General features: G+C 26.6%; 1 protein-coding gene across 1 annotated transcript; it reads left to right on the top strand.

Annotated features, from left to right (window-relative positions):
• Positions 1–13411: 13411 nt before the first annotated feature.
• Positions 13412–125686, top strand: LOC113373702 (serine/threonine-protein phosphatase rdgC). The gene is made up of 14 exons (XM_026613982.1): positions 13412–13655; positions 93048–93175; positions 95620–95713; positions 97827–97957; positions 100419–100583; positions 103793–103959; positions 104064–104100; positions 106458–106607; positions 107964–108044; positions 117323–117508; positions 121348–121603; positions 124138–124415; positions 124538–124637; positions 125486–125686. The coding sequence occupies exons 1-14, from the start codon at positions 13412–13414 to the stop codon at positions 125680–125682; spliced, it is 2214 nt and encodes a 737-aa protein (XP_026469767.1). The 3' UTR covers positions 125683–125686.
• Positions 125687–132310: the final 6624 nt, after the last annotated feature.

Genomic DNA, 132310 nt, shown 5'->3' with positions numbered 1-132310 from the left:
GTTTCTATAAATCTTTGAAGTTATTTTAAAAATGTTTCTTGATTTGTGTTTATGTTTGGTGGTTCGTGAAGGATGACACATATTTATTGCCGAAACGTACAAATGAATATCACTTAATACTTATGTTTTTGTTATCAACGAACTGATTGATAAATTTTCAAAAATAGATTTTAATACGTAGAACTGTTTTTATGTTGCAAATTCAAATGCTATGAAATAAAAATAAAATCCTTCATCCTCCTTATTATTATAATAATAATAATGGGTAGTTGTAGGGCAGGTTCGTAAGCTGAGTTGAACTCCAACTCGATTAAGAGAAAAATTGTGGAAGAGATTTTTTATTGCCATTTCACACCGCGGTGCCCGAAATGGGCTATTTTCTATCATAAAATATTTTTAACTTCTCGAAGGATAAGTTTATGTATTCATCAAAAAATCCGATTAGCTAATTTTTTTATATATATTTCCAAGAAAAAAATGATATCCCTACTGTATGATAAAACGTAATTTGTTGTGGGAGTTCAAACTCTATATTTGTTTAACGATTTAAGCTTTTTAATTCTATTATATTTTCTCCTGAAAATTGCCAATTTTTTACATTTTTTTTTCAACTCTTCCAATTGTAGCATCAGTAGACTTTGTTTTTTAAATTTGGCACCAAAATAGGTCGAATTATATATTTTTTCATACTATCAGGGCAAAGATTATTGAATATCTTTTTAATACAAAATATATCAAATAGGTCAGGCAACCATTGAGCTGCCTTTTAAAAATTTATTTTTTGTGGTTGCTCTTCAAAAAACAATTTAGTGTCCAACAACTAATATAAATTATTTACATAAATAACAAATGGTTAAACCGAATTTTGAATATAGAATCAAAACGGTTTTCGGACACTGTTTATCAGAAATATTGCTTTTAATGACAGTAATTTCATACAATTTTATCTAAGCTAAAATTATTTGATATTAGCACGATCAGGTAGAAACCACTTATAATAATTATTATTAAAAGTTACTCAATATTATTGATAATGATTGTATAGGTAATCTAAATCAGATAATGACACGTTTTATCGCAGTATCAGGTTTAACACGAGAAAAACTTTTTATTCCACTTATCGACTTTGAGCATAAATGTTAAATGGAGATAAAATCAGAGAAAACTTTTTTCCATTTATGTAAAAGCAAAACGATGATTTTAATGATTTCATTTTATAGTATGGAAGTCAAAGTTAGAGCACGATTTGTTAGGAATTATTACGAGTATTATTGAAACTGACAATAAAAGTTATAAAATAAATGTCACAAAATACTCATTTTAAAACTATGTAGGTAATAAAAACGTTGAGAACTTTTCACTCATTGTCAGTCTATTATTTTCATTCATTTCATAAAGCAATTCATAAACGTTTACCTCTGGACTATTCAAATGTCTAATATTAATAAAGCAATTTTTTGCATATGCTGTTAAGTTATTTTAGGTAAGTCTAAAATGTAATGGATTCACTTCGTTGGCAGCAGACAGTAATTATTCTTAAAGTCGTTAAATTTTAATGGTCTGACTACAAGATCACTTTCAGTGAGATATTTGAATGCTTTAAAAACGAATTGAAATGAAAGCATTGTCTGGCGGCATTTTTGAAATAATTCGTACAATTCGGAATATTTATTTGTCTAGCATAAATGTATTTCGCATACCTTATTAATCAAGGCGAGAACAGATACAAGAATCTCATTTGGGCCATGATAATGCCCTTAGTAAAACTTCGCAGCAGACGCTTTTACGATAGCATCTTCACAAGAATAATCCTTTATGAGAAATTTATCTTTAGCCACGATGAAGAATGATATTGTTCGTCTAGATCTGTATGGTAAACATATACTCTAATAAAAGATTGGGGAAAATGAGAGCTGGGGGAAATTTTACTCAACGCTTATGTATTCAGATAGATTGTCCTCAAATTCTTGACCAATTATCCTTTAACGGTCTTATACTAAAATAGTATCCTATTTCTAAGACTAATGCTCTACTAAACTCACCTATAATGCTAGTGTCTAATTTCAACTCAATTAATAAAGATATCGATATTCACAATACTGGTTAAAAACAATTAATTACCATCTGTACAAATTAATCTTGATATGTTTTCACAAATATTTTATTTGCAGTATATATAATTTAGTTTTACCGTTAATAATTATTTTTTTTAAATTATATTATGTACTATATGCTATAAATTATATTCTATCATGTATTGCTATATTATATATTAGTACATTTATATTATTAAAGTTATATTTTTCTTCTAAGTCCTCCTGAAGCTACTCTGTGGGCTGTATGATGAATAAATAAATAAATGATTAGGAATACATTTATGTCATTTCATTAAAAATTAAGAAACTATTTGATAAATTTGATTTGAGATTAGTATTGACTATGAATTTAGTTTCATTTTGGTTATATTTAAACTACTTACAAATTTGGAATATTAGGAATATATGAATATTAGTAATATCAGTCATAAGATACTGTGGTGCATTTTTACTGTATTTATTTATTTTAACTACGGCAATATTAGTTAATCTAGTTAACAGTATGAACAATATTCTATTAATAAATTCTAACAGAGTATTTTACTGTTTTGAAAATTTATACTACAAATTCCAGTTACCACTCTCCGGTTTCATGTGAGGATTAAATCAACAATTTGCCTGAATATGACCACAAACTTATCTAGTACTTTTAAAATACCAGTATATCTGAAAAATCACAATCAGGAGAGCTGTTTCTTCTGAATTACTTGAGAAATTATTATTGCCTATTGGTGACTTAATGTATTTTGGCTTAAGGGCAATATACCTTGTTCATCGTATATTTGGCAATATTTTGCAATTCCTTTAACCTGGAATAATCTAGTTCTATTTAATAGTTAGAATAATCATTGCACATTTAAGTTGAGTATAATGTCCATGAGCTCTACTCTAACTGAGCTGAGCTCTACTACTGAATTTATACAGCTAGTTATTATCAATATAGCGATTGTCCTGAAACCGTTTAATACGAACGGCTTATATTACGATTTAACGAAATTAATTTTGTTTTAATGAATTTCATCACAGGGATTACACTATATAAATGTATATTTGAGAGTTAAATTGGATTTAGTGTCGTTTATTAGTTGTATCATCAGTAGCAAACGAACGATATTTATATTTTCGATTTTATAGCAAGTTTAATGACTTCTAAAGGATCTAATAAAACAATAATTATAGCACTTTATTTTCAATTAATAAGAGAAAATCTAATTTTATAACTAATTAATATGACTACCTTTGATCCTTCTTAATTAATGCTTTTGATTCTTCTTAATTGCCAATCAATTATTACTGGAGACGTATGATAATTTCTTAAATTTCAATTTTTTGCTAGTTATTTTATGAGATTAAAAGTAGACAAATTGTCTCTATTTGTTCATAAATGAAAAAATAACAAGTTTCATTATTAACAAAATTACTATGCTCCCTTATATGGATATTTTCGAATTTCTCTGCTTCCTGGGGCTCGAATTATTCCAAATCGATAATTTTTTTTAGAAATATTTTATTTATGATCAAAATAAGTAAATACAATGTTATTCTCAAAATTATAATTTACTTGTCGCTATTTTATAAAATTCTAAAAAAACAAGTGGAAATTTACCCATGTTATTTCAATAAGAAACTTTAGTTGAAGTGCGGACTATCAAATAATAAGCTAATAATAAGATCTAAACATTTCAGATTTTTTTTATCAATTTGGAAACATTTGAGCACCTGGGAACAGAGAAATTCAAAAATATCTATATTAAGGACAAACCTAATATGTTAAAATGGTGTAATTGAAAAGAAAAAAGGGGAAAGTGATGGCATATGAAAGATTTATATGAATTCAAAATATTTGTTATTGCAATTGGTTTTGAAGCTTGAATTTCCAAATATATATACAAATCAATTTCCCTTAAATTGCACAGCACCTTAAGGTTTCGGAGCCTTATTAAAGATGTCCTATGCCAATTCCATTTCAGATTATCCTCTCTTGATACAAAACCATAAAAATATAATAAATGGAGAACATAAAAAATCTTGACGATCTAGAATAAACCATTACGTGTTCCATGTAATTCCAGCAGCACTATTTATCAATGACTAATCAGCAATATTTTTTCACTGTGTTAGTATACAGTAATCCTTCTTAGAAGACACATTGGAGGAAAAAAACTACTTTCTCGGCGGGAGACGAAGCGGGAAGACGCCCCGGGAAGAGCTTGATAAGGGCCAATATATTTCTTTATATTGATACTACTATATTATAAAAGATACGAGAAAAACACTGGCACACACACACACACACATATATATATATACATATATATATATATATATATATATATATATATATATATATCGCGAATAATTGTAGTTGATAGCCAGTGAACACGCAAATATAATATTGTGATTATAGTATATATATATGGCTTTGGGTGTTTATAATGGTTAAGCTCACGGACTTGTGTGCATACGGTCGGTCGTGAGTTCGAACCCCGCTCTGGACAACGTGAATCGTGCAGCAGCGATATCCATTTTCAAGATCAAAAATATGTTTCTAATTGATATTAGCCCATTTCGGGCACTGCGGTGTAAAATGGCAATAGGCAATAGTATATCTTACACTATTCTTCCCTGAATCAAGTTGGAGTTTAACTAGCGTTCTTATTAAAATTTATATAAATAGCTAGAATATACTATCAATTAATTTAAATTGGAACATTAAAATAAACATATCGATATTCGCGCAATGATAATGAATAATAATATTGTGAGTAGTTTGATTTCTGTTCATAAGGAAAAAACATGAGCAATTTTAGGTTCAAATTCAGAATAGATGCTTGATATGCAGAGCTTACTATGATCTGATTTATCCTATTGGAAACATAAAATACATCCAGAAAAAATATAACATTTTATGCGGTTTCCACTTTCAAAGCATAGTTTTGCAAAAGGGATGAAACCGATAGACATATTTTATTCAACTCTTCTATAAAGAAAATTCCACAAACATTCTGTTTTTCATCGTAGCATAATCTATCATGGGCAATGTATTTTTAATGTAGGTAAGAAAACATGCAAATATAAGTTCGATATTTTGTAAAACTGATATCGGAAAATTTATTTTAGAAGTATCAGTTTGGAATTGCACGTAAGTGTCGGCAAATTTAAATTAAATATTTGATATTTAGAAATTATAATTTTTGAACAGGAATTAATTGTTTTATTAGAAATTGCTGAACCAAACTATTTGTTGTAGCTATGAAAAAAATTATTTTTAGAAATTTTGAATATTTTTCTAGATTTAATTTTTTGCTCATATAGATTGTGAAATTAAATCAATTTACCTAAAGGCGAAAAACTACCTACACATTTTTTCATTATTATAGATGAACTCTCTTTCATTGTGTTATTACATATTTATCTATTGAAGAAATTGATTGTATAATAATTTATCTATTAGTGTGAAGTGCAATCAAACGTATACTTTCACAATTCTTTAATTTAAGAGAATTAAATTAGATTCTATAGAAAATTAAATATTAAATGAAGCTGTTACAAATAATTATACGATAGCACGATTTCAATTTCAATTCGAATGCAGATAACATTTTAATATTAAATTAAATGCGTGCTCGAAATTAGTTTTGTAATAGTTTCAAGTTCTCATTTCGCATTAAAAAATAGAAAACAACTTACGAACTTAAAAGATTTTATAAAATGCTAGAATTGATTAAAATCTATATTAATCAATTGACATACTCAATATATTGTCGGTTATAAAACAAAGGCGAAAATTTCAATTAACTGTTTTTTTTTAAATTTAACTGCAGGATAAATATAATATATATAAATATAATAGATACAATAAATGATGATTATACTATATGTATAATCATAGATCATATTGATAATCTAGATGTAATATAATTTGCTAATAAAGTTCAGTCGTTTGGGATTTATGGCGAAAACATTCTAATATTGCCTATTGTGGGGTCAAAAATTGATATTTGGCTTTATCATAATATCAGATACTTCAAGCAATATTTCCATATATTTTTTAATATTTATTTACATACCCTTATCAAATATTACTTAAATGGTTTTTTAATTTCGGATTCTGTAACCTTATTCAGGAGAGTCATATATATAATGTCCATATTTAATAAATTTTATATAATCAGTGTAAAACTTGTAATAAATAAAGTATTCGATTCTACAAACTTATCACACAAAATCCTATAAGCTTTAAAAAATGCTAAAATGTTTTTATCTACAAAAACAACAAATAATAGTTCGAAAATGGAAAAAGCTTCATAAGCTCTCAGAATCTTTAAACCGTTTAGAAGCATTTGGAAACATTCAAAAACTTCAAAAACAAATATTGAATGAAAATCTTTGAAAACAAACATTGAAACTACTTTGAAAACTTTCGTTACTTTGGTACTAGTAACTTTTATTTACTCAGTTTTCATAATGTATACATAGGAGCATTTTTACGCATAATCCAAGTTTTGGTTTATTTATTAATTTACAGCAACCAAATAAGTTAGAAGAGAACTTTTTCTTTTCGAGATCTTTTTTCAATTATTGATCGAAACCCTTTTTAATCTTATTACTAATCTAAAGACTTATTTGCTTCAGCAACTGGTTCATGAATAAATGCATAATTAACTTCAGTTAACTTTGACCTTTTGAAATTGTTAGATGAATAATTTATTTAGAATAATTCTGGATTATGCAATATATTATTATAATATGATATTTGAACTGCACATGTCTTGACAGATGGATGTACAAATAAGCAATGTAAATTCGAGAACATCAAACATTTCTGAAAGCATTGTTACTGCTTATGCTAAGCAAACATTATTAGCTATGCTCTTTGATAAAGGTCATATGGTTGCTAAGATATATATATATATATATATATATATATATATATATATATATTGTTATACAAACTCTAAGCTGACAACATGCTTCGTTTGGAATAAGCTTTTTTATAATAAAATATATTATTTATTTTTATTTTTATTTTAATTTTATAACTCGACGTTTATCAATTCGAATAACTCGACGTTTATCAATTTGTGTTTCATAATTTTTTCGTGCAATTTTCGTGTTTTTGTGTTTTTTTTTTTCAATTTATTTGTATGCATTGAAGATGGGTCATATCAAGGCTCGAAACGTATGTTTTCTTAATAAAAAACTTTTCTTTCAATAAAACTGTTTTTAATTGCTGGATGGATGCCCAAGAACAATTTTATCATATATATATATATATATATATATATATATATATATATATATATATGATAAATTGTTGTGCATCACACTGTCACAAAACAACAAATTTGTTGTGTTTTGTGATACCGATTTTGAATAAGAGCAATCAAACTTTGCAAGCTTTTAGTAAAATTTATTTGTTAAGTGAAAAATTCAAATGCAATTTATAAATATGTTTTCATATGGGTATGAGATTTAAAATTTCAAAAAAAATATAATTTCAAAAATAAACCTCAAAGAAAATACAGAAGTTTTGTTTGAAAAGTTAAATTTCAGTTCTAATTTTGATAAGACTAAATATAAATTATGTAATAAGCCTAAAAATTGAAAGGCAACTTACTTACAAAACATGTTTATTGTTAAAATTTTAATAAAAACTACACATGCACATATGCTATGAAAAATTCAGAAAATTATATATTTATAATCAAGTTTACATTATGAATTTTTCATGGATATATGTAAGATCCATATGCGCCAGAGTAGTTCAATGATAGAAATTCTGAATAACTTCATATAATTATTAGATATATTTTCATCACATATATGGAATTTAATAATAATATTTTTACTAGCTTTTTCTATAATTGACTTACTGGTTAAATCGCAAAAACAATTCTGAATAATTTATTCAATAATTTTTTACAGACTGCAAATTAGATTTTTGCATTTATTATGAGGGTGTTCCACAATAAACTAATTAATTTTATAATTATAAAAATGCAAATACATTGAGATTTACATAATTAAATGAAATATAATTTTTTTAGCTAAACTAAAACTGCAAATTTCATAGTTCGTAGTTTTTATTTTAGACTTTATGTTTTACTAAGTAAAAGTACACTCATGTCACTATGTATAATACAATTTAAAAAAAAAATCATGTGGCAATTTTTTTTTAAACTAATGAAATAAGAGAATTATAAATATAAATACTTACTCATATACCTAATCAACACATCAAAATAATAATAATGTTGGTTTTAATACGGTTCTTCATAATTTTTGAATCAGTATTGGCAATAACTATTGTTATGAATGATATTCCTGAAGGTTTGGAATTTTATGAAAATGTTTGTTTATTGCTCTGTAATAATTCGTATCATACTTTATTCTATATTCTATTTGTTAATTTTTTTAAGTGCCATTAAATTATGAAGTAGTTCTAGCAAATTTTCCATATTTGGATTTTAATATACAAGTACATATTACACAATTTGCTGCTGATAATACCAACATTTTTTTACAATCACTTCAATGTAACATATTTTTTTATTCTATTTTCCACTTTGTGAAAGTATAACAAAGTCATGTTCAGAAGAAAATTCCAAATTGATAAGTCACACACATCAATAATTGGCGCCGAAGAAGTAATTTTGTGTATTTATGGTAATATCTGGGAAATCCATCAAGTTTTGATATATTTTCCCTTTGCTTTTCGTTTCATCTGAATGTTGAAATAAGGGCTCAGATTAATTCCTTGAGAGTTTGTCATCACAAGATGAATAATAACGATTATTCAAGCTTACCAGTACTTCATTAGAGTAGTTTTCGACATTAGACGAAGCTTAGAATTAAATCTGAACTTTGGGGATTTTATATAACGAGAAAACTGAAGAACAGAATTTAGTTTATAGAGCTTTTTGAAATACTTACATTATTTAATTTTTCCTCTTTTGATTCTCAATCGTTACTGTAGTGTAATTTTTTTTTCGCTGTTATTGTAGCTTTTCTTTATAAAGCTTTTAAACTTTATTCATAATGTTTAATATATATGTATATATACATAAGGTGTGTGTTCGCCTACAACCGCAGAAATGTTTCCATTCATTTTATATCATGAGATAAATTTAAATCTTTTAATCTGACGAAAAATCAGTGTAAATAAAACGAGAAGTATTACCATAAATCTTCTTAGCGTCTTGTATACTTTTTCTCAGAAAAGCCACGTGAATTTAAATAGAATTATAAAACGGAAAGGACATGGATGCTATTTATTATTTATACCTCTGGTTTCATAATTATAATATGTATCATTTCTAGATGAAATGGAATTTTTTAAATTGTTTGAATGACATCCAGCGAAAGGAAGCTTTGAAATTGCAAGTGTACATAATCCTTCTGAGATAAACCCTAAATAATTGAATTAAGAAGCTGCGTGATAATTATACGAGGCTGAGATTTGCATAATTTCTATGCCAATCACGAAATGAATTATAAATTCTGGAAATGAAAAAAGTTTGGCTCTGAACAAATAATTTGCTTTGAATAATACTGCAGAATCACGAGGTTGTTTTTTTATGAAATTCAACATATATAACAAGAAAAACATCGTATTTTTCTAGAGGATACGTTTAACTATTGGTTTTCAAGCATTTCAACATTTTTACATATTACACACATTTTAAATTTAGAGATAGATTTTTGAGTTTATTTATTTTAAATTGCTTTTAGTTTGTTTCTAAAATAAAATATAAGCTCTACATTTTTCTTTAACTTAAATCTAATAATAAATTTTCTAATTCGGAAGTATGTTTAATATAAGAATATTCCAATGGTACAATTTTAACTGAATATAGAAAATATTGGTTTAGATAATCAAATTAAATTTGTTTGTTTGCGATTTGTAACATTGGTAATAATTACACTATCATATTATTTGCAAAAATACATAGTTTTCATTATGCAATGAAATTGTTTAAATATCAGTATTAGGTATCATCATCACCAGCAGCCATCATCAGCATTTAAAATTAATAAAAAAATCGTATAAGATGATACTCCAAAATGCATTATATTTTTTTATCACTCAAGGTTTCAATCATATGAAAAGCATGATGATTTTTCATTTCTTTTCTAATATTTTAACACTTTTGCATACAATTACAAGTTACACATATATATGACATAAAGCAGAAAATTGGGTAATTTTATTGGCATTTAATTTCAGAAAATTCGACAATATATTGATTCAAAATAAGAAAAATACGATATACAATTCATGTATCTGCTAGTTGAATATAGTTATAAAATAGAATAGTTATAAAAACTAAATATAAAAAAACACTGTTTCGTACAGAGATTTTTCTAGGTCTCATATTCAGATCTTGTTCAATATAATTAAGCATATTTTATTAAATTTATTAAAATTAAAATTTATTGAAATTATTTTATTAAATTTATTAAATAATACAATATGAAGAGCTGAAAAATGAATTGAACATAGTTTTAATTGAATCTGGTTTCAATTTAATCTGGAGTCAAGTTTTACTATTTTGCATAATCTGATTAAAAGTGTGGGTGTATTGAGCGAGTTTAAATTTGATGACCTTTTCAATGATGCATTTGCTGCGAATTCAGAGCTCTCAAAAATATTTCAAGTGTAATACAATGCTACAATTTAACGCCCGAGTGATGTTATTTGCATATTTCTTTAACGAACAGTTTAATTATTTTGTTTGACAAACTATATTTAAATATAGATTTCAAAGAACTTTCGCAAATAGTTTTGCATTGTACGTTGTCAACTGTCGGGGCATTGGATTTTAGAAAGGAATTTGTAATTGAGAAATAGTTTTAGTAATTCACTAAAAATAGGGATTTATAATGGATTCGAAATTTTATTTAAATTATTGTGATCATTATTATTAACTTCCCGTAGGGTTTGTAGTTATCGCAAAAAATCGAAAAAAAAATTTTTATGTATCTTTACGTTTCAGAGGTTTCTAAATATTTTGGCATACCTTAGAAAAAAGGGATGTGTATATGTGTGCGGATACAAATTTTCGTCGACGATTTCGGTAACACCGATCAACCGATTTTAATAATTCAAAAAACATTTTACTTGTATTGACAAGATGAAAAACTGATAAAATTTCGGCAGGAAGGCAGGTCCAGCGGTTATAGACTCTCAATAAAAGTAAGCAAAAAATGACATTTGGCGGTCAAAAATGTTTATTGGACATATGTACATCAAATTATCAGATATTTTATACAGATTTTAATAATGTGTACACATTTATTGTAAATGTTTTTGGGTTCCATACCAAGATTTTTAATTACGGTACGGTAAGTTCCAGCAATTTTCCTTAAGGCACGATGCCACGCACCCCTCTAGTTTTATCATTTATCACTATTATTATTCCTAGAATAATTAGTCTCACATAACATTAGTTCAGCACATGTATTATAAATACAAAGCAATAGGAGTAAATTCAGTCCGAAATCAGTATATATCGCATTGTTTAAATGTATTAAATTACAGTTTGAAGTATGTTAAGGTAATTATCAATGGTTTTGGTTTTGAGGAACAAAGCAACGCGAATTCAGTTCCACATACGATAGATTATGTAGTTCAAATAGTTTCAAATTTAACGTGTTAAATCGCCAATGGTATTTAGTACTCTGGATGATTCCAGAGACTCATACTTTCAAAACATTGTTAAAAATTTGATCTAACTATTATTTAAGCAAGCTTTATGTTTAAAGTCTAAATCCTGATTTTATTATGTTTTGTTTTTATATATGCTAATAGAGCCGAATGAATTTTTCGAAACCAGTTTTATTTTCTTGAGGATTTTTTTGTTCTAGATTAGAACAATTTTAAATTTTTTTATCATTACCTGGAACCTGAAATTTAATCATCAACCTTTATGGAATGTGATGAGAAATCTATTATTTCATATTAGTTATATATTGTACTAACTCCCTGAACCTTAATACTTTTTGGTTCATTTCATATGATGTACACATTTACTTCTAAGTTTTTTCTAAAATAAGTTTTCATTTAAATTTAAACATTTTATTTAGATTATATTTCTGTATCAGAACTTACTTTTAACGTGAATGATTACGATATAATAAATAAAAATCTATATTATCTTGAAAATTTGTTTTCTACAGATTATTACCATACTTCTTTAGAAATATTGTTTGTACAAATAAATATTGTAAATTATATTATGGCATTTCTATAGTTTATTTGAAATTATATAATTGAAAAAAGGTTAATATAGAAAAGAAAATCGACGTTTTGATACTTGATAAGTGTCATCTTTTAACAGTCTAAAATGCATTAATACAATGATAACAATAATTTGAATATTAATTACAAATTAACACAAACAATTGAAAAAAATACAAAGCTTTCGCTTTAAATTGCAATAATTTTAAAGTCCTTGTTATCATGGTATTAATAGATTTTAGACTGCAGAATGACACACATCAAGTATCGAAACATCGAATTTTTTTCTATATTAACTTTTTTTAATTCAACGAATGAGCTGCATATTATCTCATATATACGATATATATACCTATATTTAATTCTGAATTTTCTAATTGATATTTTTATTTTTCAGATAACGCGTAGATTAGCTAAAAAAATCAACTGAATATATTAGTTTGTAAAAAAAATTCTAATCTTTAGGATTTATTAAAATTATAAATAACAATATTGAATTTTAAATTGAAATTTAAAATATGTGTGAAGTGTAAGCAGTGTTTCAATATCAAAATATCAAATATCCGAAATTTTAGAAATATATATGATAAAAGTTTTACAAAAAATAAAATTTATTTTGATAGTATGTGTAAAAGTAAATTAAAAATATATCGGTTAATCCATATCAGATTTGGAACAAATATGTATCAGTATGTAAAAAGTACAACGTAGAGTAAAAATTTAGGAAATTCTTTTAAAGATACTAGTTTCTTATTTAAAAAATGACAATTTTAGATTATACATAAAAATAAATATCATCTGTTAATTGATAATAGTACCAATAAAATTTTAACTGTAACTGCTAAGTGTTAAATGATACTTCAAAATTACATAAAGAAGTAATTTGCTTCTTAAATAATAATCTATACATAAATAAATAAAACTTTGTTAATTAATTTGATTACTATAGTGTATATAGTATATGCTACAATTTTTAAATAAACTAAAAGTTTTATTATTGTTTCTAAATATATTTTAAACGTTAAATAAATTTAAAAATTATAAAATTTTTTTTTTAAATAAATTGTGCAAAATGCTTGGATGTGGTTGCTTAAGACGCAATGCCAACTCCGAGCGTAGTCCTAGCCAGGACGATGCGTCTTCCTGCAGGTCTTCGGAGTTGGAGCAGGCTGGTGGTGTCACTAAAAACCACCAAAATAATGCAGGAGGCCGTAAGAAAGACAATGGTGGTCTTTTGGCAGTAATATCTTCTACATCGGGATTGTTCAAAGGATGGAGGAAGACCGGACAGATGAGCATGACCAAAGTCGAAAGAAGTAAGTGATTTATGATTGTTAATTTATTTTATCACAATTTTGTATAATTGCTTTATGGAATGTTTTACGTCTAATAAATATGCACAATTTATTCGAAATATTATGAAAAAATATTTTACCTCATTAGAATTTTTCTGATGAAGTGTCACAAAAAATTATTTTGCATGTGGAAGGTTTAGGCATTTTTACCATAAAAAATTCGAGTATTTATAGCATTTAAAAATGAATACCAATTGCTACGAGAAGCATGGTCATATGGTTATCTGGTATAGACAAATAATTCTAGATAAATTTATTTAGTCATCAACAATGAAACTACTTTTTTCCAAATTGTGGATCACTATGAAAGTTGATTAATGATCATTCTTGACAAATAATAAAATTGTATTTGTTTAACAGAAGCATCGCCATAGAGTTATCTGGTTTGGATAAATGATTCTAAATAAATTTATATAGTCATCATCAATAAAACTACTTTTTCCAAATTGTTGATCACTATGACAGTTGATTAATGATGATTCTTAACAAATATTAAAATTGTATTTGTCTAACAGAAGCATCGTCATAAAGTTATCAGGTTTGGACAAATAATTCTAGATAAATTTATATCGTCATCATCAATGAAACTACTTTTTTCCAATTTGTGGATCACTATGACAGTTCATTACAGATTATTCTTGACAAATATTAAAATTGTATTTGTTTAACAGAATCATCGTCATAATGTTATCTGATTTGGACAAATAATTCTAGATAAATTTATATAGTCATCAACAATAAAACTACTTTTATCCAAATTGTTGCTCACTATGACAGTTGATTAATGATTATTCTTGACAACTATCAAAATTGTATTAGAATAATTATTTTGTATTCAATTTTCAAAAAGCTGCTGGTTTGTTCTTTATTTGTTCTTGCGTTTTACATGCAAATTTTGTTTTTAATATTGTAGTCGTGAATTTCTTGATTAATTAATTAATCATTCATTAATCTAATACCCATTATGGTATATGTATTGATTGTATTATGTGACTCAGTTGTTCCCCACCTAAATATTTTCTGAACCAATAACGTCTTCAAATGTTTCACTATCCTCATGTGTTTCTAGCAACTTTTTTTAAGAATCTCTTTCTTTTTGAAAACTAACCGTTATTGATCAATTTCTTACAAATATCTCCAAATTATCTAAAATGATATGCAAAGATTGTTATAATTTGTGAAAAGTTAAAATTTATCATCCCCATGTGTTTTTAGCAACTTTTTTTGGGAATCACTACTTTCTTTTTGAAAACTAACCGTTATTGCTCAATTTCTTACAAACATCTCCAAATTATCTAAAATGATTTGCAAAGATTGTTATAATTTGTGATAAGTTAAAATTTATTATCCCCATGTGCTTTTTTGCAACTTTTTTTTCAGAATCTCTTCATTCTTTTTGAAAACTAACCATTATGATCAATTTCTTATAAACATCTCCAAATTATCTAAAATGATATGCAAAAATTGTTATAATTTGCGATAAGTTGAAATTTATTATCCCCATGTGCTTTTTAGCAACTTTTCTTTAGAATCTCTACTTTCTTTTTGAAAAATAACCGTTATTGATCATTTTCTTACAAACATCTCTAAATTATCCAAAAAATCATGCAAAAATTATTATAATTTGGGATAAGTTGAAATTTATCATCACTATTAAACCAGCATTGTCTTCTAATAAAAAAAATATATATGGAATAAAAAACCACTTAATTGGACTACATTCTAAAAAGCCATCTGGTGGTGGATGCCTCAAAGCAAGAGCTTCAAAACTTTTAGTCCCGATTGCTGTGAAAACAAAAAAAGAAAATGAAATGTAAAGTTTATATTTGTGTATATTTAGATAAATATTTTTCAAATATTATAATTGTGAAAAACAAATAAACAAATAAAAAAACATAACGTCTTTATTGCCAAATTCGGCAACCTCAACATCAGCTAACTTAACACTGCAGGTTTGGCACCTCCTAATTTTGTCAACAATCATGGACCACCCTAATTAATTCGTCAAACGTCACCATAGTAATAATTGACAAAGTGCCAAAGTTTTTTAGAACTTAAACAAAACACGCAAGTTTTGGAATCTATTTAAATTGTTCCTTAAGTTTAATTAGAGCTTTTTAGTGAGAAACAACAGGATTTATGTAAGTTATTTTTTGATAATACTTATAAATATCAGAAGTCAGTATTTAGACTAATATAGACAATTGCTTGTTTGGTAAAAGTCGTGTTGCATTCTCAACAAAATTTTTGGACTTGGAGAAAAACAAATTTGGTTTGATTTTGACATATGTTTTTGGAAACTTTTTTTTGTTCAATTTTATAAACAATGCATGATTTTTTGCATTTGGTTTAAAAAGATTAATCATAATTAGGAAAAATTCAACATAATTTTATTATTTACTTTAAAATGGTAATACGAATCTATATACTTGTTGATTTTAGTAGAAAAACTTTGAATTATTATGATTTCTGTTTGTTACTAATTTATATTACTGCTATAATATAAATATAATTAATTATTAAACCAACAATTTGTATATAACAATAATTGCTGTCAAAATTATAACATAACCTATATTTTAAACAAATTTTCAACGTGATCAATATAATGTTGCTTAGGGTTGTTACAATGTTTTTATTGTAAAATTTTTATTTCGATTAGAGTTTTATTGTTTTATTCTTACATCATAATAATTCATATTAAGATATCATTTCATTTGAGAGAAGTATCAGAAACACCTGGTGCCAAATAGTTTCTATTAAAATGATAATTTAATTCAACCCATATTTTTGCGTATCGACTACCTCATCATATTTTTTTTTTGTATAAAATTTAATTGTTATAATTTTTATAATGTATTGGCAAGAGTACAAACATAATTTTTTTACAAAATAAAACAAAAATATAACTTCAAAAAATTGTTGAAACTTAATGCATATATGTATGTAATAATATATCAATTACAGTAGTTAAAACTATTATATATATATATATATATATACATATATATATATATATATATATATATATATTAGGGTGGTTCTTAATATGGACATTTTTGAATTTCCTTGCTTCCGAGGGCTCAAATGGTTCCAAATTAATAAAAAACAATTCGCTGAAAGTTTTAGCTCTTAATATTGTCTTTTATTAATATTATTTATATTTATACAACACAATTGTACAATTATAGATATTATTGGTACATAACTTAAATTAATAGATAAATTTAGATAGAGCGTAATTCAATAAACGTTTTGTATGGAAATAGCATAAAAAAAAATTCAAAAATTTTGCAGAGCGTCGAATTTTCAATAAAAAATTTATTTGTCGCTTAGTTACACCTAAAACTTTTTTTTTAATTTTTAAATTTTTTTCCGTGCTATTTCCATACGAAGTCTGGTTGAATTGCGCACTATTTAAAAGTTAATATTAAGAGCTAAAACTTTCAGAGAATTGTTTTTTATCAAATTGGAACCATTTGAGCCCTAAGGAGCAAGAAAATTCAAAATGTCCACATTAAGGACTACCCTAATATATATCTATATATATATATATATCTATATATATATATATATATATATATATATATAAATATATATATATTTATATTAGATACATATAAACTAAATACATATAAAATAAATATATATTTTATTATTATTTATTGTTGACATATTGAATGATGATAGTTTTGCTGATAGTGATATTATTTTTAATTTTCTTGTCATTAAATTTTAAATATATAATTAATTAACAAGAAATTTATAGATTTTGTATTAAGCTTATTGATACAGTTAAGTTATTATTGTAAAGAAAATCAAAATAAGTAAAAAGCAAGTAAAAAAACTTTCAAATTTTAACTAAAAATACTTGACAAATTAAAATAAAATTCTTATTTTATTTCAATAAATCAAAACGAACAATTATAAAAAATAATAAATATTTTCAATATACACAATAATAAATATTTTTAATATATAAAGTAATAAATAAATAATAAAATAAATATATAAAATAATAATTATTTTCAGTAGGAAAATAATTTTTTCTTATTTTTTTATTAGTGACGAACTAAAAAATTTTAAAGTATGAAAGTTAAAATAAGTTAATAACTTAATGTAAAAATCATTTACCAGTTCTCAAGAATGTCTGGTCAAAATCGAAATGCAATAAGATGGACAGTGCCTGATACAGAAAAGTTGATCCAAGTTTATCGGAGTTATCCTATATTGTGGAGCCCAGATCATAAGCAGTATCGCAATAAATTAAGAAGGATTACAGCTTTTAACGAAATTGCTAAGATTTTTAATACTTCGACCAGTGAAGTCGAACGTAAGATCAAGAATGTTAAAAATCAATATTTGAGAGAAAAACGATTAGCTGATAGAATGAATGAAAAAGGTTTTGATTTTAAACCGAAATGGTTTGGATATCTGGCGATGAGCTTTTTGGAAGACAAGTGTAGAAGGAGACGTACAACAAATAATTCGACTTTGATGGTTTGTGATAATTTTTATTATCTTAGAAATTGTATTAATGGTTGAGTGATTTATCCATATATTTTTATGAATACTCGTAGTGCTCAAGGCACACTAAATAATAAACACTAGAAAATAGTTGTAGAAAGCCATTTATCTCAAGATCATACTTATTTTATTTCAAATATTAAAAGTACATATATGTTTATGGTCGTGTTAGTGGTTTGCAGTGGCAATAATTTGATTTCGTGGTAAAATTTATATTCTAAGGCAATAGATAAGGTTGATTCATAAACTAAGGCAAATAATGAAATTGATTCTTAAACTGTTATGACTTGATTAGTTCATAACGTGAATTATAGAAAGAGTTTGTGATCTAACGATATACTGCCAAACTTTATTAAAATAACACATTTTTTATAATTTTATAATATTTTTGGATTGATTTATTTTTGGGTACAAGCGACTGCCCATTACAGTTTTAACCAATATAATATTGACCTTTGAGTTAGTTAGGTTGTGAAGTTCAAGGAATCTAATTTCCTAAAATGATTAAAGGACTGCATATAGACAGATACAATAATCTATAGACAGATATAATAATCTATAGACAGATATATAGATAGCAATAATCTATATATATATATATATATATATTTATATATATATATATATATATATATATATATGAAGAGTAGGGAGAAGTCCCCTAGTGGTGGACACCTAAGGTTATTTATAAATAAATCAAAAAATATTTTATCAATGTTCATTAAATTATGACTTATGTTAGATAACGCAGTTAGAAATCAAACTAAATTAAGAAGACTGCAATTTTTGCTAAAAAATAATTAGTACTATCAATCAAACTGTGCTATCAAAAAATATGATTTTAAACAGTGGCACCTAGTACCGGACATTTCAAAATAACCAGCATTGAACATATATGTAGCCATCTCCACACTCTGTAATGTCTGCGTATGTGTCTTTGACGAATATTCTTAGATATTGCAAAATAAGTCACTATTCATCCCCTCTTTTGGCTGGGCAACACCGATGCTCTCAGCTGGTGCATTCACCATAAGCTTTTCATTCTTCGACTAGGAAATATGAAAAATAGGGGTATGTAGTGACCATTAGTACTCATACAGAACAAAATTAATCAATTGGAATTAATTACGTATATTCTCACAAGAAATATCAATATGTTTACTGTGCGGCACTAAGGGACGCTAATGGACAGACATTTTCGTTCATTTGGTGGCACCTACTAAAATTGGTTGAAATATTTAATAATATTCTATCAGTTTACGGATAACAATCAAGTAGAACTTTTATCTTTGCATACCACTCAAATGTAAATACATAAATATGCTAGAATTACTTCCATTGATATTTAAGTGACGCCGTGATTTTGCGCCTAAAACAGGAAAGGGTTGTTCTCGCCGTGGTCGTGTGCGTCACAGGCGATACTTGGCGCATCATCCTGTATCTGTGTGCCCCCCATGCCCCTTTCACTTCTATTTTGAAATGAAAAGATTTATACTCGCTTAAATAATAAATGTTAAATAGAGTGTCCGATGCTTGGTGCCGTTCGGCGTTACGGGACTCCCCCCTATTATAATATATCTATATAATATCGTTAGGCAAGGGTTGGGCCTTAGCATTGACATAAAGTTTGTTCAAAATAGTCATATTTACAGTCAATAACAATGAAAATAAATAAACTATGTATTGACCAAACTAGACAAATATATATATAAAACATAAAATAATAAAACGAGAAAAAAAATAAAATAATAAAATATATTATGATTGTTTTTCCTGCCCCTGTTTTTGGTCAGAATTTAGTGCCATAATATCTGTCTAAGAATGCAAGTAGTTGATGATGATGAAGTCAGTTTTAAACTTTAACGCCACAATTGATTTAAGGAATTTCAGAAATTTCATATTCAATCAGTTTATGCAAAAACATAATATAGGTTTTTCAAGGAGCGATATCTTAGAACAATTATAATGAATGTACTACGTTTAAGAAAAACGATTTTATTGAAATTTGAAAAACTCCGCAAAGCACATGAAATTTTTGGCATTTTTACTTAAAACTTTTTGAATCTATAAACTATATTGATTAAAATAATAAATAAATAATAAATTTAAAGCTATAAATTTGTGACAAGTAATATGGATTTTAAAAACAATGATTAATACGACTTCTACCATTTAGAACCAACCAGAACCAATACCAAAGACCAACGTTCAAGTAAAATCCGAACCCTCAATCAACTCCGCATGCACAAAAATCGATGAAAGCTACCAGCCTCCTTTCGTCATGCAATTATTACCAAACGAGGAAGACGATGTTGATGTAGAGACAACTTTATGCCCACCGCCCAACAATCCTGATAGCAAAACCCAGCAATCGGACATGAGCTTTTTGCACTGTAGCCAAGCTTTGGATAAAGCTTTACAGATTCTAACACGCATGCAAGAACGAGAATCTGAACAAAATAAGATGGACGAATTTGATACTTTTGGACAAACAATTGCCCATGGACTAAGAAAATTGAAGACGGATGCAGCCAAAGCTGCAGCGGCTAGTAAAATTTATGAAATCTTGTTCAAGGCTATTATGGCAAATAGAAATGATTTAAAGTAATTATATTAAGTGTATTAGGAAATAGTTTATACACTATTTTACAAGTTGATATTAAATATTCATGGGTATTTTTTAATTTATAAAAAATAATAAATGAAAATCAGAAAGTCTTTTATTATATTGTAGGTCTGTGTTGGTATTTGCTGAAATGCGTCGATCAAAGTTTTTAATTTATTATCTACCATCCCAAAAATGTGGCAAAATTATCGAAATTAAAATATTTACACAAATTCATATTAATGCCTTTTCCAAACCTGTGTTAACACTGGAAACTTTTTTTGCGTACTTATTGATAATTTTTCTAAAGGTTTAACAGCGTTATTATATTTTTTATTATTAAAATTTAAAGTAATATAAGAATAGATATTACTATTCTTTCTACTTGGAAAAGTTTTGTACTTCATCTAAAAATAAGGGCAAATTGAATATTAAGTCTTGTCGACGTTACAATATATTTGTGATAATGTACTTTGAATTGAAAATATTTAATAAATATGTTTATAATTTATATCATTTAGCAGGAGAAAAATATAAACGTTTAAACAAAAACACGAAATTTCGGTGCATTTTTTGCTCTGAAATAAAAAGTTACATATGAATAAAAAGTATGACGTACCTGGACATACCAAGCAACTAATTTTTTTTTCAATTCATTTTTCTATATATATATATATATGTATATATATATATATATGTATATATATATATGTATATATATATATATGTATATATATATATATATATTCATTATAAATATAAACAAACAACACTCTTTTTGCACTAATTTATTAAATTTCTATCCTTTACACTCTTATTTATTTAAATTTTAGTTATTATTTATCAATATTACTAGATGTTAATTATTTAACAGTTGTAATAAATATTGAAATTAAAAAAAAAATTAAATAATAATTTTACAAGCGTTTCGAGACTAGTGTGTTATAATTTAAAAAGTAAAATATGGAAACCTAAATTAGCATTATGTGTTATCCGTTACAAGTCGTTCATTTTACTGCGCCACCAACGATCGTCGGAATCTGAATTCTCTATCAAGGTCAACTAGATGAGTCACGAAATATCAAATAGGAAAGAAAAGGAATAGGGCCCAGTTGAAAAATAAATGTCGCTATGAGAAAAAATCATTCAGTAATCAAACCAAAAAAAAAAACAAAATATATATATATATATATATATATATAAAATTTATCAAACACTAGATTTTTTGGTGTTACAATGCACTCCGAGCGATGAGCACGTAATATTAGGAAAAAAATATGTATTTTTTTAATTATATCTCTTTATAAATTATTATTAGTTATGATGTTTTTTGCACAAATTTAGTGTTTAATAAATTTTATATATTTTTTTTGTGTTTTTCTTGGTTTGATTACTGATTGATGACACACACTAAGTGTCGAAACATGCAATAGAATAAAGATTTTTTCTATTTTAACCTTTTTTAATTCGTCAATTAGGCTGTAAAATACTTCAATATATATATATATATATATATATATATATATATACATTTGTGTGTGCAATAAAACTAAGATAATGTAACATTTGGTCGTTATTGATTGAAACTAAATGCGCTGATGAGAATTCGCCGACAGATGTTCCATTAAATACAACTATTCTATATACAGAATGTCTCACACTGACATTTATTTGGAATTAATATTTTATTGTTACTTTTTTAGTACTGCTTAGAATAGTAATAAATGCTATAACTTCTATAATTTTAATGAAAATATGACAAAAACATGGCTTACACTTAAACCTAAAGTTGGCCGAATTGCTTAAATATGAATTATCTCAAATTTTGTTATAAAGATGAATTGAAATATTATGGATCAAGTACTCAAAAATATTTATTTTCCTCAATATTGAATATCACCAACATAAATATTTTGAACATTTTTTTCAAAACTTCTTAGTCATTGCACTCTAATTAATATGACTGTGAAACAATTAAAGAGAATGATGGTTCAAAAAATATTTAGGTGAGGTACAACTTAGTCACATAATAAAATCAAAACATGTATAATAATGTAATTAACCATGATATTCACTACCGTCATACTAGACTGAATCAAAATTTTCATTCAAAACACTTAAGAACAAATAGAGGACTAGCGAGCGTTTTGAAAATCAAATACAAAAGCTGTTAAACAAATTCATTTTTAATATTTATCAAGAATATTTAATAATCAGCTGTCATGGTGATTCACAAATTGGAAAATTGTAGTTTTTTATAAAAGAATTAGCGTTTGGTACATAATGATCACATATTTCTACCCTGCTAATTCATAGTTCGATAGAAAACGCCCAGTTCATATACTGTCTATGAAAATTATAAGGTTTGATTTGATTTTATTACCATAATACCAGTAGGTTCTATTAAATAAGCAGTAGTTTGCAAATTATTTCCCTTGGATCATTTCCAAAGGCTGATGATGCATGTTGTGTGAGAACTGTAACATGTAATCATGGACTCAGATAATGCAGTTCACATGCACTAATAGAATGAACTGCATATGGGTAAAGTTATCAATTGCTAGATAGTACAATCATATTGTGCTATTTCAACATAAAAATTTTAAACTAATTCAATCGAAATAAGCAAAAGCTTTTATTGGTGCAAATGACATTTTTACTCCTGACAAAAAAATTATGATAGCCAATAGTGATGAATTCAGAGAAATTTGAAACTTCTAAAATATTTTTTAACTCAACAAATCAATATATAGTTTTAAATATTTAGAACTATCGGAAATGTAATAAATACGAATATAAAACTATTTATATTAATTATATCTATAATATAAAAATGAATCACAAAATGTGTTAGTAAACGCATAACTCAACAACGCCTGGACCAATTTGGCCAATTCTTTTTTAAAATATTCAAGTCCAAGGATGGTTCTTAAGGCGAGTAAAATTGAATAATTGCGGGGAAAACTCTAAAAACAGCCCTTTCCTTTTTCACATATAAACGTTAGTATTTTCATATTTTTGCCGTCGGATAAGGAATATTTACTCAAGTCAATAGAGCGTTTTTGGTCTGAATTTTTTTACTGTGCTCCAATGCGTATGATATTTTGAAATTAGGTTTATCTTACACTCAAGTTCAAAAGTGAAAAGAATTTAGACTCCTTTGCCATTTCCCGGGTGGATGATATACCTGCCAGTGGTGTAATTTCATTTTTTTTTAAAATAACGTCGGATATCGATAAAAGAACTAATTATAAGAAAAAAACTTTTTTATAATGTTTTTCAAAAAAGCAAATACTTATCATTTTATTTAAAGCAGTTGTACATTTAAGATTTATGTGAGTGGGTGTATATACATTTCGGTATAATCTGTAGTGTAAAAAACATAATAATTTTTAAGTAATTGGTAAATATCAGTATAGGTTATTAAAAAAAATTTGAACTTTTGAATTGTAAACATAAGTACGGGACAACGTCTGTCGGGTCATCTAGTTAATAATAAAAGTTATTAGTCCCACATTAAGACATCTTAAAGGTAATATCCTTATTAATATCAAATTTTTTGTTACAAGTAATCATGACATTATTAATTCGAGTAATCAGTACCACATTAAGATACCTTTTAGTAAATATCCTTAATAATATCACAATTCCTATTTAACTATTGCCTTTTAGTATAATGTGAGATATTGATTTGAGTTTGAAATATGGGTTGTGTGCCTTCGATGCTATTCTTCACAAATTTTGTTATCATTTTATTATTAATTCATTGGATAATTTAGCCCAGATCATAAGCAGTATCGCAATAAATTAAGAAGGATTACAGCTTTTAACGAAATTGCTAAGATTTTTAATACTTCGACCAGTGAAGTCGAACGTAAGATCAAGAATGTTAAAAATCAATATTTGAGAGAAAAACGATTAGCTGATAGAATGAATGAAAAAGGTTTTGATTTTAAACCGAAATGGTTTGGATATCTGGCGATGAGCTTTTTGGAAGACAAGTGTAGAAGGAGACGTACAACAAATAATTCGACTTTGATGGTTTGTGATAATTTTTATTATCTTAGAAATTGTATTAATGGTTGAGTGATTTATCCATATATTTTTATGAATACTCGTAGTGCTCAAGGCACACTAAATAATAAACACTAGAAAATAGTTGTAGAAAGCCATTTATCTCAAGATCATACTTATTTTATTTCAAATATTAAAAGTACATATATGTTTATGGTCGTGTTAGTGGTTTGCAGTGGCAATAATTTGATTTCGTGGTAAAATTTATATTCTAAGGCAATAGATAAGGTTGATTCATAAACTAAGGCAAATAATGAAATTGATTCTTAAACTGTTATGACTTGATTAGTTCATAACGTGAATTATAGAAAGAGTTTGTGATCTAACGATATACTGCCAAACTTTATTAAAATAACACATTTTTTATAATTTTATAATATTTTTGGATTGATTTATTTTTGGGTACAAGCGACTGCCCATTACAGTTTTAACCAATATAATATTGACCTTTGAGTTAGTTAGGTTGTGAAGTTCAAGGAATCTAATTTCCTAAAATGATTAAAGGACTGCATATAGACAGATACAATAATCTATAGACAGATATAATAATCTATAGACAGATATATAGATAGCAATAATCTATATATATATATATATATATATATATATATATATATATATATATATATATATGAAGAGTAGGGAGAAGTCCCCTAGTGGTGGACACCTAAGGTTATTTATAAATAAATCAAAAAATATTTTATCAATGTTCATTAAATTATGACTTATGTTAGATAACGCAGTTAGAAATCAAACTAAATTAAGAAGACTGCAATTTTTGCTAAAAAATAATTAGTACTATCAATCAAACTGTGCTATCAAAAAATATGATTTTAAACAGTGGCACCTAGTACCGGACATTTCAAAATAACCAGCATTGAACATATATGTAGCCATCTCCACACTCTGTAATGTCTGCGTATGTGTCTTTGACGAATATTCTTAGATATTGCAAAATAAGTCACTATTCATCCCCTCTTTTGGCTGGGCAACACCGATGCTCTCAGCTGGTGCATTCACCATAAGCTTTTCATTCTTCGACTAGGAAATATGAAAAATAGGGGTATGTAGTGACCATTAGTACTCATACAGAACAAAATTAATCAATTGGAATTAATTACGTATATTCTCACAAGAAATATCAATATGTTTACTGTGCGGCACTAAGGGACGCTAATGGACAGACATTTTCGTTCATTTGGTGGCACCTACTAAAATTGGTTGAAATATTTAATAATATTCTATCAGTTTACGGATAACAATCAAGTAGAACTTTTATCTTTGCATACCACTCAAATGTAAATACATAAATATGCTAGAATTACTTCCATTGATATTTAAGTGACGCCGTGATTTTGCGCCTAAAACAGGAAAGGGTTGTTCTCGCCGTGGTCGTGTGCGTCACAGGCGATACTTGGCGCATCATCCTGTATCTGTGTGCCCCCCATGCCCCTTTCACTTCTATTTTGAAATGAAAAGATTTATACTCGCTTAAATAATAAATGTTAAATAGAGTGTCCGATGCTTGGTGCCGTTCGGCGTTACGGGACTCCCCCCTATTATAATATATCTATATAATATCGTTAGGCAAGGGTTGGGCCTTAGCATTGACATAAAGTTTGTTCAAAATAGTCATATTTACAGTCAATAACAATGAAAATAAATAAACTATGTATTGACCAAACTAGACAAATATATATATAAAATATAAAATAATAAAACGAGAAAAAAAATAAAATAATAAAATATATTATGATTGTTTTTCCTGCCCCTGTTTTTGGTCAGAATTTAGTGCCATAATATCTGTCTAAGAATGCAAGTAGTTGATGATGATGAAGTCAGTTTTAAACTTTAACGCCACAATTGATTTAAGGAATTTCAGAAATTTCATATTCAATCAGTTTATGCAAAAACATAATATAGGTTTTTCAAGGAGCGATATCTTAGAACAATTATAATGAATGTACTACGTTTAAGAAAAACGATTTTATTGAAATTTGAAAAACTCCGCAAAGCACATGAAATTTTTGGCATTTTTACTTAAAACTTTTTGAATCTATAAACTATATTGATTAAAATAATAAATAAATAATAAATTTAAAGCTATAAATTTGTGACAAGTAATATGGATTTTAAAAACAATGATTAATACGACTTCTACCATTTAGAACCAACCAGAACCAATACCAAAGACCAACGTTCAAGTAAAATCCGAACCCTCAATCAACTCCGCATGCACAAAAATCGATGAAAGCTACCAGCCTCCTTTCGTCATGCAATTATTACCAAACGAGGAAGACGATGTTGATGTAGAGACAACTTTATGCCCACCGCCCAACAATCCTGATAGCAAAACCCAGCAATCGGACATGAGCTTTTTGCACTGTAGCCAAGCTTTGGATAAAGCTTTACAGATTCTAACACGCATGCAAGAACGAGAATCTGAACAAAATAAGATGGACGAATTTGATACTTTTGGACAAACAATTGCCCATGGACTAAGAAAATTGAAGACGGATGCAGCCAAAGCTGCAGCGGCTAGTAAAATTTATGAAATCTTGTTCAAGGCTATTATGGCAAATAGAAATGATTTAAAGTAATTATATTAAGTGTATTAGGAAATAGTTTATACACTATTTTACAAGTTGATATTAAATATTCATGGGTATTTTTTAATTTATAAAAAATAATAAATGAAAATCAGAAAGTCTTTTATTATATTGTAGGTCTGTGTTGGTATTTGCTGAAATGCGTCGATCAAAGTTTTTAATTTATTATCTACCATCCCAAAAATGTGGCAAAATTATCGAAATTAAAATATTTACACAAATTCATATTAATGCCTTTTCCAAACCTGTGTTAACACTGGAAACTTTTTTTGCGTACTTATTGATAATTTTTCTAAAGGTTTAACAGCGTTATTATATTTTTTATTATTAAAATTTAAAGTAATATAAGAATAGATATTACTATTCTTTCTACTTGGAAAAGTTTTGTACTTCATCTAAAAATAAGGGCAAATTGAATATTAAGTCTTGTCGACGTTACAATATATTTGTGATAATGTACTTTGAATTGAAAATATTTAATAAATATGTTTATAATTTATATCATTTAGCAGGAGAAAAATATAAACGTTTGAACAAAAACACGAAATTTCGGTGCATTTTTTGCTCTGAAATAAAAAGTTACATATGAATAAAAAGTATGACGTACCTGGACATACCAAGCAACTAATTTTTTTTTCAATTCATTTTTCTATATATATATATTTATATATATATATATATATATGTATATATATATATGTATATATATATATATATATATATATATATATTCATTATAAATATAAACAAACAACACTCTTTTTGCACTAATTTATTAAATTTCTATCCTTTACACTCTTATTTATTTAAATTTTAGTTATTATTTATCAATATTACTAGATGTTAATTATTTAACAGTTGTAATAAATATTGAAATTAAAAAAAAAATTAAATAATAATTTTACAAGCGTTTCGAGACTAGTGTGTTATAATTTAAAAAGTAAAATATGGAAACCTAAATTAGCATTATGTGTTATCCGTTACAAGTCGTTCATTTTACTGCGCCACCAACGATCGTCGGAATCTGAATTCTCTATCAAGGTCAACTAGATGAGTCACGAAATATCAAATAGGAAAGAAAAGGAATAGGGCCCAGTTGAAAAATAAATGTCGCTATGAGAAAAAATCATTCAGTAATCAAACCAAAAAAAAAACAAAATATATATATATATATATATATATATATATATATATAAAATTTATCAAACACTAGATTTTTTGGTGTTACAATGCACTCCGAGCGATGAGCACGTAATATTAGGAAAAAAATATGTATTTTTTTAATTATATCTCTTTATAAATTATTATTAGTTATGATGTTTTTTGCACAAATTTAGTGTTTAATAAATTTTATATAATTTTTTTTGTGTTTTTCTTGGTTTGATTACTGATTGATGACACACACTAAGTGTCGAAACATGCAATAGAATAAAGATTTTTTCTATTTTAACCTTTTTTAATTCGTCAATTAGGCTGTAAAATACTTCAATATATATATATATATATATATATATATATACATTTGTGTGTGCAATAAAACTAAGATAATGTAACATTTGGTCGTTATTGATTGAAACTAAATGCGCTGATGAGAATTCGCCGACAGATGTTCCATTAAATACAACTATTCTATATACAGAATGTCTCACACTGACATTTATTTGGAATTAATATTTTATTGTTACTTTTTTAGTACTGCTTAGAATAGTAATAAATGCTATAACTTCTATAATTTTAATGAAAATATGACAAAAACATGGCTTACACTTAAACCTAAAGTTGGCCGAATTGCTTAAATATGAATTATCTCAAATTTTGTTATAAAGATGAATTGAAATATTATGGATCAAGTACTCAAAAATATTTATTTTCCTCAATATTGAATATCACCAACATAAATATTTTGAACATTTTTTTCAAAACTTCTTAGTCATTGCACTCTAATTAATATGACTGTGAAACAATTAAAGAGAATGATGGTTCAAAAAATATTTAGGTGAGGTACAACTTAGTCACATAATAAAATCAAAACATGTATAATAATGTAATTAACCATGATATTCACTACCGTCATACTAGACTGAATCAAAATTTTCATTCAAAACACTTAAGAACAAATAGAGGACTAGCGAGCGTTTTGAAAATCAAATACAAAAGCTGTTAAACAAATTCATTTTTAATATTTATCAAGAATATTTAATAATCAGCTGTCATGGTGATTCACAAATTGGAAAATTGTAGTTTTTTATAAAAGAATTAGCGTTTGGTACATAATGATCACATATTTCTACCCTGCTAATTCATAGTTCGATAGAAAACGCCCAGTTCATATACTGTCTATGAAAATTATAAGGTTTGATTTGATTTTATTACCATAATACCAGTAGGTTCTATTAAATAAGCAGTAGTTTGCAAATTATTTCCCTTGGATCATTTCCAAAGGCTGATGATGCATGTTGTGTGAGAACTGTAACATGTAATCATGGACTCAGATAATGCAGTTCACATGCACTAATAGAATGAACTGCATATGGGTAAAGTTATCAATTGCTAGATAGTACAATCATATTGTGCTATTTCAACATAAAAATTTTAAACTAATTCAATCGAAATAAGCAAAAGCTTTTATTGGTGCAAATGACATTTTTACTCCTGACAAAAAAATTATGATAGCCAATAGTGATGAATTCAGAGAAATTTGAAACTTCTAAAATATTTTTTAACTCAACAAATCAATATATAGTTTTAAATATTTAGAACTATCGGAAATGTAATAAATACGAATATAAAACTATTTATATTAATTATATCTATAATATAAAAATGAATCACAAAATGTGTTAGTAAACGCATAACTCAACAACGCCTGGACCAATTTGGCCAATTCTTTTTTTAAAATATTCAAGTCCAAGGATGGTTCTTAAGGCGAGTAAAATTGAATAATTGCGGGGAAAACTCTAAAAACAGCCCTTTCCTTTTTCACATATAAACGTTAGTATTTTCATATTTTTGCCGTCGGATAAGGAATATTTACTCAAGTCAATAGAGCGTTTTTGGTCTGAATTTTTTTACTGTGCTCCAATGCGTATGATATTTTGAAATTAGGTTTATCTTACACTCAAGTTCAAAAGTGAAAAGAATTTAGACTCCTTTGCCATTTCCCGGGTGGATGATATACCTGCCAGTGGTGTAATTTCATTTTTTTTTAAAATAACGTCGGATATCGATAAAAGAACTAATTATAAGAAAAAAACTTTTTTATAATGTTTTTCAAAAAAGCAAATACTTATCATTTTATTTAAAGCAGTTGTACATTTAAGATTTATGTGAGTGGGTGTATATACATTTCGGTATAATCTGTAGTGTAAAAAACATAATAATTTTTAAGTAATTGGTAAATATCAGTATAGGTTATTAAAAAAAATTTGAACTTTTGAATTGTAAACATAAGTACGGGACAACGTCTGTCGGGTCATCTAGTTAATAATAAAAGTTATTAGTCCCACATTGAGACATCTTAAAGGTAATATCCTTATTAATATCAAATTTTTTGTTACAAGTAATCATGACATTATTAATTCGAGTAATCAGTACCACATTAAGATACCTTTTAGTAAATATCCTTAATAATATCACAATTCCTATTTAACTATTGCCTTTTAGTATAATGTGAGATATTGATTTGAGTTTGAAATATGGGTTGTGTGCCTTCGATGCTATTCTTCACAAATTTTGTTATCATTTTATTATTAATTCATTGGATAATTTAGCCCAGATCATAAGCAGTATCGCAATAAATTAAGAAGGATTACAGCTTTTAACGAAATTGCTAAGATTTTTAATACTTCGACCAGTGAAGTCGAACGTAAGATCAAGAATGTTAAAAATCAATATTTGAGAGAAAAACGATTAGCTGATAGAATGAATGAAAAAGGTTTTGATTTTAAACCGAAATGGTTTGGATATCTGGCGATGAGCTTTTTGGAAGACAAGTGTAGAAGGAGACGTACAACAAATAATTCGACTTTGATGGTTTGTGATAATTTTTATTATCTTAGAAATTGTATTAATGGTTGAGTGATTTATCCATATATTTTTATGAATACTCGTAGTGCTCAAGGCACACTAAATAATAAACACTAGAAAATAGTTGTAGAAAGCCATTTATCTCAAGATCATACTTATTTTATTTCAAATATTAAAAGTACATATATGTTTATGGTCGTGTTAGTGGTTTGCAGTGGCAATAATTTGATTTCGTGGTAAAATTTATATTCTAAGGCAATAGATAAGGTTGATTCATAAACTAAGGCAAATAATGAAATTGATTCTTAAACTGTTATGACTTGATTAGTTCATAACGTGAATTATAGAAAGAGTTTGTGATCTAACGATATACTGCCAAACTTTATTAAAATAACACATTTTTTATAATTTTATAATATTTTTGGATTGATTTATTTTGGGTACAAGCGACTGCCCATTACAGTTTTAACCAATATAATATTGACCTTTGAGTTAGTTAGGTTGTGAAGTTCAAGGAATCTAATTTCCTAAAATGATTAAAGGACTGCATATAGACAGATACAATAATCTATAGACAGATATAATAATCTATAGACAGATATATAGATAGCAATAATCTATATATATATATATATATATATATATATATATTTATATATATATATATATGAAGAGTAGGGAGAAGTCCCCTAGTGGTGGACACCTAAGGTTATTTATAAATAAATCAAAAAATATTTTATCAATGTTCATTAAATTATGACTTATGTTAGATAACGCAGTTAGAAATCAAACTAAATTAAGAAGACTGCAATTTTTGCTAAAAAATAATTAGTACTATCAATCAAACTGTGCTATCAAAAAATATGATTTTAAACAGTGGCACCTAGTACCGGACATTTCAAAATAACCAGCATTGAACATATATGTAGCCATCTCCACACTCTGTAATGTCTGCGTATGTGTCTTTGACGAATATTCTTAGATATTGCAAAATAAGTCACTATTCATCCCCTCTTTTGGCTGGGCAACACCGATGCTCTCAGCTGGTGCATTCACCATAAGCTTTTCATTCTTCGACTAGGAAATATGAAAAATAGGGGTATGTAGTGACCATTAGTACTCATACAGAACAAAATTAATCAATTGGAATTAATTACGTATATTCTCACAAGAAATATCAATATGTTTACTGTGCGGCACTAAGGGACGCTAATGGACAGACATTTTCGTTCATTTGGTGGCACCTACTAAAATTGGTTGAAATATTTAATAATATTCTATCAGTTTACGGATAACAATCAAGTAGAACTTTTATCTTTGCATACCACTCAAATGTAAATACATAAATATGCTAGAATTACTTCCATTGATATTTAAGTGACGCCGTGATTTTGCGCCTAAAACAGGAAAGGGTTGTTCTCGCCGTGGTCGTGTGCGTCACAGGCGATACTTGGCGCATCATCCTGTATCTGTGTGCCCCCCATGCCCCTTTCACTTCTATTTTGAAATGAAAAGATTTATACTCGCTTAAATAATAAATGTTAAATAGAGTGTCCGATGCTTGGTGCCGTTCGGCGTTACGGGACTCCCCCCTATTATAATATATCTATATAATATCGTTAGGCAAGGGTTGGGCCTTAGCATTGACATAAAGTTTGTTCAAAATAGTCATATTTACAGTCAATAACAATGAAAATAAATAAACTATGTATTGACCAAACTAGACAAATATATATATAAAATATAAAATAATAAAACGAGAAAAAAAATAAAATAATAAAAATATATTATGATTGTTTTTCCTGCCCCTGTTTTTGGTCAGAATTTAGTGCCATAATATCTGTCTAAGAATGCAAGTAGTTGATGATGATGAAGTCAGTTTTAAACTTTAACGCCACAATTGATTTAAGGAATTTCAGAAATTTCATATTCAATCAGTTTATGCAAAAACATAATATAGGTTTTTCAAGGAGCGATATCTTAGAACAATTATAATGAATGTACTACGTTTAAGAAAAACGATTTTATTGAAATTTGAAAAACTCCGCAAAGCACATGAAATTTTTGGCATTTTTACTTAAAACTTTTTGAATCTATAAACTATATTGATTAAAATAATAAATAAATAATAAATTTAAAGCTATAAATTTGTGACAAGTAATATGGATTTTAAAAACAATGATTAATACGACTTCTACCATTTAGAACCAACCAGAACCAATACCAAAGACCAACGTTCAAGTAAAATCCGAACCCTCAATCAACTCCGCATGCACAAAAATCGATGAAAGCTACCAGCCTCCTTTCGTCATGCAATTATTACCAAACGAGGAAGACGATGTTGATGTAGAGACAACTTTATGCCCACCGCCCAACAATCCTGATAGCAAAACCCAGCAATCGGACATGAGCTTTTTGCACTGTAGCCAAGCTTTGGATAAAGCTTTACAGATTCTAACACGCATGCAAGAACGAGAATCTGAACAAAATAAGATGGACGAATTTGATACTTTTGGACAAACAATTGCCCATGGACTAAGAAAATTGAAGACGGATGCAGCCAAAGCTGCAGCGGCTAGTAAAATTTATGAAATCTTGTTCAAGGCTATTATGGCAAATAGAAATGATTTAAAGTAATTATATTAAGTGTATTAGGAAATAGTTTATACACTATTTTACAAGTTGATATTAAATATTCATGGGTATTTTTTAATTTATAAAAAATAATAAATGAAAATCAGAAAGTCTTTTATTATATTGTAGGTCTGTGTTGGTATTTGCTGAAATGCGTCGATCAAAGTTTTTAATTTATTATCTACCATCCCAAAAATGTGGCAAAATTATCGAAATTAAAATATTTACACAAATTCATATTAATGCCTTTTCCAAACCTGTGTTAACACTGGAAACTTTTTTTGCGTACTTATTGATAATTTTTCTAAAGGTTTAACAGCGTTATTATATTTTTTATTATTAAAATTTAAAGTAATATAAGAATAGATATTACTATTCTTTCTACTTGGAAAAGTTTTGTACTTCATCTAAAAATAAGGGCAAATTGAATATTAAATCTTGTCGACGTTACAATATATTTGTGATAATGTACTTTGAATTGAAAATATTTAATAAATATGTTTATAATTTATATCATTTAGCAGGAGAAAAATATAAACGTTTGAACAAAAACACGAAATTTCGGTGCATTTTTTGCTCTGAAATAAAAAGTTACATATGAATAAAAAGTATGACGTACCTGGACATACCAAGCAACTAATTTTTTTTTCAATTCATTTTTCTATATATATATATATGTATATATATATATATATATATATGTATATATATATATGTATATATATATATATATATATATATATATATATTCATTATAAATATAAACAAACAACACTCTTTTTGCACTAATTTATTAAATTTCTATCCTTTACACTCTTATTTATTTAAATTTTAGTTATTATTTATCAATATTACTAGATGTTAATTATTTAACAGTTGTAATAAATATTGAAATTAAAAAAAAAATTAAATAATAATTTTACAAGCGTTTCGAGACTAGTGTGTTATAATTTAAAAAGTAAAATATGGAAACCTAAATTAGCATTATGTGTTATCCGTTACAAGTCGTTCATTTTACTGCGCCACCAACGATCGTCGGAATCTGAATTCTCTATCAAGGTCAACTAGATGAGTCACGAAATATCAAATAGGAAAGAAAAGGAATAGGGCCCAGTTGAAAAATAAATGTCGCTATGAGAAAAAATCATTCAGTAATCAAACCAAAAAAAAAAACAAATATATATATATATATATATATATATATATATATAAAATTTATCAAACACTAGATTTTTTGGTGTTACAATGCACTCCGAGCGATGAGCACGTAATATTAGGAAAAAAATATGTATTTTTTTAATTATATCTCTTTATAAATTATTATTAGTTATGATGTTTTTTGCACAAATTTAGTGTTTAATAAATTTTATATAATTTTTTTTGTGTTTTTCTTGGTTTGATTACTGATTGATGACACACACTAAGTGTCGAAACATGCAATAGAATAAAGATTTTTTCTATTTTAACCTTTTTTAATTCGTCAATTAGGCTGTAAAATACTTCAATATATATATATATATATATATATATATATACATTTGTGTGTGCAATAAAACTAAGATAATGTAACATTTGGTCGTTATTGATTGAAACTAAATGCGCTGATGAGAATTCGCCGACAGATGTTCCATTAAATACAACTATTCTATATACAGAATGTCTCACACTGACATTTATTTGGAATTAATATTTTATTGTTACTTTTTTAGTACTGCTTAGAATAGTAATAAATGCTATAACTTCTATAATTTTAATGAAAATATGACAAAAACATGGCTTACACTTAAACCTAAAGTTGGCCGAATTGCTTAAATATGAATTATCTCAAATTTTGTTATAAAGATGAATTGAAATATTATGGATCAAGTACTCAAAAATATTTATTTTTCCTCAATATTGAATATCACCAACATAAATATTTTGAACATTTTTTTCAAAACTTCTTAGTCATTGCACTCTAATTAATATGACTGTGAAACAATTAAAGAGAATGATGGTTCAAAAAATATTTAGGTGAGGTACAACTTAGTCACATAATAAAATCAAAACATGTATAATAATGTAATTAACCATGATATTCACTACCGTCATACTAGACTGAATCAAAATTTTCATTCAAAACACTTAAGAACAAATAGAGGACTAGCGAGCGTTTTGAAAATCAAATACAAAAGCTGTTAAACAAATTCATTTTTAATATTTATCAAGAATATTTAATAATCAGCTGTCATGGTGATTCACAATTGGAAAATTGTAGTTTTTTTAAAAGAATTAGCGTTTGGTACATAATGATCACATAAAAGAATTAGCGTTTGGTACATAATGATCACATATTTCTACCCTGCTAATTCATAGTTCGATAGAAAACGCCCAGTTCATATACTGTCTATGAAAATTATAAGGTTTGATTTGATTTTATTACCATAATACCAGTAGGTTCTATTAAATAAGCAGTAGTTTGCAAATTATTTCCCTTGGATCATTTCCAAAGGCTGATGATGCATGTTGTGTGAGAACTGTAACATGTAATCATGGACTCAGATAATGCAGTTCACATGCACTAATAGAATGAACTGCATATGGGTAAAGTTATCAATTGCTAGATAGTACAATCATATTGTGCTATTTCAACATAAAAATTTTAAACTAATTCAATCGAAATAAGCAAAAGCTTTTATTGGTGCAAATGACATTTTTACTCCTGACAAAAAAATTATGATAGCCAATAGTGATGAATTCAGAGAAATTTGAAACTTCTAAAATATTTTTTAACTCAACAAATCAATATATAGTTTTAAATATTTAGAACTATCGGAAATGTAATAAATACGAATATAAAACTATTTATATTAATTATATCTATAATATAAAAATGAATCACAAAAATGTGTTAGTAAACGCATAACTCAACAACGCCTGGACCAATTTGGCCAATTCTTTTTTAAAATATTCAAGTCCAAGGATGGTTCTTAAGGCGAGTAAAATTGAATAATTGCGGGGAAAAACTCTAAAAAAGCCCTTTCCTTTTTCACATATAAACGTTAGTATTTTCATATTTTTGCCGTCGGATAAGGAATATTTACTCAAGTCAATAGAGCGTTTTTGGTCTGAATTTTTTTACTGTGCTCCAATGCGTATGATATTTTGAAATTAGGTTTATCTTACACTCAAGTTCAAAAGTGAAAAGAATTTAGACTCCTTTGCCATTTCCCGGGTGGATGATATACCTGCCAGTGGTGTAATTTCATTTTTTTTAAAATAACGTCGGATATCGATAAAAGAACTAATTATAAGTCGGATATCGATAAAAGAACTAATTATAAGAAAAAAACTTTTTTATAATGTTTTTCAAAAAAGCAAATACTTATCATTTTATTTAAAGCAGTTGTACATTTAAGATTTATGTGAGTGGGTGTATATACATTTCGGTATAATCTGTAGTGTAAAAAACATAATAATTTTTAAGTAATTGGTAAATATCAGTATAGGTTATTAAAAAAAATTTGAACTTTTGAATTGTAAACATAAGTACGGGACAACGTCTGTCGGGTCATCTAGTTAATAATAAAAGTTATTAGTCCCACATTAAGACATCTTAAAGGTAATATCCTTATTAATATCAAATTTTTTGTTACAAGTAATCATGACATTATTAATTCGAGTAATCAGTACCACATTAAGATACCTTTTAGTAAATATCCTTAATAATATCACAATTCCTATTTAACTATTGCCTTTTAGTATAATGTGAGATATTGATTTGAGTTTGAAATATGGGTTGTGTGCCTTCGATGCTATTCTTCACAAATTTTGTTATCATTTTATTATTAATTCATTGGATAATTTAGAATGTTAATTTTTATCATAACATATGATTTATATATAATTGCATTGAACATGCAATTTCTCACATAGATCTTATAATCATTACATTTTTCAAGTGTTTGTACCTACAGAAATAGTTTATGTGAAAAGACCAATTGATAAAACCATTTTTAGTTAGATTTTTTAATATAGAATAAAATGAGCAGCACTAAAGAAAATATATAATATAAATGTATAAATTTTATGAAGCAATATTTATGACAACATTTTCATTTTTTGTTAACAAACTTTAAAATTTAGGCCAAAAACAGATCTCAAAAAGATTGTAGTATATACTAGGCAATGTTATAAATTGATTAAGTAATATGTCAGAAATATTTTCCGAATCAAACCTAGAAATTCTTATTTTTATCAACGTCAAACCAATTATTCGTTGCGCTATACTTGAGAAATTTCATTACCAAAAGTTCATTACATGCAATAAATTGATTTAGCAACTTCAGGAAGCTTCCATTAAAAACTTATTATTAAATATTGAAACAATGTACCGTAATTTTATTTGTCGAAATAATTCTGTATTTACCCGCGTACGAATCTAAAAACGGATAAAAGACACTTGAAAGTTCAAAGGTTATTTTAATTTCATACTGGGAATTTTCGGATATTGAACGAAATGGTTAATATGCTACGAGAGACTAAACCAGATGTAAACGGAATTTATATTGGAAGATACATAGACATAGACTAAGCATTTGTTTTGTTTCATTAATAAATGATTTTGCATATTTACGATATTGTTTAATGGTTTACAACAGAATGAAAAATGTAGGAAATTCAGAAATTCAAATTGAAAAAAACGTTCTTATGTAAGTACATAGCTCTATAAGTATTTAACCTCTCAGCCATATGGCTTGGGAGTAAATTTACTATCGTGTAGGATATCTTCCGCTAAAATTGTAGTCGGATTGTATTCAAGAACTCATAGTTTCATTTCTATAGCCAACATATACACGGATATGAATAACTGGAAAACAAGCAACATTGATCTGGGATTTGATTGTTATTTTTTAAATATATTTGCGCTGCGAATTCAGAGAGCATTTGGATAGTGTACATAGCATACACTTCTGTTATTGATGAGCAACATCCAGGGTATCATAAAAGATAAATAAAATAAAATACATGAACTGGTATTGAAAAACGAATGATTGAATTGGAAGTGCAGTTCAAAAGATTACGTAAATTATATATCATTCTTGAAAAAATCTGCTTCTTTTTTCCTGCCAAACATGGCAACCATGTAATTACGCCAAGACAATGTTTGGCACTGAGTAATAAGATATCCAAAAAAGTTTCGACAGGGATCCAATACCTAGATTGATCCTCAAATCTGCTCTTTTCTACGTCCTCGTCACGTACAAATTGGAAACGTGTTGATCTATCCATGCGAATTTATAAACTTTATGTCTGAGCAACTTTTTTTCCTGCAAAATTTCGCTCTGAAGAAAAAAACATTTCTGCCTTGAAGATCTACTTTCAGTCCACGAGAAAAACCTCACACACTAAAATCAAAACTAATAATTGATAACCAGGCAACCGAATTATATTTCTAATTTTTAGATTTTAGTCAAAATAAATTGGTAAGGAGTAATAGATCTGTACGTAAAATTTGTATTTTGTAGGTCGAAAAAAGAGTAGTCAAGTTATAATTTCGGAGGAAATCAGCAAATATTTAAGTGACAAAATTTCGACCTACAGAAAATCACTTATTGAAAGAAATAAATATTATCAGTTAAAGAAATATGTAGAATATATAATATAATTTCACAATCTTGGTGCCAGAAGCTTATAAACAATCTCATTGTTAAAACTTCATTTAATCAAAATTTATTTTCATTATTTTTTATAGTAAGCTACATTTTATATCATCCACTATCACTACAACATCATTCAAGCTAAAATATTCAATTTACTTGCGAATATGAACAAAATCGCCATAGAATGAAATTTATTCCATACTTAATGAATACATACTATCACTATCTTTCAAAATACTACAAAATTGCAAAACCGAATTCGGTAAGCTCTTGACATTTTTTCTTATAGAGTATAGGAAGAGTAGATGCTATATACTGAACAACAAATAATCGATGAGAGTTGGCCTTGGATTATAGACTGAGTTATCACTTTTATCTCAAAACCTCAATATATAATGAAAGCATATAGTATTCAAGACAATGAACAGAGCTTTTTTTGTGATCTTCCAATATTTAATAGAAAAACACTGATACTTGACACTGGTTCGTTATTTTGTATACATAACTCAGTATCTTTGTTGGATACTTTAAATTTAATTTATCCAAAAATGTTTATATTTTATATATCATCTGTTTGTTGTGTTTTTACACATATCTTCAAATGAAAAGTTTATAAAATGACTATAGGAATAAATAATCTTTTATACAAACCGGTCGCTTGTATGAATAATCATTTGAAGTACCGGGCAAATATATTGTGATCCGATACTATGCATGATGAATCGCGATGTATAATACGCCCAGAAATAGTATTAACCTTAATGAAAACAATTCCAGAACATTGTAATCAATTAGCGATGCACATCCATTTAGGAACAACCTCAATTAGTACAAAGCTAATCGAAAATATTATCCATCTATTATCAGCTTGACTGAAATGACAATTGAGGCATCGCGTGACTCAAATAACAAAACTAAATAACAGTAAAAAAGGATAAACAAGAAAACTGGTCATTCATAAAAGTGGTTGATGGTCAGAGCTAATGTTTCTGTTAAAGCTTTCCTATGTCGGAAGCTAATAACCCATATGTGATATGTCCAGCTAAAGGAGAACTTTATCGGTAATTTAACAATATTCTAATGTTTCACATAATGTTTTTCCTGTTAAATGGCAGTAATACATGGATATTAATAGCCAGCTAATGGTGATTCGAAATGTAATGCTTTTTAGGCTATTTTATTTGTTAAATGATAATCATTTAGTGTACGACAAGATACCTATATATATCTGATAAAACTATCATAGACTTTGCTGAAAACTTTGGCTGTATTATCTCTTCAGGAGTAAAACTAAAAATCCTTACAATAATTCTCTGAAAATAAGAGTCCTATCAAGATTTTCTTAAATTCGTAAAATTTTGTTTAAAAAAAACTTTAAATAGATACACAAAAATTTAGTAGCTTTTTTGTATTTCACATATTACTTTTGTTATTACTTGAAAAATTCTAAGTATTATTGAGCAGTATTGGAAATTGATCATACGATTTATTTAGTGTAATTAGTGCTAGTTACCAATTGAAGAAATGTTTTTGAAGTAAAACTTCTTTAGGCGCGACTAGGTTGTAAATCCGTACATATGCAACGGAAGTCCGTTACGCCAGAACTGTTCGTCATTCGCTCTCGATGACATCATTTCTATACGAGTCGTGTATGTGAATAGAGATTTGTCGTTGTATGAGTACCGGCATCAACGTTGTATGCGTACCGATATCACAAGGAAATCGGCATAGATAAATAAACATTTTAAAGTAACATTGTAGTACAAATCTTCATTCAATGAAAAATGCCTGAATCAGAAGAATATTTTACCCTGCTCCTTGAAAATAATAAAATAAATTAAATATTAGGGCCATGTACTAAATGTAGGTTCATTGATTTTAGAAATTATTTTTATATTATTCGCAGTTTCTATAAATCTTTGAAGTTATTGAAATGGAAAATATTTTTTAGGCTAGACAGCTGTTCAAAGAATGAGATTATATCGCCAGCGAAAAAGTGAAAAAAAATACAAGCAATCAATGAATGTATGTAAATTTTGATCATATGAAGTTCAATCTATGTAAATTTTGATCATGTGAGTGAAGTTGCGAAAACAATATTCATTTAGGCGTTGTTTAACATAATCCACTGTGTGAACGAATATTATAGAATTTATTAATCAGCAATTACTTCATTTCTCTAATGAAGGTTCATTTCTAAATGCTTATTACAATGACAAACCGATCGTGCCATATTTAAAGTATGGCTTTAATTACATTATTGTTTTGCAATATTATATATATTTTTAATGCCATTATAAATATATAATTTATAATTTATCATTATATACATGTGCATAATAGTTGACACTAACATATATGTGCATCACGAGTGTTACCATATTACTAATAAACATTATTCAAAATTGTTATATGATTTATCTATTTTTACTTAAATGTCATTTTGTACAGTAGCGAATAAGTTTTACTTCAATCGCGTGTGAACCTTACGCGCACTCTTTTTTCATTAAAATAACACTTTGGAAGTATTTTAAGTAAATTTGGATAAAAGAGAGAACAAAATGGATAAATGAGCTTTACACAACGTCTAAGTCGATGTGGATCCGGTTCTCATTACGAATAATTAATATATGAATATGAAAATCGATAATAACAAACCATTATCTGAAAATTGCTCCTATTCAAATAATAAAGTCTGATTTTGTGTAGAGAAATAATCTGGTAGTCTGCGACTCGATGCTGGTTTTAATGGATTTTCGTTAATGAGAAAATAATGTTAAACGCGTACTGTCGTAAATATTTTATGCAAACGTTTTGCACAGAAATAGAGATAAAAGGTTTTGTAATTTGTTAAGGTAAAATTGCATAATTGCAATAATACATGCGAGTTAATATAGCTGAGTACTGCGAATTGTCTAATGAACTCATATATTTATGATAAGCACATGGAAATTCATGCATTTTCATGTGGTATAACAAAAGACTGATGAATTTTAAAGCTTAGTTGGAAAAATGCTATATTCAAAACATGTCATTTTCTGGATCAAATATGTGGTTTCTTAAAACCAGCTAAGAGTATTAAAAAGACTGGAGAATATAAAACCGACAAGAGATTGTACTGCCATGAGTGAGTGAAGAAACTGCAAAAACTTTATTAAACTTCATTAGTGTCATAATGCGAGAAGATTGTCTTTTGCACTACCTTATAGAAGGAAATGAGATCTTTACAAAAAATGTAGAAACCAAAACGATTAAACTCTGCACATAAAAGCTTATAAGTTGAAGGAGTTGTACAGATGAAGAGAAGCAGATCAAACAAGAGTTAACAAAGTGAGTGATATAAACTTGAAAAAGGCTAATTTATAGGCTTTTAGAACCTAATTATAAAGAAAAAACATTTTTTAATAGTGTCTAAAAGTAAAATTTAAAATAATTGTTTATTTATGTTTTGTTTCTAAAATATACAATAACTAATGTAAATCTTAATCAGAAGTGGTTCATTGAAAATGTTATTCTAGTTCATTTAATTTTGTCTTACTAAATAAATGTTTTATTTCATGAAGCTTTGTTGTTGGAAAATCAAGAAGACTATATTAGTTTTATTATAGCCATTACAGTTTCAACTGCTTTTACTACTTGAACTCACAAATCAAGATTTGTGCAAAAACTCAAGATGTCACGCGAAGACCGCATTTGAAGTAAGCAGAAATTTATATGAATTAGTTCTACATAGTGCATATGTATGCAACTGCAATTTGTTCTATTTGAGTAGAAAAAAGAGATCCTTAGCTAATAAATGCAATATTGATCGACGAATTATGTCATCAATAAGTTTGTTTAATATGGTTAAACGCGTGTTCTTGCAATCATGAATATCTGATCAAGATTACTGAGAAAGTTTGAATTTGAATTATTTCCTTGTCATGACTTTATGTTATACGTGCTACAACATCATTAGTAAAAGCCTATTTTTTCAAAAATTTATTTGAACGAATAACAAGAGTAAACTGAGGTGGTCAGGGACATCTATATTTAGAAATATAGCATATACATACAAACTAAGTGCACGTTAAAGTTTTCCTCTATATAACGAGTTTCATAAATGCTAAAGGTTGAAGGGATCGGCTCTGCTAATACATACAATTTATGAACCAATATTGCGACCTTTCATATGGAAATTTTGAGGTCTGCACTGACATAACATCTGGTACAATTTGGAGATGTGCAAACTATACATGTTTATTCAAGGTTGGAGTACGCAAATTCACGCACATACATGTACCTAGTAGGTGGTCTGAAGACAAGACAGGTATTGACAATTTACAAGTTGCTATGAGATACCACAAACATGTCCCTGTATAACGGCCTGGTAGTATTCGTTGAAGAAAGTATAGATCCAATCCAATCTAAATAGTTCGATAATACTTCGAATATTGTGATTATATTATAACAATATGCCATTACACAATTTTACATATTTTCATGTGCACTTTGCACATACTAGAATTTCATCTGAACCTTTACTTACGTCATTATACTAAAACTAAGCTAATAATAAAAGAGGATTATTTCATTACCTTCTTCATTTAACGCGATCTCCTAACAATAGAAGCTTAAAGCAAAAACGTTAAGTAGAAATTAATCTAGTAGAAGGCTTTAATTAATTTTTATTATTACCCCAGTACACGAACAAAACATCGGTTCTTATAAAAGGAGATTATTTTGAATGCTTCTGGAACATGTCAACCAGAAAGGGAATTCGCTTACGATTACTATGTAAAATGCGGTGGAGACGCCGGTAGAACTGCGCAATTATAACTAGATTAAGATGGCATTTTGCCTTTTAGAAAGTAGTAAAGCTTTTAGGCATGCTATATAAATTATGTGTAATTGACTGTAACATGTTTCTCACAAAACTGTTTGACCAGATTGATTTATTTTAATTTCTATTCAATCGTGTATAACTATTAGTTTTTGCTCAAATATGCCATAAAATGAATTACTTTACCTTTAGTTTTAAAATATCAGTTATAGCAAATAAATTCAATGAGATAAATATTATTGATATGATTTTGGCGTTAGAGTATAAGTTAAATCTGAAACTAGTGGTGTATGGCATCGAGCCTTAAGGCAAATTTCTGGAATTTCCCCGTACCGTAACGAAATGTTAGAGGAATATTAAATGTTTTTAAATAGATTATTATAAATACTGTGACATTGACTACTATCTATTTATAAGAATTATATAAACTGAATTACAAAGTTGAAATTATTTGTTTAAAGTATATTAGAACATTAGTCAGAATTAAAATTAAGATCTGAACTATTTTCGATATACAAAAAAAATTTTTTTCCGAAAGCAATTATTTTGTTAAAACAAACAGTAAGTTGTTTGAATCATTCTAATCGGGCGCTTAGTTCTCTCAAAAACTGTAATTTTTTGCACATTTAGCTCTGTGCCTTTGAAATGGCCGGACCTGCCTTTGCCAAAATCTAATCACATCTTCTCCCAATCATTACAAGTTCAATGTTTTTAGATCATCCAAATCGGATGCTTTGTTCTCTCAAAAACTCTATTTCTAGTTTCTGCACTCTTTGCTATGTATCTCCGAAACGGCTGGACCTGCCTTTTCCAAAAACTAAGCAGCACATCTCCCTATCAATAGGAATCGAATGTTTTTTGAACCATTCAAATCGGTTGATCCTTTCGCCCGAAAACGTAGACGAAAAATTGTATGCATGCGTACATACACACACACTCACACATTCATTTTTTCAGAGGTATGCCAAAATGTTCAGAAACTTTCAAAAGGTGAAGAAATGTAAAAAAAAATAATTTCGATTTTAGGACGATTACAATAACTTACCCCACGGGAAGTTAAAAATATTTTGAGTTTTGAATATAACAACACTACTCCTAATAATATAGTTATGTCCTCGACAGATTTCAGATTTTCCATGCAACATATTCGCTAATAAAATGACAGTGAAATGCTCTTATTGCATCCTGTTGGTACGCATCTGTTTTATGTAAAGCATTTTTCACATTTCATCCAAATAATTATAATTTTCAACAGCAGTTTCTCATTATTAACGGCTGAATTAAATATATATACCAATTTATGAATAAACCGTGCATCTGGGCACACGCACAGATTTATATATATATATATATATATATATATATACATTGCATTTCCATAATATATTACATTTCCCCAAAAAAATTCACTAAAAGCATATACCATGACCTTTACCATATGTGTATTTACTTACTGATGGATAAACTTTTCAATGCCATAATCCGTATTTCGTTTTCTTATATGAAAACGACTGCGGTTGACGGGAAATATATTCATATTTTTCTTCTGAACATTTTATACATTTTTCATCAATGAACATATGTAAACAAGAGTGATATGTCACATGTCACATTACGAGAAACGTTCATGTTTACGTACTACTTTTTCTGAGCTTTTAATTCATGTCATTGTTGATTTACTCGATGGTATGCGGAATAAATGAAGTTGCTCTAGTTGGATTTCAGAGTTACAATAGTTCGATTTATTTTGATTGTCACAAAAAATCTACGAAAATTGTGATTATTTGCAGAAAAAGTTATTTCAGAAGCGGAAACACTGGTTGACATAAAGCATATCTACGCATTTACTTTTCGAATTTAGTTGATAATTTCAGAATATAACAGAAAAAAGTCAACATGGACTTTTTAAATGATTTTGTCAATATTATTTAGTATTATTTTTTTTATTTTCTTATAAATTGCAATCTGTCTAAATAGAAAGGCATTGAGTAATTTGACAAATAACATAGAATTTTAAAAGGAAAACCCAGTGATTTACCTTTTATTAATGTACTAAATTACATCTTAATTAAATTTTGGTATTGTTTAGTACTATATGGCGCAATGAAACTTGATTATAAATATATTTGAGGTAAAATTTGATATTGGGCTGAGAAATATTTTTAATGACATTCATGTCTGAGTTGCAGATTAAATGACTTTTCGGGGTTTGGGCATAGAATTCTATTACCTTTATAGAATATATTATCCATTATAGATAGATGTATTTAATATTATCAGTGTCTTTGTAATATTTTCAAATATTTCTGATTAAAATATTTGAATTAGCATACAGATAAAAATATAAATAATTCAAACCCTATGCAAAAATAATATATATTTCCATATAAAGTCACAATATCTGAATCAAATGCTGATACTATTCAAATAGTTTATTTTGCAATCCACCGTATCAATATTTTTGGTATTTTTATAACCATTGCGGATAAAAATAATCATTTGATATAACAGAACACGTATAAAAGTTGTCGAAAAAATCAGTAAAACCGCCATATGGCTTTGACGATGGATTATGATACTTGCCATATATATATATATATATATATATATATATATATATATATATATATATTATAGAATTTTGTGATATGAGTGGAACAAATATTCAATGCTAAATATGATCAATACAACACTCAAATTTTCAACACACTTTATTTGACAATTACAGACGTTTCGAGACCATGTTATGGCTCATCTTCAGTGTAATTTCAAACCAGTTTTTTATATACTACACACTCTTTAATATTTTATTTAAATTACATTTAATTTTTCAAGATACAAAAAACACCAACTATTACTTGCAGAGCTTGACACAGTACTAAAACATGTGAAACATACAGAAAAATTTTAAACAAATCTTAAGTATCGAGATGAAGAGACAGGATGGGTATTATTATAATATAAACAAATGGAGTCGCAATCGTATACGATTATATTGTATTGTATTGTTCATATTTAACAAAAAGAAAAAATTAAACAAAACCAAATTGACATTACATTACACTAAATGACATAAATGTCACCAGCTGTCAATAGTTAAAACTTTTAAAAATTATGTAATTCTGATTAGAAGTTAAAAATCTGAATTTGTGTACATGTGCTAATCACTAAATGAATTGGATTTCCAAGTACTTTTTTAAACCTCAAAATCATTTAAACTCATTCCTAAATACAAAAGAAAAAATGTAAGACTAGATTCAGCGGTGCAGCTCTTCATAGTGATGATAGTTTTATATTTTTATAAATCTAGTGTGATGAATTTCATGAGGAAAGGCAGGTATAGTCTGATGAAACATTTCGGAAAGTAAGGAAAAGGACACGCGTTATTCAGTTTAAACGCAGTTTGAAAATTGGACGAAGAATATGATGTTAAAATATTTTTCATGTTAATATATATTTAATAATTTAAAATTTAAACATTGCCAAAAGTACATGTAAAGAAACAAATTTATTAAAATGATGAATAACACATTTCAACTAAAAATAACTGAAAGCGTCAAATACTATTTGCATTCAGACTTTACTTTTGTTTTGTCAAATGCAGGCACTAATCTTATTTCTGTACAAGATTTAATGGATGACAAAAAGAATGAGAGCTTGAATAGTATGTATATATGTAGAATGTGGGTGGTTCTTTGTGTCTGAAAAAGCTTATCGTAAAGCAAGTGCTTTCATGTCGCTCTGTAGCCGCACTCGCAAAACAAATGGCATGTTAGTTCAACGATCGTCTATATTAGGAGAGGCGTCTGTGTAAGCTCATTAAGGAGAAAGTAACTAGTTTTGTATGGTACTATATTAATTATCATGAAAATATGCAGGATATGCTAAATTTTGTTTTAGTTTTGTAGATGAACAAATTCATTTAAAAATGGCACAAAGTTGGGGGTTTATTAGTTGTCATTTTACCAGGCAACGCGACATAAAAATAGCCTGGCCCTGATTTTTGATAAAAATTGTTTTATTTGTTAAAATTTCAAATATTGTGACTAATATTGATAAAATAACCTGGGCACATTTCCACAAGAAATCAAAAGATCCTGCTATTTCAACGATTTATACTCCACTTAGGCGCTCATACCCTATGAAAAATTTGAAACTTTGTCTTTTTTAGTTTCAAAAAAATTTTTTTTGAAATATTAATAAAATCTGGAGATTTTTCAAATATGTTTATGTTTGCAATTTAGGATATATTGAACTTTTTTAAAAACCTATACTTTTTCATCTACTGGAACATCTACCTACATAAGACAGCATATAAATTTATTCCTAAAGTAGGAAAAAAAATTAAGAACTAGAATTATTGGTGCAATTCTTTATAGTGATAGTTTCATATTTCTTTGAATCTTTTGTGATGACTTTCATAAGGAAATCTTCTTGCTAGGCTACTAGATAATCAGTCTTGTTTTATATTTTCTGACTATGCCTTGATAGGTATCTCATTTCTCATGGAAAATCTTCAAATTTAGGAAAGTTCTTTTAAGTTTTTGAATATATTTGATTGAATATAATTTATTTGCATTAAAAAATCAACATTGTTTGTTTTGATATACAAGTAAAATTTTGTACATATTACACATGTGATTGTGAATTCTCGATTAACTTATTAACGAGGAGTTAGTGGCATTTTCATTTAAGACCAGTTATAGTCCAGTCATTATAGTAAGTTCACCTTGGAATTCGAGATACTCAACCTACATATGGTATTGACACCCTACCATATGTAGGTTTTGAGACAACTTTAGCGTGTTAATATACAAGTATTTACAGACTTACTGCTGGGATTCTCGAATTCCGTGATTCTTACCTGATTTAAGCTTAAATGACTGGACTATTACATAAATTTGAGAAGATAGAATTAATAAATATTTGATATATTTACAAATTTCTAAAGCAGTGATTTTTTTTAAATGTTGGTTGCTGAGAAACTTATTGACCCGCATTCACCAAGAACTAATCATAATTTTCAACGTTTATTTTTATAATAAAATTGTAAATTTTTATAAACATCTGATTGGTTTTTACATGACTCTCTTAATAACAATTGAAACCACACTTGGATTGTAAAAAATGTTTTAAGTAGTTTTAAAGAAGTTTACCGGTTACCTGCAAAACAAATTGGAATATTCCATGTATATAGAATAATCTACTTAACTGATATTTTTCAATCACATTTGCACTTTCAAAATCGGTTCAAGAATTTTTACGAAATCCTGGACGGATTTTTTGTTAAACAGTAGTTCAATATAAAGGCGAGTCGTTATTACTCATAACGCAGAAATAATTAATTTGTGCAAAAATAAAAAGATAGAAATATAGTGTATAAATATAAAATGTAACTAAAAGAGGGCAATCTGGATCACCATAATATTGCTTCTGGGCAGAATACTACTGGTGCTAGATAAAATATGTTATTCGCTCCCACTTTATTCTGTTCGAATAAACAGCAACACTTTTATGACAATACTCGGAGTGTCTACGCGGCCATAAAATGATACGAACGTTTCAGTATAATGTCAGTTCCCATATACCGAGCGAACCGTTTTTTCGGCTTTTATACGTAGAAAATGGCATAAATATTTATAGACCCTTTGCTTTGGAACACCTATTTGCGCTCTTTTAGATTTGTCCAGGTTCACGCAATGGTCGGTCCGAAAAAGACATTTGCAATAAAATCGGGTATAAAACTATATGGATAAGTTGAACAAGTTATAATTAACTCCTGTTACTTTTCTGAAATATTGATAAGGCTAAAATTATATTGCAGGTATGGTTTGACCCAAAAAATTAAATGCCACTCCTCTGCCTATTTATTTCAGTCTCGTTAATATTGAATTTTTAGGATCCAATTTCCTGATATGAAAAACAATGTGAGTAGGTACATACTGACATTATTAATATACTAGGGTCGAATACAATTATAAAGCACACTGTTTATACTAGAATTAAATTTTGTGATAATATTTTGGTCTGGTTTATATTTTTGAAATGCAAAATTTCATTTTCAATATAATAGCGGAAGGAATCGTATTTTGAGAAAATTGAAAAATGATGAACTTACTCTATCATTTTAGTCTGAGCAGGAATTGCAGGCTTAAAAGAAAACAAATTATAATTACCATTAAATTATTCTTTTTAAGCTATAAGTTGAACTGGTATGAAATCATCTGGTTTAGCAAATTCTAAAAATCATTACATCAAATTATTTCATAAAGTTTGAAAATATTCTTTTCTGTATGAATAATTTATTGTCATATGCTTAATTTTTTTAATTATTTCTACTATCCAAAACTTGCATATTTGTTAGGAGCATATTAGACAAATATTTTGATACTAAACTATTTGAAACAAATTAATTTTGAGATTTTAGCATTGGTTTTGATACACCAGGGAGCAATGCCAAGGTTTATAAGGCCAAAAATTCGTTTTTTGCGTAAATTATTTTAGGCTTTTTATGGAGAATTAAACCTTCTGCTTATTCTTTTTTTATGAAATTAGTTTTCGTAAACAATATTCTACTTTTTTTAGAAAATTAAACCTTCTGCTCGATGCTATTTTATAAAATTATTTTCCATAAACATTCTAAGAATTTTCAAGGGTTTGCTCTAGTCGAATAATAACATTTTAGTTGAATATCCAAATTTTCAATGTCTAACACTTTAAAAATTAAATTTGCTTTAAACAAATTGCGGTTCGGAATTTTGGCGTGTAGATTGAATTTCTATCTAATTAGTTTCACCAAACCTTGGATTCGTATGTTAATAAAATAGTCACAAATCATATAAAATCAGTAGTTACAAATAAACTATTAATTTATACTATGGACTTTCTATTACAATTATTTGTTAATAAAGTTGTGAAAAACTCTAATTAACTAGAAGTTTTAGATACAAACTTTTTGTTTCATGAATTCATACTATTTTGTATACGAATTATGGTTACAATGAAATAATGGTTGTCAAAATAAGTTTCAAAAACTAGTTTCAAATATTGGATTTTGTTTCATTATATGAAGTAAATGATAAATTACTATTTGGTGATCTGTTCATGGTAAATACCTACAATATAAGACCGATATTCAATCTCATAATATTGTGTGCACGTATCACATGACACAGAGTGGATTTGCATACAAATAGTGTAACACAATCCAGGCTTATTCATATAATTTTGTACTCTATTTGTTGTCGAAGCTATGGCAGATTCAAAGATAGTCCAATATTTCATTAATTGAATAATAGACCATATATTTTGATGTATCGTTTTCAGTTTTACTTGTTGGTTTATAGTTACATATATAGAAATAGAGTCAGGAGAATGATAAAATACGAAATTATTTATGAGTGATTATATAGAAACAAACAGGTATAACAGGTAACTTTGAATTGAACACCTCGAAATGTATTCAGAATTATGTTAACTTTTTGCTTCCAAATATCAATAATAAGAACACTTTTTGAGAACATGACCTATATTGAATTATTCTCTGATGACAATACTGTTGAACCTCAAAAATGTATGTAAAAATTCATCTTATGAATAAAATTATAGAAATTTGCAACTTCTAATTAGTTGGCAACGTATCTAGAGTGTTAGTAATCTGATTTAAACTTCCATTTTTTAACTTTTGCAACTTTTGCAGTAAGTAGGCCATATAATATTATGATCTTGATTACCATTTTGTTTGTAATAACTTTGTTAAATGTTAATAATCACGACTTCCAGCAAATTGCTAATAACATTATGTATCTCGAGTTGCTGAAATGAATTTCTTAGTTACTTACTCGTATCATGTGAATTTCTTGTTCAAATATAGTCCAAGATATTTAAAATAAAATAAAATGATATTAAGTTATTATTTAATGAAATTGCAGCCATGTTTTCTTTTGATGAGCGCAAATGATTTGCTTAGATTTTGTGATAGTCAATTTTGTTATTCCGCAGATATGATCAATATTTCAGAATAATAGCATGTTCCAATAGAAGCATGATGGATATCAATAAAAATAACATACAATAATGATAATAACAGTGTGCAGTATTGCCCTAGGGCAGGTCAATAAGCTGAATTAAACTCTATCTCCATTCAGGGAAGAATAGTCTGAGAGATTATTAAAAAAATATTTATTTTTATTTACAACAATTGGATAGATTTGTTAAATTAAAATATATCAAAGGTTGAATATATCAATAAAATTAGTTTTGCTCTATTTTGTTCACTGAATAGGAATCGTTGATATCTGGTGCGATATTGGACTACGATAGTATGTATGGAATTTATATGATACTCTCGATTTACATTTGATTGCAATATGTTGAACATTCACAACCAACACAATTAACTTGCATATGAATACCTGATCACAACTATAGTTCACAGCACAATTTCGTGTCTTATGCCTCCGGTAACCTATCATCACACGAAGGTGATTGTTGATCAGGATCAAGACAAAACCATAGTCTCTAAAATTTTTTTTTATAATTTTAAAAATTGTAAGGCATAGCTTGGGTCAATTTGAGTGTAGAATTATGAATACTAAATATACTTTAGTACTGGACTAATTAATTATCATATTAGATATATCAAAATCTGCGCAAATCCATCTAATCAATTTAGTGCACTCGATATATTATTTTTCTTTGCCTTTTTTTGACAAGTGTGCTATGCATTTCTTTTATATTCGAGAGTAGTTTACTGAATAGTATATACAAACAGATCGATAAATTTCCCATCAATATGGATATGTCAGTCTGACATCAACCAAGTGGATTTAAATCAACTTCTTACTTCGGACTCGATGTAGCACTTCACACATTATGAATAATATATTGCAAAAACCAGATGCAGTCTCCGGAATTTCAATTTTATTAAAAGAGCTATCGTATGTGCCCAGAATTGTAAAAAGACAGATTTAGATATAAAAATGCATTAAAAATTGAAAAACGTGAACTAAAATTTATATTTTGGGTAATCTTGATATAAATTGAAATGCAAACAAAACATTTTTAAGGAGTGTTCTTGTTATATTTTGAATGATTTTAAATATAAGATTTATATGAAAGTGAGTAAATGGTAAATACTACATTAATAATTATTGAAAGTTTAGTTTGAAGAAATTGCATAGAAATATTAAGAAGAAGATGTTCATACTACAATTGAATTCTATTCGTGGAATAAGGCTGGATTTCGTCTGGATGGGTTTTGTGAAAGCTGGACTGAATGCTTATATGATATAATAGAATTCTCATGTATTTTCTTATTATATTATATCTTTTATGCAGATACAATGGTGCATGATATTACAATTGCAATGTGACAAAGATAGGAATGTTAGAAACATGGAATTCTACGAAGAATAGATTTTCATATTACCCGTTAAAGTATGCTTCTCGGAATAATTCTGAATTTTGTATCATAATGGTCATAGTCAGTTTAATACATTTAGTTCAGTAGTAGTTCAGGGCAATTCTAGTCATTGTTATATATACTCATATATGAATCTAAATATAGTATTCGCATATAAGTTGGTGCATAAATCTTTTGGCGTGATATTCAATCAATTACATGAGAAAAATATATAAATATAAAAGTCAATGAATATCACGCAAGTGCATGTCAATGGACTGTTTTCCAACATATCATTATAGTTCATTTATTACAGACTAACTATATATACTTGTACGCAACCGTCGATTGTAATTTTTTACATAATTATAATTTATACACCTGCAGTATCAATTGTATTCTTAATTATTCATATAGTAATTGAATCAATTATCACTAATACATTAAATTTATAATTATAATTTATTATTGAATTTTGACAAGACAGGTAAAAAATGATCGAAATATAGTAAATATAAAAATTTATTACATCATTGCACAAATGTGATATTGAAACAATTATACAAAAGCATTTAAAAAAGTATAGCGAGTGCTAAAGAACAAGTTTGCAAGGTGACTCTACTTTGCTTATTTATTTGTTTTAATTAAAGGAATTGTACGAAATATGTATATATATATATATATATATAATATTATATATATATATATATTTATATGTATGTATGTATGTATATATGTATGTAGATGCGGAAGCATTTCATGCTTGCCTACAATTTATGACTGCAGCAATCAATTTTATTCTCACTCGATTATATTCATTTTGTATTATAATTATTATTAAATTTCATGCAAATAGGCTTTATTTGAAGATTTATGGTGCCATAAACCCTCCTAGTTGGCTTTGCCCTTTCTGCGTTCGCCTATATTATGATACACACGATATATTGATCTAATTAAAGGTCACAGCTCGTAATATAAGACCATATACACCTGCAGTATAAAAAATACCAATTTGCACACGAACCATTATGTAGGTCGGCGATAAGTATCAAGTTGATTGTAACGTAATACGAGGTAAAAAATATATCTTCTTAGCTTTTTATAAGACGAGGTTTTGCCAAGTAATGGAATTGGTGTGAAGTTTCAAAAATCTGCCTAATAAAAAACTAATTTGTCAACTGTTTGGGATGACATCCATAATAATGTTTACTGAATGATCACATGTTTAAAAAAAATATATTAAGAGGACTTTTAAAATTGAAAATATTTTAGAGATACAGCTGTTTGATTAAGATTATGTTCCTTTCTCGAAACTGTCACTTTTAGTACGATACCCATGATTTCCCAACTTCTACAGGACCGATTTACTTGAAATATTTATTCTTTATAGATTTTCTTTAGTATGAAGCTCATCGCCAATTTACGATTTTTGTGAAAAAATATTTTTTTGACTTATCTGTATTTCATATGATTGAGACAATATTCTAGATATATAGATTAATAATATTATAAATATTCTTTTCCTCGAATTATTTAAAATAATGGGTATGGTCAAGTGTATTTTTTTAGATTCCCTACTTTATTGGCTTCTAGAATTAAAACTTCATGATAATTTTTATTTTCTTCCTTTTTTATACTCTCAAAACATTATATATTAACTTGTTAACAAGAATATAGTAAAAATTGTTTTCTGTCTTCACTGCTCTTACAAAAATGCATAAAATTCATGCCTCTAAACCAGAATATTCCCTTAAAGCAAAGTGCTCAAACTGTACAAAAATAATAAAAAAAAAATTAAAATCTACTTCAATTAGCCAAATAGTTCCTAGATTTTTCAACGTTGTTGAGAGATGAAAAAAAAATTGATCTTAAAATAGTCTATGGAATATAAAATGTGAGCTTTTGAAAACTACTTATATTATTATCAACTTAAGTTTATATCAATATGAAATTCTTGTGTAGAGAGGCTACTCAAAAATCTCTGTATGATTGTAGATAATTTAAGTTTTATGCATATTTTAGTTACACAAGAAATGAGTAAACAATATATCTATGTTTATGAACTATTGTGATGGGATTCCTAAATGTGGCCTTTATTAAAATGCAGCCAAGTGGTTGATAATTTTTTATTCATTTTTTTCAGAACTTTGTTTTACCATTGATAAGATATAATGCCCTCAAAAAGCTATTTGTTACTTGCCATAGTTTAAAATTGTAGTCTCAAGTAAAAATCTGTTTTATGAAATAAATTATGCATATCGTTAACTCTTTTTGTTAAGTAAATTTGTTGTGTCCATCATTCGCAGCTGGAAATATTATATAAAAATGTAAGGATTTTTAAATTAAATTAATCAGATGATTCGGTTCTAGAAAAACTCAATTAACATTTAAACAAACTCACATGCGTACTTGCTTCACAAATACTAATATAGGGTGGCCTATTTAAAAATTAGAATTTATCGCTAGCAACTTGCCTGTAGGCCACACCGTGCGGAATTCAAAGTTGTGATATATGGAAAAAAAAAAACTAAGAATTTTGAGACCTTTCTAACGAGGTATTATACTTTATGTCTTCTTTACATAAATATCTGAACCGTAAGATCACTAGATCACTAGATCACTAAGCCCACTAGATGGACTACCCGTTACTTTGTTTCAAAGTTGGGCAAAAATTATCAGAAGCACTTGGAACATAAAAATTTGATTTTTGATTTATTGAGAATGTCATATCTTACATTGCAAAAAGTAAATGTAGTACAAAATTTCTATAGCATGTTAGATTGTCATCATGTCAAAAATTTCAACTTTTCTTATACTATGTGGCATATATTTCTACTATATGTTTACGATTCCAGGTCGAAAAAACCGTAACAGCTCATATAATGAACGAGTCAATGCCTTGGTATCCAAATATATGTTTTTGAGTGGCCATATATTTTTATTACGGCGAGTTAGAAGTTTGTATTTTTTATAGCACACGTATTAAATTAAATACAGCTCGTGGATAATAAATTTGACTTTTAGTATCGACTTTGGGGAAATACACAAGCACGTTGAGGTATCGGGGTGTTCAAAATTAATGGAATTAAATTTCTCTGGAGTCATAATTTTTGAGATAATATGTTGTAGAATTAGTTATTGATATTTCAAAAAAATAATAGAACGTTTTTACTCTATATTTTGCGCTTTGAAATATTTTGAATGTATATGTAGTATATAAATAGGAAAATATGTTTGTATTGTTTAAAAGTTTTTAAATTTCTCAAAATTTTTTGGTTTAAAATTGATATTGATATTTAATTTTATTCATAGCTCTATTTAAATTATGGAAAACACCAAAAGATACACCAATAGTCTATATTTTAGAACTTTCTATATTTCATCCAAAAAGCTGCACCCATATCAGCTTTGTGAGCTGGAGTACAATTCGTAGAATTTTCATAATTTTTTTAATAGAATTAACTGGTTCACATAATTTCTTAATTGCATCTATGACTAAATTAACATCTGCACTTATCAATTATTTTTCAAAATTGAATCTGTAATATGTAATATTATCTGAAGTAATAGATTGAATCAGAAATCATCCTATATATTGAAAATAATTTATTTCCTAATGAATAGTTGTATGATATCAGTATGCAAAGTTTAATAAGTAAATTTTGGTATAATTCAGTAGAAGCTCTTCGTATTTACATATATGCAAATTGCTATAATATTGTAATGTAAGGGTATTTGTACTGTGATCAAGTGGACTTATCTCAAATAGAAGTATCTGAGAGCATTTTACTCTTGTTTGTTAAATTATTATGTATTTCAAATGTGGATATTTACAAAATGCTTTACAGATACATTTTTTTTATAATTAGATTATTAACTTTTATTAGATCAATTTATTAAACTTAAGCTCTTATTAATTAAGTTTAGTTATAATAGAAATATTTTCTAAAAAGCCAAAATTAATATGCCAAAAAAGGATTTTTAAATATTACAAATGTGTACTTAATTTTATTCTTTAAATGAGAAATTACAGATTCCACCTAAACTTTTTTTCAGATATATATGTAATCAGGTGAATACAGTTTTATCTGAAAAATTATTTTATTTATGGTCCAAGAAAATCAGAAAATATATGAAATGATATCACAAATTTAGTATTCTAGTCATTTTATTTCATTAGATTATTGTTGGGAAAAATATGGATGAGTAACTAAATTTTACTAAACCAGCTATTTTGAAATTTATATTCGTAGATTATTTTTAGCATTTAATGGAATTAAATGGTTCAATGAATATAAATATAAAAGGTCCTATTGGGCTTTGAACAATGATATATCTGAAAATCAAATAAATTAGAGCACAAAAAATAACATATATCAGAAAAATAACTATGTGACTATATTCTTTGAAACTTTAAGCTAATTCATATTTGTAAAAATGTTGTTTTTTTGCTGGTTATCAAAAATTTGTCATCTGGTCCTTTTTACCCCATAGATGAGGTAAAATGGGACAGCCAGGGGGCCAACAGATCCGATATCTTATTTTTAGTTTTAAGGGGATTTTACAAAATAATAGCTACATAATTCAACCAATTTAAAATATAAATTTTTTGGATACATTTTTGACTAACAATAAGATTAGAACACTATATATAACTTTGATCTATTTTCTCAGAAATATTCATCAGTAGATTTGGAATAACTATTTGATTTATCTCTTGTAAAATTGTTTTTTATTACTAAGTTTTCTTTGTTTAATTTTTTTTATTGCTTACACCTTTGCCAAGGTAAATATTCAGTGGTCGGATTCAGTTTTTCACATAATTCAACCAATTTAAAATATAAATTGTTTGGGTATATTTTTGACTAACAATAAGATTACAGAACTATATATAACTTCGATCTATTTTCTCAGAAATATTCAGCAGTAGATTTGGAATAACTTTTTGATTTATTTGTTGTAAAATTGCTTTTTATTACTAAATTTACTTTTGTTTAATAGTTTTTATTGTTTGCACCTTTGCCAAGGTGAATATTCAGTGGTTGCATTCAGTTTTTACACTAGTACATACAAAACAATTAAATAAAATATATTCAAAAACAATATTAAGGTCTCGTTAATTATATAAAGCAACAGTGTTTACAACCAAAAAACTAACAACAAAAGAAAATACTTTTGTTATGAATTTTCAAACATTGCCATTTATCTCCAGATGACAACGTCGCAAAAATTAGGGTAATGACTGGTTCTATATCTTTTTTTCTTTACTTTCAAATATTGTTCTTAAAGAATTCTAAACTTTATTGTTATTGACATATCGTTGATGGATTTATTTACGTTCTACTTTTCCTTTTTAAATTGTAAGTTCATACAATTTTACAATATAACGAAAAAGTTTATGTAGGAAATATTTGTTATTAGAATAATTCATATGCAATATATTTTAAGTCAGAAATTTGAAAATGCATTGGTTGTTATATACTATCTAAATCTTAACTTTTGCCAATAACAAATAATTCAATAATAATCTACCATACGACAACTATTTACAGTTCTATCTCCAACAAATATTAAACTAATCTTTCTAGAGTTTGAACTTTCGTTCCCGGACATGAGCATCGGTCACTACATCAATTAGGATTTAGACTTTCGTGTTCCCTTCAGATCGAAGTCAAACTTTGGACGTGTCGTTATGCGAACTCCATCTCAATTCAGAAACGACATCAATGGATAAAATTATACATTAGGTTTGACGAGTTAGTTAAACCCGACTTGTCAAACAATCTCCAAGTTTATTAATGGGATAGATAATCTAATATACTAATTACGTGATTGAGTTATCACTTAGGAGGATGAACTATGGCCTATTCAAACTTACAACATAGCATTTTATAATAAAGTTTCATTGGTGGACTTCTTTATATTTTGAAAATGTTTCTTTATTATTAATAATTTAATTTAATTTGAGTTACTATATGTTTAAGTTAATTGATTTGACTTTAATTTGTTAATTTTTATTTTTAGTTTCATAGCTTTATTTAACAAAATTTACATTACATGGAACCGAAAACTGCCCTGAATGAACTTTTCAAAAGCTCTCTTCCAAAATAGTCTACTAAACATACAGAGGCAACAAAATTCATAGGCTTTTAATATAAAAAGCTTCAAACCTATAATATCATATTATACTTAAACATGTAATAATATGTTATACATAAAGAAATGGCTAATAATTATTCCATTATATCATATTAATATGAATTTATAATAACATATAATAATAATTTCCCTTTTACGTAAGAATCGTATTTTAAATCAATTCCTCTAATAGTTCTAATAAATTCTGTTTGTTTCAGGCTATCATTTGAAATTAATACCAAAACTATTGAAATATGAAGCTTTCCATCATTATTTTCTGTTTGCCAATTTAATTACTTTTGCTGCAATTCCTCGTGGATGTTTTTCTTAAATAACCAAGCGCATGCATCATTAACTTGGTTCAAACGTTAGTAATCCGATAAGAAAACTTTAATTATATTATGTAGTTTTGCAATAGCTGAGGATTCTATTTTTTTCTGGAATCTCTAGCAATTACAATTTTATTTTATTATATAATAGATTGTTATGATTTTTTTATTAATATATTAGCAAACCGGGCGAACTCCGTTTCACCACCAGATGGTTTCATTTTATGTAACATTTCGTTTGGTGATTAAAAGATGAAGAAAAAAATTGTCCTGCTGTTGAATAAAAATTTGCACAATACACGTGATTGGTTGCTTCGAGATGCAATGGGATCTTGGTCATTTTTGCATTTTCATTCGATTTAATAAATCTGCCAAAACAAATTGGCACAACCAAAAACCTTCTCTTGCTCATTTATGAGGGAGTTTTGGTGTACCTCTGATAGGTTTATGCTCTTGACCTTGCAATCTATCCTGAATCGATTTCTTTCTCCGTGCCATAGAAATTTAATTTGATAATTATACAAAACCGATCCCTGTACACGTGCCAAAGTACGCGGTGCGTGCCGCAAACTCGATGGAGACAATATTTTTCGAGTCGCAGTCATCCGACTGGAAATTGAACATTAGAGTGGGCGTCAAAGCGCTCATCGCCGTGCGGCGGCAAATGTGTTGGAAATAATTTGCATTTATTTAATTTATTCAAACTAGGATAAAGGATAAAGTTGACGCTATTTCGGGAAGTAGAAATAGACAAATATTCAATATTGGTAATGTATAATGGTAGGGTAATGCGGGGCATAAAGGTCCAATTGGACTTTGAGCAACTAACTTTGAACAAACTAACACATAACACAATCAGAGAAACAACTATCTGACTATACTCAGCAAAACTCTAAGCTCCCAGCTAATTCTTCATTATATAGCGTTCTGCTGTTCTCCAAAAATGTCACCTGGTCCTTTTTACCCCATAGAAAGAGCAAAATCGGGCAGCTTTGAGGCAAACAATGACGAATGCAAGGAAGAAATTAATACGTTAGCAATACCTTTTTAACAAAATAATAGTTATTGTTATGAAATTTTCTATGAAACATAATTATGATTGTATTTTCAAATAACACTAAGTATAAAAAATCATTAGAAGAATGTGAGCAATACCTTTTTAATAGTATAGTAGTTGTTTTTATGAAAATGTTTATGGAACTTAATTATGATTGCATATTTGTCTAAATGAAGCATTTGATTATATAGAAAGGTAAGAAGTATTTTTATAAGTTGAGATGTGTTTAATATAGTAAATTACATTTGAAGATAATGTAATAATGTGGAATACATTTTGGGCATATGAATGAATAAATGAATGAATGAATGAAACAGGTCCAATGCCTTATTATAAATAGATTTTACGAAATAATAGCTATATTAATCAACTAATGTAAAATATAAATTTAATGGGTATATTTGTTTACAAAGATACAAAGAATACTGTATATAACCTTGATCTGGCATTTATTCAGAAATATTTATTAGCGGAAGTCGAATAACTATTTATTTCAATTATCCCGGAAAATTGCCTAATTTTCTTTTTTATTTACATTTTATTATATCGCTTACACCCTCGCCGGTGTTAGGTTGGTCCTTGTTACACCACTCTCAAGTAAGTAATTTTTAGAGGTTATATGAAAAACTGTTGAATCTAACTTTAAATTGGAAATACATTTTTGGAGCAATTAAATAACGTATACATAAAATTATATTTAGGTCTCATAACCTAAACAACAGTGCTCACAACCAAAAACCTAACAATGAAAGAAAATACTTCAGTATAATAAAATATTAATTAAAAATCTGAAAAATTATAAAGTGGTTTCTAGAGGTATCTGAAATACACGTCTTCTTACAACCAAAACTTATCAACATTGGTCCAAAAAAACAACCTGCTAAATTCAAGTTAATTTCTTTAAAATCAACCACGAAAAAATTACTAAATTGTAATCGAAATTTGAATAGAGGAAATTAAAAAATATAAAACATTCTGTTGAAAGTACATTTGACATCTTTTACTTTTGTAACATACAAATTCTTATCAATATTAAGTGTCGACATGAAAATCTGTGTTTAAGTACACTTAATTATTGAGCAACTTCATTTTAAATTAATATCTAACCATTCAAATCGGTTGATCTGTGCGCCCGAAAACGTGAACGAAATGTAAAAATTTCCAATTTCGATTTTTGGACGATTACAATAACTTACCCTACGGTTGAAAACACAACAAATGTACTGACTAATATTTGATCTTACATAAAACTACTCGCGTATAATTTTTAAAAGAATTTCAAATTTCTTTCCGTTTAATGGAAGTTTAATAGAATTAAATAAATTAATAAAGTGAATGCTTAATAGTAAATCTGAGCATGAAGAACTTTAATTATAATAGAAAATTAAATCGTATTCTTAAAACACGTATAAATATATTCCTAAAATTTTGAAATGATTGATAAAGTAGTTTTTTTAATATAAATTCCCAAAAATCACCTTTTTTAGACGGTTACACTAGTTGTGCTCCTTAATGAAATTTTACAGAAGGGATGTTAATAATACATAGGAGTATAATATTATTATGATTATTTCTTATGCAAATCGACAAACTTTTTGAAAAATTGTATGAATAAGGACAATTTGTTAAAATTTATTTAATTTCTCAATAATTTAATTTATAAGAATTTATAAGAATTTTTATGAATTTAATTCATAAGAATATCTGTATTTAATTATATAACACTGAAATGTTTGTAAAATTCTTCATAAGATGAAATAATAAAATTATTGTACTGCTTTGTTAATAATAATTAGGTTTAAGAGCAAAATCGTTTAGCAAAGTTAGAAGTTTCTAAGTTAAAACTTCTTCTTGATTAAATTTTTCTGAAAGTTGTTACTTTTTCAATTGTAATCATTTCTCTATAAACATAAAAATTCATAGCTTAATAATAACGATATTATAGAGATAATAATTTGTCGGTTCATAAATCAATAAAGGAAACTCATTTATTACTACGAGGTACCTTGCACGCGATTTTCCCTTATACACTTCTGCAGATAACTAGATTACACGATGAGCCGGTTGTGGTTTCCCAAAATCCTTATGTGATATAATTGCGGGAAGTACGGACTGACATTCCAATTTCAACTTTGCCAGGGAAGAAAAAGTTATGATATTAATTTATATATATACATACTCCTAAAAATATACATGTATTTGTAAGCATTAACAAAAATACATATACCTTCAGGATAAATTTCAGCTGACATTCATTTTTCCATACGTTTTGAGATATATAATAATAATAATATTTACTATTATAATAGTAATAAGTAGATGTGTGTGCGAAGGCAGGTTCATGGTATAAGATCACCACAAATCAATGATTTATGCGCCCTTGTATATTATTCCCAATAAAATTTTATTACCATTATTTACTTTTTTAGACACTAGTTTGCATTGCAATTATTATTATCTATGAATAAATAGTTGAACAAGCATTATAAAATATATTAACATTAAATATAATGTACATAGTTGGATCTATCACATAAAAATAAAACTCCCATTCATTGCAAATTAATTAGTGAATGTAATTATTTGAATCTTATTTTTTTGAAAAAACAATTATCTACTCGATGCATCAAAGAGACTCCAATATTTTTACAATAGAACAACAATCACTAATTAATCCATAATTATTAACAGTTTATTATTACGTGCTAGTGCTAATTATGTGCAACAAATTATACTCAAATTATAGTATTTATAATAATTGTTTATAAACAAAATTCTTGTATTTCGTTAAATATCGTTTGATTTACAATATTTCTTTCGAAAACATCAAATTTCTATGATGAAACGTTTAAGAGTTATAAGCATTTAAAAATTCAATATGTTTGAAATGCTCAAAAATAGGCGAAAAAAATTTTGTTTTTTTTTAATTTTTTGCAGGCTATCCGGTCGAACTCTTCTCAAATTGTTTCTATGTTTATATTCGAAGTGATCTTGTTGCAGAGTTAAAAATGTATTGCATTTGATAAACCCACATAATTTGATGCAGTTCATTTGCTTCAGAGTCTTAACTTTAGACAGTATAATTATTGAAAGTTAAATTGGACCTTTGTGCCTTGCTCTACCCTATATCTGTTGAACCTATTTCATAAGTCACATATAAGCCCTTATGTTTTTAGAGAAGCCAAACCTTTTAAATGTTATAAGATAACTTGTGCTTAAATTTTATAAAATTTTGTGTCATTAAAAAAGTTATAGGCTTTCCACTATTTTTATAAAAAAACTTAAAACCATTTTATTTTCCATATATTTATCGTAATATTTCATTTACCGTTTTCAACCTCATCAACTACTAATGTAGTTTATTTGAATCGATGAATATACGGAAACATTAATCAAAAGTAGATCAATTTCCTCAGTTTGCATGTTCAAGGAAAACTCTTTTGTCGAAGCTCGAGCGTTTCGTTGATTTTTTTGGCGTCGGATTTCCTGTGTTGAAAACGAGAGCTTTATTAAACTTTCATTGAAAACTGACTTTTGGCAAGAGTCCAGAATAAAAGTGATATCACGATGTTTGTACAAATCATTACAAATTTATAAAAATGGAACAATTTAGACATAATAAAAAATCAGTCTTACTATAAACAGACACATTCATAAAAATACCTTAATATAAAAAATAACCCTTATTTATTATTAATTTTTTGTGAATATATTATTTTTATTCTAGTCAGTACTTTATTGAATACATATGTGGCAATATGTGCTTTATAGCTTATTTGATACAATATATTTGACTAAATTTATTTTTGTTATTTTATCATTAGTTTTTTAACAATCTTCTCGCTTGCGACATAAATTTTTCGGATAATGCAACAAAGAATGTTGTTAATTTTAATTATTGACTAATTCGTTTAAAAAGAAGTAATACAGATAATTTTATCTTATTTTTAGCACGGATTTTGTAAAATATTTTTATGAAGTTTGAAGAATTATATCTACTATCTATTGTTTAATTTATTGTGCTAATTATATTACATTAATTATTAAATATAATGGACGTTTTGAGAACGTAGCATTGTATATACGTGCAAAAAATAAAAATAAATTGAAGAACTTCTAACTTAGTTAATGCATATACATATATATATATATATATATATATATATATATATATATATATTGATTGTTTCTTTTCCGAACAGTAAATCCAATAATAAAAAACAATTTGTTTTTTGAAGATGTTTAATACGACGTTTCGGAACTAGGTACGTTCCATCATCAGGTTTATTCTGTCAAATACAATGTTTTTTAAAATACTGATTAACATTAATTAACAATGGTCAATACAGATTAATTAGAAAAAAATTTTTTTTTTTTTTTGTTATAAAGGAATGGATTATGTACCGGATAGATAGTAATAAGACTTAACTAAAAAAGGTTTTATATAAAATTGAGAAGCAAAAATTATTTACCTGTAATAATTTATATATCCATATCACTAATATTTTTTTGTTAAAAACACTCGATTTTTTTGGAAGATATTTGTAGATGTTACGACTACACAAGACTTAAACACACTGATATGGATTTCTGTCTGCCAGATGTAAAGGACAAAGCACGGAACTCTTGGCAAAAATGATTTTTTATGGCTCTTGTTTGGTAATTTACGAAAAAAGGAAAAATATTGCTTTAGTAAATGTTGAGAAATATTATGTATATATATATATATATATATATATATATATATATATACATACATACATGAACATGTATATGCACACCTACATACTCATACATACATATGCACATATCTATATATTAATGTATCCACAATTATACACATGAACACATATGCAAGTGTATGTGTATAGTGTATACCCAAAAACATACATATAAGCATATATATGGATGTACATATATTATAACATATATACATGTATATATATACACATATTCAAAAACTATTAGGATTAATTATTTTTAATCAGGTTTAAAAAATTTAAATATGAGTCATGAATGATATTGTGATCTGATCTTTTATTAACACTTTTTGACGAATTCAAAAAGATTAAACTGCTTTCAGAAAAAAGTCTTTTAAAAGTACAATCCTCTCTATATAAAATATTGGGTTCAAAGGTGAAATTATGTGAGTTTTCGATGGAATGCTGAACAAGAGTACTTTGGAAATTTCGGCTTTTATGATGAGTGACGCTTAATTCATGTTGTCTCATTCTCTTATGAATGTACTGTGATGTTTGGCCAATGTATTGTTTTTGACAATTTTTGCAAGGGATGGAATAAACTATGTTAGTATTGAATTTAGGAGGGGTGGTGGATTTAATTTTTGAAAACATTTCTTTAAAAGAATATAGAGCTGTTCCTGAAATGAAAATATTTTCTTCTTTGAGTAATTTGGCAAAATAATCAAATAAGCCTTCAATGTAAGGCATGCTGTGAAAAGTTGGTTTAATATTGTTGTCTTGGAATAACTTGGAGATGGATTGATAATTGTTACTTTTATGATAGGAAAGTCTTTTATTGGTAATGGAATTGATGAGGGATGAGGATCATAAAAGTAACAATTATCAATCCATCTCCAAGTTATTCCAAGACAACAATATTAAACCAACTTTTCACAGCATGCCTTACATTGAAGGCTTATTTGATTATTTTGCCAAATTACTCAAAGAAGAAAATATTTTCATTTCAGGAACAGCTCTATATTCTTTTAAAGAAATGTTTTCAAAAATTAAATCCACCACCCCTCCTAAATTCAATACTAACATAGTTTATTCCATCCCTTGCAAAAATTGTCAAAAACAATACATTGGCCAAACATCACAGTACATTCATAAGAGAATGAGACAACATGAATTAAGCGTCACTCATCATAAAAGCCGAAATTTCCAAAGTACTCTTGTTCAGCATTCCATCGAAAACTCACATAATTTCACCTTTGAACCCAATATTTTATATAGAGAGGATTGTACTTTTAAAAGACTTTTTTCTGAAAGCAGTTTAATCTTTTTGAATTCGTCAAAAAGTGTTAATAAAAGATCAGATCACAATATCATTCATGACTCATATTTAAATTTTTAAACCTGATTAAAAATAATTAATCCTAATAGTTTTTGAATATGTGTATATATATACATGTATATATGTTATAATATATGTACATCCATATATATGCTTATATGTATGTTTTTGGGTATACACTATACACATACACTTGCATATGTGTTCATGTGTATAATTGTGGATACATTAATATATAGATATGTGCATATGTATGTATGAGTATGTAGGTGTGCATATACATGTTCATGTATGTATGTATATATATATATATATATATATATACATAATATTTCTCAACATTTACTAAAGCAATATTTTTCCTTTTTTCGTAAATTACCAAACAAGAGCCATAAAAAATCATTTTTGCCAAGAGTTCCGTGCTTTGTCCTTTACATCTGGCAGACAGAAATCCATATCAGTGTGTTTAAGTCTTGTGTAGTCGTAACATCTACAAATATCTTCCAAAAAAATCGAGTGTTTTTAACAAAAAAATATTAGTGATATGGATATATAAATTATTACAGGTAAATAATTTTTGCTTCTCAATTTTATATAAAACCTTTTTTTAGTTAAGTCTTATTACTATCTATCCGGTACATAATCCATTCCTTTATAACAAAAAAAAAAAAAAATTTTTTTCTAATTAATCTGTATTGACCATTGTTAATTAATGTTAATCAGTATTTTAAAAAACATTGTATTTGACAGAATAAACCTGATGATGGAACGTACCTAGTTCCGAAACGTCGTATTAAACATCTTCAAAAAACAAATTGTTTTTTATTATTGGATTTACTGTTCGGAAAAGAAACAATCAATATATTGAAAAAATCCAGGACTTATCTATTGAATATATATATATATATATACAGCCATGTTTGGTTCAATATTAAAATTTGATATGCATGACGCTTATCGAGATATATATTTTTTTCATGTGCCGTGATGTGACATGATTTTATATAAAAATGTAACATTATTCAAATGCAGATATTATATGAAAATCAATATCAATATATGTCATTTGATGAAATTAAATCAAACCGAATAAATTATTCATTATTACAGAATATTAATATTTTCGCATATTTTATTCGGATTCGCATCGCAGTCTTATATACTGGAAAGAATTACCTACATCCAGGTTAAGTGTTTATTTTCCAGACTATTTCGAGTAGTTTGTATTTAAATGATAGGAATCGGTAAAAGGTTTGCCAGATCTGATATAAAACATTCGATTTTGCACAATGAGTAATCGCTTTTTCGCAAACGGGGATTTTACTTACGCACCCGCATTTTCGCATTGCGCTATAATACATTTTCTACATATATTTACATATATATTTTCACGCACCTCAACGCAAAAAACTTTATAAAAAGATCATATATGTATAATTGAAAAATGATAGCGTGGTATATTACATTTCACCTTTCGGCATGTAGCATTAATTTATCTAATTTATGCATGTAAAAGGAATTTGAAAATGCTTATAGAAAAGGAGTTGTACAAAGATCAAGTGAGAATCTTGAACTATTCACTTTTTTTAAGTGGAAGAAGGGGATATTAATTAAATAAATCAATTAATAAATGTATTCACAATCATTTGAACATTTAAGTTCAAATCATATTTAATAATTGAGCCATATTCTATAATTCATTACTATTTTATTAAACCACTTTTTCATTACTCTAATATGAATACAAATTTAGTTTTTTTTAATTATGCAGTAACGCAAGGAACCAGTTAGATATCAGCCATAGGCGCATTAATGATTTATATAAAAAAAGGTTTATACATGTTTATAACGTATAAATTATATTATATATATATATATATATATATATATATATTATCATAAAATTTCCTCGTTTCTGCATAATTGTCTTTGTACTGCAGCATAATAAAGTACTTTGTGGAACGCTTTGCTCGAGGCTTTTGTAGCACATTACTGAAAATTTTGCAGGAACACTTTTAGGTTTCACTCACAAAGAAAATGTACACCCTAACAATGTTAGAGTATGATAAAATTAAATTTTATTCTTGCCAAATATTGATTTTATAGATTCTAATTTGTCTGTAATATACTTTTTTAGACTCTTTTTATTAAACTAATTTATAAATTGTATGAGTTATTTGCATTGGTTAAAAACTTAAAATAATTGGGCATCTAAATAAATAGTATCTATTAAAAAAATGAACACTTATTATACTCTTTAAACACTTATTATGCAAAATTAGTGTTGGCCTGGGATTGACTGATTGAACAAATATATCAAAAGTAGCGCCAATTTTAAACATACAAAAGACTATTCACCTACAACAAACTTCTTGCATACAAATCCATCTTAAAACCAATCTGGACTTACGGCCTTTCTCTTTGGGGCAGTGCAAAGCGATCCAATTTAAACATCTTACAGAGAGCTCAGAACACGGTCTTCAGAAAAATACAGGATATGTCTTAGTTTGATGCAAAAAATAGGAGCTCAATGAAATAAAATTACGTACTTGTTGTCAGTGACTAAATATTAACATACAATTGTGTCTTGAGCATTTCGAACGATGCTTAAAAATAAAATGATTTAAATTCAAATTTAATTGTGCGAAAAATATAAAAATATATGTACATACTGCTTTAAAATTCAAGATTTCATGAATAATATAATTATATATACATACAAGATTTTTATGATGATAAACGTAAATCATACTACCGACTGAAACTTTATGCTTTTATGTGTGTCATCAAAATTGTCCATATATTTTATCGCAGATATAACTACAAATATTTATCCTGAAACACGCAAAGCTCATACATTTGGGACTGCAATATACTATTTTATTTGAAGCAGTATGTTCCAAACCCAGACACATAAGAAATTCTATAAAGTTTTAGTACGCTCTTGAGATTCGTTGCCCGAAATGTGGTGTTTCTGAAATAACCTTTCGTCTACACATTGTTCAAGATTACTGATGACATATATATATATATATATATATATATATATGTATATATGTGTGTGTGTTTCAACGTCGAACAATAAAATCTAGAGTTGATAAATCTCCTGGACCACAAAAAGATCAAGGTGTTTAGAATTAGAATTAGATAGAAAAACAATTGAATTATTTTGATCGTTACTCCAGGCATTTTTTTAGTCAACGTCTTTTTTTTACCATTATAAATTTACATTATGATTACTATATCAGAATTTGTTAACGTGCTAAATGATAAAACACATATAGTGTCGAAACGTATATAATTAATAGATAATATTTACTTATCATTGATGGTGATATAAAATCATATGTTGAAAGGATTTTTACAAAATGGTTTCTTTCTATTTAATATTATGTTTTTCAGGTATAATGTATAATGGGTTAAAACTTACAAGTTTTACTAAACATCATAATAAAATATATGAGTATCAACTCTCGAATTAATTCAGTTGATTGCTTTTTTTTCAAAAAGTTTTAAATATTAACTTCCCGTAGGGTAAGTTATTGTTATCGTCAAAAAATTGAAAGTGAAAATTTTTGCATACCTTCACGTTTCAAAGGTTTCTGGCGTACCTAAGAAAAATTTTTTGGATACAATCTTTTCGGGAGTACCGTTCAACCGATGTGAATAATCCAAAAACCAATCGATTCCTATTGATAGAGAGATGAGTTGATTAGTTTTTGGCAAAAGTCCGTCGAACCGTTTTGGATTTACAGAGAAAAGAGAGCAGAAAATAGAAATAAAGTTTTTGAGAGAACGAAGCATCCGATTTCAATGATCCAAAACTCATTCAATTTGTAATGATGGAGAAAGATTAGTTTTTAGTAAAGGCAGGTCCAACCGTTTCGAAAGTACAAAGCTCAATGTCCAAAAAATGGCAATTTATGAAAGAAATAAGCATCCGATTTGAACGATTCAAAAAACTTTCTGCTTGTTTTGGCGAAACAATTGTTTTTGGGAAAAGAAAAAAAAATTTTTTTAAACTTTTTTGTTCATTTCCAAGAAAAAAAATTTTTAATATAGAAAATAATTTAGATTTTCAAAATATTAATTTGGTACGTAAAGTTCCAGCAATTTGCTTCAAGGTGCGATGCCATACAGTAGTTAATAGGTGTAATTTCTTTGTCTTAGGTGTAACTTCAAGTGTGATATGTATAACATGATTTTTTTTTTTAAAACAAATTCCTTGAGTTAACCGAGTTGATCATATATCTTTTCCAAAGGTTTAGATTATTTTAATTAGAATTTTCTTATATAAAAATAAATTATTATCTTTTTTTTTGAACTCTTATATGTAAAATTTGGACGAGCTAATTCTTTATTTAACAATTTGTCTTAAATGTTGCTCTTGTTTTTACCTTTTTTAGTATGACGAATTTTGTATGCACATAATACTCTCTATCCATGGTTTAAGACTGATTAATATTTTAATTTTGATTTGAAAATAAAATTTTGTGTACTTTGTGAAAATCATGCAGTTCACATCTTGCATTTCAGGCTGGCTTGAATAGTGAATGATAAAATCTGAATTATAATAGACTATCAGAATATAAATTCCCATTATTAAATTTTTGTGTAAGCGAATGCATACTTCTTATTACGCTATAAAATTGCATTTATATTGAAAATGATGGAATAAAATAAAAGTATATAAAATTATGTATCAAAAACAAACTCAATTTTGTATCGTGTACCGATATGATACAGTTTATAGAAAGATATTTTGAATTATTGATGAATAATCAAATATTTCAAATATGTTTTATATTATTTCTTGTAGCTTCTATTAACATATTTTATTGTTTGAATGAATATAATAACTTTGTATCTAATACAATTTACCCTCTGTGCGTGTTACATACAACATATGCGAAGTAATAAACATCGTTGGAGTATATAAAATGGAATTACGTTCAAATTGCTGCCTGTGAAGCGCAAATTATATTTAAAGGATAACTTTGGCACAAAAGTCATAACAAGAAAATATTACTTTGAGTTATTTAACCACGTGTCAGAACACGATTTCGACTGTGTGAAATAGCAACTCACATTCAAGAAAATTTGGGTTTTATTATTATTACAACTTTTATTTTTGATTATCACGATCTCCTAAACTTTCAACTCTTATTCTTTTTATTACAAATCTTATTCCAAATATCTGTAGCGTAAAAAGTGCTTAAAAATATAAAATGGCTTATATGTTCCTTGCTGATATAAAATGTTACATAAGGTTAATAACCCGAATAAAGACCGCTATATATTTTCCAAAAACTTTTTATTATATCTTTCTCTAAACAGTTTTGTGTCCAATTTTAATGGTCAGTAGCTATTCACTTCAAATGAATATAATATTGTAGATTTCTTGCTATATTGTAATTATAATCTGTTTTGTTACTTGCTCTTTGAATTTTGTTACAATTAATTCCAACAGTGAGTTAAAGATTTGTTTTATTATTTCTTAAATATAATATATCTATTATGATCATTATTGTGAATGTATTACAACAATCTTTAGATTGGTATTAAATATCTTAATTTTTAATAATTACGTAAACGATGGCAAATATTACTATTTGAGTTAACCAAATACATCAACCAAATAGTTAAATTCTATCAAAATTCATTAATTTCTTATTCCTTACATTCATAGTATAAAAAATAGTTTTGATTGATATATAAAGTACTTAAATATATAAAGATCTTCATATGTCCCTTGCTGATATAAAATGTTAGATGAGGTTAATAACCCATATAAAGACCGCTATATATTTTCCAAAGACTATTTATTATATCTTTTCCTAAACAGTTTTGTGTCAAATTTTAATGGTCAGTAGTTATTCGGCCGAGATGAATATGATACTATCTAGTTTTGCTAGTAAGGTTTACCCTAAACCTTGATTGTAATTCTAATTTTTTTATCTTGTTCTTTGCTTTTAGATGTAAAATTTTCAATTACATCTATTTTTTATTATTGTGAAAAAAATGACAATTATTATAAAGAGTGAATGAGATTTATTTTTTCTAAATAAAATATTACATATTTATTCTAATATATTTGGTAATGCATTTTACAGAAAGCTATAAGTTGATATTTAATATTTTGATATTTCGTAATGTATTTAACATAAACTACAACGAATTTTACATAATACTTAAGTAAAACAAATACCAATTGCTCCACGTTTGGACAATTAATTTCTATCCGTTGCTAATTTATTTAAAAAAAATATTTACAAAAATATTTTACATAGTTTATTAAATTTTGGAATGATAAACTTTTATGGTTAAAATTTTGAAAGTGGCCAAATCTCAATTTATATTTCGAACAAAACATAATTAAACCTATACAAAGCTTCATATATCATGATACTCTAGTTTTATATTACATATGAAGAAGTAAATATAATATAATTTATATTATGTATGTGCTACCATGTAATTTTATAAAATATGAATATAATGAAACATGTGAAGTAGAGTATATAAAATGAAATTACGTTTATATTACTTCTTGCGAAGAGCAAAATCATTTCGCACACAAAATTCATAGCAAGTCATTCGAATTTTATCAATTGATAAAGTCAGTATCATTCAAAAAAATAATTGTTAATATCTAATATTAATTATGTGATGAATTAAGATATTAGCTTTGTAATTTTACTAGAACAAGTAAGTCAATCATATGTTTCTAATAGAAATTAATTCTTTCGGGCGTTGCTACAAAAAAATCTTGAGTCGGAATTACTCATATGGGATACGAAAAATATATAGGGATACCAGTTTGTCCTGTAATAGCCATATGTAAAAATTTAATTTAACGTATGTATATATGTTTTACAATTTGATTCATCCATCTATGGCTATAATATTACATGAATCTAAATATAATTTGAGTATACCAAATATGTATTTTTACTGATGTTTCATATGAAACATTCAATAATGCCGCAGAACATGCGATATTTCTTATTCAACGAACAATAAAGTTAGTGAGTTTGTTTTCGAATTGCATGATGTGTTTATCACAATTGATTACGGCTCACCCATATTTCGCATATCTAGCACGATGTAACATATAATTTGTTCTTTCCACTGAGAAACTTTCTATTAACCTAAATAGAATCGAATGCAATATGCGGAAATTTCCACAATAGTCCAGTTTTTTATGTTATAATAAATGCGTTGCACTTCAATTATTTACCTTTATTGAACTATTATAGATCTGTTAAGTTTCTAATAATACCTACTGAAGATCAGACTGTTTTTGAAAACTGCAGGTTTTTCACTGAATATTCAATTCAATTTAATGCTTAATGATTAATATGTATTCCAAAATATTTGTATGTATTACTATATGTTTTTACAAGAATGTCCAGATCCAAATTTTTCTGCTATATGGCTTAAGAAATTCTTGTTCTTGAAATATATTTAATTATTCTCTCATGTATTCATTACATCCGATATACTATTAATTTTCATAGCAACTCAAACGATGCAATAGTTCATTTCTATATGAACTGTTTTGATGGGTATTTTATTTCATTTCCCAGGGAAATGTTACCCAAAACCTAAATTGATATAGCAAATAAAATGCATTAGTATGACTCAATAGTTTCAAAACTCAGTATTCGAGCATTTCTATAATAGTTTCTTCTAATTATTGATTTTTTAACTTCCCGAAGGAGAAGTTTATGTTTTCATCCAAAAACCCGATTCGCTAATTTTATGTTTTCTCGACGTTTCAAGCCATTCTGAATCGAATGAGACCAAATTTGGAAAAAGTATGTGTGTGTGTGTGTGTGTGTGTGTGTATGTGTATGTGAACAGATTTTTTGCCGTAAATCGACGTTTTCTCGAAAACGGCTGGGTCGATTTCAAAAATTTAAAAGCCATTCGATGTATCTCGACGAGAACTATCGTTTGTCAGTTTTGTGCGACGATCGGCCAAGCCGTTTCTTCATAAATGGCAGAAAAGTGAAAAAGTTTTCGTCTATGTTTCAGTCTGCAATTCTGAATCGATTTTGAAAATTCAAAAACCGTTCGAAAGATATTGGTTGGGAATCGTGCGGATTAGTTTTTGGTAGAGATCGGCCGGGCCGTTTTCTTGTAATAAAGTTTAAAAAAAAAAAAATTTCGACGATTTTTATGATTATTTTTTTGACGATAGATACCATAGTCTTCTAGATCATACTAAAATATTACGGCCCTACGACAACTGGTTCAGCTTTAAAAATTCGTCAAAGTTTGCATAAATCAGTATGGTCTTTTTGGCATTTGTCAAAATTAGACTTTTGATCGACGTTTTCTCAAAAACGCCTGAACCGATTTTAAAAATTTAAAAGCCATTTGATGTATTTCGGTGAGGACTATCGTTTGTCAGTTTTGTGCAACGATCTGCCAAGCCGTTTCTTTGTAATTTGAGAAGAACTTTTCGTCCACATTTAAGCTCATCCTACCGAACGATTTTAAAAAATCAAAAACTGTTCGAAAGATATTAGTTGGGAATGATACTGATTAATTTTAGGTGAAAATCTACCCAGCCGTTTTCTTGTAATTAACTGTTGAAAAAAAGTGTTAAATTTTCGTCGACATTTAAGCTCATCCTACCGAACCGATTTTAAAATATCAAAAACTGTTCGAAAGATATTAGTTGGGAATGGTACTGATTAATTTTAGGTGAAAATCTACCGAGCCGTTTTCTTGTAATTAACTGTTGAAAAAAAGTGTTAAATTTTCGTCGACATTTAAGGTCATCCTACCGAACCGATTTTAAAATATCAAAAACTGTTCGAAAGATATTAGTTGGGAATGGTACTGATTAATTTTAGGTGAAAATCTACCGAGCCGTTTTCTTGTAATTAACTGTTGAAAAAAAAATTGAAGCCGATTTTCATGTAAATTTTTTTGGCGATATACATCATGGTCTTATAGAACTTACTGTAATATTACGGCCTAACGACAAGTAGTTTAATTTTAAAAATTCGTCAAAGTTTGCTAAAATTATTATCGTTTTTTTTTTAAAGTAGGATTAATGAAGTATATTATTTACACATTCTTTTATTAAGTCGATTATTTACACATTTCGGGAAGTTCATGTAACTTGCCTCAAGGCTAAATACCAAACCAACTAGTTTAATCTAATTTTGTAAAAGATTGACAGAAAATAGTGCAGTTTTATGAAATAATAAACAAAAGGCAAAAATTTATATATTTTATTTTATGTAGTTACTTAAAAATGTATCAGTATCACAAAAATTGATACTGAATAATTCAAATTAATCTGATTTTTCATACATGTTTGTTTATATTATATTTTGTTTATGTTGTATTTTGAGGATTGCTACGGCAAATAATTTGTTTTTTTAATTGCCATATTTTTAGTAATTGTGAAAAAGTACTGGTAAAGCAAAATAACCAAAGAAAAGTTAATAATTTATTTGAAATAATAATTATTCAAAGGCGTTTCAGTGAGCAGAACATTATTATAAAATGACAAGTCATAAAAAACGATCAAAGTTACAATTTTGTTTTTTGTGTTTCAAATAGTTTTGAGTATCTACATTTATTGCAATATATACTAATATATTCATTCTACTAACAAGCATTTCATTATGACAATACTACCAACCATTATTTATGGTATATTTATATTCAACTAACTATATTAATTAATTTTTGTCATTAAGGACTGTTTGGCATTGTCAATATATGAAGCATATACACACTTGTGTCCATGCCCATCCATATTCTCGTTATGGGGATATTTTGAATGACACTTAAAGCCATATGCGAGCTTCGTCGAATTTTCGGATTAATTAGGAACACAATTGAAAATCAATATTTACACATAGATCGACTTTAATGAATTTTCATATGACATGTACTGTCGATCAAATGAATTATTTCGAAATTTTGAAATGAAATAGATAGGTGAAAATATATTTTGGAATTCACTTACGTAAAGCGATTAGACTGTCAATTGAAACCTGAAAAGATTTGGGTATCAATCAGATGAAAGTGCTAATAATTCAATTCATTAGAATACTAATACGAATCTTTCCTAAGTTATTAGTAGCGTTATTTTTAAAATTTATTTAGTAATAGGTCGAAAAACTTAATACAGATGGTCTGAAAAATATCAATTTGTACATAAAAAATTACATTTGTACATTATACATATATTATTTTCTTTTTCTAATTAAATTAAATAATTTATAATTCAAAGTGTTTTTCCGCAATGTGTTGATGAGCCATGATGCCCGAAACCAGTTATTTGTAAAATTCAGTCAAAATACGTATTTGCATATATTTTTTTAGGTCAAGAAAGAATTTTGATTATTCAAGAGAGAATGGAAAAAACAGTTACTGCAAAAAGAATCTTGCCGGTGACACAAAAGTACATGGCGTCTCCACCGTTCAATTTAAATGAAATTGCTAACGAATTAGAACAACATTAGTTGTGAATATAGTAGAGAATTGTAGAATTTGTTTGTTATAGCACTGAACCCTCTTTATATTTTCGAATAATTAATGATTTCATATCTATAAAAAATGATTCGTGACAATATTCTTTTTTTTTAACTTCTTCAATCATTCAGTTCAAGTATGCTTTACAGCTTGTATAGCTTTAAAGTTTGTAGAATAATGCAACAAAAAATAAGGTTGTACACGTTTATAATATGCTTGTATATTTTTCATTCATTGAGTTTTAAGTACGTAATGTTCAATTATTTTTAAATTGTTGCTAGTATTATAAAACTAATAAATTAAAGTAAATTCCAATACAGATGATATTACAAAAAAATCCCATCGTTAAAAAAATAAGTACAAATACCTATGTATATTTATAAATATATATATATATATATATATATATATATATAATATCATGATCAGAGGCAATTTCATACTTGCCTTGCGTTATTAGCTAGTAAAAGAATTTCTAATTAATAATATTAGTATACCATTAATATTTCCGTCCGACGGGATTCTGCGTGGGTCTTAATTGGCTTTTGAAACGGTGACTTGAGATAATAAATTGAATAATGGAATTTCTGCTATAGACACTAATGTAAGTGTACTAAAATCTCTCACTTTACTTAGACTTTACGTGTTTCGTCAGTATATATTGCTATGAACCCATGTCAGAAGCGTTTAAGATCAAAACTTCAAAGATTACCCAGATTATATAGAATTTCGCACATAAAGCAGATTTTATGCGTTTGTGGACGTAATTTGATCTATTCGTGCGAGAAATATTATCTTCATGAATTTCGATGGTTATAAAGAGGATTTCATCGTCGTTGGCTAAGAACAAGTAATGCGATTTGATTTGATTTATTTGGTTCTATATTCATTCGAAAATGAATAATAATAATTTGAATATTTTTATGATTTAAATAATAGTTTCAATTCATGTACTATTAGATGGTTTAAATTCAATATGGAAATTTTACAATTTTGCAGTACAAAACTTTTTCGTAAGCTGACTTTTTTTTAAGAAATAATGCCAAATACAAACATGTAAGTAGTGTTTGAAATAAAAATTCGTGACGGTCGACAATATATCTTAACAAAAGCTCTGACAATTTATAATAAGTTTTATCATTACTTTAATATAGAAAAAAATTACCATAAGTCTGTTACGATTGTCATTACACTTCGTCTTAAGATGGATTGTGATGATAGTTATACTAACATAGTCATCTTATATTCAGCATAATATGAAATATCGGTCTCAGTACATGCTTTTATAGCTGGTATAACTTAAACAAGCCATTTCACATTTTGTATTTTATAGACCTCGTTACAATGTGATATATGTATAACTACCGACTTGGCGCACATTCATATGGATGTACCTATCGCTAAGATTTATGACTAAACTGTATTATGTAGTAATATAAATTCTAAATGCTAATAAAATTACTTACTAAATTTAATAAATTAGATTTTCAGATGTATAAAATATATAATTTTACAGACTTTTACACATATTAGGTGTGATTTTAGCTTTTTAATATTGTTGATTCAGTTATTAAATTTATCCGATACTACCTACCTAAGAATTATGATTTATTTAAATCAATTATTTGAGGTAATGTACGGATTTAGCATGTTTTTGAGAACAATTTAAGTAGTTTCGAAAAGTCCTTTGTTTTTATTAATTACATTTGTCTACCATTCATTAACAGACTGAAATTTCGAGCAATTTGCCTCACCAATTTGATAATCTTGGGTAAGGACATCAGGAAAGTTAGACATAAATGCTACTTATAATCTAATGTCTATTCTATTATTTCTGTTTTACAAACTATATCAAGAATACTAAACAGTATTCAGCAAATTCTACGTAAACTTTCCCTCACCTCGATTTATGAGCTAAAAGCATATCATTTCGTACCCTAATAGCAATTTCTCAGTTCCAAATGTCAGGTAATTAACTAATTCTAATGCAGAGGTTTTGGAGGAAACGTAATTCAACAAAGCGAATTTCGCTCGCTTACTAAAATGACAGTAAATGACATTTGTGCGTATTAGTTATTACATTACAATTATAATAGGAGATAATGGTATTAATGTATACATAATAGACAATATTCAATAAACTAGTTGTTTCATCATAAATGAACGGTCGAATACAAAGTCCTATAAATATTCTAAATTTGCTCTTGACCGTGTTTTTTACATCGATTTGCAATTGGTTGATAATGCCAAAACATTTCTACCACGATCGAGGTTTACGTGAATAGTAAAGAAGATAAATGAATATAAAATGGAAATGTTCAACGCAAAAAATGTACCGAGAAGATATCGAGAAAGAACCGACGACTGGAATAATCTCGTATAAAGGATTAAATTTATTTTACTAGCGGCTTTTCGAATAAGAAAAAAAGCTTTTTTATTCAAGTAACGACTACCGAATGGTTTTTTTCTTTTCTGCATAAATAAATATGAAAATAATACTCTAGAGAATAGATAGAACAGAGACTTGGGACAAGTTCAAATAAAATTTAAACCAGGATAAAAATTTCTACTATGTTTGGGCCCAACTCTATATAATTGGAATATTTGATTAGATTTATATCATTTATAGTTGATACTACTATAGTAGTATACTAAACCATTCAGTACTTAAATATTTTTGTCTAAATAGACCCTAAATAATAGTTTTAAAACAATATTTCTATTATTGTTGTGAATAATTTAAATCTGAACAAACTGATAATTTTAATATCTAAACAACTGTAAAAAAAATGTTTAAGATCCTGAATTTATTAAAATGTTTATTACTTATTATTGTTTGTCTAAACATTCACAAAATACAAATGCACACACACACACATATATATATATATATATATATATATATATATATATATATTATAATGTACGTAAATAAAAATTTCCACCAAATGATTTAATAACTACAAACAATAAATTAAATTTAACTTACCATCTTCTAAAGTCATATTTTCTCGGAATCTTTAACAAGTGCAAGAGTGTGCAAAACTTTAAAAACTAATAAATAGGTCATTCGATCTCTTCTGAGAAATATCGTCTTGATTTCATCATTATATATTTATGAATTCAGTTATTAAAAAAGTTTCGAAGTGTTTGATTTAACGATCTTTATTAAAGTGCAAGTTTGATTCATAATGTCATAGACTTTTTTAAGTTTTTATTATCACAGAATTGAAGTGAAATTTATTATATATGATAAGTGATGTTATGGATTGTTATGTCATATAAATAATGATTATAAAATAAGACACAAACATGGAAGGGAAAGTATGGACAACGTGACTTTTTATGATATTTAATCCAATATTACTAACTATATCTATAACTCACCATTATAATAATAAAAATATGGAAATCGTACAATCGAGTCATTAGAAGTCTTTTTTATGGAAGCATTAAGAGAAATAAAACTTTATGGATTTTTCTGTTTCAATATCTCGTTAGGCCTTTGAAGTGTTTCATGCGCCCTGCAATATTCTCGCACAAGATTTCTTCTAAAAAGTGCGATAAATTTGATTTACTATGAAAAGTTTGATTTTCTTAGAGTTTCGTTTATATTAAATCATGTAGGTTGAAACTTTTCGGTTCACTTTGGATTCTGTTGGTCCGTTTTCTTCGTTCGTAATCGGATCTAGAGAGAAGAAGTTGTTTCGTCTTACAAAATGACATTATTGTGATTCCAACAAGATTAGACCTTCATTAAACTCGATGCTCAATAAACGTTAGACCTTTTTTGGCAATTTAATTTTGGTCCACAGGGAATGTATAACGCTTTAATTTTGCTTTGTAGTTTACTGATGAAATTTCACGCGATTGTGGCATGAAATCGACCTGGGCAAATATAGACGAAAACATGTTTTATAATATATAAATAATCTGCATATATCATGCATCATGTAATTGAAAAAGTTATGCCAAGCTTTTGATTCAAGTCCGTAAAAAATATTCTACATGTCCGCAATGCTCCCCTCATACCTACTCCAGATAGGTATCTCTCTAAAAAAATGATATATTTATTTCTGTAATTCAAATATATGCAATCTAATGTGTAATCCGCATAATATATTCAATTATAACCGTTTACACCATGCTATATTTAATCATATTAATGGTAAAAATAAAATTTGCTAGCTTTCAAAGCTTGCAAGTATTTAATTTTCCCCTCATATATATATATATATATATATATATATATATATATATATATTTTATTTTAACTTAATATGAACTCACTTCTCATAGAATATATATTTTAGCCTGAACGTTAACCACTTCTTCTAATATATTATGTAATGGACTTTTAAAAAATTGCATTTTATTCTTTCAGCTTTTTTAAGGTTGCATTATAATAATTACAAGCAAATATCATATAGTTACTTAGAAGCAATTTTTCATATTCTTAAAATTTACTATTTCATATTTGTTGACATATTTTTTCGACTAATTGTAATAATATAACAAAGGATTCATAGTATGTTCAGAATTGGATCAACCGAAAAATTAACTATGTAGTAAACTTTTCTTCATTTTTTATTTAATTTGTTCATAGGTTTCAGTAATTTATTTTATTACACTAATTAAGTATATAAATGCTACTGATATAAAGATTACTTTTTCTTTATTCTAAGGGATCTAAAGCTATAGCATATGTTCAGAATATATTCTTAAATTTCATTACATGCACAATAATATTATCTTACTCTTTTATTTTGAAACATCAGAACATCAGTATAATAAATGTCTGAAAAAGTGAAAAAATGCATGTTTAATTTTTCATAGTTGTTCTCATAGCATATATGTAATAACATCTCGTATTTGTTTATAGATTTAAAAACTATGTATGTAATGCAATGCTTTACTAAAAAAAATAATTCAGAAGGTACATCTTAAGTCGTGCTGATCATGTCAGTTATTTCCAAATATCAGAAAAAATTGATTAGAGTTGTAGAGAGATTTGTTAACTTGTCAGTGTATTCGGTAGAAAAACAGAAATCTGAAGATGTCAATTCAAGTTCTTGGTGAGCATTTTTTTAAGGATTCGTCTTCACGGTACTAGAGACATTAAGCCAAAGTTTGGGAGCAGATTTGCTGAAAAAAACTGATAATTGGAATATGTCTCATAAGGATCAGAAACATTAACTTTGAGGTAGAGCAAACAAGTACCTGAAGATGTAATGCTGATGTAAGATGGAACAGCTTGTCTGAAGGCAAAAAGACATATGTCATAGTATCTGATAGTGTATCATCTCATAGTGCATATGTCATAGTATCTGGTATTTGTTTATACATTACAATACTATAGCTGTTATGCAATGCCTTCTAGATATTTTTAAAAATTCAGAATCTAACTCTGACATGCCTTGACCATGTCAGTTATTTCGTAATATCAGGTAAAAGTGATGAGATTTTTCGAGATAATTGTTACTTTGTCAGTGTATTCGGTAGAAAAACAGAAATGTGAAAATGTGAAAATGTCATTTTAAGTTCTTGGTGAGCTTTTTAATTTAGAACCAGTCTTTATTGTACTAGAGGTATTAGGTCAAAGTGTGTAAGCACCCAAATATCCTTCGTGAAAACGAAGTAACTGAGGAGCAAATTTGCTGAAGTAAGGCAGAAATATCAGGTAAAATTGAGGACAGTTATTGGGAAATTTGTTACTCTATCAGTGCATTCGGTAGAAAAATAAGAATCTGAAAAATCCGTCTTAACGGTATTAGAGAGATTAGGCCAAAGTATCAACCTTCGTGAAAAAAAGTAACTGAACTACTATTTGCGGAAGAAACTGATAATTAGATATGTCTTGCACGGATCAGAAACATTGTTTTTAAGGTAGACCAACAAAGTACCTCTAGTTGTAATGCTGATGTAAGATGGGATGGCTTGTCTAATGGCAAAACGCCACTTAAACTTTGTTCTAGTTGTTGTCATAGTGTATTCTACATCGCATATGTCTCGCAAATTTGTTCTCTCGAAAGCTTTTAAGCTCGATCGTCGAGACAATTACCAGTCTGTTTGAAAACAGCGAACCGCAGCGTGCGTGCATAATATCGTGCGGTAATGTTTTAGAGTATTATAAATCGATCCCGAAATTTAATTTCCTGCGCGTCGTACGACTAACCGCTTGTCTGAAAGCTTTCACATCACTTTGATAAGTGATTTACATTACTTAGGAATTCATACACCCTATTATAATAAATCAAATTGACTATGCTGTTAACATCTTTCTTCAAAATTCCATCTCCGCCATTGGTTTTGTACTAAACTTTGATCTCTACATCAATCGTGAAATTTTCTAATATAACATTGAACTTTAAACCCGAAATGTATTGAATATTTTATTGATTGAATGTTTCAATTTAATTAATAGCTTATGATATTTACTAGGATGAAGTGAACAATCTAAATTTGTTGATACATTAGGATAGTTATTCATTATACTATAATTATTTTGATTTATGATGTTCTAAATTAAAAAATTTGAAGTAATAGGAAAAATAAAGATATATTCATTGTACTATTATTATTTTGATTTATGATGTTCTAAATAATTTGAAGTAATAGGAAAAATAAAAATGAATTTACACAATATTTTCATTTTGAATTAAAATAATTAATAGCCACAAATTGAATTGGGTTATTATGTATTAAAAATTAATATGTAATATAAAATAGTAATAATAGTATATAATATAAAGTAGTAAATAAATATTATTTTAAATATTAGCACTGAAAAGGCTTTACAGGAAGCTTAATAATTATAAATGTTAGTAAATGCTTTTAACTAAAACAATCCTTTCTATAAATAATAGTCTTTCTCGGAATAATATATTTGGGGATCAAGACAGTGTAGTTTGATTTACACCCACTTTAATTTATAGTAAGATCCATTATATGTGTTGAGTTATTTCAATTTATATTAATTTTTTTATTCTCTATTTTATTTGCTACTGTCCAGTTAAGGACAATTAGTAAATTTGGTAAAATTTACAATTGTCAGTCGTAAAGGGACATTGTATACTATATTGACACGTTGTATTTGTTTTAATATTAACAATATTCTGATGATAATGATATAATCTCCACTATTTATTTTAAATATTTTTTTTATAAATAATAATTATGTTATTTCAATCTTTACCAGAAAAATCGATGACTTAGAACAACTTTTCTCTTCAATCTACGTTGATAGTTCTCTATTATTAAAGAGTTTGCTAGTAAATATTATTATTGACTGCTGATGTTACAATACTTCTTGCTCAAATTATTTATTTTCATTTGCCGATTTATGCCATTAAAGTTCAATGATTAAACTATTTATTTGTAATTTTGTGAATTTAGCAAGCATTCTCTCTGTAATTTGAATTTATTGCAATTTCCTGATGAATTCAAATGAATTGTTTATATATTCCACACATATCGAAAGTAGTCAATCTTTTAATCATTATCTATTAATATTATTCAAATTTTTTGCATAATAATGTTTCAACTGAAAATGGTTTTTTCATATCATAAAAACTATAAATGTTAATACATTCATTTTGAAAAAACAATCTTCTCTGTAGGTAATATATTTAGGGATCAAGACAATATAAGATGATTTTTAAGCTTTCATTTACACGCACTTCAATTTATAGTAAAACAAATTCTATATAATGATTTTCTTTAATTTTCAATATAAATATATCACACAGAATTTACCAACGTTAAAAAACTTCTGGCTCAAATTATTTATTTTCATTTGCCAATACATGACATTAAACCATATATTCGTAAATTAGTGAATTAGAGCAAGCATTATCTCTTTAATTCGAATGTATAGCAATTATCCGATGAATTAGAATAAATTATTATTATCCTATGTAGCTCATATATATGTCATTAAATTTTGTCAGAAGTCAAGACATTTTTTTTATTAGCTGAGTTATCTATTTTATTAAAAATATCATGACACTGCCAAAATTATTTCTTTCTGAAAGTAATCAAAATCTTTCAATTTCCATTCTTTTTATAATCAGATTTTTTCTTGATATTTTTTGACTTGGATATTCCAAGTGATTTTCATCTACTCTGAGAAGCTTGGAGTCATGATTTAAGTTATGTTAAGTCATGGATAATACCACAAGAACATTTTGAAGTTTTATAGCTGTGGTTTTTGCCTTTCCTGAGTGGAATCATCAGCGTGTTGGAATACTTGCTTAGTCACGCTGAACAATATTAGTCGCCTAAAGCATTTTTGCAACGATCGATTCATCATGGCTTAGCAATCAAATGGATATAAAAATATTGGATTAATTTGTAATTGATTAACAAATTTTATAGAACAATTATAACAACAATATTTGCGTATTTTTAGTAGACCATTGGCTGGATTGTAAGTCCGCAAATTAAAATAAGTTACTAAGATAAAGATGTATTAAAAAATGTTTATGCTTAAATCTGATATAAATTATATAGATTGTTTGCAAAAGTAGTTTTTATTCAAGTTAATGTCTTCAGTATACTGTTTGCATTAATGTATTAAAATCATGATAGTTCAAAACGCCTTGAGCTTTTGCTCCTATGTTAGAACTACAACTATTTTGGAGAACTTAATTATGATAATGGTCTTTTAAAATTTAAGTTATCCAAGCCAACAACATTCAAAGTTTTATGCCAATTCACTAAAAGCTTTCTTCGGCTTTCATCCACATTTTTTACAAAAATCTTAAAATTTCACTAGAAATTGGAAAATGGTGTAAAGTGGGTGTAAGATAATTGTTCTTCTCATGTTGACTAATACCACAGAATGCTTCAATTTGACGCATAGCAAAATTTATAACAGATTAACCCCATCAATTTGAATAATAATAAACTTTATACTTTCAAGTCTCGTACAAAATTTCATTGAAACTTTCCATATTGACTCAGAAATACTTACTACATTGCCTTGCAAAGCTGCGAGAGACGTCTGATTAATGGTACACAGACACCATACCAGTTTGCACTGAATAAAATAAATGAATATTGAAAAATACATTAAGCGTGACAAATGCAAGTATTGTGAGGAAAGGAATTCCTATGAGACATTCTATTTGTTGCATTTAATAGTTTTTATTCCATTTGAATGGAATGCTATTGGTTTCACTTTGAAGTGACTGGTTTAATAGAATTTCATTATCTGGTATCAGAAAATATACGTCGATTGTTTTCACTACTATTGCTTTATTTTTATTGCTTATATGTATATATATATATATATATATATATATATATATTAATTTGGATCACGGAATGATTCTAGTATTCATCGAAAGATAGATTCCTTCGAACACATGACCAAAAACTTATTTATAACTCCAGCGTATATATCGATCGAAAAGCTTATAAATTATTTAATAAAATTCGCTTATGCCCTGTATCCTAAGGGCCAAAAAAACATAAAATATACCACTTAGGGTTTTATGATACGTGTAACTAAAGTTTTTATTATGTTGTGAGGTTGTCACATTTTTTGCAACCCGTAGTCCTAAAAGATTACTTCAAAATCTAGTATAAATCATATGTTGACTGACATATTTCTCAAATTTATTTATAACTTATTTCCGATGTTCTGTTGTTATAAATCTATTCGATGACAAATTAAATATATTAGAAATGTAAAGTGTTTAAGCCAAACAATTTAAAAACTATGTAAATTCTATCTTTTTCATTAATAGAACTCTTTACAAACAAAATTCGACTTAATGAATGATTGAACCTTTTACTTTTTACTTGAGTTTACCATATAATTTTATTTTCATATCCATATAAATTTTATTTTTAAAATTCTGAAAATATCAGCCTGATCAATATTCAATAATGAGAAAAATGTTTACTCATTATTTGCAACTTATTAAGAAAAAGCTCAAAAATGAGTCTAAAATATCAGTCAAATGCCTCATTGACTTAATTTAAAATTAGTGAATTTATTTAAAATTGAGTATGAAATGTCAAAAGTCAAATATTATAATCAGAATATTTAGCAGATTGTTGATACATTTCTTCTATTCAAAATCTTCTTATATTTAAATATTTTAGGAAGAAATATGTAATATTTATTTATCTTTTTTAATTTATTTTGTAATATTTATTTATCTTTATTCTAGTTAATTTGAAATGTCAATACCAATTAGTATTTTTATCGAATAATAAAAAAATATTACTAAAAAATTTAGTTATAATATCGATTTTACTTTTTTACATTAGTCTATTATTATCTTATGAATAATATATGAATGTTCACAACAGGTAAAGTTCTAATGGACAAATTCAATTAATTTAACAACCATTCTATTTGTTATGAAATGCATATCAAACAAATAATGAAGCTACGTGTTTTGTGTTATAAATGAATATTGTAATTTCTGTATCAATATTTTTCCATTATTAATTCAATAATTCGAAATTATATGCAGTTTCATTTATTGTTCAGGTTTATGATCAATGGTAATAATTAGTGCTTTATTAGTAATGTAAAAAATCTGCTCATCGTTGTGGAAATTGAATTAGCTTTTTTATGAATCATATATTTAAATGCATAGAAAATATTGGTGCATTATGGTTTTGTATAAAGATAATTAATATATATATATATATATATATATATAATATGCTTTTATTGCTTATTGATTTGCACAATGCATCAATTTTATGCAGAAGGTTTTTTAATGTTCAACAATTTTAAAAATATTTTGTTAAATATATTTAAAATAAATCTATTATATTTTGAGCAAGAAAATTTTTTTTTATTATTTTGCTGCTTTTCTATGAATTCATAATTATTATAAATCTTGTGTTCGAAATTACTATAAAGTTAAATTTTTATGAATAAATTATTATATCATACGTAGCAAACAACTTTGTAAAATACGTATATCTCTGTTAATTATAAATATGTAAAATATTAACTCTGTAATAAGAGGCTAAGTAACCACTTGATCAAATGCCATAAATACAATTAAAAAAAATACTATAAATTCACCTTTACTTTTCTTAAATTTAGGAAACGAATGATTTAATTTTACTGGCATTGTTCAATATCAAATTTGATAAACTATCTTCTATTATAACAAACAATTTAAAACAAAATACCTTTTGAATGTAGATTTTTAGTTACTGAAGTAGCTTTATAATGAGTCAAGTAGCTGAAGATGTTCAGGTTTACAGAAATTTTGACAACACTTAGTAATAACTTTTGATACAGTTTTTCAATGGATTATGAGTACTAAGTACAATGTAGTTTTACATGCCAATTCATACAATAAATAAAATATTAAATTTTAAATATTTGAAGAAATGGTATAATCATACAACCTGTAGTTCTCTGTCCCTGTTGTTTTGTCCGATCATGGAATATAATTTATACTTATCAAAATCAAGGATATGTCAATGCATATGTATGAATAGGGAACAAATCATTTGCAGGCCTAAAACAGGTCAAGCGATTCTGATTTTGCCCCGAAAGCCTTCTGAAAACTACAAGCCCTACGAGAGATTTCGAGTTCTCTTCACAGGCACTCCGATGTCAAATGTACGCATACGTGCATATTGACAGTGATTCGTATGTAAATATATATATATATATATATATATATATATATATATATAAGCAGAAAAATAATGAAAACATTTTTTCTTGTTCCAAATATTAGATATTTATTAACTTTCCGTAGGGTAAGTTATAGTAATCGCAAAAAAATCGAAAATATTTTTTTTATGTAACTTTAAAGGTAATTTGAACATGTTGGCATACCTTAGAAAAAATTGATGTAAGTGTGTGTGTATATGTGTGTGTGTGTATATGTGTGTGTGTGTGTGTATGTGCGGATACAAATTTTCGTCGACGATTTCGGGAACACCGGTCAACCGATTTGAATAATTCAAATTCAAATATTCGATTCGTATTGATAAGGAGACGTGCTCATTAGTTTTTGGCGAAGGAAGGTCCAGCCGTTCTGAAGATACGGGATGTCCCAGACTTTGACGTCAAGCCAAGTAATAGTATTGAACTTGACTGTCTTGATAAGGAAAAAAAACAAAGTATCTTACGTTATTTGGAATTTATGAGCTTTTAAGTGCAACCTAGAGCTTTGGTGAAAATATAACCATTCTTCGGTTATTTTGGTTAATTTTTACCAATTTCATTCATTTTTATTAATTCTCTCTTTTTAATATTTTATATTTTACTTCAAGCTGTACTACTTTCTGCTCAAAGTTTTTATATAACTTTACGATACTGATTAAAATTGCAGCATCTAGCTTCGCATTTCTATCAAAATTTAATATATTACTGCTCTAATATATTATATCAATTATTTTTTATTCTTAAACTTTGGAATCGTAGTCGTGAATAACATTTCTAGAACGAAAACAACAGTTGCCTCAAGTTTTCAAAAATTAAGACCAATTTCTTGAACCATGAATTTAAAATTTTTGAAATTGGTCAACTTTGAAAAGCACTCTTTCAAAAAAAGTACAAAATGCGTTAGCAAATTTCATCAAAAGTTTTTATTTATTTATTAACTATTATAATTACAACAGTTCAGTTAAGGACAGTTAGCAAATTTGGTAATTTACAATTGTTAGCCATTATAGGGGCATTGTATATCATAACGACACGTTGGAAAAACAACTCAATAGTTATTTTTCCATTCGTTATTAATAATTTTATTCATATTTTAATTATAATATAAAATTATATATTTTCTTATAAATAATAACTAAGTCATTTGAATCTTCATCAGGAAAAATATTGACTTAATTCAAGTGGCGATTTTCTTTTCAGTCTACGACGATAGTTTTCTGTTGACGTATTTAATTAGTATAGCAAACATTTGAACTGATTGTGGGTAAAATGTACTAGCCAAAACTATGTTATTTCTAGGTTTCTATTTCTTTAGCGATACTTTACTTATAATAAAAAAAAATCAGTCGATATATTTGCAAGGCACATGTTTCCATAGGTTTTCCTTCTATCGTCTAATCATATATATATAAATTGGATTCCGAATGTCAAAGTCTTTTGAAAAACTGAGCGTGTGCAGATATGAGTACGGAAACATACTAGATAAAACCTTACAAGGCTTTTTATTCACTTGTGTTTCCTTGTATTTTCATACGATTTAGGGGATTTCGAATTTGCGGTTTTGCATACAAAAAGTGAAACTCCGTAGATAGGATACGGGTTTATAGGTTACGAAGGATTACTTGTGTAGAATATATATATATATATATATATATATATATATATGTATATTTACAAAACTCTGTATCGAAATCTAATCTGATCTAATACAATACAAATTCAATTATAAATGGTTATACTATTAGGCGTTTATATAAACTTACTGATTTATTTTCATTATTCAAGAAGTACCAGCAAAGCTTCATAATGTTTCAAATATGACCATTTTAAGAAGATTTAAGATATTATATTTTTTTAAAAAATGTGAATACGTCTTGGTAACAATGTCCGACATAATCTCTATAATAACGTGCTACTTATAAAATTGAAAAATGCCTTAAATTAATATAAATATAATTGGTTTAATATAATTTTTAATTTATTAAAAATAATCTATGCTATAATTTTCTATTTACTTTTTTCTTAATGTAATTCAAATAGGTACTTAAAGATCTTAGGCCTTGGTGTTTATTTAAGTTTTTTATAAATGAAAAGTCATTTTTCTGAAATTTTTCATTCGTCAAGTGTGAAGTGTTAAAATTTGAATAATAGTTGAACACAAATTTAATATCTTGCTTCTACAATTTTAATTCAAAAACATTTTCATTTGCATATTCTTTTAGTAGACTTTTTCGTAAGATAATATAGGTAAAATTACTAAAAAAGAGTTGATTTCTGAAATATATTTGTTTTATTTTAAGTGCAAAATGTTGTAAAGTGATTACATATATTTATACTATATTTTATATTTCTGAAAACTTAATCATTATTTTATTTGTGCTGTTATCATAATATATATTTATTTAAAATGCTGTTCACAAATAACAAATCTATAGCAATTCTCAATTTATATTTAAATCTATTTTGTTTGCCTAATAATTATTATAGAAAAGTTAGAAATATTATGCTATAAATTAGTATTATATATATATATATGAATTCAATAAAGCATTTTGTATAATTAGGCAGAAAATTAAAAATTTATTGCATGGTAATTACTTCATTTTAGTAGATGGAGTAATAAATAACGTTTATTTGGTATTATTATACCTTAATTATTATACCTTTTTCTCGATCGCGTTTTAAACAAATAAATTATTTAAATATAGTTTTATAGTTAAATATTAATTCTGGTAAATTATTTTGAATTGCTACAGTAAACTTACATAATGCTCGTTATTTGAAAAAATAATTTTGAATGGTTGTTGATCACAATTTTCTTATCAGTAAAAATTAAGATATATTTTGGTATAAGGTTTTAATTCATGTAACAATAATATCGAGGAAAAAATATGAAACTGTAAGTTGTATATTTACAACATTTTTATCATTTTTTTTTAATAATTCAATATGATCTTAAGCAAACTTGCATATCCTGTTAACAAAATAAAAATTACGATAATATTGTTCGTTATTTCCAAATTATCTAGAGTTAAAACTGTTTCTATAGCTACTAAAACCATGCAAAACTGTTTCTATAATTAACAAAAACAGCATGCTCATTGCAGTCAAATAAATTTATGAACTGTAACTATTTCCATGAAATGGCAAAATATGGCTATAAAAATAGGGCAAAATATAAAATGGCATGATAACAGTAGGTAGTTTCTTTTATGACTGGTTTAAATAAAGTTATTTTTAATCATTATTGAGATGTTTTAACATACATTTATATTATTTTCAGCAATGAAAGCAGCTATTTTAATTCAAAGATGGTACCGAAGGTATTTGGCACGTATGGAGGTTAGGAGGAGGTACACATGGACTATTTTCCAGAGCATTGAATATGCCGGAGAGCAGGATCAAGTGCGGGTAAGGAATTAATTATATAAGGGCTTAGACTAATTTGCTTAAACTAGTAGTGTACATAATAATTCTTAGTAATATCAATTTACCATTTTCTCTAAGAATAAACAACATAGAGACAAACAATTTTTAAATGAATGTTATTATTTATAATTTGATTAATGTTTTTTGCTGGATATTTTTTATTTTGGGCTATGTGAACAAATATGATGATAAATATTACAAATTAAATTCTACTTAATAAATACATATAGTAAAAAGGATATTTCTCATGTTGTTTGAGTATATTATACCCAAAAATTAGTTGTTTTTTTTATTAAGATACTAGTTATATAAACTAGTAACCAAAACAAGAGTGAATATTTGTCTACGCCTTTATATATTCTAAGATATTTGTCTGGTACTAATATGTACCTAAAGTAAAAGTGAAGTTATATATTTATTATCTCTATTTTAGAAAGTTTATTCACTACTATTATTAGGCAAATATGGAAAATAATAAATATAAATATTAAGCTCAATAATAATTATTATGTTCAAAAAATGAAATTCCCTTTATTATATCACATATGATTTTAATAATAATGATAACTCGTATCGGGTATTAATGAATTAACTCATAAATCTTAAAAAAACAGTAAATATTTTTTTATAGATTTATATATTCTAAGATAAATGACTATTCTTTACTATAACTACTTCAGCAACAACTACTAAACTGATAAAAAAAGTTACAATAAATTTGAATGAATATAAAATTATATATTCAATATACTTATTCTAAGTAGTTTATTTACTAATGTTTAGAGCTTAAAAATATCAACAAATAAAATAAATTTTATAAATAATTTACAACAATATAATTAGATATACATTTTCAAACAAATAAAAAATATGTGTAACGAATATACAATTCCCTTTATTAATATCTCCCAAGAATTTAATTAGTCATATTATTTAGGTAGTCATAAATTTGCATAAAACTATTTCAATTTTTTATGGTTCTTTAAAAAAAATAATCAAGTTATCATGAACTTAAACTGTGAGTATCTTTTTTTATCATAAATCTAACCTAATTGTTAACAAAAAACTGCAATAAATTTTAATCAATATAAAATTATATATTCAATATCTTTATACGAGACAAATATAGAAATTCACAATTATATAGGTAAAGCTTATAAAATTATAATATTTTCAAATGAATAAATAAATATCTTTGAACTTTATCTATTTGAACTTTTTATGGTTCTTTTTAAAAAATTAAGTTATCATAAACTTAACTCTTAGAGTATTTTTTTTGGAAAATTTATCATAATTCTATCCTAATTGTTAACAAAAAATAACAATAAATTTAAGTAAATATAAAATTATATATTCAATATCCTTATTCTGGGAAGTTTGTTTACTAATATAGAAATAGACAAATATAGAAATGTATAAATATATTGAGCTTAAAAATATTTACGTTTTCAAACCAATAAATAAATATGTTTAACGAATATACAATTACCTTTATTAATATTTTACAATAATTTCTTTAGTAATATTATTCAAGTAGTCATAATTTTGCATGAAATTATTTGTTCTTTTTTTATAATTTTTCATAGGTTTTACTTCATAATTAGCATTTTTGTTTGGATTTGGTTTTGTCATCATGTAGTTTTGATTTTTAATTTAGAAAAAAAATTCAAGTTATCATAAGCTTAATCTGTGAGTTTTTTCAGAAAATTTATCTTAATTCTGTCCTAATTGTTAATAAAAAAAACTACAATAAATTTAAATAAATATAAAATTAAATATTCAATATCCTTATTCTGGAAAGTTTATTTGCTAATGTTATTGGACAAATAAATAAATATGTTCAACAACTATAAAAATACCTTTATCTATATCTTACAATTTAATAAATCATTTTATATATGTAGTCATACATTTGCATGAAATTATTTGAACTTTGTATTATCTTTTGCTTACTTGCCTTAATAATTAGCATTTTTGGTTCGATAAAGCTTTGCTCATTATATTGCTTTAATTTTGAGTGGTAAAAAAGTAATCAAGTAATTTAAATATATCTACTATAAGTATTTTTTTTTTTGGAAATTTATCATAATTCTGTCTCAATTGTTACTCAAATATTAGACACAATTAATGTATTCCCAAATAGTATCGTAAAGAATGATTGTATTCCATGAAATAATTTCAAATCATCTTTGTAAACACTTTCATAGAACTTATGCTATTTCTCTCTTACAATAATGTTTAAGACATATAAAAATTTAGCTTATAGTTTATTACGTTTTATTTATTAAATATCTAAGCAATATTTTTTATATTTTTTTATTCTGATATTCAATGCTGCATGCACCTGAATAAAATATATATTTAATTGCATATCTTAATAATAATTTTCTTACAAAAATTAATTAAAAAATTATTTTTTCTTTCAGTTATACAATTTTTTCAACGCATTATTAACACACATACCAGATTCAGCAACAAAATCAGCTAACTCTGCAGTTACTTCAAGATCATCTTCTTTAGGTATGTTTTATTTTATAATTTAAAATTTAATAAAATAATACTAATTGCATTTTAATTTTATAATTGATCTAGATAATGTTTATTTTTATATTTGAAATTAATAGGCACACAACATATGATGTTTTGATAGCATGCAAGCGTGCTTAATGTAATTGAAATATTGTCGTGTTTTAATTAAAATATCGTATTCTGAAAAAGTACTATCTATTAATGATAAAATGCTTTGAAGTATATTTTTTCATTAATTAACAATTTTGTGTTGTTGTGTTATCGATAATGCATAACATATTAATTTTTTGTTGGACTAATTTGTCCACTCTTCTAGTCATTCATGTTCTGATCCAATAATAACAAATTTTACAGGAGAATTGGATCAAATTGATTATGTTTATTTATATTACGTTTGGATCTATCAAATAAATTATTTATGACGACTATTTGGTTGAATTGCTGAATAATAATAAAATTATTGAATTCCATGCATATTATAACCATGAGTATTATAATAATATATGAGTTACATATAAGCTATAAAATTCTAATTACTAATATTATAATTTTACATGATTTATACTTTTGATAAAACTTACAACTTACTTTAGTACGTATTTTCAAAGGTGGGCCTCTCCAAGTCAAATTTTTTTTAATTTATAGTGCAACAAAAACTCTTAATTCTTAAAAATGTGAGGCAATTATGTCATTATTTTGGACCGTTTTCCTAGAAATTTTATTTACGGATCCAAAGTTTAAATAAAAAAATTAATAAAATTTAACTACAATAACCGTAAAATGGTCACAAGTTTAGGTGTCAAATCCTAAATACAAATGGCTCAGACATCAGACAAATACATCAGACCTGTTATTTTATTCGTTTGTTTTCAAAACTTAGAATATCAATTTAATTTGAGTTCTAAATAACATTTAAAAATCATCGAACTGATAACGATCTGTGAATTTAAATTAACATCAACTTTTTACAGCAATTTTAAAATAATAATATTTAGGTTAATATTATCAGTATATGTAAATTTTAAAAGTTCTGAAAATTAATTATTTTTGTAATAATTTATTTGAATTAAAGAAATCCAGTTTTTTTTAATTAGTACTCTTATTGATTTTGATTAAAAAGTTTACCATTTTATTTGAAGCTGTTTAACATTTTCAATATTTGCTAGTGTTTAAAGATTTTGAAATTGATATTACCGGTTCTTTAGCGAATAATTTGGAAACTTTAGAATATTATGAAACTTTCAGCTTTCTGAAGCACATTTTAATTAAAATTGTCTCTGCACATTATTATTGTAAAGAGCTACCAAACACTATATTAAACTTTATGCTAAACTTCATTTATAAAAAATTACATGAAGTGACAAATTGTATAATAATAATTACAATACTCAATAGCATCAAGTCAGTATTTTTTTCCAAAATTTTTCATAATCCTAAATTGAGTAAAAAACTAACGCAAACTTCTCAAATGTTGAATTCATTATTTTGCTTTCTTTATAAAATATTATAATATAAAAATTAAAATTGTTAAACGTGTATTGTTAAAAACGTGTAAAATTAAATGTACTGTATATATAAGGTCTTACAAACATGTTTAATTTCTAATAAAAAACAGCAAAAATTTACGAGCTGTGTCTAGTTGATATTATTAATATATTTGAACAATGGGTTGAATTTTCAACAACGAAATACTAAAAATATATGAATTGTTTGTGCTATATTTAAATTTAATATCTTTGAGTAGTGATGAATTTTTCAGCTGATCGATCCTACGCTAGAATTAAAATTTAATTAAAAATGTTTAGCAGAACTAATAATTTGAATTTTTAATAAAGTTCTATTTTAGGGATGACAATAAAACATATTGACAAACAACAAACTGCTAAAAATGTATAGGGTATGTGTGTTCAGTTATTAATTTTAATATATTTTAGCAGCGCTAAAACCAAACTGGTTGTGTTTTAATTAAAAATGTTTAACAAAACTAATAGTTTTATTTCATATAAATATGTGCATGTTTAATAATAAACTAACTCTACATGGCGAGTATGTGAACGTCTGCCTGTTTATGTGGTTGCAGATAATATAGATGTAAAATATTCAGATGAATCTGATGATGTAGAGGAAGGTCTCGGGATGAGTGGGCCGGATCGAGGTTATAGGGGGCCACATTTGAATTTCCCGCTTCAGAGGAAGGATTTGGATGTACTCATAGACACATTTAGGAAAAAGAAAGTAAGTCAAAATATAGATTTATTACTATTATATTATTATTTAAATAGTAGTATTATTTTAATATTTTACTATAATATAATATAACGAATTTACATAAATATTACAAAAAAAGTCCTTGTAACTTTTAAATTGCTATTACTATTATTGGTATTGATACTTAACATATTTTATGATACCTCGTTTAGAGGGATGATCCTTGTATATATAATAACATGTTTTGTTAAAACATAATTATAATAAAAAAAACTATATATATATATATATATATATATATATAACTATAAAAATAATATTGTTAAAAACATAATTATATTATATATATATATATATATATATATATATATATGTTTTTAACATGAACTTTAAATCATTAAAAAAATACTTCGTGTTGACAAAAATATCATGGATAGGTAACAGGAGAATAAAGTGTGTGAGTAGATTATATATTGTTAGATATAGATAGTTACATAGAGATGAATATTGTAGAGAGTGTAGTTAAAGACAATAAACGAGTAATTAGAGATGAAGTGTATTATTAGAGACGAACGAACGTTAACATATATTTTATTTTATTTCAATATACTGTCGAAAATATGGTTTTATAAATGTATATACGAGAATATTATAAGTATTAAGGGAATGAAGACAAGTGAGCGAAATGCACTAGCAAAACTCGTGTTTATCAAGTTTATCAAATTTATCAATTATTATGTCAATTTACTATCCTGATTAAATGCGCCGACTCTTGATGAAACTTGCCAACACATTTTAGTACATTTTTTGTAAGGAGGGCATCTCCAAGTCGACCGATTTTAAATATTTTAATTTCAAAAGAACAAAAAGTCTTAATTTTTGAAAATGTGAGGGAATAGTAGAATTTTTGACTGTGGTCCTATAAATGTTATTAGCAATTACAAAATTATAGTTTAAATTTACAAAGTTAATAATACTTAACTACAGTAAACGAAAAATTGGTCACTATTTTATTAAAGCTCTAGGTAGCACTTGAAAGCTTATAATTTCTAAACAACGTGAAATAATTTTTGTTCTGTGACACCCTGTATATACATAATTTTATATTCAATTTATTATAGTTGAAATATATTAGAATATATTTATATAACTTTGTTACATTGTCTTAACATCTAAGATGTAGCACATGTGATAAATATCTAAACTAAAAATTAGCAATGATTTACATTATTTTTATTTACATTTAAGGACATATTGCGACATTTTATAATTATTTATAAAACTTATTGATGGTTTAACACTTTTTGAAATTATATATTAATTTACAATATTTTTATGTAAACCATTTTATTTTGGAATATTTGAGATAAAGTGTTCTAATATATTTATACCTAGTATAAATTTTTTATAGTAATCATGATGTACTTGTATAATATGACATATCATTGCATTCTATGATAATTAATAATAATAAATAAAAATAAATAAATAAATATAATTTTTAATAATACTTATTAATTGCATACTTTAAATTCTTCCAATAAATAACAATATTTTTTAAATGTTCATTGAACTTTCAACCTTTTTATTACTTACCATGATATTTTATGATTTGCGACACAATCTTGATTAACTTCTAATATAGTGATATTGCAATGTTAATTAATTAACAGATCTGCATTATTGGTCTATGTTTAGTTGATTTTTTTTAAATTATTGATCTTAATATCAATATTTGTATTTTTTAATAGTATGATTATTTATTCTGTTATGTAATTAACTTAGCTTTCGAACTATTTATATTAGCTTTAAAATAATATGAATGATATATGAAACTATTAATACCTTTAAGGACACAACGTTGAGATTTTGAGATCTCACAGAATTCACAAAAATTGTATTTGTATTGTATAAGAACAACTTGAATGTTAATAATATTTAAAAAGTGATAGAATATGGTTATTTTAAAATAGCGCTTTTGCAAGCTCAAAAATTATTAATATATAGTAGAAACTCGATTAACCGACTAATATTGTTGTTGATAGGCATTTGAATAATCAAATTTCCGGCTAATCGAATGTATAATAAATACATATATATTAGCGAAAATCAATGTTTATTAGGAAATTAACACGACTTCTGTATGTGCAAATATATTTTCTTAGATTACATTACTTACGAGTACATAATACTAAACTGCATCATACATACATCGTAAATCATAAAATAAAATATTTAGGTAAGAATGTACAAATTTGTTTACAATATATATCTGGCATTTGCAAGGACACAACAATGAGATCTCAAAAAATTATATTTTGGATTAAACAACCTAAAAATTTAAATAATATTTAGGAAGCGACTGTTTATATTTACTATAGAACAGCGATTCTAAAACAGTTTCTAATTCAAACCACGTAAAACCTAAAATTTAACAGCTCCTGGAACTATTTGCATAAATTAATGTCGGAATTTAAAACAATTTCAGCAAAGGCTGCACGCGCGCTACGTGGCCGGCATTCTTAGAGATTCCACAACCAAGCTGAAACGTCTTCCAAATCTGAACCAGGCTTCCACAGCTATTTCCCGACAAGTTACGATATGCGGAGACCTGCACGGAAAACTGGACGACCTTTTAGTAGTTTTTCACAAGGTAAGAAAGAATTCTATAAAAGTTAAATTTCGGATTTAGGAAAAATTAAGCTTGAGTGTATTTTAATGGCTCAGATTAGTGGTGAATGATGTTGTACTTAGGGCAAAATAGTCTAACTTTTATTCCATAAACAAATTTTAGGAAAAATTTATTCTAAGAAATTTGAAATTGCCTAAAATTTCCTAAAGGGATTAAAGTTGAAAGGAATTAAAGTAGAAATTCTTCAAATCAATAATATTACAATCAAGCTGAAATTTTAACATTTTGATATAATTGAATAATTTATATGAATATATAATCAGTTTTTACATTTTCTTCATTTCAAAAATTTAAAATTTTCAATAATGAATTTTTACTAACTTAAAATGTCCGGAGTGTTTTAGGAAAAATGACGAGATTTATCATTCAAACATTTTCAGATTTTGTTTTATTTATTATTAGTATGTATAGGATAGGCCATTTGAAGGGCAAGCGCCTTTTAAAGTGGAAGCATATTTGTTTCTATTAAAAATTGTGCAAAAACATCATTATTTATTCATTGAAAATATTTTTAATATATCATATTGAACAAACATAAATTATAAACTAAATAAAAATAAATAATGTTTTTTCATATATTTCAGAAAAAAGTGCTTTCACTTCCATTGGTTTGCCCACCCCCAGTATATATTATAAAAATGTCATTTATGATGGTCAAATTTGTGTCAATGTTGTAAATAATGGCAATTTTTTAACTCAATATTAGGGAAAAGTCCTCAAGTGGCGGATACCTAAGGTTATTTATAAATAAATCAAAAAATATTTTACTAAATGATTATTATACTATGATTTATGTTAGATAACAAAGTTAGAAATCAAACTAGATTAACAAAACCTCAATCTTTGCTAAAAAATAATTAATACTATCAATCAAACTTTGCTATCAAAAAATATGATTTTAAACAGTGGCATCTAGTACCGGACATTTCAAAAATTACCTGCATTGATCACATATGTAGCCATCTCCACGCTCTGGAATATCTGCTTATATGTCTTTGACGAATATTCTTAGATATTGCACAAAAAAACACTATTCATCCACCCTTTTGGCTCGGCCACACCGATGCTCTCAGCTGGTGCATTCATAAGCTTTCCATTCTTTGACTAGAAAATACGAAAAATGTGGGTATATAGTGACCATTAGCACTCATACAGAATAAAATTAAATAATTGGAATAAATTACGTAAATTCCCACAAGAAATATCAATATGTTTACACTCCGGCACTAAGGGACGACTTTAGTGTCCGGTGCTAAGGGACAGACATTTTCGTTCTTTTGATGGCACCTACTAAAATTGGTTAAAAGATCTAATAATATTCTACCATTTTACGGATAACAATCAGGTATAACTTTTATCTTTGCATACCACTCAAATGTAAATGCATAAATATGCTAGAATTACTTCCATTGATATATATTTAGGTGACGCCGTGATTTTGCGTCTAAAACAGGAAAGGGTTGCTCTCGCCGTGGCCGTGTGCATCACAGGCGAGGCTTGGTGCGTGATCCTGTACCTGTGTGCCTCCAGCCCCTTTCACTTGTATTTTGAAATGAAAAGTTTTATACTCGCCTAAATAATACGTATTAAATAGAGTGTCCGGTTCTTGGTGCCGTCGAGCGTTACGGGACTTTTTCCTTCACTATTATTTATTCAATTTCAATATTATACAATTTTGTATATTATTTAATAAAAGTTAGTTTTCAATTGCAATAGTGCAAAGAACGTCACTCTAAGGCAGACTTTCAAAGAATAGTCAAATAATTCTGAAATATGTATAAATATTTAATTTTTTTAAAAAGATTTAGATTATTATCAAATAAAAAGTTAGCAACGTCTCATTTTGTTTAAACTATACTATGTTCATTTTACAATTTAATGAATTACAACGAGTTGCAATATCTTATCTACAATAATTTCCTAATATCAGATTACAATTTACTGAAATTGTTTCTATATATTTTGCAGAAGAATTAATAGATCCCAATAAATTCTTATTAATCATTAATATTCTTATTAGACAACAAACAATTGTTTCTTCAATTAATGATGTCATGTCAATGAATTCTAATGAAGTGAATAAATATAAACCCTATTTTCTGACAAGATTACCTTGATATATGTGATAAAAAAAATTCAAATGCCTCTGAAGTTTATTTCTCCAACGATGCTTTTGTGTTTAACTAATTTACAAAATATCTTACTTTAAGCAAATATCAAAATAAGACTATCAGCTTATTCGAGTACAGGCCTAACAATATTTCACTTACACCTCTACTTAAAAATTTATTTCTAGATTTTAATGGCAATTTAATCTTGATCGATGATAGTTATTATATAATTTCCACTAATCCAGAAGCTCGTAGATTTCAATGTGCATTTCTGAAAGGATGTGTCAGCTTAAGATATTTGTTCAATTTCCCTCACCTTATTTATTGTAGAAATAACTTCCGAGATAATCCTGTTTGTCCTTTGTTGTGTCAACTCAAGTTGAGCGAAAGGTTTCCGAGACTTCAGATCCAAAGTTGTTTTATCAAACTAAATAACAATGTTCGTTTCAGTACCTGAGAACTTCATAGTTGAAGTAGAAACAATCCATACAATGGAAAACGTATATAATATATGCCTTTGTTATTTTAAAACCCACGTCTATTATCCTTTTATCTCTTGCAGTTTATTTGCTTTGCATTGCAATAAACCATCGGAATATAATATGAAATTTATGTTGAAATTTTACAGTGTATTTTTATAAAGTATGAATTATGTAAATGCTTATAAAGAATATATTTATTGTAAAATTTTACACGTTAGTTATCTAATCTAAATATATACCATTACAACATTATGGTATAACCATAAAACATATTATATGGTTACAGATAATATAAGATAGTTTAATATTATTTTTATCTATTTGTCGAGCATTTATTTCTGAATTTTAGCTGTCTATAAAAAGTGAATAAAATATGTACAACTGGGCAAATGTGTATTTAGATATTTCTGTTCTATTGTATATAATACTTACTTCGGAATTGTGTATAACAAATTGTTTTGCACTTTGTAATTTAATATATTTTCAAATAATATGCAAATTAGATGCAAAAGTTGACACCGAGTTTTTTTCTAGATACATAAATTTCATGGTTCTAATATATTTAAATATTTTTCAGAACGGTTTACCTTCGGCAGAGAATCCATACATATTCAATGGAGATTTCGTGGATCGTGGTAAAAAAGGTCTTGAGGTACTATTATTACTACTGGCCTCTTTCTTAGTTTTTCCTGGAGGTGTTTATCTCAACAGAGGTAATCACGAAGATCAAGTCATGAATTCCAGGTAAAAATTTTAAAAGAATTCGGAAGCCTAAAAAATTTGCGCTTTAAGCAATTGGCTGATAGCAGTACTTAACTTTCTTATGTAATGTGATTTTTCATTTGCAGATATGGCTTTATCAGAGAAGTTAATCAAAAATATAAGGTTAGTAAAAAAATTGATTGTTAATATAATTTATTTAGTATCACACTATTATTTTTCTGTATTACATTAACGTAAATTATTACACTATTGACTTTCTGTATATTCCAATGTATATTACTTATCATTAATTTTACTGGTCTTACAATTTTTCAATAAAAATAGTGAAGATTTTATATAACGATACGTTTACTAATTCCCTTTTGAATTAGAAGTAAACTTTTCTTTAGTTTAGTCCGCATTCAATTTCAAATTGCCAAGAATTACTATAGAAGAAAATCGATTGAAATTACTACATACTCATATGTTCTATTCACACGAAATCTTTTACGAGAACACGTTTGAAATAATTTCAAAGGACTCGAAGGATTTCGAAAAGAGTTTTCGTTTTGTTTGTTATCTGCACCGAGCGAGCGGCATCGTCCTCGTGCTTGTGAGCTTTGTATAAGAAAAATAGAAAATTTGAACTTTTCTCTATATACTATTATAGTATTTGATGGATTCCCATTCAATTATTTAGTTACACTAGACACAAATCTTATCTCACTATAAGTTGATATTATCAATTAATTAAGTATATTCACATTTTTATATTAAGCATTTTAATTTTATTCACTTATTAATCGTGCTTTCGCATTTATTTTTGGATTGAAAAACAACATAGTAAGCAATACTACATATTGATATCGATTTTTTTATATATCTCTTAAAATATATTGTGTGTGTCAGCATGAATATTTTTGCGGAAATACCAGATAAGGCTTATGAGGTATGTGCAGTGTTACTTTTATAAAAAATGTGCTCATGAAATTTATTTTTTGCATTCGTTGAATAATGTAGCCAGTATTTCGTAATATTTCTTTAAATTTATAATTAAGACATTGGTATATGCCTCCTGGGTAGTTGTAATTTTATTGAGTAAAAGCAAAGATTCATTTAAAACCTATACTTTTGAAAATCTTAGGACAATCCGGAATAAATGATATAAATCCAGCAGAAATATTGCTTTTAGAGAAACTCCGGGACTGTAAAGACCAAGCCGGGAAATATGGTCACTTTAATAGAAGTAGAAATAAGTGAATAAAAATAAATTTCTGTGCAGAGCAGATTGGAAAGATAATTGCCAAATAATTTTGGGGTAATTGATTATGATAGATATAGATGTCTTAAGACAGAAGTCAGTCTGAATATGAGATATAATTAGACAGATAACACACAAAAAGATTTTGATATTTTATTAGATTTTTAATATTATTTTTTTAATAATAAGAATCAAAGCATTAATTACATTATATGAGTTATTTTGATTTATATTAATTAATTAAATATGATTATAGATAATAGTTAATTCAATGGGTAATAAATTACCATCAGAAACAATTTATTAGATCAAGTTTATATGCTTTTTTCTTAATTCGCCTAATTCTGGTGTAAAATTGAATAAATTTTTATACAAGACTCAGTAGCATAAAACATATAGATCGAATAATATAAGATATATTATAATAACATAGATAAAAAGTATTAAGTAAAAGTACATTATAAAAGTATTAAAGTAAGTAAAAGTGCATTATAATCAAATAATAAAGTTCTTATGAAATGTCCGCAATCCTAATTAAAAAAAAAGATTCACATATATAAATAAATTCACTCATTATGCAATTTTGTTTGAAGAACTTCATGTAATTAAAATTAACATACATTAATTGACTGCTTGTATTTTTTTTTCGCTGGCGATACAATCTCATATTTTGAGCAGCTGTAATATCTGTTTTGCCTATAAAAATATTTTTCATTTTAATAACTTCAAAGAATTATAGAAACTACGAATAATTTAGAAATTATTTCAATAAACTTTTTCACCCGGCACAAATGTTTGATATGTTTTATTATTTTCATTAAAGTAAAATATTCTTCTGATCCAGGCATTTTTATTAAATCATGATTTGTACTACGATGTAACCTTAAAATCTAATGACATTTCAAACTCCTCGTTGATGTATGCCAGTACGCATACAACGTAAGATTTCTATTCACTCGACACGACGACTAATCACAATCGACCCGTATAGAAATGATTTCATCGAGAGCGAATGAACAGTTCGAATGTAACGCAATTTCTGTTGCATTTTCACAGATTAACTCTCTAGTCGCGCCTAAAGAAGTCTTACTTTACAAACTGTCTTTTATTGTATCTTTAAAAAGCATTTGTTATATTTACCACTCGTCCTGGATTAGCATAACTAAAAATTGCCGTCCCGGTTCTAACTTAGAAAAATATGGCCTTCTTAACAATAATTTAATATTCTTATATTTTAGAATGAACAAATTTACCATTAGCTTTGATTTAACAATTACAGCACAATGCGGAACGCTTACTGCGGCTCATCGAGGGCGTCTACCGCTGGCTTCCGCTGGGGACGATTGTTAACAACCGCGTTCTGGTTGTTCACGGCGGTATATCTGATTCAACGGATTTGGATCTGATACGAAGTTTGGACAGAGGAAAGGTAACTTTTTATACTCTAATTCACATGGTTTAGTATATAATTTTAGCTTGGATGAAGTTAACTTGTATACTACTCATTAGTCGCCATCAGTCATTTTACCACCTGACAGGAAAGATTTTTACATTAGTAAGAAGGAAAAGTAAATATTTTGTTTTCTGTTGTATTGCGCAGTTGAAATTGATCTCTTAAATATTTCTCTTGCTTTTATTTAGAAGGTTTGACTAATAACTTTGTAATGACTAGAATGAATAATTTACAAATTATTGGTGTTTGAAATCAGTTTTGACAATACTTATTTTGCCAAAGACAATTTTTTTTCTAATTGCTTTAATGTATTTCAAACCTACCAGAAGTAAAATCGAAATGAATTGTTACAATCCCATTTTCTTTCGTAAAGAGAGTAAATATTTTGGCATCTTTTATTATGTAAAATTATCGAAAATTTAGAGTAGTACAAAAATTAGCTTATTTATAAGTCGATTAGTTACATCAAGTCTTCTTACTTGTAGTAAAATTGATGTACTAGTGAATGAATTCGTATAAAGAGAACAATATCGTGTAGCTAAATACTTAAAAATATTGTACAAATATTAGTTTATCGATTAGTCAATCAAGTAGCATCAAGAAGGATGTATAAATTTGATAAAAAAATGTTGATAAAAGGAATGCAATTAATTAATAAAACTTTACAATTATGTCGATTAACTTGGCTCTTCATTTAATTTTTAAAATCATTTTAATTCAACTCTATTTAAAATAATCTATAATGATGATTCAATGATGATAGTCATGAAAAGTGTTGCACTTGTATATATTTTTTCATTGACTAGAAAGAGTAAAATTTGATGAATGAAATTCTACAATAATATTGATTAGCATGCCTCAGTAATTTAGTTGCTATATATTTATAGCCAACTCCATTTGAAATTTTTTTTAATATTTATTATATACTTCCATATGAAATTTTAATGATAATAATCATAAAAATGCTGTACTTGAACTTAATTTCTTTCTATTGAATTTGATTGTATTTTGGTTCGTAACTTACCATAGCAATTTTTCAACAAACAATGTTAACTGTTTATTAATATATAATAGATTTATAATTTTTTCAGAAATGAATATTTATGAGGCATAAAAATTTTGGAATATTTTATTATATTACTATTATATCCATCATAAAGATTTTTTTTTCTGTAAGTAATTCTTTTGAATAAGTATTTAATACTGATTGTACGATTGTACTGATTGTACTTAGGTAATTGTACGGTCGGTCTATTCTTGAAGAAGTAATTCTATAAACATTCGTCGTTTTATTCAAATGTCGTTTTAATGAAAGCGTTTTTATCGTTTCAGTACGCTTCATTACTTAGACCGCCATTAACTGAAAGCTCGGCGCCGGGGGCTGAAATCATTGATAAAGTTGAATGGAAGCAGGTAAATACTTTAACCATATAACTATAGTGTATATATATATATATATATATATATATATATATAGATATATATACAGGATGTACCAGAACTCAACGTCAAGCCGAAACGGGGTGACAGTAATGATGAAATGTGATCAATACTATCACCTCTTCGAATTTGTTGACATTCAATTCTGGGCCACCCTGTGTATATATGTATATATGTATATATATATATATATATATATATATATATATATATAAAGTACATGATTCAATGTTAGTTATCAGTTGATCAAAAAATGTCCACAACAATTATTTATAAATTCACAGGCGCAATATAATTTTGCACTAGAAGTATAGTAATAAAATAGATATTATTTCAGAAGATTTATTTTTAGTATCGAAATACAAAATCGTAGTCAATAGCATTGCAATGCATTCTGGTTCGCGTTCGATCAATTTACTCTTATTTGTATGTGGATTCCAAAGCTCTTATAGAATATATAGTGTATCAATATATAGTAGAAGAAAATGTCAATAGAAAAAACGAATGGACAAGTTGCTAGTATTTTGAAAATTATTTATATCAATTTATAGTATTAATTTATATATCAGTTTTTTAAACACCCTTTTTCTGAACAGATATTAATTACATATCAAAATATACTTTTAAGTTACTAGAGAGATATCGAAATTCTATTACTAAGAACCAATAACTTCATTAAAATGTTTGAAATTAATGACGATCAGGAAAATATTGTGATAAGACGTTGAATTTTTTTTTCACTTTGCATTTCTTACTGTGTTTTTACCTAATGATTTAAACTATGATTTAATATGAATTCACAATGTGTCCGAGAAATTAACGTCAAGCTGAAATGGGGTGATAGTATCGACCTTAACTGTCCTGAAAAAAGTTCGAAAAAAATTGTCTTACTTTATTTGGATGAGCTTTCAAGAGCAATCCAGAGCTTTGGTGAAATCGTGACCATTTCTCAATGTAGTGTTTGATCTTTAATAATTTAGTTTAAAAAAATTAATTTAAAAACGGTCAGGAAACTTTTGTGGTGAAACGTTGAATTTTTTTTCACTCTGTGTTTTTATTGCTTTTGCTTTTATCTAATAAAATAAACTATGATTTAATATAAATTCGCAATGTGTCTCAGAAATTAACGTCAAGCAGGAATGGGGTGATAATATTGACCTTAACTGTCCTGAAAAAAATTATCTCACATTGTTTGGAAATTATGAGCTTTCAAGTGCAATCTAGAGCTTTGGTGAAATCATGATCATTTCTCAGTTGTAGTGGTTGATTTTTAATAATTTTGTTCATTTAAATTTTAAAACCGTTACCGTGAATAACATTTCTAGGACCACAATCAAAAATAATAAAACAGTTGCCCCAAGTTTTTAAAATGTAAGACTCTTTGTCGAACTATGTATGTAATTTTTTTTAAATCGGTCAACTTTAAGTGGCCCTCCTTCTGAAGCAATGAACTAAAATATGTTGGCAAGATACATCAAAAGTTGGAGCAATTGAACAGGACTGTATAATGGTAAAATACTATCATTTTATTAATAAAAAAATTCGAGAAAAAAGTAAAAACCTGGAAATTTTTGCTTGTGCATTTTACTCACAATTAGTTCAAATACATATAACATACGTACATAGTATTAATAAATCGTTTTACGTTGGCCTTAAATATAGTTTTCTTAAATATGGCTTTTATGTTAAAATGTGTTTTTTTAATTAAATAGCAGTAAGTTAATTAACAAGACAACGACATGATTATAATTAATTTGTGGAGATTTAAATTTTATTATTTTGTAATTTATATAGCAGCTAATTATTAGAACAGTATGATTGTAATTAAATTGCAGACAATGAGTTAAAAACAATTGCAATACAGTATTTTAAATTGATATCGTGCCTGTCGAGCGTTTTTCTGACAACTAACTATTTTTTCCAGTTTTATTTTTATTCATTTTAGTGGAAAATTGAGCGAATAAAAGTATAAAAAACAGTGTTATTCCTGTTACTAATCGAGCTACAAACTTTTTTTTAATTTTATTTATATATAAAATGTAGTTATTTTCATATCTCAGACAGATAGAGGTGCGAGATATTATGGAAACAGTTTTCATCAAACTTGATTTTCTTTTTATGACTCTGAAAATTATTAATAATAACCCAAATATCGAAATTATTGATATCAGATAAAAATTAGAATAATCGTTGAATTCCTTTTTATCAGATAAGATTCTTATTGCATTATTCTTATGCAACATTCTTTTGTAGTATCAAAAAAGTTTTCACTCTATACTTCAAGTAGTCTTTCTGTGTGGAACTCTGTGAGCAGAATACCGATGATACCCGTTTCGTAACTCTATTCACCATTTAGTTGTACAAAAGGAAATTTTTTATACGTTTTGCCACCTTCACTTAATAATGTATCCTTAAATGTTTGCTAGCCCTTGAACTAAGGACCGAGAAATTCGTGCAAATAGTACCAAATCAACTTCTAAACGCGGGAAGTGCAAATACGGCTGTAATACTTCAGCGTTTGCGCAATGTAAACAAAATAATGTTACTCACAGAATAATAGAAACAAATAGATTTCGCTCAGTATATTATTTGGATTAGATTGATTTCATAAACTTAATCATAGAAAAATAGAATTTTAGAAGTGCTGGGAAGTTACTATATATAATAGTAATCACTGTGTCCTGAAGGCAATCCATGGTATAAGGACACCGTTATTTCTGTCAATATGAACATATGTCTCAGCTTTTAATTATACATATTTTTTGCAAAATCATCAATTATGTGTATTTTTCCCTTAGTCGTTCGATTGTGCGCAGGAAAAAAATTTTATCATACGGGTCCAATCCATTTTTGTTTTCCAGAGTGTATCTGACTTTCCATAGAACTTTCTTATTGCAACTTCTCTGTATCACTTTAATATATTTCAAAACTTTCCCAATAGTTTTCGTTGGTTTTCTTTAGAATTCACATCTCTGGTTTATGCAGATGCTCCAATTGATTTACGTTAATAAAAATCTACTATTAAAATGTACTGGTATAACTCATATGTCATTTTTATGTTTATATTTTTTATTCGATTTTTTTTATTAATGAAATTATCAAGTATTTTTCCATTTTACAATTCTGATTATATGCTACATCTGATGAAACTTGCCAACACATTTTAGTATATTTCTTTCAAGGAGTCCTCTCAAAGTCGTCCGATTTTAAGAATTATAAATTTATAGTTCAACAAAACGTCAATTCTTGAAAGCTTGAGACCATTACCATTGTGATATTTTTTCATTGTGATCCTAGAAATGCTACAACTTTTGCTGGAACTTGTCAACACACTTTAGTATATTTCTTTTAAGGAGTCCCTCTCAAAGTCGACCAAAATTTTCAATTTATACTTCAACCAAAAGTATTAATTCTTGAAAACTCGAGACAATTGTGGTATTTTTTACTGTGGTTCTAGAAATGCTATTTACGGTTACGGTTTCTTTTCAATATTTCAAATTTATAGTTCAAAAAAATGACCTAATTCTTGAAAACTTGGGATAATTGTTATATTTTACCTCTGTGATCCTAGAAATGCTACAACTTTTGATGAAACTTGTCAACACACTTTATTATATTTCTTTTGAGGGATTCTTCTCTAAGTTGACCGATTTTAAAAAATTTCAATTTATAGTTCAACAAAAAGTCTTGAGACAATTGTGATATTTATTCACTGTGGTTCTAGTAATGCTATTTACGGTTACGAATCCAACGTTTAATCGGATAAAATTAATAAAAATTAACCGCAATAACCAAAAAATGACCACAACTTCACCAAAGCTCTAAGTTGCACTTAAAAGCTTTTAATTATTTAATTTTCTTTCCATTTTTTAGAACAGTTATGGTCAATACTAGGGAGTGCAATACCGGTATTTCGGTAATTTTAAAACTAGAATACCGGTAAAATACCGGTATTTTCATTACTTAAACAAATGTAAACAAAATTGAAAGTTACTAGATTATATATAAAAATTCAGTTTAATGACTAGTTGAAATAATATTATAACATTTGTTTTTCCTATAGAATCGCTTAAAGATATAGCTGTTTATACCATTATGAAGTTTAAAAATAAATCTGTTTCGAAAAATTTAAACTTGATTGTAATATGTCTCAAATAGACTTAATAAACACTGGTATTAATACCGTCGGAAAATCGAGCGGTATATCGGTATTTCGGTATTTCTGTATACCGGTATATCGGTATTGCATTCCCTAGTCAATACTATTACCCCGTTTCGGCTTGACTTTGAGTTCTAAAACACCATGAATAAATGAAGGCTTATCTAAAAACTCTATTTTTTGCCATTTTTAAATTTCTTTGTTTATGTAAACAAAGGTTTACCAGATGTCCTACAAAAGATTGTGTTATAAAATGCTCTGATATAAAAGGAGCAGTCATGGCTCTTTCGCCTGAATGCGTCGCCTCTATTTAATCTTTTCATAAAACCGCACCCGAGAGCCATAACGATATACAAGATATATATATATATATATATATATATATATATATATATATATATATCTAAAATATATATATATATTTATATATATAGTAAACTATAGTATAAAACATCAATAACCTGTCCCTGCTATTTGAATTTTATTAAGGAGTTTTTCTGTCAGTTATATCCATTTTTCATCCCGACTTCGATTTAAATGTGATTATTTTAAATGGTATTGTATGAAATTTTTTTGGGGAAACTATTGGCTGGATGAATTTCTTCTTGATATAAACTTGAAAAATTAAAATTTATTTAACAACAATAATATATAGTGCCCTATATACCTAAATTCTTGCAAATAAATAAAAGTATAGGTAGTGTAATTGTGATTCGACTTAAATATTTTTGTAAATTACTAATGCACATGTATGTAGAGATAATATAATAAATAAAAACAATAATAATAAATAAATAAATAAATAAATAAATAAATAAATAATGAATAAAAATAATAATTTCTTTGATTCGTTTATCATTCTACAACAGTCAGATCAAAATTCTGTGAAGTGTTGTCCTAAGACATACTATACTCTTAGTGCTATTTTCACTATATAAATTAGAATTAAAAAAAAGAAAAGTTCTGGTTATTGAAAGTTCTGGAATATATCACACTTACAACAATCAACCATCTAATGAGGTTTAATATACTATTTTCGTTCATCTAATTTCTATAAAATCGACTTTCCAGAATGAAAATTTTCGATTTATTTGCAATATCGTTCATCACCAGGGTAATAAAATGAAAGAAATAAAATAGCACGCGAAGTCTATCAAGTTTGAAAATGTCACTCAATGCTTCCCGGTTTTTATTGTCCAGTAGATCTCACTCATAAAATTTTCAGGCAATATTGGATTCTGAAACTTCGTTGACTTTTGTGCTTTTCTAGTCAAATATAAATAGATAGAGGAGATCAAACTTTGTTTTTAGTAGCAGAAACTAATAGGAAAAAATAAATATTCACTTCACATATAATTTTTTCTACATCTAATAAAGCTAAGTGTTCCCAATTAGATTGCATTTTTGGAGGCAACCCTACTGTTATCCTATTTATTTGATGAATTTTATATTAGAAGACAACTCAGTGGTTGGCCTTTCTATATTCATTTTCACTTGGGAATTATTTTGATCTTCATTTTAAAATAAAAATGGAAAAAAATGTGCATAGGAAAATTTGTATATATTTTGTGAAGGTCTCAAGGCAACATATCAGGACAATCTAATGACTCTATAAAATCTGAATTTGTGCATTATAATTTTGTTAAACCATATAACAGATCTTTCCAAATCTTAAATATGCAAGTAATCTCTTGAATCTCCTACTTCTAGTAATTCGAGAGATGCATCTCTTACATGTTATTTTTGCCAAAGTCTCCGAACTATAAATACAAGAAATGTGTTCATTATCAAAATTAATCAACAAGTATTAAATATCACAAACGAATATAGACCACAATGTTGATCTGGCTGCTGTTAATACTCAGAAGGCAAAACAAAATATTATCAAACCGGATTATTGGACAGGTAGTCAAATAACAAACGACTAATACTATCAGTGATGGTCAATCACGGATACATTGTCACAAATTCATTGGTCAGTTAAAATTTATGATTAAAAAATTACTCGACAAATAAGTTATTTTGTGGAGAGCAATCTTCAGAGCTATTGTTAAATAACTCCTCAAGTAGTGTTCCTAGAAGGCAACCCAATAGTTGCCAATTATTGGAAGCCCTAATTACAATAAAAAATTTGATATAGTTTAGAATATGCACATGACAATATCAACTACATTAAGTTTATAAAAAATAGTTCTCAAGGAAAGGATTAGAGTGTAAATAATTGTATTTATTTGTGTAGATATAAGAGTACAAAAAACATTCTGTCTATAAAAGTAATATATTACATTTACTTCTTAGAAACAAAAAACTAGCAATAGGTAGTATTAATGTATTATTACCTCGGGAATAATGCTGGATGTCACACGTAAATCAAAGAAAAGAACAATTTATCACTCCGAAAAAGTTACTTATAAAACTACGTATAGGATATAATGTAATTTATCAAAGTTAGTTTAGTAATTGCGTTCTATTGATGACCCAGGTGGGTATATATCTGACTCTTCCTAGGCCTTTTTCGAGTCGTAGAAAATATCATATACAATACAACTTTTAATGATACGGTAAAAATTCTTGAAAAATCATTCTTAAAGTGGCTTCATTTTGTATAACTCCTATCTTGATGAAATTGCCTGGTTTTCAATTTTATTAAAATGTTGATATATTACACAAAATACTAAATATAGAACCAAACTTAATAAACATTCTTCCATAAATTTCATATAATATACAATATACAGCAGATAGGACTTTAATTTAATAAAACCTTTTCGTATTTCTGATATCATATTAATTTAATAATTTCAAAACCAAATTGTTCATTCAATTTATATAGAATACAAATTGATTGAAAATCAGTAAAAATTTGGTCATAACAAATAATTAATTTATAGTCAAAAATGTGAGTCATGAACGTAGGGGTTTTTGTTGCTTCATATTTTGCCTTTCTATTTATCAATTTTAATTATTTTTATAACTAAATTCTTTTCTTAAAATTATATTACTGTAAACTATTAAATGATGGAGTATTTTTATTTTATTAAATAGGAGTTATTGATGTTATATTTATCAATAAACATCGTTTCATATTTTATATGAGTTTATAGAAGAACTAGGTGAGGTAAGGCAACAAAATGAATATTATAAATTTAATTATATATATCTATATATATATAGAAAACGATACATTATAATTAACTTCGTGAAAATAATAATCCAATGAAAAATTATTCTCATAATTTTATTATGTATGGCAATGGTTACATTTTGATCTTTAAAAATCATTATTCATTGATAAATATGTCCAATAATGTAAAACTGCAAAACTTGCTCTGGAAATCGTTTTATAGGCAACATAACTTTTTATTTTTCAACATTGCTGAAAAATTCATATTCCATTGTTTTTTTAATATACTTGGATGAAAAATAAGATCATATAAATATAGAGAAAAAATTCGACAATTTTTGTTTAATGTCTTATTGAAAACATTCGAAGTTGATTGAATGATCAGTCAACTTATTTTGTTGTGATTATAATTTTATAAAGTTTTTTATGAGAGTAATTAAAATTATATTATATAAATTTCTATTATTTTAGAAATTGTTTTTTATACCGGTAATTTATTCATTTTTTATATTTTTTATAATCCAATTTTCATTCTGACAAGAATCTGCAACTAAGTTGTTTCATATAAATTGTGTACGTGCCAAGATGCTTGCACAGCGTTACAAAGTTTATTCAAATTGTTACTGTAAGTTACAAAACACAACATTGTAAGAAAGATATTATGTTAGATGAACTTGCTCTAATTAATTAAATCGTGCCCTAATGTTACTACATAAATTGAAGTTCTATTTTGTTGAACAAGTTTATTGTGCATATTATTAAATTTCACATATATTTCAATATCACATGTTCAAAAATTTAATATTTACAAGTTTTTAAATATCAATAAACTTCATAATATTTACAAAATTTGTTTATTAACAATAAAATACTTGAACACAAAAAATAATTACAATTATTATATTAGACAAGTTTTTGATAGTAATTTAGGCTAACTTAGAAGATAGAAAGATTAAGATTGATAGAGGCAAAAATATTCACAAAATTTTTAAATTATATATATTTTAATATATATATGTATATATATATATATATATTTATATGTGTGAGTACAGGTGAACCCATATAACGACAAAGCCATATAATATAACTAGATCTTTTTATTTAAAAGTCCTGACGTCACAGAATACAGAAGAAAAATTAAAGAATATAAAAATTATAATATTTTTGTGTTTATTTGTATATGCTTAAAATTAGTTTAAAATTTTCAAAACTATACATATACTCATGAATTTAGTTTTTAGAAGTTTTAATCCATTCATGCATTTTAGTTTCAGTTTTAAAAATTTGTGAACTAAGATTTATTTTCAAAGTTTATATCGATTCATATATTTTTAGTTTTATTTCAAAAATCTCTACTCATGGATTTGTTTTTAAAGTATTGATCGATTCATACTTTTTCATTTCAGTTTGAAAATTCGTGAACTAACTCATGGATTTATTTGCAAAGTTTTGATCGATTCATATAATTCAATTTCGGCTTTGAAATTTGTGAACAACTACTCATGGATTTATTTTCAAAGTTTATATCGATTCATACATTTTGCTTGTAGTTTAAAAATCTTCACTCATGGATATATTTTCAAAATTTTGATCGATTCATTTTAGTTTTAGTTTGAAAATCCGTGAACTACCCATGAATTCGTTAACTTACCATATAGTGAGTTATCGTTATTGCAAAAAATCTAAAATTTACATATTTTTACGTTTCAAACCCGTCTGAACATTTGGACCGTTTGAACATACTTTAAAGAAATTGATTTATGTGTGTGTATGTATGTATTTATGTATTATATATGTATGAGTGTGTGCTTTTGTGTGTGCCGATACAATTTTCGTCGACAATCTCGAGAGCACTGATCAACCGATTTGAATTATTAAAAAAAACATTCGATTCCTATTGATAAGGACACTTCTAATTAGTTTTTGGCCAAAGCAGTTTAAAAATCAGTGACATTTATTTCTCAGGTTTTCGACATTCTGTGGTCGGACCCTCAATGCTCCGATGGCTGTGTGCCGAATGGGCTGCGGGGTGCGGGCACATATTTTGGGCCCGACGTGACGGCCAAATTTCTAGCCAAAAACAAATTCATGTGCGTCGTCAGGTCACACGAATGCAAACCGGACGGATATGAAATGATGCACAGTAATAAGGTGAGATTTAAATATTTAGAATTAAAATATAAATTGTAATTGTAATCAAGCATTCTGATTATGCTTATTGTAATACATTGTTACTTTACACACGTCCAAACACCCGAGCGTAATGTAGTTAAGAAGATATCTGAACCCAAAACTAACTATCCAAATTCAAAAAAAAATTTCAAAATGGTTCAAATATTACAAAATTTAATAAAATATATATTTTAAAAAATTTTGGTTTTTACAATGACTTTGTAATATATTCAATTAACGACATTCATTAAGGATTTCTGAAGTACCACACCAATTTCATATAATTTTAATTTAATGTATGTATTTATCATGTTTGAGAACCTTATTTTTCGCTAAATTTCTGTAAAAACGAGCACTGTTATAAAACAATCTTTACCAACGTTTATGTGGAATTCTGTCTTAGTACAAGTTGCATAAACTTTTCGATATATGTATACAATATTCTGCATAATATGATAATATTTATTCATTATTTCGAGTAATTTATAACTAGCTGTGGAACCTTTTAATTAGAATTAGAACCATTGGATTTTATTTAATTTGCAAAATTATCAGTAATATCAGTTACTTAATACTACGGTTTATACAAAAGCCGACATTTCAGAAAACCGGTTTTTGAAATTTAATTTTAGCGGAAAACCGGTTTTAAACGGTTTTCGAATTTTTTATAGAAAATCAATTTTTGCTCGAATATTTTGTAATAACAAAATTTATCCGCAAATTTAGTGTGCAGAATTTGACTAAATTTATTTATTGTTCAATTTTATGGATAGTAAACAAAATTAATTTAATTTTAATTAGTAGAACAAAAAATAACAGTTTATCTGATTTAAATAACTTTGAAAATAATCATTTGTTATTATATATTTATATTTTATGATAGCGGATATATATTTTTATGAAAGTGAAAGGAAAGTTTTAAATAATTAAAAATAATACATTTTTGAATAAAAAAAACATTTATTAATTTAAAAATAATAAAAAAAAATATTAGATACATGTTGATATATACTTGTTAATATCAATTTTAGTTTTAAAAACAATTAAGCTAAACCCCGAGTATTTTCTATTCCGAGCAATTTTTATTAATTAATTTAAAAAATCTAATTATTTTTTGTTTAATAAAATATTATTTAAAAAACTGAGAACTATCAATTTGCTACTTAGACGTGTCCTTTGTTTACTCACAAAATTTCAAAAAACAGAAAATACTCTCTCACTTGCGACCCAAGCTAGCTTAATTGTTTTTAAGGCCTGATATATTAATTCAAAGTTTTTTGTTCTTTTATTTGTGGCTTCTAGGGCTCAAAACTCTTTTTTTAAGTTTGAGTAGAGAAAGTTACTTCTTCAAGAAGTCACATTGATTTAAATTAATATGCTTTAGATAAAAAGATAACACAAAACCTTTCTGGGAACCATAGCAAACTGATAAGAATCCAAATGCTATTGAACCGATATGAGTTCAAGAATAAAAACGCTTGAAACTATCTTTTAGATTTGACTATATTTCCGGTTTTTGAAAACCGTCAAACCCTACTTAATACGCCCTTATTACATACACAGTGTATGATCTAAAAATATGACCCATTATTCGAAACTTTAATAAATTTTCAATGATTGAACAATTAAACTATGCATCTTGCAATATTATAAGCCTACAAAATTTAATGGTGGTTTAATTATGCTAAATCTAAATTCATAATGAATAAGTGATGATTATTGATATATATCAGGTAATTTATGCAACTTTCCCTAAAGCAAAGTGCAACTTACATCCAGTTACATAATGCAGTAAATGCATACGTTATATTCTTTCTTTTTTCACATAACTCAAATACGATTTTTAAAAATTATTTTAATTATTCTAGTTGCCACTTTATGAAAATGTCATTTCATACCCGTTTATTATATTTACTTTACTTTTTATACATTTTCCATTACATGAATAAATAAAAAGAAATATTACATATCACAATCCTTTTTATGCTATATCAGTAGATACCTCATCGTAACAATTTCGAGTCATCTCTTTGAGGTAAATTGCAATTTGCATGAATAAAATGTCTAGATATGAGATATGAAATAGACTTTCTCATTATATGCGTAATTTTTATGTTACTTTTGAACATCGCAATTAGTATACATCAAAGAACGCTATGTAATTCAATGGAAAACACAGGAAATTAAATATAAATAAAAGATTTTAAATACACGCTTGGGATTCTTGCGTTAATTATTATATGATTAAGGAACATTATTAATATTTTATTTTATATAAAAGCTAATTTGATATATATACATATATATATATATATATATATATATATATATATATATATATATATATACTATACAATTGTTCTCATAATTTCAGTTGTATCAATTTGTAGGTTAATTAATTTCGAGTGCCTTTTGTTTGAAACAATATTTAAGATCTTTTCAAATGCGACAGCCTAGCAGAAATTTCATATAAATGCAAATAGAAGGATCGAGGCAACATAATGAAACCTAACACGCTTCATCTCTTAAAAAGGTTTAATGAATTTATTCTCAATGTATCCCATAGAGTTGAATCAACGAATTTTTGTTTGCTAAGTGACTACGACTCGTACATATAATCTTTTGTTATATAAATTCTGAGTACATATATTTAATAAGAGACTTAGTAATAAAGTCTATGTAGTATTTACTAACAATAAGGAAGTGAGTAGCAACACGTAATATATTTATGGCGGAGTGCATAGATCCTAATAAAGCAATATTAATTTCATCAAGTTAGTTTTTTGTAGTCCATATATAATATAATAATTAATATATATATATATATATATATATATATAATAATAATAGCGGATATATGACTCTGGCCGGATATAACTATGCCCGGATATAACTCTGCCCGGATATAACTCTGCCCGGAAATAACTTCAACCGGATATGACTCCGTCCGGCTATAACTCCAGCCGAACATGAATTTGGCCGGATGTGACTCCGTCCGTATATTACTCCGGCCGGATATAACTCCGCGCGGATATAACTCCAACCGGATATGACTCCGTCCAGATAGAACTCGGAGTATTTCCCTTAATTAAATTGTAACGATTTAATTGTATCTAACCATGATCTTGTATTTCGTAATAAAAATTCATCGGCAGAAATCGAATAACTATTAATTTAATTTATCTCTTAAAAAATTGCCTTTTCAATTTACTTTTTATGTACTGTTTATTATTGTTAGAATTTTTCAAAATTTTTGGAACCATCAATATTACAAATGTGTAGAAACTTTTCAAAACTGTTCGAGAAAAACAGAGATTTTAAATTAAGTCGCTCTTAAAGCTTTTCACAAATCGAGGTTTCACCGCATTTTCAATATCCGATTTACATAATCTTAAATGATTATATAATAAAGCCCCTAGTTATATTATATCACTAAGTACTAAATTATAGATTCGGCTAATGTCAAATCAGCACCTTTGATCAAAATCAATTTCGTGGTTAAAGGGTGCCTAGAAATACGTTAATCAGGGTAGATTCGAGCAGATAAGCACTGATCCGACGATAATGAGATATCGATACGTTTAATCATTTATTACGTAATGAAAGGATTTAATTAAAATCTAAATTTGATTCAAAATTTTGAAACTGGCAACTGGCAAGGTTTCTGAATAATAATTATGGACATATAATATTTCGTAGGAAAAATTCATCATAATAAATTGTCAATAATAAATTAATATTTTATATGGTTTAATTTTAGAAAAAAAAATTAAATCAAATGATTATTTTAAAAGAATAACTATATATTATCGTTGCAGGTTATAACAATATTTTCTGCATCAAATTACTATGAAATTGGTTCAAACAAAGGAGCTTATTTAAAATTGGTAGGAGCAGGTTTGGATACACATTTTGTTCAATATACTGCAGCTGCTTCAAAAACAAGAAGACTGACATTCAGGCAAAGAGTGGGTCTTGTGGAATCCAGTGCAATTAGGGAACTTAGTGCAAGACTAAGGAGTAGACGAGCTGAACTAGAAAAGGAGTTCAAAAGTCGGGATGTGGAAGGGACAGGTTAGTTAGATTATTTGGTCAATAATTTTATAAAAAAGAATGCTCGTAAGGTTCACATGAGATTGAAAAAAAACTGTTTTGATATTGTATGAGATAGCATTTAAGTTAATATTAAATACATCATATAACAATTTTGAATAATGTTTATTAGTAATATGGTAACACTTGTGATGCACTCATTTATTAGTGTCAACCATTATACACATTATATTAAAAATATTTATAATATATGAAAACTATAATGTACTTAGTTATATTTCAAATATGACATGATTGGTTTGTCATTGTAATTGACATTTAGAACGTAACCCTTCATTAGAGAAATGAAGTAATTGCTGATCAATAAATTTTATTATATTCGTTCACACGGTGGATTATGCTAAACAACGCCTAAAGATATATTGTTTTCACTCATCATGTAATTGTATTTGAAGAACTTCATGTAATTAGAATTAACATACAATCATTGACTGCTTATATTTTTTTTACTTTTTCGCTTGCGATTTAATCTCATTCTTTGAGTAGCTGTAATATCTGTTTTGCCTATGAAGATATTTTCCATTTTAATAACTTCAAAGATTTATAGAAACTACGAAGAATATAGAAATTATTTCAATAAACTTACGTTTCTTATACGGCACAATTGTTATACTCTTCTGATTCAGGCATTTTTATTAAATCATGATTTGTACTACGATGTAACATTAAAATCTAATGACATTCCGATCTCAACACGATGACTATTCACAATCAATTCATATAGAAATGATTTCATCGAGAGCGAATGACGAACAGTTCGGGCGTAACATAACTTCCGTTGCATTTTCACAGATTTACTCCCTACTCCAAAAATAAAAATAATTCAGTAGATAAATTAAGTATCATTCTGATTTAAAAATATTAATAAGCATATGAGTTAATTATTTTGTTTGTAAATATATTATTCAGTTACTTGGAATTTATTGCAAATTAAGTTTCTTGGTATAATATACATTATAAATTTCATTTATATTCTACGGTTTTCTATAGTTAAATTAATTTTTCTTACAATGGGTAATAGATTCGATTCTATGTGTTACGGAAAGTAATGCTTGATCGGGTTATTGCTTCATCAAATGTCACTTTATATGTATACCGATCGCTCCAAGGTTCTTATATATCGGTTCATATATATACCCCGTTGGACATTTATTGGATTCAATGTCTAGCATTAGCGGAGAAAACATTGCTTTTATTCCATGATCTATTGATAATAAAAGTATAACTATGGGTGCATGGCATCGTGCCCTAAGGCAAACTGCTGAAACTTCCCGTATCAGAATTAAATATTCGATTAAATTAAATTTCGAATTAAATATTGATCACTGATTAATAACAATTGTTCTAAATATTTTTAAAGAGATAATTATATATACTACATATTTATTCGTTCATATAATATACGTTGACGATCTTTGCTCAAAACACTTGAAAGTGTTTACATTAAGAAGAGATGCCGAATGAATCCATCTAAGGATGTACTTTTTACGATTCCAATAAAGCATATGAAATATATACATTTTTAACCTGAATTGAAAAATTATATTTAAAGTATAACCCTTTGTATATTTGTAATGTAACAAAATTAGTACTCATGTTTAAAATCTCATTAAAATCTGAATAATTTGATATGCATTTTTTTTGTTATAATTTATTTAGATATGCGTAAGTCTAATGATAATTTTGGACCACAAAATATTTTTTTTTAAATTTCTTCTGTATCTCCAAAACCGCTGGACCTGCCTTCCCAGAAATTTTATAAATTCTTCATTTTGTCAATAGAACGGCCTGTTTTTCCAAAAACTAATCAGCACGTTTCCCTATCAGTAGGAATGGAATGTTTTTTGAATCATTCAAATCGTTTGGTCCACGAGCCCAAAATCGTGGACGAAAAATTGTATCCAAATATACATACACACACACAAACATCCATTTTTTTAAGGTATGCCAAAATGTTCAGAAACGTTTGAAACGTAAACATATATACAAATTTTCATTTTTGATTTTTTTGCGATTACTATAACTTACCCGACGAAAAGTTAATAATATAAAACATTGGCTCGAATATAATAAATTGGTTTTGCTTCAATAATTATTGTGCATGAACGTATATGCCTTTTATACTTACTCCAATAATAATTGAGGACAGATCGATGTAACTGTATACTTTTGGCTTCATTTCTTTTGGCATCACATGTAATGTATATTGGCAGATAAAAATAATCACAAGAAAATATATATAATTTATTTCAGTGAAGAAAAAATTACTTTATGAAATGATTTGATATATATACAAAGGAAAAAAACAATGGAGGTATCTCATTGGAGTAACCTTTCCAAAGCTATAAAAACACAAGTCTTGTAGTCTGGAAGAAATATTTTAATATTTTTATTGACAATTTATTAAAAAAATATAATCAAAAAAATATCCTAGACTTATTCAACATAATGTTTCATTGGGAAATCAAAAAATAATTGTTTTATATGCATTCTAGGTATTTTATCACTAACTCAGTGGTGCGAAGCGATGGAAGCAGCTACTAACCTAGGGTTGCCTTGGCGTCTTTTGAGGGATAAATTGGCTCCAACGGCTACAAATAGTGGTGTTTTAACCCCCCAAATAAGTCAGACACCTAAAACAACTCCTAACAAAACTCAGAATGGTGGTCCTCATGAAAGTAATACAAACACTGAGGAAATTCCAAAAGTTACAGCATCCGCACCCGGAGTTCTTTACAAAGAAACCCTGGCTGCTCTTGACACAGATATAATTGTAAATATACATTTTATACAATATTTTGTTGTTTGTAATGTAATTTTGGTTTTGAAGAGTTGTGTTTAATGATAATTCAACACTTGGTTTAGTATTAAATTTATTTTTTTATTTTATTTCAGAAACATGCACAATCTGGATGTACATCAGTCGTAGACTCTTTGTACAGGAATAAAAGCAGTTTGGAGGCAATATTTAGAATTATTGATAAGGACAATAGTGGTAAGTAATTATATTCTAATTTTTTTTTATTTTTTATACATTCAAATATAAATACAAATGATAAACTAGTGGTGCAGGGCATCGTGTCTCAAGGCAAATTGCTAGAACTTCCCGCATCGTAACGACATGTTTGAAGAATATTTAATGTTTTCTAATAGATTATTATAAATACTGTTACATTGTCTAATATTTATAAGAATTCTACTAAGAACTGAATTACAAAGTTAAAATTATATATTTAAAGAAAATAAGTTAGCTTAAGAACTTTAGCTGGAATTAAAATTAAAATCTAAATTATTTTCGATGAAAAAAAATTATAAAAAAAAATTTGAAAAAAAAACACTGTCAAAAGCAATTATTTTGTCAAAACAACGGCACTCTCTGCTCCGTATCTCCGTAACGCGTGGACCTGCCTTTGCCAAAAACTGCCAAAAAAATCAGCACATCTCCGTATCAATAGAAATCGAATGTTTTTTAACCATTCAAATCGGTTTATCCGTGCGCCCTAAAACGTTGACGAAAAATAGTATCCATACATACATACACAGTACACATATATAAACACACAATTATTTTAGTTTAGCAATTATTTGCATTCATGAAGGATAAGTTCATTTTATAGTATTCATTGAAAATTATAACATACAAGGACTTTTCACAATTTAAGGCACGATTTTCTCTGATACAACTTATTCTCTTCTTTCCAAACGACTTCAGGACTTTCCAAATTTGCTTAAAATAATACAAGTTTGTGTAAGCTAGAGTAAAAAAATACATACAGTTTCATTTGCACTTTATTTATTAATTTTTTGTTACGTCTATTATAATATTTTATTGTGAAATTTCAGGATATATATCTCTGGAAGAATTTGCTGACGCTTGTGCATTATTGAGAAGACATTTACCTCCAGATGATACACAAGAACAATTACTTGACATGTGCAAAATGATGGACATAAATAAAGATGGCTTAGTAGATCTCAACGAATTTTTGGAAACCTTTAGATTAGTTGACTCAAATAGGGAAAATGCTCCTGAATTATAAGTATTTTAACAACCATAGTATATAATTAGAATTTATCCGTTTACTTTATAACATTGCGCTTCTTAAAAAACTGGTATGAGGGATAGATTCAATATGATTATAGAAAATTATAAGGATAAGATTGAAATGATACTATTGGAGCAGAGAAATATTTTTGACGATCCGTTCTTAATGCTAACCAAATTCTCTTTTATGGTATCATTTCAGTATAAAAATGTTTGGCTGAGCCAATTTAGAGAATTTTAACCAATAAATTCATAGATAATAGTACCAGTTTATTACTGAATGTGCAAGAAAAATTTTATGCTAAAAGAATTATTATTATAATTCGATAATTATATAGTCGTAATCTTATGAAATAATAAATGCAATAGGTATTGCCTGTGCGTACCATTACCTTGTTATAAATCATATTTTCTATTTTAGCAAGAAACTATGACCAAGTTGTATTAATTTATGTAGAAGTTAATATGTGGTCTAATAAATTGGCAATTAACATTATTTGAATTTTTGGCAATTGTTCGACCTTATACTGAATAACAAAACTTTAATAATTTGATAGATTTTCTGTTTTTATTATCCTTTTCAAGAGATTCCTAGTCAAGTAATAATTGACTTATAACTATAATAATTGACTTATACTGTTTCGTTTTGTACTTATATTTTTTAGTGATTTTGGTAATATGTAAATAAATTTATTTTCAAGTTTTAAGACTACTTTTCAATATTGTGAATCCAAGCTTTATTGGTTTCAATAATTTTCTGAATAATTAGAAAATATAAACTCTAATGCTAAATAAATATTTTGCAAATAAATGAATAAAATTTGATGCATAAGTTTAATTTATAGAAAAAATTTCTATCCATTTTTTTAATGAAAATTCTGTACAATTAATGTATAAGAGTGTTGCAGTTGCCAATTTCATTTTTATACTCAATTACTTAAACCATTTGATTTTGAACTTCTTATAAAATTGCATCAGATCATTTTCAAAAAAAAAACGATAACAAGTATTTTTATATATATGTTAAGTTTTTCTAATTACATAAATCACTTATTTTTTAAGATTATATTATCTCTTATATCACCTTACATTTTATCGATTGTTTTATATTACGTATTTAAAAACATAAATTATACATATCCTTGAAAAATATTTTTAATATAATAAAAAATTACATAATTCCATAAGTATATATTAGCTGATAAATCATGTAGATATTGAGACTACTTATTATTTTTTTTTAAAAAAAATGATGCTCAAATATCAAATTTCAAACTTTATAATTCGCTTTCTGGCTAACGTTTTAAAAATAGTTCTAATTCTTAATATCTTATTAATATTGGATGTTACGTAAACATTTTCTGATGTATAATTGAATATTGCATCTATTGTAAAGGATGTATTTAATATTGAATAATATTTATATTAGGAAATTCACTATTAACGTATAAATCTATTATCAATATTTATTTTTATGCTCTTGATGATTTTTTTAAATAATGCCTAGATAATAAGAACCCAAATTTAAAACGCTTTTAAATTAGTAGGTGAAATATGTAACCAATGCGCTATAAGAATATCACATAGTTGAAATGTTATGAAAATATTTTATACTAAATAAATAAAATAGCAAATTTTATGTATAACCGTCCCTCACCAAATTTATTGTCTTATATAAATATAAATATTTTTAACAATAGCTTGACAAAGTCCTCACAAATAGATTTTAAACTAATGTTATTGGCTTCAATTATCAAATTTATCGTTGCCTAATTTAATTATCTTCTATTTGAACAAAAATATTAACAAGTATATAAAAATTTAACATTTTCTCTTGAATAATCTCTTGAATAATTGTTCATTGCCTCTACTAAAAAGACTAACTACATATTACCATTAAAATGAAAAAAAAACATATTTTGATTCAGGAACAAAATTTATTTTAATCAATAACGTTGGAAAAATTATAAATGAAAAAAAGTTAAATTTTTAGGTGCATTTTTTATAGAGAATGTTATGAAAATGCTTATGTGCCTGTTGACTTTTCTTTTTTTCTTATGACGACTTTTATAAACCAGGCTTTTGATTAAAATAAATTTTCTAATTTATATCCTAAATTTAAGCTGAGCTTTTTTGAGGGACTGACTACATTATGGGATCAAAAATATTTGCAATATACAAAATATAAAATATATATGAATGTTACTAATATTTAAAAAATTAAAAAAAACGCATAGGATTATTTATTTTCGAACGTACTTGGTGATATGCTAGTGATAAATGTAATTTTGAATGTGCAAATTTTTGATATTCTTTTTAATTTATGTATTTAGCTTTTTTTAAAAAACTGGGTTAAAATTTGTTTCTTAAAAGTTACATGTATTTATTACAACAATTTTATGTTTTGTAAGTTAAACCTTTCCACTCGGATGCCGCCGCTCCGGCGACAAAATTTATACTAATTCTGCAATTCGCGAGTGGAAGGGGTTAATTTCTTGTTCATCAATACGTAGTTATTATAATATAACTTTCTTGTTTTATTTTTTAAATAAGAAAATTTTCTAATATTTTGCTAGAATTGGCGTGAGCAAAATTTTAATACTGTTATTTGTTTAAAATATGGTTTTATAATCGTATCGAAGGAATTAACTTTTGATTCGTACAATTATTATTATATTATAATAATGTGAACAATAAAATATATCATAAATATTTCATTTTGATGTTAGTGCTTTATATTGTCAGACGATATAATAGCATTTTATAATACTTATTTAACTTTAAAATTGATAGGTCTGTGAACATTAATTTTTATATTTATGTATTTTGCTGTGATATTATTTTAATTGTACCTATATGCAAATATTAATTCAGTTTAGATTTATTTTATAAAAATATATTAATTATATTAGAAAATAATTAAATGTTATCAAACTTAATATATTATCTTAATATATATTTGAAAATCGTATCTATTAATTGAATAACTAAATCTGTTATTCAACAACATTACATGTTGCAATTTTGTGGCATATAAAGTGTCAAATTTTGTGATATAATATATGAATTTTATATTGTTAATTCTAATATCATCAGTTGTAAGTTTTTATTTGCAAATTGATAATATTAAATGTCGTTAAGCCCATATTATTATGCCAAATATTTGAAAATTCTAAGTGTTACCAATAATAAACAAGTATTGATGTAATATATTTGTCAATTAAAAATGTGAAATGAATTTTTCCTTTATGTTAATAATGCGAATAATATTTAAAGGCTCGATTCAACAGCAAGATTATAGTATTGATGTGATATGTTATTATTTTAATTCTTATTATTAAAGTTCCATTTTTTTGTTCAATTACTATCTATAGTAATATATAATATGAAAATCATGTTTAAGAATCCGCAGATAGTGTGGTAATTTGAATCATATGATTATATGCATTTATTTAATTTTTAACTTGTAACTTTCAAATATTATATATAATCTCAATTGCATATTCAAAAAATTAGTAAACAATGAAACTATCCTACATATTTTTTAGCACTATAATAATCTATGTTAAAATCGCACTCAAATCAAGAAAAATTTTGCGAGCGTGACAAAATCTATTAATTAAGAAAATTTTAAAATCGAATATCAAGAAAAATAGTTCCTAAAATCAACTTTTATCTTTACTTTGTTATCTTTTTCAATATTAATGATAAAAATATCTTATATGTATATGGATAAAACTAAGAAAATTTCTCTGCTTATTCAAATATGTAACAACATTTACAGTGCTGGATTTACAGTAGGGGCAGTTAGGGCTACTGCACAGGGCGGCAAATTTTCGGGGGCGAATATACCATATAATTGACTCATTTTTTAAAAACATTTTTTATTTCAAAAAATATAATCAACAAAACATAATATACAAATGCCAATACAGAATTTGGCAATTTGGCTAATATAAAGACTCGTGAATGAGTTGAAAGTTTAAGAAAAATATGTTTTACAGATTTCGAGCTCTTAAGATGACGAATATCTTCCAAGCTTCTAGCGCTAAAAAAAATTAAACTAGTGACGCATGGCATTGTGCCTTAAGGAAAGTTACTGAAAATTACATTTTATAGAGAACTTTAAAATTTTTTGAAAAATGAAAAAAATTGAATTTAAAAAACCTTTTATTTTTCGAATTTTAAAAAAAAAAATAGCTTTTATCTATTAAATTTATTAAACTGCGACGCGGCGATTACACTCTTCTATCTTTTGTCTCTATAAATATAAAAAAAACTCAAAATTTTTTAGTTTTCTTTTTTGTTTAATTATAATTTTTAGTAAGTATAAATTCAGGAATGGGGCGGCATTTTTGTCAGCGCCCCAGGGCATCAAATTTTTAAATCCGGCCCTGTACAAATCTATTATCATTTTTTGGATATCATAATAATCTGAAAGATGTTATATATTTTTATTGTATTTGAGAAAATAATTTATTTTGCACAAAATTTATTTATTGCAATAATCAAATCATTCATTAAGCATGTACTTTTTAAAAAACTGATTTTTTAAATGCAATATATTCGTAGAAATATTTATTTTCATATAAAATATCCAAAGGTATATGGCGTCCTCCCGACATCTAGCTATAATTGTATAAAACAAAAGACGATTGCTATTGCTTAGTTTTCATTCTTTTGTTTTATACAATTGCCTTCTACTGCGTATTCTATTCAAGTAGGTGAATTTCACAATGTTTTAAATTTCTATTTGAATTTCGCGCTTTAAATTGTACAAGTGGCCACAAACTTTTTGACACTTGTTGCTAACTTTAATTGCTTCGATTGTCAAAGAAATTTTCATGAATTAACATGTCCTCGCGTTAATTAAGACTTTTTAATTAAATTTTTGATTGGATTCTGTTAATTTGTACATCAACTCGTTTAATTAATTTTGTAGATAATAATGTTGTAGGAAATTCATCGCGAAATGTTCATAAAAAGTAAAAAAAATGGGTGTGTTTTGGAAGTGCCTAGATATACCTTGAATAGTTTGATAAGTATCTTTTTCAGGGCCTCAATTTTATAATTAAACAATTTATTTACAGCGCCAATGTATCCTTCAATTATATACATGCAATTATCAATAGTATAATTTATATATGTGCTTTTGTAGGTTATTAATTCATTTACAGCGCCAATGTATCCTTTAATTATATACATGCTATTATCAATAGTATAATTTATATATGTGCTTTTGTAGGTTATATTTGAGTACTTCCACCACATATCTGTTTTTATCGAATTCTAAATTCACAAAAGTCTCTATTATAAATTTAGTGTCGTGTATCGTGTAAAGATTTTACTCGGACAATTGCTACAGGTCAAATAGACTTATAAAAGACTAAAGTTATGTACTGGTTCTAAAGTAGTGATTTTGTGTCGAGTACTTGAGATCCTGGCAGAAGCTTCAGAGGTGGTTCCAGTAATGACCCAATGTTTTGGGAGCTGCTGCAGAAGATATCTAACAATGTAAGTGCAAAGCATGTTTTATACATAGCGAGTCAAAGAATATTTTTCTGTAATTATATACAGGTATTTATCGTACTATATCTGTTGCACCTATAATGTTATAAATATATATATATATATATATATATATATATATAACACAATATTGTTTGTCATCTTTAGTAAAACTATAATTTCAATAGAAATTCATAAAAAGATATTACTTATAATTTATGTTCTGGAAGGAGTTTACAATTATTGATTGGTCGAGTTTGTGTTACATGCTACTTTTTATGTTTGTAACAATAATATTTCTTATTAATTATGTATTTAATGCTTGTTTTTCATATTAAATGAAAATTAATTTGAAGGTGCCTTGAGAACTTGCCACTTTCTTATTCATTCATATCATTTAAAAAGCAGTCTGTATATATTTTAGTGGAATATTTTTTGGCTCGTGCATTATTAATATAATTATATACACATATCTGCTGAAAATATTGTTTATATCATAATATTTGAGTCAATATCATTTTTTACATAGTATACCTTATACAATCTATTTTTTGTTTATTCAACAACAACTATTATGCGAATAAAAGATTTTAAATTAATTTGGCAGACATATGTGTAAAAGACTTAAGTTCTTATTTAATTTATAATGGGGAAAACATGTTGATTCAGTGATTTTTCATTTATTTATACATGCCTTTTATACATGTTATAAATCAATATTAAACAATAAAGTTTGTACTTCTCGTATGTATCAAAGATATTGAAAGCTATATTATTATTATTCCATAAATAGTATATCAGAAATTCTTTTGTTCTTTAAAAAGAAGATTTTGTGTGGAATTCAGAATTATTATTTATATTAAATTTTTGTTACCAAATTATTAGTTAACCAATACAGCTTTTTGTATGCATTGAATACTTGTTCGTTGATTGGGCCCTAGCACCCCTCTTTGGGTAACTCCTAAATTGATGGTATTTTGTTACAAATTACAAATTTACTTTATTACAAAAATCTCTTTTTTATAACACCTCTTGTTCATTATTCTACGGAAACAATTTTTTAAATTACATTTCTAGTATCAAGAATCATGTGTTTTCCCTGTAGCGATATTGAC

Source organism: Ctenocephalides felis, unplaced genomic scaffold, assembly GCF_003426905.1.
Source record: "Ctenocephalides felis isolate EL2017-DRISC unplaced genomic scaffold, ASM342690v1 CF-g0.4_SCAFFOLD_01604, whole genome shotgun sequence".
NCBI lineage: Eukaryota > Metazoa > Arthropoda > Insecta > Siphonaptera > Pulicidae > Ctenocephalides > Ctenocephalides felis.
This window is presented reverse-complemented; position numbering and strand designations above follow the sequence as displayed.

Coding starts and splice junctions, on each gene's coding strand:
- LOC113373702 (XM_026613982.1), top strand. CDS start 13,412: ATGCTTGGATGTGGTTGCTTAAGACGCAATGCCAACTCCGAGCGTAGT. Junction 97,958..100,418: donor ACACATTTAGGAAAAAGAAA/GTAAGTCAAAAT, acceptor AAACAATTTCAG/CAAAGGCTGCACGCGCGCTA. Junction 124,416..124,537: donor CTCTTGACACAGATATAATT/GTAAATATACAT, acceptor ATTTTATTTCAG/AAACATGCACAATCTGGATG.